Here is a 121,896-nt window from a genome sequence, read left to right on the forward strand (position 1 = left end):
ATAAAGTTATAATATAAAGATGCAGATCTGCAGATATAAAGTAATAATATAAAGACGCAGATATGCAGATATAAAGTTATAATATACAGTTATAATATAAAGACGCAGATATAAAGTTATAATATACAGTTATAATATAAAGACGCAGATAAAGTTAAAATATAAAGACGCAGATATGGAAATTTAAAGTTATAATATAAAGACGCAGATATAAAGTAATAATATAAAGACGCAGATCTGCAGATATAAAGTTATAATATACAGTTATAATATAAAGACGCAGATCTACAGATATAAAGTTATAATATAAAGACACAGATCTGCAGATATAAAGTTATAATATAAAGATGCAGATCTGCAGATATAAAGTTATAATATAAAGATGCAGATCTGCAGATATAAGGTTACGATATAAAGAGCCAAATCCAGTGAAAGTAACGCGTGGCCGAGCCAACTACCCACAGCCATTAATATCACATTTGTTGCACGAAGTCAGAATTATCCGGGCAATTAAACACGGAACGTCCAGTACACGGCAGAGAACCGAGGGGCATCTAGGGGCGTGCAGGAGGCTTTAACTAACACATAGCAAACAAAAATGGCAGACGGCATTATTACTATTATTATTATTACTTATATACACAATATATACAACGTATTAGCACCAAGAACTTGGAACGATCAGCTTTACACACGAGAGGGTAACCGGCACGCCGCGGAACAGCGAGCGAATCAAACCCCAGAACATGGACATAAACTCTGCACAAAGGTTAAACGGCGCTACAATATTAACCCTCTGTGTGACACAGCGGCGCGCAGCCCATCGCAAGGTAAAGACAATCGTATTGTTAAAGACATATAAGCGAGCGGCAAACATCTCAGATGCTACATCACAACAGCATAAAACACAGGGTTTAACCCTTTCGGCCCAGTTTGTATTTTAAAAAAAAACTATTTATTGATAAATAAAACCACATGCTTGTCTTGTAAACAAGCCACTCACCGGCCCTCCGTGTCCTTACTGTAACAGTTCAGCCGGAGTCCAAACAATCCCTCCATGGGGTAGATTTTGGTGTAATAATCCAGACCCCAGAGCTCCACCGATCTGCAACCAATATTATATTCCAGGGCCTTGGCCTGCTGCTTGATTGAGCAGATAATTCCCCAATTCACCCCAAACAGGCTTTTCTGGGGGGCAGAAAATTGACAGCAGCCCCCCACACAAACTTGTGGGGTCTTTTGGGTTTCCATTTCTTAATAGAAAGAGCGGATTAAGAGGCAACATCAAAGCAGCTCTTTGGAAATCACTGAACAGCCCAGCAGTCCTGACCCAGGTGGATCAATCAGGACCGGCCTCTACCTGCAAGATCCACCTCCATTCCTACCAGGAGATCCTGACAGCCTGCGGGGGGCAGACCTCGCAGTAACAATACGTGAATAAACCGTGATATTCATTGGAGGACAGCTACAGGAGCTGTAACAGGGCACCTACCGCATGGAGAGGGGCAATAATAATCATTATTATGTGAACGATGTATAACGGGGCAATATCTGCACTTTATGCTGTAAGATTGGACTATAGTATGTGCTATATAAGGTTTCAGACATGGCGTCTGTTCATCCTCACCCCAGCCTCAGGGGGCACCGGAAAATTAATGGGGTTCATTGTCAACCAACATATTCAATGATGCAATATTTTTTCAAAGAAATTATTGTATCGATAACAATAATAATAATAGCAATACTAATAATAATAATCATAAAATATAACAATACTAATAGTAATAATATTATTAATAACAATAATAATAGTAATAATAATAATAGATGCTGGAATGTATTAGGGATGTAACACTTTGTAATAATGTATCAACGTCCTGATTATTCGTGCTGCATTTTATTATAGCTGAATCGTTACAATTCTCCAAAATTTTATGCTCAATGCTTGGTGGATGAGCTCAGTAAATTGCCCCAACACATGTATTTGTAGCTGACCACCGTGCAGTAAGATAAGTACTTTCATCCCAAGTAACCCCTACCCTCATTACCCCTTCACAGTAAGTGAAGTGCTTTCGTGTTAAAGACGACAATACATTTCTCCGGCAGCACATCGCCTGTTTGCTGTCCTTTGTGTTTAATATAATTTGATATATAATAATATATACCGTAATATCATTTAATAATGGTTTAATATCAGGGAAGCACATGCTTCATCCGTGGCTACAGCAGAATCTTTGTGTTTAATATAATTGGTGTGACGGATCGTCCTGTGCCCCAGACTGGACACATCCACCCGTCAGCTCCTTCCCTCTCCCAGTCAGCGGACACGCTGTGGCTGTCCGAAGAAAGCAATCACAGACCAGCACTTCCCTCAATCATGAGACAGGACTTCATGCTTTGAGGTCAAAACAGAACTCTCTTTATTACAAACACACAGAACTTATATACAATCTCCATTCACTGTGCACCGAACCCAACCCCCAATCCCATCACTCACATCCCCTCACAAATCCCATCGGTATACAGGGGATGTATCCCCCCTGTAGTGCGGGGGCCATCTGGGCAGACAGGGCTGTGCTGGCTGATTAAGAGCCCCAGCCAGATTATAGGATCGTCTCTTTGAAGGGCGGCGCTGCAGCCACATTCAAACAGGGTACAAATAAATATAATAGTACTGGTGGCGCAAGTCTTAGGTGTGTTCCTGGCCCCTGGTTCTAATCTCTGTGATTCCTGTATAACGTATAATTTTATGTTTTTTGGAGTAGGTCAACTTGAGTATATGTGGAAGGGACGAGGGCAGCCGTTCAGCCGTGTGTGTGGCACGTGTGTTAGGTGTATCACTCACCATGCGTGAGGCTCCTGGTTTTCTAATCCCTGTGAGGCCTGCATGTAAGTCTGGATGTTTGTGAAATTATGTTTTTCAAGTGGGTGAATTTGTGTATTTGTATTATCGATGAGCTGCTTCACTCCATCTTGAGGGTGGCACGTGTGGTACGTGTATCATAGCCGTGCCGTGAGCTCCTGGTTCAAACCCCAGGAAGTCCTACAACTAGAGTAGTTATGTTTTTAGACCCTGTGAATTTGAGTATAAGTATTACGGACGAGCAAATTCAGTCTGCCACAAGGGTGGTGCAGGTGTCAAGTGTACTTACTTACCAAGCAGTTTGGTTTCTGGTTCTAATCCCCGTGAGGCCTGGCGTGCGGTTGCGGTGTGGTGTGTAAGGCATATGGGTATGTTCCATGCGGGGTGAAAGTGCTGTGTGTATGTGCAGGTCAGGATGATTGGGGGTTAGAGCCAGTCAGTAGTACACAACACCTTTTACGCTTTTTTCTATAAATGCTTAAAAAAATAATGATAATACAGCAGCGCACATTTTTTTTTTCAGGGTAAGACCACTGTACACACAGAGACGTTGTCAGCGGCTGTACCGAGCCACACGGAAGCGAGCTATCAGCGCATCATCTCGTAGGCAACACACCGAACCTTCAAGCGAAACCAGACTAGGACCGCAGCATCGAGTAGGCCTTCAAACCACCGGATGGCCGGATGCTCCACAAGGAGCTACAGGGAATCGAAACAGGCGCAACATATGGCAGGCAGGGCACCTGACCATCACGCCATCGGAAGGTTGGAGGCTCTCTGTCGCCATGAACATATGGCGCCTGCGTGTGATGCACCAATACTTATACCATCTAACATAATGCACACAATCTAAAAGGTGCACTAGCTATCGCAGACAAGATCAAGGGCTCATGACTCCTGCATGCCAACTTTAAATTGAATTCATGTATAAGAGTATACAGTTATGTAGATTTCAACCAGCAAAACTGTGTATTGGAGATAATACACCAAACCATTAGGTGCAGTAATAGTGCAGTTTCTGAAGCTGTGCTCTTGATAATTTTTGTGGTCTGCTCCCCATTCCTCTTTAGGAGAGGGTCACAAGAACACATATCGGTGGGTGAAGGCTGTTTAGTTTTCTTTGGATCTCTCGGCGGTGATGAAGCTGTCCAGCAGGCCTCCTTGGAGCTCTGAATCGCTTAGATGTTTCTTTTCTCTTTCTGCTCTTGACCTGGTCCAGGATGAAGAGCGGAGATACCCGGGCCGAGGCAGCGGGGGCAACTGCAGACCTGAAAATCAATATGCCGAGAGGCTTGGCGTGATCCACAGTCTTTAACATAGACTACAAAAGAACATATATACAAAGGCTAATCTTATTCCAAAGCCAATACATTTGCTCATCCACAGTGAATGTTGTACATTGTACAGAGGGACAATGAGTGATGTTATACTTGGAATTCTGTCCATAATTTAAACTGAGATGAACTGAGATGAATCGCATATAAATCAAACATGCTGCCCGCCACTGCCCCCCCCATAAGACATGCCAATGGTGTACGCAGCATCCCAAACTGCTTCGTACATTCCACGTAAGAATCAACTCTGCACTAAGATTGGGGTGCACTAACCCTGGGGTGGACTAACGTGTCATGGATTCTGATTTATTTTTCTTACCTAGAGGAGGCTCGTTCTGTTGATTCTCATCGTCTGAGTCTGCAAAAACTTCGACCAGTTCTTGGTCAGACATATCTGTGAGTTCGGTCAGGTCTAAGAGGTCAAAATGCACTTCAAGAGATGAGACGCTGCTAAGGGGCTCTGTGTCAAGAGGGGGAAAAAAAACAAAATATCTTGGAGAAGATCTCTTGAGATTCGCTTTAAAGAACAATAAGGTCTGATAATTATTATTAGCTGTTTTATATAGCACCGTCATATTCAGCAGCCATGTACAATGGGTAAACCCTGACATAACAAGTAAACAACAAAATAATAGCCAAGGAGGGCCCTGCTCAAACAAGCTTACAATCCAGGATAGAGGTACTTACGCCTTCTCTCTGTGACCTGCAAGAGACCGGACACGGGCACCAGGACCCCCGACTCCTCGTCTGCTGTACCCGCTTGCTGAGGCTCCTCCACAGTTACCTCTGTAGAAGCAGCGGGGTGGGAGCCGCTACTGCCCCCCGCCTCTCTGCTGCGCTCTTCAAGGACTAGAAGACATGAATTACAGGCATCTTGAATGAATACCAGAAAATTTCACTTTTTCTGAGGTCAGATCCTGCAAAGTAACCCTGGACCAGGCACCGGAGAGACACCGGGGACGCTGCGCTGAGTTGTGGTTTGAGAAATATGGTTATGTTTTTATAGAATCCTAACATGAAGTTCTGTGTTCTGACTGTGCGACCGCCGGATTGGTAGGAAACCTGTCAGGAAAGGGTTAAACAGGGCCCAAGCAATAACAATGGGTGACGTAGCTGACAGGTAGATAGGGGGGTGCTGGGTGCCCGTACACTGTATGACACGGCAACATAACAACAGAATCTGAAACATGCAAACATCAGGCAGGAGTTGGCTGCCATGTTTACAACCCAGAGATCATCTCTGTAAAGTGCGCTGACTACACACCCCCACACCATGTGACACCAAGTGGGCGGATCCCAGAGACAAAGGAAGAAGATTCCTGGAAGAAATGAAATCTGGAAGAATTCGGATCACAATTTCCTGAAACATCAGGGGGTTTAATACGTAGAGATTCCCGCAGATTATGTTGCTTTGGAATTATGTAAATGCTGTTTAATCCCTGTTTAAGACTTTTTGTATGTTCTCTCTCTCTTGGTGGTGGCAGGGAATAAAGTTTTGGGGTCGTAGGTTGACTAGGTTTGGGGTTAAGGTGTAGCCCTGCGGGCAGAGCAGTGAGTGACCCTGCTGGCTGGTTTTTCCCATTAACCCTTCCACATCCACGTTCCCCCTTAACATCACATTGAGCGCCAGCAGGCAGGTGGTAGTTCGTCCTATTGCGTTTGGGGCTTCTGTGACACCACTCGAGTTAGCCAGACCTCAGACTTGGCTGGGTTAACCGCCTAAATGGCTATAACTCCAGGCTTAGGCTATGGACACACTATCTGAGGAATGAGCAGCAGTGTCCCTCCAGCTGTTGGGAAACCACAATCCCTTAATACTGTACAAGCCAGTGGTATGGGATATGTGGGTCACCAACAGCTGAAGGACTAACTTCACTCCTTCACCCAACCTCACCCAAATTGCCTCTCATTTCAACAGCTCCTACACAACATGTCCCAGCAAATAAACTGTAAGACAGCTAGAATACTTAGGTCACGTCAATTGTCTTATTTTTATGACCTCTCAAGTTCTTCTTGACCAGACGGGCTACAGTTCCTTTCATTCAATTGAATGACACCAGCAATAGCCAATAAATCCAGCTACAGACCAAGATCGCAAGCCTCTGTCACCATCCGCCACAATCTTATACATGACCTCTCTGCTCAGAGAAATTATCGGTGAAGACTGGATGGACCGTGATTAACCAATAGAGGGCAAAATGCTTTATTTCACAGGAACTCAAAAGGTTAATACAGCATAAGAATATCTTATGACATCCCAATGTTGTAGACCAACGGCATTGACGTGTTGGCACCTGTGACGGTATATTATCATAATGCTGTAGCAACCTATTCTGCAGCACTGCAGAAAATGCAGGCGATCTGCAATTTGCCTCCGCACACGCAGCGAGAAGACAAGAAAGCTACACTGTGTCTCATCTTCTGTTACTGTAACGTCCCGAGAAGATTGTCCCGTGTTCCTTTCCTACTCTACACATAGATGAGCGCGCCTACGTTCATCCTAGAGAAGACACTCGTGATTAGATGAAGGGACTGGATGTCTTTAAAGGGTTGCGGCAATAATCTTAATTGTCTTGCAGATGTTTCTCCCTTGTAACTATACTGAGGGATGTGCTGGTGTTCTACAAAATAAATACAGTGTAGTAATAATGCTGTATTACTGAATTCTAGATGGCATGGACATATTGATGTAATGGACAGATCTGGTAAAAGTGAACCACACAGGACATGCTATCCTTTGTGATTGGTCCATTTCTTGCACCCAGAATGTTCCTTGAAACATATGGCCCAAGTTCTAGAATGTGTGTGGTTTCCCTGTATCTGGCCGCTCCCTGACTATGGTGCACTAATACGGCGATCCTCACTTCCATCTTTGTTCCCTATGGAGCAGGGTTGTCACTCAAGACACGCCAGACGATAGAAACGTCTCCCTCCGGGGGCAACATGTGACCGCTTTTGGCTCAGTTTGCGAGCGCGTATTAATTGGGCCTCTGCTGTCACTTACCCAGGGGATGCGTTCATCAAGCTTTCCTGTTAGTATCTAAAGTCTGACTGCAGTCGCTATACCGCTGTGTGTGTTTCTTTAATGTCCATGGCCTACTTCCGGAGATTATATAATAGTCTGACACATGGAGACACATGTTCATGGTCCTTTGACAGCCAGTTTATGAACCTTATTTCATCCCCTGTGCTCTCCTCTTGTGGCTCAGCTAATGTGAACAGGCTCTGCTCCCGGGATTAACCGAAAGGCTTATAGCGATCTACAAACTTCTACTACGTGCCTGGGGGGTTTCTGTCTGGCTGTCACAGCGTGTCTGATTGTTATTGTCACCCATCTATTTTATGGCTTTTAACGAATGACCTCTGTTAAATTGCAAGAGGCAGCTTTCTACAGAAAGATTTGCCTTTCATTTGCAGGAGATCAAATGCTATTATCCGCTTGTACATTGCTTTACTTGCTTTACTTTAATAGAGGTGATTCTCCATTCCCTCACCTGACTGCAGGCCAAATAACAAAAGACTCCAAAGTTGTTAGATTTTTGGCAAATCATCAGATACCAAGAGCCTTTGGAATATTAGTTATTTGCAGCCTTGACAGTAAATTTATAAAGGCTTAAAACAGGATAATTTAAAGAGATTATGTGTGTGTGTTAGTCGTACGTGTTGAATTGAATGATGGGCCACCGTTAGGGTCCTATCCCTGGTGGGCCACAAATCCACTTTGAGAATAATATATAAATGATGACTGTAACCTGTCAGCAACCAGGTGTCTCCAAAATCTGCTCCCTTTCCTTTAACCTATTACATCTGGGCTTTTAGTTCAAATAAAAACCTTGCAAAACCCGCCCTTTCCAACAGGACGAGGATCGGACTCTTAGAACTAATTATACGAGAGAAAATGGCATGCAGACCGGATGATTTACAGAAGCTGTAAGGACGTGGTCACGTGACACCACTTCTGCAGCAAGTGGGTTTGTGGCATCTCTGCATTATTTCCTAAAAGTAAGACAATGGTCCTCACGATGCACAGGTCTACATCACAATTCCTTGCTGACCTTCTCAGTAGTGGCAAACTTAGTGTGTGTGTGTGTGTGATGCGGCACTGGTTGCCTGCAAAGTAGAACATTTGAAGTCGGCACACATCTGTCCCTATCCTACCCAATGAACAATGAAAACATGTTGCAGAACTTGCATCAGCGATCCTAAAAAGTAAAGGAGCAGACCTGGGGCCTCCGATCAACCCATGGTCAAAGACTTACCTGGGGTACCAGGCCCTTGCTGTGCCTCCATCCAGATGGTAGACCAGAAGCTGCCTCCTCCTTCAGCTGAGCAGGAAGAGAGCAGGCAGAGGGCAGCAGCAGATACTGCCTCCTCCCAGCAGCAAGCAGCAGGATGGGGAATCTGCGGCACAGACACACATCCCCAGCCGTAGAGCTCCAGTGATAAGTGAGCTTTGCATGGAAAATGAGCAGACAGAGGTAGCGAGAGACCGAGGGGTGGGGCGAGAAAACGTGTGTGTAGGAGAACCTGGCAAGGAGCCCTGATCAGTGAGGTAGGGGGAAGGGACGTGGACTCCACCAAATCTGGATGCTGCATCACATAGCACAATGTACATATGATCTCGCCACGCTCAGCACACATGCGGCACTGGAAAAGTATCCAGCATGTAGGTTACTGTGTATCCTGAGCACGTAGTCAATTGTATCCAGGTCTATAACGGCTGGAACTGACGTAAAGCAAGATCTTTTAAAAAGGTGGTCAATGGGACTGACGAAACGAGAACTGACAGACGAATCGGTACGGAGGGGCAGATAGTTCCAAAAGATGAACGTGGGAGTTGTATTAGTGACAGATAATGCACATTCTCTCTGAATAGGTAGTAAGCTTCTCTGAAGAAGTGGGTTTGGGGATTTTAAGAGGGGAGGTGGAAGCTGGCGGTTAGATGGAAGCAAAGGCAGCCCCTTACATGTGTCCTTGTGGGTCCATGGGACCCAGGCAGCGCTATGCTGCTCCAAGACATGTTCTTTCTGGACTGATTCGTGGAGAAAGAGAATCACTTCTGCTCCCCTCTTTCTCCATGAATCTATCTGCATTTTTCTGATCTCTTGTGTACTTCTGGAAAACGGCAGAGATAGTTCCCCTGTTCCTCCAAACGCTTAGGTGCCTGGAAGCACCACCTTTTCACTGAAGTGTACCAGGAGCAGAGGCTTACTTTGAGGAAAACAAGAAGGAGTGAAAGTAGCAGGCTCAAATAAAGCAAGGTTAGGTGACCACACAGTTAAATGCAAAACTGCTCACACATGGAAGGAAAGCAAGGGAGTGAGTAAAGGAGTATGCATGCACGTATGGATGTATGTGTGAGCATGGATGGTTAAGTGTGTGTGAGCATGAATTTATATGGGTACATTTGTCAGCATGGATGTGTATTTGTTTGTGTGTAAGAGAAAGTATGTGTGTTGGTGTGTAAGTGTGTGTAAAAATGATGAAGGTGCCAAATATAGGATCGGTGACGCTAGATTCACAGAGAAGTCGATGAAGAAAGAAGATACAAAGAGAAAGGGATGAAGAAAGAAGACAAAGAGAGAGTGTGAGACTGAATGTATTAATCACGATAATACATAATTTGATATGGATGAGGTTGTGGTGGGCAGCATTTCATCATAGGTGGGCCCTGTGTGGAAGTGAGTCCCACAGATATGGGGCAGCATGAGTGAAGTGAAGAGGTAATAAATGGGGAGAGAGCTTGGGCCCCACAGAAAGAGCGTAAGGAGGGGGATATTTTGTTATGACGGCAGAAAGTTACAGGAGAGCAGTATCACGGGGGCTCTGTGACGAGCTGTAAAACGTTCTCTATTATTTAGGATGAGCTAGAACAGTGGTCAGCTCTTATACGGAAAAATGAAGAAACAGCTCATCAAACCGGTGTATTGCTACATAAAGTAATCTTTTTCTCCAGTAATAACGACCAAGCTACATTAGTTTTCGCTGTAATATTACCCCAGGAATTTATACTGATGTATTTCATGAAAAAAAACATGTTTTGGCAGCATATCCTAAACCACTGAATTAACTATTTTATAACATTGTTCCACGGTGGATATAAGACTTCTATAAGACCTCAGAAGTGTTTTGCGTATCGCTAGCACTCCGACAGCTGGGGCAGAAGAAAGCAGTGATTTCCAGCTCTGTTCATTCAGACAGAGGACTGAAAAGGTACCCGAAAGGAGCAGAATTAGAAGTCTGCTCACACGGCGTGACACGCTCAGACTGCACAAGGAGAGGTGCGAGCTGCCGATTAATCACAGCATTTCACTTCCCGGCTGCTAGAGCTGCTTAACCTCTAAATTACCAAAGTACGCTAAAGTGCCACGCATCAAGGTAAAACCTCTTGCAGCATGGTGCTATAGCCCACTTTGGTCATTTATAGGTTAAGTGGTACTAGCCTCTTTGAGTTTTAGTCGCCTAGCTCTGTTGGCAATACTGTGAAAATCACAATGAGCCAAGCCACATGCAAAGGGCACCAACCTGGCACCGATGGGCCCTTTACTCTGTGCCATAGCACCTGCTTTGGCAGAGGTGGAGGCACCTTTTGACTTAGCTCCCCTGAAGCTGTGCAGTATCATGTCCCATGAACCATAAAATGTTGTGGATTTTCCGTGACTGAAGCAATCTTTTCCACAATCTTGTCTACAACATGATCTTTAGGCAAAGCACCTCACTCGGGGTCTCATCCCCAGGAAAAACAATCTGGAAAATTCAGTGCTTGGGGCTGTTACTGCGGAATATTCCCCATTATCAACGGACTCTCCTATCCTCAAACAATCAGGGAATGTGATGGACAAGGTTATGCCGGGATGAAAGTACTTTGCGTGGCGTGAATGTGAATGAGTGTTAAGAGCCTATTTACCATAATTCTGTCTAATGGTTTTTGAGGTCGTGTTGTGGTATACATATCCCTCTCACTAGCACGTTATATTACGTGCACAGAGACTTTCTTCTGCTTCAGATCTCTAAGCTTATACTGAGTGGCATCATGTGAGCTACAATTATGATTGTAATGGCAGAATAATTTACCTCGAGTACTAAGCACTACAAAGGACGTTTGCAGGGCATCGGTAAATGCGATAAGCCATAGCGGTTAGTCTTTACTCATCTTAGACTTCCAGCCTGCAGCGAGGCTGCAAACTCTTAGACTATCCCATGGGCGTCCAACCTGCGGCCCTCCAGCTGCTGCAGGACTACATCTCCCATACTCCTCAGCCAGCCCCTTAGCTGAGTGCATTATGGGAGATGTAGTCCTGCAGCAGCTGGAGGGCCGCAGGTTGGACACCCCTAGACTATGCCTTTCATCACCTTGCACGGTAAAACTAGGGTGAACACCTTACATGACCTCTCCCTGAACTGTAAAATATAGGTGAGGATGGATGACCAAAGGGTAGCACCCCTTCCGATGAATTCCTGTAGTATACATTTTCCATAGCTGTCCTCCTTAAGGTGCAGTCTGCTCTCCTTACTTCGCAAAGACCCCTTCACATCATTTACAGTTTTCTGGCAAGACCATGAAGACCATACAAATTACGTTTTTCTTGGCTTTCTATTAAATGTAAAACTATTAAATGTACCCATAGTATCTATAAACACGTACCTTCTCAGCTGCACACTTTGGATCATTCTAGTGGAGGTCCTACACCGCTGGTTTACCAACAAGCATCTTTTGTGGCCGAGGCACAGCAGAGTACTGGATGCTAATCGAGTTCCTGGAAGAAAAGCCGTCATGTGAATTAAAACACTATACCTCCATAAAAACCTCTTCCAATATCTTCCACCACCTGCTTACAGATTTTTTTTTATATGTTTTGACTGTGAGGAGATCTGAGAAGAAAACTTCTGCAGCACAACATAGAGCTGGATCATAAGCTTGTACCAGTCTGGTAACTTTTCAGATGCTAGGGAACCTCCAAAAAGAAAACCATAATTCCCAGCCCAGCCACAATCATAAGGATGGTAGGTTCTCAACATCTGGCGTGTTACCATGTTCTCCTGTCACATGGTTTGTGCATAAACTACTAATATCAAAAATAAGGAGACATGCAGAACCGCGTTACAGAAGAAAAAGTTGCATTATTAATCTGTGTCTGATACAGCACCAGCCTCAAAGAAGCCAACAGACTCAAATGTGTAATTAAAGGGGAAATTGGCTGATGAAAAGCCAAATGACTTATTTATAAGAGCAGAGAGCAGTTAAAAATAGAGAAATGTCATATGCGTTGGTGGCTGTTAGGTGTCACTTTCAAAGAAAGCCGTGAGACCTCATATGGCACGTTTCGCTAAAAAAAATCCCCATAAAACCCAGCAAGGTTCATATTTAATCGTAAACAATCAACAGATCAGAGATGCAGGGTGATGCGATTAACGTGATCTACAAAATAATGTGATGATTTGGAAGCGGCAGATGCTCCCTGTGTGTTAACTTCCGTGGAACGTGTTCATTTGTCACTCTTTGTACTGTAGAGAATAATTACGCACACATCGGAACCGCAGTCAAAGTGTTCTATAAATAAAGGTGTCTGCAAATCTATTGATTACACAGAGCTGTACAAACTCGGCGGTCACTAGAAATCATGTATATATTTCTATTTTCTTGCAAGGCAGTGGTTAATTAATCTGGACAAAAGTGGGGTGTCTAGAACTCTTCAGCACAGCTTTCTCTATACCAGGGGCATCCAACCTGCGGCCCTCCAGCTGCTGCAGGACTACATCTCCCATACTCCTCAGCCAGCCCCTTAGCTGAAAGAGCATTATGGGAGATGTAGTCCTGCAGCAGCTGGAGGGCCACAGGTTGGACGCCCCTGCTCTATACCTTCTCTCTGCTCCTACATTTGGTATCCTTTACATTATTTGTTTTGTTTCTCCTACACCGCCCTATCTTATAACAGTTGGCAAAGCCTGTAGCGGATCCTATTTCCCTCCCAACTGCCTCCCAGAAGCGCCTGATGGTTATTCAGGAATACCATAGACAAGCGACATACTCTACCTTTGTATTCAAACTGTGCCGGATTTTCCAGTGATCTTGGAACGCAGCCAGACATTCCTTCAGCAGCTGATGGCTCTCGTATGATCCTTGGAGAAAAGAAGAGAGAGATTAAGATGCGGTTACCTAGCCTCGTATCTCTGCTCGTGCTATTTTTATATGATAGATATATAACATATAGTTGCAATCAGAATTATTCAACCCTCCCCATTGCAAAGCAGGTTTATTGTCAAAATGTACGTTCATCTGTTTGCAATAAACAAATCAAACTTAGGTTTTAGGTTTGCGTGCTGCAACCCCCTTCTTTAAATCCCACCAGAAATCCTCTATGGGGTTCAAGTCAGGAGGCTGTGATGGCTCTTGGAGAATCTCCCAGCCTTGGTGGAATTTCGATACAGAATCCCAAAACTTCTGCGGCTTATTTATCTGAGTTTTTGAATATTGGAGCCAACTTTCCTCGTGCTTTTGGGTCAGGAGTGGTGTACGTCTTGGGAGTTCTTGCGTGGAAACCTTCTGCATTTTGTACGGGCCTTACTGAAAGGCCCAGGAACGTTTAGTGCCTTCGCTATCTCTTCGTATCCTGTTCCTTGTTTGTGAAAGGGGATGATCTATTCTTTGAACTTTTTTGACCGTTCTATTGCAAGGAATTTTATCCAGGGGAGAAGTCAGCTGCATTTTCAATTGAATTTGGGGAAAGCATTCATCGTATGGAGCTTTCAACTGCTCGGGTTTGATTTGTGTATTGCAAACAGCTGAAAGTCTGTACATTTTGACAATAAACCTGATTTGGAATAAGGGTTGAATTATTTTGATTGCAACTGTATATATATATATATATATATATATATATCTATATCTACCAACATCTAATCAACGGATATCCGGAGATATAGAGAGATTCGGAGCGTGGTACACGTCTCTGTATCATCTATACATCCTGATGCTTTGCTCCTCATGGGGCACAGGCTGGCATGTTTTGTTTTGTTTTGTTTTGTTTAGAAATATCACGTTTCCAGTTTTAATGAAGAAAAACAACCCATTGTGAGTTTACCAAACAGGTGAAAATAAACGGGCGGCTCGTGGAGACGTTTGCCAGCCGTCTGGAGGAAAAACGCTGTTATAAGCTGTTTTCATGCAGATTAGAAAGGCCATTTTTTGGGGACACTTATGTTTCGGGTGATGCACTTCACCGAGAACATTGAAAGTGTTTTACTTTAGTCAATACAATAAACACATTTTATATACACATTATAGGGGAGTTTAGGGCTGTGGAACCCTGCGATACCCTCATACCCAGGGTATCTCCTGGAATAGAGGGGCATCAGGCAAACAGAGAGAGCGGCACATTTGGGTATTCTTTAGTATGGTAGAAACCAATAATGTGAGTGCAGATCAGACCCATTAGGCCGTCTAGTCTGCCTGTTTTTCCTATCCCCGTGCATGTTTACATTCACTTACTGTGTTACCCTCACCACTTCTGCTAGGAGACTGCTCCATGTATCTACCACCCTCTTAGTAAAGTAAAACTCCCTTACATTCCTTGTAAGCCTCTGACTCTTTAATGTTAGATAATGGGCTGCTGTACACCCACTGCTGACCCCCTCCTGTCAGCCTGCTTTCTATAGGGAAGCGGAGTTGGGTAAGGCCATCTCATGCATCGATTTCTCGCATATTTAATAAACTTGCCTGCCGTCAGACTTCACAATTATTATCTATCCTCGGCAAAACCACGTGTGCCCTGCCCCAGGGGCTTCGGTCTCGTTGCTGGGTAACGCGAGTTGTGTATTGTTGCTAGGTGCAACGCCCCGTGCCGCACCCGGAAGTGCTCACGAGAATCTCGCGCGACTCCCTCCTGGTTGCTAGGCGACCGTGTAACCTTGTATCGGTGGAAAGCAGCCGGGGCCAACATGGTGAGATCGGGGGGTCCGACCGGGTTATGAACTTACACTGAAGCGTAGGCAGGAATTGTGTCCTAGGGAAGGATGCTGAATAAAAACTTCCTTTCCTAAGATGCGGTCTTTGCTACAAAAAAAAGATTTTAATCGCCAAAAACTAACATCCACCCCCCTAAAAGATCTCGTGGATCTTTTATATAGTAAAACCGGCTTGTGCTTACAGAGGGCCAGGTTGCAGCTTCTTATGATAATGGATGAAGAGAAAGACTGCCCCACCATGCTGTACATTCCCGAAACGTATAGAACTAGATTGTACCCGGCTAAATATATAACTATCTGTCCCCAATACTTCTCCCGCAGCCACCCAAAAAGAAGAAAGGAAGCAAGAAAAAGTCTGCTAAAGGAAAGAAAACCCCGGGGGTCGTAGATGGGGTGGCCACAGAAGAAATGACCAAAGAGCAGGTAAGCGGCATGCAGCTGACAGACAGCGCTGGCAAGGGGTACGCCACAATCGACCCTGATGCTCAAACATCACAGCCTTCTCTTTCAGAACGTTGGTTACCATCGATGATGTATTTCCATATTATGTCGGATACAGCGTTGTAACTCAGCACTCGTATCTATAGCTTCCCACTGGAGTTAACTACTAGTTAGATAACTCCCCAGCATCTCACCCCGTGTTACCAGATAATTATATTCATGGGTTGAAGAGGATGCGCCTGATCATCCTTACTGTCCCTTAATCTCTTAATTAGCTAAATGTTTTTATTTTTGCCTACCCTGCGTAATCGCGTCCTGCGAACGTCCTACCAGTTGGAGGAGCACATCGTACGGCTGAGGGAGGAACTCGATCGGGAACGGGAGGAGCGCAACTACTTCCAACTGGAGAGAGATAAGATCCACACCTTCTGGGAGATCACCCGCCGGCAGCTCGATGAGAAGAAATCCGAGCTACGGAACAAAGACCGCGAAATGGAGGAGGCGGAGGAGAGACACCAGGTGGAAATTAAAGTGAGTTTGGCTTTTACACAATCAGTAGTTTGTAGAGTTTAATAAACACCTTGCGCCGGCCGAAGTGCAAGCCCCTGAATTGATGTTATATTTGTCTGTTGCACCTTCTCACCATTTTTTTGTGAGACTGTCCTATACCAGGGTGAGAACAGGATATTAAACCATTAGCATTTAATAGACTGCAGTTTCATTGCCAATTAAGTTACAGAGAGATGGAACCTAGACTGGAGGAATCACAGAATACTAACAGCAAATGACCGGTATAGGGAACAATACAATTGATTGGAGGCAGGAAGGGTATTTTGTTTGCTCCTGTTTTTCCCTAATCTTTCTGCCTGTGTATTTAGGTGTACAAGCAGAAGGTGAAGCATCTGTTGTATGAGCATCAGAACAACATCTCCGAGCTAAAGGCAGAAGGCAGCGTAGCCATCAAGCTGGCGCAGAAGGATCATCACTCGCAAGAGGCCACACTTTGGAAAGACATGCGCGGATTGAGGGTCGAGCTCAAAGAACAGGAACTGGCCAATGAAATGGTGGTGAAGAACCTGAAGATGGTGAGCAAAGCAACTTGTTATATCTCAGCAACCACACTTCCCTGTGATTCAATTCTACTTCCATTATCTAAGGAATATATAAAGTTGTCCAGTGCAGGTGAGTCAGTAATAAGGAAGCGTGCTTTAGTACAGATCTTGGAAATCAGTTAGCAGTATTGGTTATTTTATAGTCAACCCCAAGTGTCACAGCAGAATAGAATGTAAGCTCTGTGATCTGGTAAACCACGGTGAGAACATGAACAAATAATTATCAAAACGATAAACATATTTCACCCTTTACTTACTGTTTCCAAAATGGCTTTCCTGTAAGTCTTGTGACTTTCTGCATTGCTGTTTTTAGCATTGGTTTTCACTTATGTGTACTTTTTCTCAACAGAAACAAGACGAAGAGATCACACGTTTAAGGAACGACTTTGAAAGACAAGTACGAGGTGTGTGTTCCGCCTCTGTTTGAAACACCATGATGAGGGTTGCCGGGGTTACAGTATAGCCATCAATATGCAGTTACAAGCAATTTGGTCATTTAGTTTCTAATTTTACACCATCGAGTCACACTGAATTCAAAGCATCACAACCGGACACCTTTCATGTTATTTTATTCAATAGCTTTGCATGATTGTGATGTTACAGTATTAATGTCTAAGTATGGCAGCCCATAAATTACAATAAAGAATGCTAAAAATTAGCCAAGGAATGAATTTGATCATTTGGATTAATTGTATACCTTTCAGAAATTGAGACCAAATATGAAAAGAAGATGAACATTTTACGTGATGAGCTGGAGCTGCGCAGGAAGACAGAGATCCACGAGATAGAAGAGCGAAAAAATGGACAGATCAACACCTTAATGAAAAACCACGAGAAGGCCTTCAGTGACATTAAGAACTACTACAATGACATCACACTCAATAACCTGGCATTGATCAATTCACTTAAGGTAACCAACCACCAGCAAACGCATTTAGGGTAGGCAACCATCCACAATTGGCCAAGTGTAACGGCTGAAGATTCTGCCCATCATTTAGACTGAAAACATAATATTGAAATGTATCTGTTCACTGAGAGGTAATACAGATGAATATTTACATAAAAAGGGCAGATTGTTTCTACGTATAAGGGTTGAAAGACATTTTGTGTTAAACATAATATCTGCTAGTTTTTTTTTTATTGCTTATTCCAAAATTTTATATTTACAGGAGCAGATGGAGGAGATGAGGAAGAAGGAAGACCGTCTGGGGAAGGAAATGGCGGACCTACAGCTGCAGAATCGTCGTCTTACAGAGCCTCTGCAAAAGGCGCGTGAAGAGGTGGCAGATCTCCAGAAACAGCTGGCCAACTACGAGAAAGACAAGACAGCTCTGGCTGTGAGTGTTATGGTTTGGTCTGTGCAAGGGCAGCAAACAAGCTTTTTCTCCGATTCAGGATTAACAACCCCCAGACATTTCAGCGCAGATCCTAAGCTGCCTGTCGTGTGTCTGTGGGAGCTGTCACGTAACATGCAGGCTAACTTTTTACCGTGATATTTTATTTTTTCAGAGTACAAAGACACGCCTGAAGCAGACAGAGAAAGAGCTAAACCAAGAGAAATGGGAGCACGAGGTGTTAGAGCAAAGGTTTGGAAAGGTGAATGGTTTGGTGATTTATGGACAGTCTGCTCTGTAACAAGTGCAATGTTCCTGTGCCATATTAAACAGCTGTCAATTCTCTAATCAACATGTCCATACCTTGATTTGTCTGCACAGCTACAAGAGGAGCGCGATGAACTCTACACGAAATTCACAGCCGCCATCCACGAAGTTCAGCAAAAGAGCAGCTTCAAGAACCTTTTACTGGAACGGAAGTTGACAGCGCTGGGAGAAACACTGGAGAAAAAGGAGGCCCAACTAAATGAGGTGCTTGCCGCATCCAACCTGGACCCCATGGCACTCAGCGCAGTCACGCGCAAGCTGGAGGTATAAAAATTTACGGTTTGATGGGGTAAATTGAATTGACCGGCTTCAATGATGTCCCATCTGTAAAATCTACTTTGGTTTTCTTCTAGGATGTACTCGATACAAAGAACAACGCCATTAAGGATCTACAGTACGAGCTGGCAAGAGTGTGCAAGGTGAGAATGCCAGGGTTAGAAGTCTGTTGTCTACCTGTGCTCACACAACACAAACACGGCACTGACCTCTTCCCCCGCTGTCTCTTCCAGTCTCACAATGACCTCCTGCGGACGTACGAAGCGAAGATGCGAGCTTTTGGCATTCCTGTGGATGAGTTTGGATTTAAACCCCTGGAGAACCTGGCAGCTGGGCAAAGATTGGGCCAGGGCCCTGCTGGGCTGGTTGCTGCTACAACGTAAAGTCCTCCCTATTATACTGCTCAATAAATTGCGTATTTTACTGTGTAGAGGGCTTTTGTATCGTATCGAGTACCTTGGTGCGTTTTAGTGTCTGCAGGATCTTTGGTCCTATATGGGGGGTGAGAAGCTTTTCAAACTTTTTGAAATGAATTGTATTTATGGGGATGCACCTTTTACAATTCCAATATAGTAAATCTTAAAAAAGTATTTTGCTGTAATGCACCCTGCCACCTCGACCCAGCACTCTGCACACCTTGCTCTTCAGCACCTAGATGCAACATACTCTGCACTACACAGCATTTACAGCCAATAGTCTGCACAAGCTGTGCACCAATTGCCCCGCCACTATCTAGGCCCATTACACAGACTGCCCATGTCCTAGACCCAACGCATTCAACACGCACTCACGACATGCTTTGCAGGCCATGTCCTACATCCGGTACACCCAACATGCTATAGATTTAGCTTGCTTGTTATCCCCCTTTCCACAACACTATAAAAATGCATAACTCTACTCCCTGACTATAGCTGCCAAAATGCATCAAGCTCTATCCTCCCCAACCCTCAATCACCAAACAGAGGTAAAGTACAAGGAGTTTATTAGCAAATTAACAGAAATCCATTACTCAATTTGGTTACGATTATCCACTAGCGGCACGCGTCTGTTCTCTAGCTCCCTCTGTAGGTGGAGTAGGAGTACGGACTGAGAAGAAGAGGAACGTGGTATTTCTGTTTTGGGTCTGTGATGGTAAAAACGATCTGTATGGAAAGACAGGACACAGTACATTATGATACTCATCACACGCATGAACACCAAAAGTTAGTTGAAATAGCTCGCCAGTAAAAATGATCAGGAAGAAACTGGATTAGACAGCGTCTCGTCATCTGTTTGGTACTATGGCCATTTATTATAAATGATAAAGTAAAGCCCAGCTGACATTTCAGTCCCTGGGCAGTGTTTGGGGGGCCCACTGTCAGCTTTGGATAGTTTTATATTTGGGTTGAACATCCAAAGCAATGACCATAAATTGTGTTAATGTACCTCTACCCAAACCATCTGTCCTTCAACCGGACGATTATGGAGCATTATTATTATTATTATATATCTTCAAGAAGTCAACCATCATCCCTGAGAACATTACAAATGAGTTGACCCCAAGGATATTTGAATCTTAACCGTTCTATAGCCCCTCAGAAATACTCAATTGCCTTACCTGAAGGTAACAGAACATGCCTAATAAAAGGTCCCTCTGGAAACAATGACTTGTTGGGTGGTAAAGATTACAGGACTACTCGAATGCTGAACTATCACTAATGAAAACGGCGGCTCTTTGGAGAAACTTAACGAGGAGCACAGCATTGTCATTGCTGTCTGTATTAGAATCCCAATTACCTCTACGTAAGGGTAAAAGCTCTCCTGTTGCAGCTGCTTCCAGTACTCTCCAGTATCAAAGCGAAGCTGGTACACGCCTGCGGTGAGGGGCTCTCCACGCAGCAACCCAGGACAGCGGCCATCTTCATTGGTAACACTGTTTGGAGACGTATGTTAGTTCTGCCGGGTAAGGGGCAATGTGCACCCAGGGGCAAAGGGAGCTCACCTTCTGCTTAGCTGCTGCCATTTGCTCTGAGAGGCATCGTGCTTTAACAGGGTCAGCGTTAGACCTTTTGCCGGGACGCCTTGGGCTGTATTCAGGACATGAGTGCTCAGCATACTGACTTCCCCTCCAGACATTGCCTGAAATAAGATTGCAACAAGAAAGCTGGGGAAACCCTGATAACCCGTCGCAGCTTGGCACACAGGTACAGAGAGCTCAGCCTACTCGCCCTCTACGCCTGCGCCGCAGCCCCCTAATGGTATAGTCCCCGCTTTACCTCCATCAATGTATCAAAGCCCTCGCTTTCTAACTCGCATGCAGTGTTGCTCCTAGGGTACTCTGCTCTCAGGGGCAAAGACATGAGGACTAACTGCCCCGGGTCACCTTGGTTCCAAACAGACAGGACTAAAGTATCATGGACACTGTTGGTGCTGAAATAATTTTAAACAGCCCAGGTGCTGTCCTTACACTAAGATAACACTATGTGCCACTCCTGTGTTGTAAACACATTGCAACTTGCAATGCACATTGTGACTACAATCACAGCTGCCCTAAGCATGCGTTTAATCCAAAGACCTTCACCGTGCTGCTCCCGCGCCACCATCGCTGCTCCCTGAAGCTACTTAGCAATCCGGGGCCCACCGCACTCACCCGAGTTGGGAGCGAAAGCACCGAGTGTTACTTCCTGTTATAACCAGAGCCGACTGCAGATGACACTGTAGGGCAGGAATACACTCCCTGACACAAAGCGTGTGCAAAAATACATGCGACTGAAGAGCCTCGCAAGAAAAACATTGTAACTTAACATGAAATGGATCGAGGAGTTTAAAGAAATAGAGTATTTACATAATTTAGTTTGAAACATGTGCACAGAAACTCTACGTTTTTAACTTGTTATGTTGCATGCTACTTGCTATGTCCCGCCTACCTATTGTACAGCGCTACTGAACTTGATGGCACTATATAAAACAATTAAGGTGACGTTTAGAACACCGATACTCACCCAGCAAACATTCCAAGCATCTAGAAAAGAGGGACATCAGTGGAGGACAGACGCTTGGGAGATTACCCAACAGTGTACATATAAAACTAAATGTATTTAGCATGGCTGCAAGTTTCCATGACAGTTCTCATTTAAGGGTAAGAGACCTGGCTGACCCCTCACTACCCGAGATCTACCCGCACCACTCCGGGCGCGCATGTATTGTAAGCCAGCCGTTACCTGTGTGCCGTGAAGGTGCTGATGTATGAGCTGCAGGCGGCCAATGCTCATGGCGGATACTGACCTGTCCGGCGGTTGGACTTTAACTCCCTGACACTCACGTGCCCCACAGGGACTTAACCCTTATAGGCTATTCATCCCTCCCCCTTGTGTTGGGCCAGTGATGTAACATACAGAAAATATGCTATATGTGCACAAATTCCACTATCCGCACGCTATTATACATCTACAATTCTTTCCACATATTAGTTTTACTTCAGGTAAAAAGGGATGTTTCCGATACATTACCAGGCTATAAGCTTCACTGCTGTTTAGAGCTACAGTAACTTACACAATTCTTCACTTCTGTTACTCAACTACAAGGTTTGGCACTCTAAGTAAGCAAAATTATGTATTCTAACGAAGGTTTCCCATGCACACAGGTTTAATCAGATACATCTGTATACAGGATGGTTTTTTGTTAATGTATTCATAACACAAAATCAACTCATTGTGGCCAATAAATGCTGCCCCACAGGAGTCTTAAATCACATCAGCAAGAGAAATCTCAGATCACATTCTGCATTATTACACATGTTCTGTCTTTACTTACAGCTTATCCAGTGCATGCAAGATGTAGCCGATCATACCTGCGGACATAATTTGTAGTTTAGGGTCATCTAAAACATGCAAGTATGAATTTTAAAAATAATATCTTAATTGGAAATGAGTTCACAGCTGAGGTTAAGCATTTAAGATGGTGTAAGAAAACACTGCGCCCTGTATATCTGTATACATTAGGCTCCAGCTTGTGATGTATGGGACAGGCAAAGACCATGGTTGGAAACCTGAAGGCAAGTGCAACTTACAGGACAATATTAGGCGGACCAGCTTTGTTTCCCCTAGCATCAGAAAATGTTTTGTACACCAACGGTGGAAATAGAGTTATCTGATCTGATGTAATGTAATTGCACCTTTTTAAGTCGAATCTGCCATCAATAAAAGTGAAAAGCACAGGTATACAGCATAGGTGTAGGTGATGTCATCTAGATCAGCAGCTGCTAAAGGACATCAGAAGAGTTCTACTTACTGTATTAAGCCTGTTAATGTCATCCGAGTATTTTAAAGCTTAGTGTAGCAACCAACAGATTTAATTTTTTGATCTAGAGATGTTCTACTAGATAGAGGAAAGCAGAAATTCTTTAAAAATGGATAACAGTCTAAGCTGGTAAATTACAGACCAGCAAGCCTTATACCAACTGTGGGAAAGCCATTTTATGAAATGCTAAAAGATACTATGTTTTTTAATAAAACATCGTTGGTAGTTTATGGTTTTTGGTCATCTCAAACTGAGCCAAAATGTGGAGTGGGGAGATGCCATGGATGCGATCTCAGGATCCTCTAGTCCAATTGTTTTTGCGAGTATCAATGCCAGTTCACATGGCCAGAAGGTAGCAGAGTTATTTTGCACAAGAGGTCATGACTACTCTTGTTAGGACACAAATAGTTAATGATCCTTGGTTTTTCTTGAATTTTGATAGGAAGGGTGAAAGTGTTAGAGAGGTATGGGGCAGTCAGAGTGAAGTCTTGTAGGCATGAAAAGGAAGAGGTGATAAACAAGGAGGAAAGTCTTAGCCCATGGGAGGAACATAGAGGATTTGAGTGGGGCACTACTTTTGTGTTTGTAGGTCTGCATAATGATTTTAAGTGTAATTCTTAAGGTAGCACACAACATAAATAGTGTTAGGAAGACCTAGCAGCATTTTGGAGAGACAGCAGAGAACAGTTGATAGAGGAATACTAAGCAGGAGGGTGTTGCAAGTAAAGAGATAAGATGTAAGATGTTCTCTAGGTGCAATCAGCAGGATCTGGATTGAATGTAAGGGATGGAGGACAGGGTCAAAGATTACTTCGAGGCATCAGGCCTGGCAAGTAGTTTTATTGTTGATTTAAGAACTCAGGAGCTCAGCTAGAGATTTAAAGTAAAACTAATTGTCTCATTAAGGGAAGCTAAACTTATGGAGAGCTCTGAACAAATGCATGCGGGTTTAACCGCACCTTGTGGAGAAAACACTCCACCAAGTTAGGCCAATCACTTGCATAACTACATTAGGAACGTTGACAAGTCACTGTTACACAGACTCACAGGGCTATAAGGAATATATACATCTCACAAGTAGGTAACAGTAACACTGACATAACTCAACACACATTTAATGAAGACAAACAAGAGCATTTTATTTTATATGATTTATTTGTAAAGCTTAAGACAGTCGTCCAAGGAACAGCAACGGTCCATTAAGCAGCCACTTAGGGAATAGACATTTTTACCAAATGTTTAATGATGGTCTTCTGGGCTAAAAAACAAAAAGATTATATGGCAGACCAAAATGAATATGCAAGGAGACTTATAACCATTTGCTGGACAGCCCTAACTATACATTGTCAGTAGGGCATTCATTGTACGAATAACCATACACAGGTAAAAAAGGATTTTGGTAAAATAGATATATATTGCAAACGTCCAGTTATGTTTAAATATTAAAGTAGCCATTTGTAAGCGATACAAGATACAAAATTTTAAATACTGGTCCTTCAAGTATGAATGCATTATTTTAAGCCTTTGAGTATATTTAGCAAATAAAGCCCACAAATTAAGGAATATACCTCATTGTTGAGGTATAAAGGGCTGGGATTGCAGCCCTTTGTGACAGGACTGGAGAGCATTGCCATATTACATAGAAACAGAATAATTTTCACTAGAGAAGATGCAGGAGACCCTTCTCAGACATCTTTACAAAATATCTTAACAAGTGTGTCCTTTATCATTGTCCATGGCTGTTTTAGACCCTAGACAAATTAACCCTTTAGAGATTTGTGAGGATTAAATGCATGACAGAACATTTAACTGGCTAAACTGTCCTGAGATGCAGTTTAATGTCACATTTTGCTTTACCTGGTGTCACTCGTACCAAACAGCCACCGGCACCGAGTGTTTGCCGCCCGACGCATCCCATGCATTCAGCACAAAGTTAACGTAGGATTCGTGCAGGGTGAGCTGCCGCTTAACGGTCACTTTTCCATCTGGGAAAACCCGGAAACGCGTGTCTTCTGGGGAATACAGGGCTCGGGAAGTTTGTGAGCAGGCTTCAAAACTCACTGAAAACAGAACAAAATGATTTCTGATATCACAATGACATTAGAGGTGCGCAGACCGGGCTTTTCGGAGCGCTCTTACAAGGGGTTTTAAACCAGCAGTTTCCATCATTCTGGGAGGAGCCAGTCAGACCAATATATTTATATTACGGAATCTAGTATAGAAAGTCTTCACAATCAGAATTATAACTTGGGGACAAAGTGTTTCTGAATGTAGAAAAAGTATAAAAGCAATACTCTAAACCTAATGTTTTGACTTGAGGCTAGCAACGCTTGGAGATGGAAAAGTCACATATTGTCACATGAATGCTGTACCTCTGCTTCGCCTACCAGAAAGCTCCTGTGAAACCTGGGAATGAACAACCCTTTCATTGGTGTGAATTCTTTGGCTGATTAACTCTTATCTGGCAGACAAACTAATGCGGGAGGCTTCTTATGAATAGATAAAAATATTAAGTAATAAATTATGACTTCAAAGCAAATCAGCTGCTCAGTCTGGTTGTAGTTAGTCTTTCTACCTATTACACATCTGTGTAGAGCATGCGACGGTGTAAATAACATGCGGCAGCACCGAGAGGGTTAAAGGTTTGGAATGTGCTGGATTCCGTTTGGGGTCTGGGTGGAATGCATCCACAGAACGGGGCTGAAGCTGGTTTGTTACAGGCTGCATGAGCATGGGGTCCGCTGTGGAAATCTTCAGGGTATACAGAGAAATGAAGCGATACAGACAGAAATTACCTATTTACACTCAGCTATGTTAAGTTAATATTGTTTATTTAATATGTGAATGTTTATGAAAACTGTTTTGAATCTTGGTTCTTTTGTATCAAGTTTATTTTGATAAATAAGATATTAGATACAAAACACTTTCTAATTTTAAGTTATCATCCACACATGATAAATTGCGCCCACCTGAGATGCCTGGTTTATCCTTCTAATGCAGGGATATTATCTTCACTACAGTGTAATGTTACAGTAGTTTATTAAAGAAGCCTCGCTGGGTTTCTATGTTACTCCTACCTTTCCCCAGGACCCGTCCTCTCTCCAGCACCTTGCGTGTTACAGTGAAGGTGTATCGCGGCTCCCGAAACCCAGGCAGACACTGCGCTTCCTCCTCAGTCAATCCATGAATTACCTGCAAAATCCAGAGGCACTCAGCTACAGAATAGTAATTTATAAATTAAATAGTTTAATAGAAAATGACTAAAGTCCACTTGTGGAAAAAAACACAACTCTGACTCTCCCATAGCCAACTCACAATACACAGTGCTGAGCACTAACACATGTAGCTCTACGTAACGTGGCATGCATACTACCCCAAGCTTCACTCACACTTTGTAACTGGAGTGATAAATGCAGCATTACAAACTAATCTAATGCCACCTACAGAAAAGCCTGTTTACACGGAATGCTGGTTCACCAGTTACTTACACAAAGTATAGAATGAAATGATTGTCAGATCAGACAGCATTGAAAAATCTACAGCTCTATTTTTTATAAAACATACAGTGCCAGCTTCAAGTTTACGCTGCTGAACAGATCGAGCTTGGAAATGCCCGGTTTATCACTCTGGTTCTAGACCTAACTAAGGGTCACATACAACTCCCAGAAGGCATAAGATTAAGCCATGCTCCATCACCCACACACCGCTCTCTACGCATCGGTTACCTGTACAAGGAATATAAGGAGTGCCAGGTGACAGTAGTTCATTTTTTCTGCAGAGACCCCTAAGGCTTGTGTTGGCTGCTCAGAGTCCTCCTGAGTGAATGTAAAGAAGTTTCCAAGCCCTCCCTTTACAGCTCCAGAGACCGGAAGTGCAAGTCATCAGATCCAGCTGTTTAGGCAATCCCAGATGTGCCTTCCAACCCATTCTGCAGTCCAGCTGACTATACAGTACAAGACAGACCTCTAACAACGAGTGAACAAACCATATGCTGGATTGTAATAAAGGGAAATGGGGAACCTTGTCAGAAGAGCAGTAGCGAGGTCCAGCTCGCAATCGGCATCTCCAGTTCATCCCAAAGGTGATTATGGTCAGGTATCTGCAGCCACTTGTGTTCCTTCATGCTAAACTCATCCAACCATGTCTTATAGACTTTGCTGGGAGCACTGGGGCAGTCATGATGGAATAAAACCCCAAACTGTTGCCACAAAGCTGGAAACAGAGCTTGGTTCAGTCTCTAGTATGCTGCGGTCATATGGTGTATATCCGAGAATGTGAAAAGTCTAAGCAATATTAATTAATTTGCCTTACTGCCGGCCTGTTTGATATTGTATATAATCTGATGTCCTTTGAATGTACCGAATGCCCACTGGTGGCGTCATCACAGGAACCATAGAGCCTTCAGCGGATCCAGCTGTTAATCAGACTAAGCAGAGGTTACTTCAACTGAGATGTGCAAAAATAGCTCATCCTAAGAAAATAAAGCAAGTCTGTTCTGGGTTTATACACCAAGAGTTTTAAAAGGGCCTGAAGCTACTTCCCAGATAGCATAGGTGGAGGGAGTTTAGAAAGAACATATTACCTTAGGGCTCCTTACCCGAGGAGGAAAATGCATGAGTTCCACGCCGTTAGGCCTGGAACCCTGGAGACAATACATTTCAGCAGGCAGATGAAGCTAGAAATGCACCCTGAAGCCATACGGTTAGAGATGAATGATTGTGTTGGTTCATGTCTGTTCATTCTGCACAGCACCCAAGGGCCTGATAAAAAAAAAAATGAAACATTTCTAGGTTCTGTGTGAAAATAAAGATCTCTCTAGGGGGCATTCTCTCCCAGAAAGACACAGGAGAGGAGGGACTCTGGGAAAGGGGGAGGCTTAATGTTGAGGGTACATATAGGCGGTGGGGTAAACAAGTAGCCCAAAGTCAGAGGATACACCAGATTAGGATTTTAGTTTATACGCATACAGTGTATATCATACAAATACTCCAGGGGAATAACGTACCATAAAGCAGCTCTCACAAGCTAGTCGCATATTTCCCTAACCCCATAGGTCATATAACATGCCCCAACATACAATCAATGCATACTGCTTGTGTTAGATGTAAAAGTGTTACATATGAAAGGCATTTGTGTTTCTTGAACTCTAAGGATAGTGTCTAAAATAACAAAGGCGATTATTGGGAAGAGTTTAGGTGCCACAGGCTCAGTTATGAAGAATTGGTCACCACGGTTTATTCATTAAACAGGCAGATGAATGGAGAAAAGAAATTCTATCCTGCAGAAACAGAAGACTGTTTAGGGACAATGCAGGTCTGCTATGCTGGAAATTTGCTGAGGTTGGCCATTTGTAAAGTATATGGACGCAGGAAGGCATAATATTTCAAATGATTACAACTTAACTATAACTATGCGCTGCTAGCTTAGATACCTGTCCCTAATACACTTGTACCAAACCCCAAAAATTAAAAGTCAGAATGTTTATTCTAGTGTTTATAGCCAACATTTCATTTTAGCTTAAAGCCTCATTTTTAATAAAGTCGCAGGGTTGTTTTTAAACAGATCACTAAATATATATTTAAATAGATGAGCAGTTCTGTCCACACAATTCTTGATGAACCAGAATGTCTGTTGTCTAAACACAATTGTTGACAATGTAAAGAGCAACTCTTCTCATTCTTGGAAAGACATTGTCAGTTTTATATTGTGTTTATTTGATTACATTTTGTCAAAACAAGCTTTGTGTCAATTGATAAGCTGTGGAAATGCTTTCATAGCAATATATTTTTCCATAAGCTTTTTGTATTAAAAGGTGGAAGTTAATTGTTGTTTTTTCTACAGTATTAACCCGTTCTATACTTTTTCCTTGTTGGCAAATGTGTGTATTTAATTGCAAATATTTGTTTTCCAAATAAAGGGGGGGCTTTATCTTTAGTGTACAGTTCAGAGGCAGGCAAAGCTTGTATACCTTATTTCTGCACTAATAAGTAAGGAGAATTATTAGATTCAGGAAATATCATAAAACAGTCTGGATTGTAAGCTTGTGTTGGCTCATCTTAGTCTTAGCCCTTAAGATGCTAGAAACGCTGGTGCTATATAAAGGATAATTAAGATCAGCAGCGCTCTGTTAGCACTATCTAGTGAACATGGCATGGTGTTGGCACGCTCTGTCCACAAGGTAGCACTGTATCCCTGAGGTTACACAGGGACAGTGCGAGAAGGAACAATGAGACGGAATCCTTACAAGCAACAATCGGAAGTGATCTGGAAAGCCGACTGTTGGAGTATACAGCAACAGATGGAACTGTTTATAATAATTTTGCATTCTAAGGATATGCAAACCAAGCATGTGCACTTCATGCAGTCACCGCAACTATATTATACAATGCCCAGCAGGGACCCTCAGCCACTGAAAAAAAGACTACTGAATTCCACATTTAAATGAGACAGTGACCGAAAAAAGGGCAGGAGGGAAGTTTATTTCAAAGTAGGAAACATTTAAAAACAAGCGATCATAATCAAAAAGTAGGGTGTTAGAAGCAACTTTTTATTTAGTGAGGATAGCAGATAAGTGGAACAGCCTACCAGCAGAGGTGGTATATCTGGGAGAATGTAAGCATGCATAAGACATGTGGCTTTCCTCAATCTAACACAAGAACTGACAGCTTTAAGTCTTTACAGACTGGATGGGGCGGATTGTTATCTGACAAATAGTGTGTATTTAATTTAATAGAAACACCAGCCAGTCTGCATTAACCAAGACCGAAACATAAATGCTCAATATATAAAAAGAAAAGGGTTACTGGGAACAATATTATGTTCTAAAGAGACATGCCCCACTTGTGTTTGGGTCGCATGGAGCATTAATGTTTAATAGCCAAGGACACATCAATACAAATCACTGCCAAGTGTATGCAGCAACAGTTCAAATGTTAACCCAACCCCCCCAGCCATGATTTCAGTGGGGGAGAGAATACCTGAAAGGGGGGGTGAGAAACTTCCTTCAGACCAAGAATGCAGAGAATGCAGCAGGAAAGGTGTGCAGGGAGGAAGCGGAGGGTGTAGGAGGCATAATGGGGGGGTAGAGAGGCCTGACATTACTGGGTGTAATGGGTGTACTGGGTGTGTGTGCTCAGCTGCAGGGCTGGCCATGAGCTCCAGCTTGTAAAACATCAAAGAGTCACTGGGAGAGCTGGAGACTGGTCTAGGTGCAAATATTCAAAACCACTTCCAGCCATGAAACTGATCTCAGACAGAAACCATACTTGGGGCTGAGCATAACGTATACATTAATAAGATACATGCAGCAGTGGAGGTCATTATCCAACTTAAAGCTACCTTTTGTACACACGCCAACCCCTTGGAATCTAGAACCTTATGGAATATTTATCTATGCCTGCTGCAGTATTGGCTGGAGGGTATTCTAACCCCTGCAAACAAATTTATTGGCACTAGTTTATTTTAAGAGGGACTCCATGTTTAGTGCAAGGTTAGAAATTACTTATTACAAACTTTTATATCACTCTTTTCTGGTCAACAATTTAGGGATTAGTGAATATATAAGATATATAGCATATACAACTATTTTTTAAAGGTGAAAGCAGAAAGACTTTTGCCCCAAAAGACTTTTTGCTTTAAAAACACAAAGCTAGTAAAGCTAGTTGCACATTAAAGGATCTGTTCTTCAAACTCATCTTTCTTAAGATCTGTGCTCCGATTCCAGATAACTTTGCCAAGCACAAAAAGAAAATAAAAACATAGATGTGTGACCTGCAAGACTTGTGCTCATTCTCCAAAGCTTTAAAAACAGGGCTTTGGTTTAAGCAGCAAATGTATTGTAAACCCCAAACTGTATGAGGATCATCACCTGTAGAATAGAATTAGTATCACGGGGGGGGTAACCCTAATAAGTAGAAAGCATGGAAGAGAAAGGGGACATGATAATTTAAACAATTCACCTCTCATTGGTCACCGCCAGGAAGGCACATTTTCCAACCTTCTGGCAAAACTCGCACATCAGATTCTCCAAACTTTTCTGGAGTCTGATGTCAGAGCCACCGCCACCATAATAATGGGCGAGGCGCATTTCCCCAACACATGGCTTCCTCAAGTGTCTGTGCAAGTCTTACAGGAATATAGCATATCAATTTATATAAATTATATAGAGTCACATGTGCATTGCATATGCTTCTATTTTTCTTTTTACACTGAGAATTTTTCTGGAATTACAACAGATCTTACGTTAGAGGAGTTTTCTCACTTTGTGAACATACCTCTGAGTCTAAATTGGGTACCACCAGTTAATGTGGGCCAAGGTCAAGGTTACTTAGGGGCACTGTGGCCAGAGCCACAGGAACCACCCGTTGAGGCTCTGAAATCAGAGCAGCCCACCCCCTGTGGCTTCATGATGGGCCATGGCACCCGACAGCCCACCCCCCCATGTAGCTCCAACAAAATAGCCGAGTGTAGTGTCCTAATTTAAATACAATGAGCCAGGATAGAATACATATTTATTTTATCCCAATTGTTGAATTTCCTACTATACCAATGATAGATTACATAAATATATATTTTCTGTAAATGATAAACCATTTATAAAGACTCACATTTCCATGTTCCCTGTAAGAGAGGGTGACATTGGTGCCATTAATGTCAAGCAGTACATTCCTTGTGTATTTCACAATCCTGTTATGGTGTTCTACAAGATTATTCTGAAGAATACTATAATCCAAGATCTTATTGGGATTGCATCCAACAGAACACAAGCCATTGTCTGCAGTGTCAAAGTTCTTTAAAGAACAACAAGAGTTACATTAGAGATCTTGCAGGCTGTATACACAATCAACAAGCCTCTGTTCCAGTGTGTTATGACAACACTGGCAATAGATGGGAAAAACACCAAAGCCAACATACAGAGGCTAACTGCATTCTTCCTTTGGTTTCAATATAGCTACATCACCTTAACTCAGATTTGAACCAAGTCAGAAATCCATTGCATTTATTAAGGCAAAAGCAGTTATTCTCTAAAGGAACACACTGTTAATGGAGGAGAATAGGAGACAAGGACAATGATAGAGTGAGTTGGGTAGAAGGAGATAAGGAGAGTAAGACAGTTGAACAGGTCAAGGAGGTGGGGAAGAATTTATTAGGGGAGTTTAGTCCATGCAGAGATAGGACGTGACAGCAGAAGGGGGTAGGGGGAGAAGATTTAGAGGAACACGAGACCACTTAAGGAACCATAGATAGTTGCTGTGTGATGTCATTGTATTAAGAACGCCTTATTCAAGGCCTCACATCCTTATTGCGAAGAAAATAAGTTTCTTAGTGGGGTGACATACTTTATCTCAGATCAACTATAATACAGGGCTTAGCGAATACATTCCTGTCTCTGGTTACTGCCCCACAATAAGTCATGGCGTATTGATGTTACCTACCCTAAATCTAAACGACTGTTCCACCTCATAAGATTCAGCTCCTTAAATACAACATGTTATTTAGAAAGTAAACACGATGGAGATCGGGAGATTTAAAGGAATTGGGATGGTGTATGCAGAAAGAATCAAGAAACATCAGTTCAACAAAACACGAAGCTCTACAGAATGACTTCCACATTCCATGTAACGTGTAGAACAAGTAGTAACACTGCATTCACAGTAAAGATTACATGTTCTTTTCACATGCAGATAAAATATGGAGGCGAAAGAGCCGTTACCTTCTTAAACAGGAAACCTAAGGCTACAATATATGAACCAAGCAAAGGTGCAGCATATAAGAGCATGAGGCTAGCAAGAAAAACTCAAGATTAATTAGAACCAAATTACTTAACCATAGCTAGCTAAAAACAGGAGTATGAAAAGAGGAAGGTTAGAGAGTCAGACATCTAAAGAAGACAGCCAGTAAAAAAAAAAAAATGACTGAAACTGCAGGAACTTATATTTGGAAGTCCAACATGTAAGAGCTCAGCCAACAGCAACTGGAACTGCATTAAAATAACAGTTTGGAAACAATGTTATGGATAAAAATTATTATGGCACAAGTCAGTTGTAAACAAAGAGAAACACCCGATCAAAAAGAAAAAACAAGCAGAAAAATAAACAGATCCAAAAAAAAAAAACCAGATCCGCTTGGCTGTAGCAGCCATGATTCCTGTGCTAGACCTCCCAAGAAACATGTGAAAACAAACCACGGTTGGGTTAGAAAAGGCAGCAGCCATTTTATCTTAATGCTAGCCATTGCCAGGCAGACCTAGACCAAAAATAGGTGTATTGACAGGATAGCGACTAGCACACTGAAGACAACAACAAATAAACCACATTATCCATTTAACATAAGGGAAACCAGCCCAAGTTTACCAAGCACCACACAGGGAAGGACATTCCAGGACACCCAGACCTGAGCTTCCCAGCTGCACCTGCGAGGAAACCTCCAGCCACAAATACCACCAAGTAATCTCCCATCAGCATTAACCCCTAAATATCTGGTAAGCTTCCACACAACCATGACAAAACCGCATTCCCCATGAACACCCAGCACAACAGGGAGGGACAAATAGGTAAGGTGACAACAGCATCTAACTTATTGTCACCCACTGCCTAGACACCCTCCATTAACCTCCCATAAGTTTTGGGGGGTTTTTTTATAAATACTCCAGGCCTAACCCTACTTAGCACTCAAGAGCCCACTCTGACCCATTCTGGGCCACTCGGGCTTCAGATGATAAAACCCAAGATACCCTACCATTTGCTTTAGTGTGCCAAAGGCCTCCCAGTTTCAGTCTCATGCCACAGACCTCTCTCATATTTGTATGCGATACATGTTCTTTGTTAAATCCTATTTTGGATTCACATAGGAAATTAACGTGGGCTTTAGAGTAGAACTTTATTAAGGAGTTCAAGGAGACCCGTGAGTGGGCAAGTGAGACGGAGAAACTAGGAGCATGAGGGAGGTTGGGGTGCCCACTCACTTCTCAGCAGACACTAAGCCACTGGGAACAAGGTAGCTTCACCTTGACCCTTAACACACACACAGCCAGGCATCGATCCAGGTGCATGTCATCAACTACCACCAACAGGCCAGTGTTACACACAGGTGCACCTGCAAGACATAATGAGTATTAAATCACCCTGACACCAACATAGAAATCGACACAAACCAATACAGCTCCCAACACTTCACTAGCACTCAAAGCGTTACATTGTAGCCAACGACTTCTACTGCTGTAGGGAGAATGACCAGAAGGATGTAGACCCTAGTACTAACGGTGCTATTAACGGTTCCACACCCAGAACGTGCTTTCATTGGGCAGACTTTCCCGTAGACACTTTCGGTCAGAGACACGTTTCCCAGTCCTTACTTTTTCACCCCAGCGAGTAAGTAAAAGTTCTCAGTCTTACACACAGCGCTGGAGCTCAGATAAGGCTTCAGGACTCTTACCAGCTTCTCAGAGCTCTTTACAACCAACTGCCTCCACCACACACCGCTCCTCATTAAACACGCGACGAGCACAAACGCAAGTCCCGACTGCGCTGCGTACGATATTAATAGCCGTGTCAGCCAATTAGCGCCCCCCACCTGCCCAGGACACGCCCTGCCAAGCGCACCTGGGCTCAGCCCCCAATTAAAGGGTGGAGCAGGCGGTGAATGCATAAAGACAGCTACTCGGACGCCGTGCGGAGGATTGATCCGGCTCTCCGACCTGCACGGCTGTATAATGCACATGGGGGGTGGAAAACGCTCGTCCTCCGCCGCCTTTTTCTGCGGGGTTCTCTGCTTATTGCAGGTAAGTGTAGGGCTTTTTAGCTAAAGTTATCCATTTATCTACACGGTTACTAAGAGGCATATGTAGCCGTAGCCTTATTAGGGTCTGTATGATCCGGGTTATGTGTAACATTAGTCGGGTTGGGCAAACGTCTGTCCTCGTGGAGGCTTGGGGAACATAGGGTAGTTGCCTAGCGTGCGGTGCTGCTCGTTTGTATAGGTCAGGGGTAACTTTTCTCTGGTGCTTTTGCAGACTTTGCTTCAGGTAATTGCCCTGGGGTTGTTTAAATCTGCCTTCTTTGTAATGTTCGGGGCTTTCTGGGCACCCGCGTGTATTTTTGTGTCCCATATGTATAGCTGGTAACATCACATTTGTCCTTGCAGGCCGTACCCACCCTAGGCACAGATGCCCCTGGATGCCGGGCTGGTTTTACCTCCAGCGAATACACGTTTTCCGTGAACCGCAGGGAGCTGGAGAGAGGCAGGAGACTGGGCAAAGGTAATCTATCCACCGGCTATGTACCCTGCAGGGCAAGAATCATAAAGATACTTGTGGAGGGTGTAGGACCCTGTGCGGCGGGGGCATGTAACGCTCCCTGTCCGTGGCCACAAGCAGTGGTCTCCTAACTACAGGCAACTGGCCCATAATCTTTGTTACTGAGCTAATACCTAAGCCTGGTTTCGGGGTGTACTTGTAGCCATGAGTGAAGCATGTGGCAGCACAGGGGTTTAAGCCTGTTATAGGTGCGCCAGCCCACTCAATGCGGGTCTCATGATTTAAGATCCTAATGGCTTGTGTTAAAGTGACGCAACACTGTTTTTGTTCTCTCTAACTTTGGGTATGGGACTGCTACTTTAGAATTTGTGACCAACTAATTACTAGATCCTGTTAATTTTTGTTACCTCAATGGTTTGTTGGGGAAGGTGATGCCTGAAAACCCTTTTCTGTACCGAAATGTAAGATTACTGATAGTTTTATATCCTCCTTGGTGTAATGTGTACTCAGGGTGAGTGAATATCTGGTGTTACTTAAGAACAGGGAATAGTTATATTCATTATGTCTGTATTGGTACTATGGTACCTTTCCTACTCCTTCCACACTTCACTATATGCAATGTCATAACCTGTACACAAAATCCATTTCTCCATTTACTCTGGCTTAAATCTTACACTTCAATATTTTTGGTGAGTGAATATTCTCACCCATTATGACCCCGTAAGGATTGACTTCTGGCTTAATTTGTGTCCACTTTAATATTAGCGCTTCTGTGGAAAGGTAAAATGGGTTAATTACAAAACTCTCCACCTCCCTTGCCTTGTTAAAATGTGAGGGTCATGTTACTGGTTATTGAGGGATCCTGTTCTACCAACAGATGCTTTCGCACCTAGTTTGTCCGGTTTTGAGTTCCTAGTCTGATACTATACTCATTTTTAGGATACAGGGTGCTATGGTTGGTGTTTCTGAGTATTGTTGTCTGTTTGAATTGTGCAGGCTGTATATATCGTGATCTTGGGTTCTAGAATCAGAAGGGTTTGCTCTTGAGTATAGATGCTGGTGCAGACTTATTCTTTTACATGCAGAGCAGGACGTTCCAACTCATTTTGAAGTCTGTTTTGTCTTGGCTTAGCATGGACTTTTTGCTGGCCGAGACATTTTGATTTAAAGTACCCTAGTAGTTTTCTAGGTTTCTGCCACATCGAATCCAGTGTGGAATGAACAGCATCTCAAATGTTGTAACCCTTTTGGGGCCTGAATGTTGTAGTCTAGTGGTCTCAAATTCTTGTGGAGCTTGCCTTTGAAGTGTTAATGATGGCCATTGTGTGCAGTCATTCAATTAGAAATTGTTGAGCCTCCTACCCCTCCTTTCCTGTGTAGGAGACACCTCCCAGAGTGAAGCCCCTATGGTGCTTGATAACCCTGTTAGGAGTGCGGCCCTTTAGGGCAGCCCTATTGTCTGTTTGCGCAGGGCTCTTGTTCTGCTAATGCGTTATAGGCTGTAACTGAAACTCTTTGGTGAAACTCCTCCAAACTTTTTGCCCTTTGTTCAACGGAAACTGGAGGACTTGAGTTCCAACACAAAGGAGGAATTGTCAGTGTGCTCCAGGTGCAGGCGCTGTAATGCACTGAACCTCTTCCTTCACCTTTATACACTCGTCCTTATTAAAATGCCTATAAATAACCCATGCTTATTCCTAACGTTGCCATCCAAAGGTTAACGTTGCTAAATTGTGCTCTGTGTACAATAAACCTTAAACCGTAGTAAGGATAGCTTTGGATTTATAAGTTTGCATTTGGCATCTAAATGCTCTGAGCAAGCATTGAGCTGGCTTAACAAGAGAAAAAGTACACACGTCTAATCTAAGACAAACGGTTTATAAATCTTTATCAGAAGAAATAGTTGGGATTTATCTGGAGATATGGCTGATCAGTGGAGATCATTTGCTAGGATCCCAGGGTTTTTAATTGGTATTTGGTCAATCTACTGTGTTAAGGTACGCTGAGTAACAAAGTCCCAAAGAATCCAGATCCCGCCTGTTCAGACAGTTTGTACTGAAGCTTTCTCTGCTGACGTAACAATGAATGCTGTATCTTTGAAGGCAACCAGTCTATTGGCTAAATGTCAGGCGGGTTTCAGTTTGAAAATATACATTGCAGTTCAGTCAGAAAGGAGTAGATTACCCTGAGTTTACAGGGGGATTTTATGGGCTGCATAGAGTGGTAGTGGACATCTTAGATCCCATAAGGAACAATGCTTGATGTTCCTTCAAACCTCACCCTTAGTGTGGTGGATGGGGGTTTGCCATGCCTGATGTTGACCCTGTCTCCCATACTTTAGTAAACAGGGAGCAGGGCAAACTTAGTGTGTTGTACTTGCGTAGTTCACAGGGAATATAAAGCTTGAAGCTAAGAGCTGAAATCCAGGCTCCTATATTTGATTTACAGCCAGCAAGTTTTCTGACCCATGTGTAACAAATCTGTTTTACTGACAACCCCACTTAAGGCAGCATATTACATTACTTTAATATGCATGCTTTGATAATGCATAAGTACTTCTGTTATGGAGAAGCTGCAGCTCCCACTCTCATTGGTCTGACTGTTCTTGAGACTGGCTTTCAGCCAATTGGTAGCAGGGAAGCGCTTCAATTGAAATTTGTGGGATGTGCTTCATGGGTAAAAGCATGGGGTTTTAAATTGAAAGGCGATACCAGGGTAGTTTAAAGGGACATCTCACTATCTTTGCATTAAAGCACTTATAGCTAGTGGACCTTTAATTGGCCTCCTTGGCAGAGGTGATTTATGTAAACTTAATGCTCTGGACAATCATGTGGAGGGACCCCCATTATAAGATTTGTTAGTCTTTGGAATGTTTAGTTCACCTGGGTAGTAATCTTTATAGTAACAGAAAAAAATTACCAGTGTTGACGATTTAATACTTCCTGCAGATATATGAAATGTATAAAAATATGTATTGTGACAAAGTATGTAGTACATCCCATAGTAAAAATGTTAACATGGCTAGAGGGACTGTTCCTCCTAGATTGTGACACTGGTGTGTGTGCGTGCATGTGTACCAGCTTACCCTCTGCTATAAAGGAGTAGGGCTTGGCAATGTTACACATGGTGAGTTTTATGTTGCAATATTTAGCAGTTACTGTGTTTCTATTTTAATTGTTCCACATAAAGGCTTTTTAGAAGCCGGAAAACAGCCTGTTAATTAGTTGTGCTCCCCACCCCCGCTTGTATCTTTCACCTGTGCAAATAATCCTTCCTATGCGTCCTAATGGTCCTTCTAAATGTGATACTAAACATGACCGCCTGCATCTCTAAAAGGTTGGTGGATGCATTAGTGTGGCTCATTGCCTCACCAGGTTATTCCCATTCTCTCCCTAACCTATGTAAATAGTAACTGGCCATGCATGAATGGGGTTTTACATCCCCTTCCACCTCCTTCCTGCATTCTGTACCAATTTAAATACTGTAGTAAATATTCAACTTCGAGTTGATTATTTACCAAAAGCATGTTAGGAGTATATGCTGGTCTATGGCTAATGGTAGAGCTTAACTAGCGGTTTCATAAAAAGGCCATAGACTGGCTTTAGTTGATACTGCCAGGTCAGAAGGTGTCAGCCATCTCCTGATGGGTTCCAGGGTACAGATACCAGAAAAGACTATGGGGGTGGGGGCATAAATAGTAAATCTTTTGCAGCATGCTTAGGGGAGCAGTTGCCAGAAAGGCCTGTTTTTGTGAAAGCTGCAATGTTTATTTGGAGGATTCTCACATAATCTGGGAATGGGCAGATGGCTGCCATCAATGCTGTCGGTACAAACTTATCTGTCTTGTTTGATGCTGCTTTTGACCTCCGTGCTTGACATTTACACCCCATGAAAGCTAGGAATTTAAGCCATGGAATGATTCTATTGCAAGGCTGCGAATGTCCAGTCTGGAGGCAAGGAACATGTTGTAATGCAAAACGTTTAATCATTTTTCCATAAAGACCCAGATCTGTGGCCCCTATGATTACTATCCTGCTATACAATGTGTTCATGGAAACTAAGTGTCCCAGGCTTGCTACGTGAGAGGATTTAATTGTTGATTACTGACTTGTCTGCACACAGCATATCCTAATGATGAGTTGATGAGCCTTTACTGCACCACATACTACAGGCGTTTGGGATTGAGCTAGCGGGAATAAAATGCTATTCCAGGAATCTGCAGCTTGGTCTCTTACACCCTTTGTGAATAGACCATGAACAAGCTATGGTTAACTGCATGTGATTGGAAGGGTTTTTGTGCATTAGAAGTTATTTCCTGGGAGTGGCGCCTCCACAAATTCATGGAAGTCTTATGTATGCAGTGTTTCCCAGTTAGTAGAGTACCATGACTTGCTGGAGGTTGAATGGGGTATTAAACTGCCCATTTAATGGGAAATCTGCTTGGAAACCTACTGGGTACTAAACTTTGGTTACCAGTTTTGTCTCCTGTTTGCATCTTGTGACATGCATGCTACACTGACTGTTTAAAGACTCATTGAGCATCAACATGTAACTGGTATTTAAGAACGTGGCATGTCATAATAGCCATGTTAACTAATTTCTGGAGAGGGAAAGCAGATCATGTCTGCAGTTACTGTAAGCTATTACATTAAAAAGTAGCAACCAAGTAACCCTTTTTCAGTGTCATGGAATGAAAACATGCAGGTACTTCATAATTTTATTGAGTTTTCATGTTTCGGCTTGTCCCCTTTTTGTAAGAATTTTTGTGAACTCTTCTTCACTAAAGAGACTTTAAGATACACCAGTGCAGGTACGGTAGATTAGGATCCTGATACAATTCTATATTGTCTGTTTATCTGAGCTTGGTAGAACAGCTGTAAAACATTAAGCAGTCACAACTGCTCTTAAAACAAAATATGTGCACAATTTGTGTTCTGCTTTCCTTTATCAAGTAGCTATCATTTTGCGTTCACAAATATTGCATCACAAACCTAACTTTTAATCTGTCTGCTTCTAAAACTTACCCTGTTAACAAAAACAATTGCACCGTTCTGAGGATTGACCAAGCTTGCTTTGTTTTAGGCAATCTGTCAGCCTGGGTCTTGTGTAAAGAATGTTTTCACTTCAGTGTCAATTCACAGAAGTTATTTGGACCTAGAGCCACAGATCTGCAAAGTCTGCATCTGCTTCGGCATTGCGCTGAAAGGAGATGTGAAGATTGTCTTACGGCCGGCTGGGAATTGGCTTGCGTTCTGCACATAACCGGTTCTATAAAAGGCTTTCATAACTGACTTGCCTGGTTACGTAGAGATAATCTCTTGTGCATTTGCTATATGAGGAGCTTCAATTTGTTAGTAACCCAGACAGGCTTACCCATCAAATGTGTACTGCCAGGTGGTCATTTTGCAGGTTCCATGCATCAAATAGTGATTGGAGAAATAGCAACACACTAATTAACATCTCTGGATACTTAACCCAGTACAGGTGATGCGTTCTGCCATAAAGACCTGTTCTGATAATTTGTTAAAACCTAGTTCAACACAGCTGATAAAATATCAGAAGGGGAACTGTTGTCTCCTGGGAGTTTGCACTATATATGTATACATACATACATACATACATACATACATACATACATACATACATGGTCAGTATGTATGGTCGGTCTGTATGTCTGTTAAGGCTTCCATGTGATGGTCCAAGCAGATGATGCTTTGCAGTTCATAGGGTTGAGCAGTGGGTCTTGAGACTTGTGGATTTTTAAGTCACAGCCTTCTGGCCCAATTATGGTAAAGTAATTTTTACCCTAAGTAATTCTTTCTGGAACTTGCATCTTCTAGGCCTCTCCTTATCTGTTTTTGTTGGTACATATTTGTTTTGCATGTTTGCTTTTTATACAGCACTGTATAAAAAGTAAAAACTTTATAAATAAACATCTGAGTATCAAACTGATTCATAACTATTTGATACTTAGAATTTCCCTTTATCTGCCCCTTCTCTTCCCCACCTTTGTAAATACTAGAACAGACCAACAAAAATCAGTAACTTAATAGAATGTTAGGATTAACCGTGCACACCAGACAACATAACTTACCAACAAAATGGGCTTCTAATACATGTATATTGGTTGTTTAAATCTTTGGAGAGCTATAAAAGGTTTTAGGGAAGTGGAATACTTCGCCATTGTCAGACTGGTAGCTTCCGTTTTCTCTTATGGATTTTGTATGTGCTTTTAGCTTGAGTGAAGTTCTTCCAGTAAGTATTGCTTATTACTGCTATGTTGAGTTTGCATTTTCCGACCACTAGTCACTCATTGTGCTGATCTGCTGTTTTAGCAGCTTGAATACACAAAGCCAGTGTTGGGATGTGCAATTGTCAAGTGAAGTGTAATGTGAATATGGGGGGAAGGGTAATGGGTATCTGACATTGTGGAAATGAACTCTGGGTTATGAGGGTTGCTCAGAGTCCTAGTGGTAGATGATTGGATGGTGTATAGACATAAAGGGGAGCTTTGTATATGTATGCAGACTTGGATTACTTCATAAAAAGTGCCCATCGCCAATACAGTTTGCACACATCAAATTAATCAGCGCACAGCTTTCTAATTTATTTCTGCTATTGCAAGCAAGTGCTCCACAGGCTGCCACTTATTCCAAAGTTCATAATTTGCACGCTAGTTTGTTCTCTGGAAGCAAAGTGTGTATCTCTAGCACTTTGGTAGTGAAGAGAGCTTCACTAACACTTGATGGGATTGTTCTTATTTCTTATGTGGGTGCTCTGATTTTCTTTTTCATTCTCCTACTTCTAAGGCTGCTTTGATACACAAAATAATAGTTCTTTGTCTCCTCTTAGCAGTGAACATCTCTTCAGTCACATGTCAGCCCACAGGACAGCAGTCAGCAGATCTCTAGAAATTTGGATATGGTTCAAATGTTCTCTTCTAAAGCTTCAATGCTCCCAGGCAAATTGTCTAGTATAGTAGCAAAGGGTTAATGAGCATGTATGCGTGCTGTAACAGAATATTGCTTATTTTGGTTTGTAACAATCAGTTTTGGTTCTGTGTAGTTAATGTGAATTGTGTGCAGGCCTGCTTGATACTCTGACATGACTGTAGTAAATTTACATGGGATAAGTTAGGTGTTACATTCATTTTGGAATTGGAATACTGTGCCGATTAAATGTACATTGCCCTTGTTGTGGTCACACTTAAGCCAGATAAGTAGGATAGACGTCCAGTCCTGCGCAGGTAATTACACAGGATCTGTATTGACGCAGATGCCTTTTATACTGTATGGTGTAATATCTCTGTATCCACCTTATACAGAAGCCATCCAATTGTAGTGTGTATGGCTTGATTTCTGCTCCTTGGCTTTGAAAGCTCCCAATTCTGCTTTGGAGGTAAAAGGCATTGCAGTTGGGTTAAGTACTGTGAGTGAGCATTGTCATTGCGGTGTACTGCACTGGTTATCTGAATATTCTTTGAAGATTTGTTGGTTAGGTTCATGTTCAAGCTTGTCGTTATGGAACGTTATTATGCAAGTCTGTTTTGTCATGTCCTCGCCCACCCCTTCTGGCCTTTTTCATGGACCCTGTATACTTGGCACAGATTTTGAAGCCATTAAGTGTAGTCTTTTGAATGATCTTTCCCAAGTTAAATAAAATAAAATGGATACTTTGTCTGGCTGTGCTGTAAGCTCCATATTGCAAATGGGTAATTTCAGGATCCTTGGTGGCTTTTAGTCCTGTGCTATTCATATCCAGCAGATAAATGCAGTAACTGGCATAAACATGTTTTCTCCTAGGAGAACTAATCTGATGCATTACTTGGAATCTCAAGGCCCAGTAAGGCTTAATGCATCATCACTTTCTGCTGGACCTTGAGAATCCATCTTTATTTTGTTCTTTTGCAGGGTAAAGTATGTGCAAGGTCATTTAAATGACACTTATCATTACTGTTTACAGAAACATGTTTGCCAGATAATGTCAGTCTCCTCATTAACCCAGCACAGAATATTTACTGCTTATGCTTTGTAGGTTATTCTCCAAAACCATCTGGATGTTTTCAAATCAAATAGAAACGCAAAACTACACCATGCTAACTGGGTGCTTCTGCACCTTTGGTCCCAATCCCTTCCAGCTTGACTGTCCTATCAAAAGGCTTATTAAAGCTTTTTTGTTGGAAAAACTTGTAAAGGGCGATTAGGCTCTGCTGAACCTTTGACTTCAATGTCCTAGGATACTCTGTATGTATACTGTGCAGTTTGGTTAAAGCTGTGGTATAATATATTAAATCACTAAGCAGGTATTGGGGATGATGGCCAACTTGTGTGGACAGTCCACTCACACTATTCTTTGTTTCTGTAGTCAGCTTTGTGGACTGTGCACCGCGGAAGCATCAGCTCTATGATGTAGGAGACTCTCGGTTTCGTGTGCTGATGGATGGCACAGTCTTGGTGAAGCGCCATGTAAATCTCCACGGGAAGGACACAAAATTCACAATTAGTACCTGGGATGCTCTTGGGAAGAAATATACAGCCACAATCACAGTACTCAATAAACGCCACAGACATGCCAAGGTACTTGCTGTTTTTTGGGAGTTGGGGAATAAGCTTCTGGGTATAGCTGCAGCATTGTGTTCAGAAATAATTCTACATGGTGCTGAGCTCTTGTCTTATTTGCAGGATGCTTCCAGCTTGTCTCACAAGCTCCCAGTGCTAACATTCACTGAGAAACAGACTGGGCTAAAGAGGAGGAAGAGGGACTGGGTTATCCCTCCCATAAGTGTATCGGAAAATGAAAAGGGTCCGTTCCCTAAACGCCTGGTGCAGGTATGTGAACAGGTCTTGTGTGAACCATTGACAATTTAACTTGTGCATGATCATTTGGGTTATAAACTGTACAGCAAGCCTACACCACGCCCGCAGCGCCCCTTCTGAAATCATCATTTATGTTGCTGCAAGCTGGACAACCAAAGGGCAGCTTCTCAACTCATGCTTTAGCTTATAGATTTGTTCTCTTTAACAGATTAAATCCAACAAGGACAAAGGAACAAAGGTTTTCTACAGTATCACAGGTCAGGGTGCAGACACCCCTCCTGAAGGAGTTTTCCGGATAGAGAAAGAGACTGGCTGGATGAGTGTAACGCAGCCTCTGGATCGTGAAACGAACAATAAATATAGGGTGAGTGGCTAACTTCCACTTAGCAGGCTTCATCATATCTGAAACTGGGGTGTGGACTGACAGCGGGTGATTTTTTTTTTTGAGTCAGAAGCAGCTGGATGACCTGGACATAATCCTGATTTGGCTGCTCGCTTAGTCTCCTTGCCTTGATTGAAGTATTGTGCACTCATGATCTTTTCCTCTTCAGCTCCTGTCTCACGCGGTGTCGGAAAATGGCCAGCCAGTGGAGGAGCCAATGGAGATCATAATCAAAGTAATTGATCAAAATGATAACCGGCCCAAATTTGTAGAGGAAGTGTTCAAAGGATCTGTGAGGGAAGGATCTCAGCCGGGTAAGAAGGCCACAAATAACTACTGTTCACTCTTCTGCAACTGGTAGAAGTGTTGAGTAGCTGTTTTTGTTTTTTAGGATATCTATAACTGGCACCATTTTTCTAATATGTTCATCTTTCACAGGCACAGCTTTTATGTCAGTGTCTGCTACAGACGATGATGACGATGAAGATACAGATAATGCCCTTATTGGTTATTCTATCCTGAAGCAAGACCCTGAGGACCCTTCAACTGGGCTCTTTACCATAAACAGGGCCACTGGTGTGATCAGTGTAATTGGGACAGGATTGGACAGGGAGGTATGGACTGATACAATTATACGCAATGTATGAAAAGCATAATTTGTAGTTGTACGATAAAAATCAGCAGCGGTAGAGGTCGTTTTGTGGCCCCCGTACAGATCACTAAGGAAAGTGTTTTTACAGAGGATACGAGAGTACACGCTGACTGTGCAGGCCGCAGACATGAATGGAACTGGTTTATCAACCACTGGAAAAGCTGTAGTAGAGATCATGGATGCCAACGACAATGCCCCCATCTTCAACCCCACAACGGTGTGTAATTCTGTAAACTAACTGTACTTAATCTTGATGCATGGGAGGAATCAAACACAGTATCAGGACCTCGTCTCTTTAACCACTGCCTGACAAATACATTGTTCATTACAGTACACTACATTAGTGCCGGAGAATGAAGTTGGATTTGAAGTTCAGAGGCTTTCTGTAACTGACCTTGACCAGACTGGTACAGCTGCATGGCAGGCCGTGTACAAGATTAGAGGGAATGAGGCAGGTTTCTTCGCCATTACCACAGACCCGGACACTAATGATGGCATCCTGACAACTGCAAAGGTAAGGTTTCTCATTACCATTCTACACAATAGCTAGGCTTTTTCTCTGTTCAGACTGTGCTGTGCAAAGCCTTAAGTACTTGTAATAGTACAGCTCTTCACTCCCAAGGCTTCTGATTTCTGCATGACCTTGAGGTGAATATAGGTTTAGTAGTTTTCCCCAAAAAATGTGAAGTGTAACAACTAACCCATAGGGCGGGAGAACATTATTCAGATGTCCCTTGGGGGTTACAGTTAGTAGTTTGTAGCATCCACACTGCTAGGAATTTTCTTTGTAAGAACTTGCTGCTGGTAATATGACAAGTAGGTGAGATTTTGAGCTAGTGCTTTCCTTTGTTCTGCAGGGTTTGGATTATGAGTTGAGGAGGCAGTATGTGCTGCAAATCACTGTAGAAAATGTGGATCCCTTTACTGTTCCACTGCCAACCTCTACGGCTACGGTGACGGTGAATGTGGAGGATGTGAACGAGGCCCCCTACTTTGTACCAACCATTAGCAGGGTGGATATTCTGGAGGATCTTCCTCTAGGTCAGAAGGTTGTGTCCCTTGTTGCACAGGATCCAGACAAGCAGCAAGTCCAAAAGCTAAGGTAAACTATGCCTATCCAACAAATCTTCCACTTAGCTGCCATATTTTAAAGTAAATCCTCATTTGAAACAACCAATGATTGTAAATAGACTTGTACATTTGTATAAATTATCAACCAATGAAGAGCAGCTGTCCAACAGACCTTTAAAATCCTGCACCAAAGCTGCTGTGTAGTTACCACATTAACTCTAACTCTTAATAGAAAACCAGCTGAAAATGTAAATATAACACTAACATAATGCACTCATATTTGCCAGAAAACAAACAGGCCGATATTTGGAACGCAAGGTTTTTTTAGTGAAGGCTGTGCCAAAGTCTTATTGCAAATGCTGCAAACTTTCTGAGCCCTTTCTAGGTGGAAGGTTCCTACTTGCAAAAAGGTTTGTCTGGCATACTGTAAAAATAACATATTGCAGAGTAAGAATCCTTGTCATGCATCTATGCACTTGGTACTTGCATTAATGCTATCTTATAGTAAGCAAGACAAACTAGGCTTATCTTTGATGTATGCACTTTACCACCTAATGCTTTTCTTTTACCATCAGTTACATCATTGGCAATGACCCAGCCCGCTGGCTCTCTATTAACAAGGACACTGGCATTATCACAGGAAATGGAAACCTGGATAGAGAGTCGGAATATGTGAAGAACAACACTTACACGGTCATAGTGTTGGTATCTGATGACGGTAAGTCTATTGAACTCTTCCTGTACAGACTATCCAAGGAATTTGTACATGTCTTTCAGACAGGTGCCACCCACTATTAAATGTTAGAATGTTTGTCTGACGGTGCTTCTCGTCCCTCTACAGGAGTTCCTGCTGGCACGGGAACCGGAACACTAGTTATCAATCTCCTGGATGTCAATGATAATGGTCCTGTGCCCAGCCCACGGACTTTCAAAATGTGTAACAGGAATCCCGAGCCCCAGCTTCTTACCATCACAGATGCTGATCTACCTCCCAACACATACCCCTTTACTGTGGAGCTGGCACATGGTTCTGAGATGCTTTGGGTGGCTGATCCCAAAGATGAACAAGGTAATTCTTGATCTGCTGTAACCACTAACTTTGTAGGCACAATGAGCAGCAACCGTCTAGTTCTTCCATCAGTGTGTTTTATATTGACCTGGTAACCAAACCTGTTCTAACTTTTACCATTACTGTCATTCTGACAGGAACAACAGTGCTGCTTAAACCAGCAGGGGAGCTGAAGAAAGGAGAATACAGTATATATCTCAGACTAACGGACGCTCCAGGCTGGCAGCAGCTCACGGTCGTGAATGCATCTATTTGCGACTGTGAGGGTAATACCGTTAGCTGCTCAGACACGCGTGTAGCTGGCATTGATCTTCCAGTTATCTTGGTGATCCTGGGCTCCATCTTGGCTCTGCTCAGTAAGTATTGTAAGGTGCAGAACTGCACTTGTATGTAAATAGTTCTAGTATGTTGAACTGCTCTTGGACTGCAGATCTGTTGTGCACTGGCTGATGCCCTTGCATTTAGTTCTGGAATTTATATAGCTTTTCTCCCAGTGGGATTCAAAGCATGTCACAGGGTTAAAACATACACATTAACTTAATGTAGTTACATAATTGGACATTAATGTAGAACAATAAGTGAATTTGCTGAATGCTTGGGAGAAAAGCTTTTGAAGTCTTGAAAGATGGGGCTTTCCTGACTGAATGTGCCTGAGTTCCTGAGTTCCAGAGTGTAGGAGCAAAATGCGTTGGAGACTGACTTTGTGTGCACGCTGGGCACTGAAATGTGTAGAAGGGGGCAAGTTGGGATGTAGGGTGATAACTTTCAGGTAACGGGCCCTGGGTTTTTAGAGCTTTAAAAGTCATGCCCTCCTTAAAATAGATTCTCCATTTAATAGGAAGCCAATGCAGAGAGTTGAGAATAAGTGTGATATGGCATGGCTGCTGCATTTTGGACAGTCTGTTGAACTGCAGATTTGTGCGCTTGTTACCATTGCATTTAGTTTTGGCAGTTAATCAGATTTCATCTTTCTTCTAGTCCTCATTTTGCTGTTGCTACTGTTCTTGAAGAAGCGAAAGGTGGTTAAGGAACCTTTACTGCTGCCAGAAGATGATACACGTGACAACATCTTCTATTATGGCGAGGAAGGTGGTGGAGAGGAGGACCAGGTGAGGAATATCTAGATAGAATGTAGCAGTAATTCCCATGCAAGTGTGAAGCAAGCTTCCAGACCTTTCTGTAGTACCTGGCTAGATCTGTATCTTATGTGTATTTTTTTCCCAGGACTATGATTTGAGTCAATTGCATCGCGGCCTAGATGCTCGTCCGGACATCATGAGGAATGATGTGGTCCCAACACTGATCCCTGCACCCCAGTACAGACCAAGGCCATCCAATCCTGAAGAAATTGGGAACTTCATTGATGAGGTGTGTGCTAAATCTTACTTGCCTGAAAATTAGTTTTTTTTTTTCTCCATGGCACCTGAAATTTCAGTAATGTGGCTTAAATGCCTGACCAGTACCACCAGTCACAAAGCATTTCCTGCATGCCATCTTTATCCATGGCTGGGGCATCAAGCTTCTCAGCCCTATTGATTTGCATTTAAGTCTCATTGCACTGACTGGTTAACTTCCAATCAGCATTTCCTGAGTGGACATTAGTTGTCCAGGGCTGCCTTTGACGGGAAACTGCTTAATGGAGTCCCTGCTTCATTAAAAGCAGAAATTACTTCCAAGAGCTGACAGCACCTCCCCAGTCTAATGGTCTCCAGCAACAATTTCTATGTTGGTTATATTTACCCTTTGATAACATTACTTATTGTGGGCATGGAACTGGGATCAGCTGGTCAAAAACTAGGGTTCAATGTCTAATGGTGCACTTGTATACACAATGTTTTCCTTCTCATAGAAAAATGTCTGAACCATGTTCACTCTAATCTAATTTTTTCCTTTTCCTTTAATCCAGAACCTCCACGCAGCAGATAATGACCCTACTGCCCCGCCGTATGACTCCTTGCTTGTATTTGACTATGAAGGCAGCGGCTCTGAGGCTGGGTCCCTCAGCTCTCTGAATTCTTCAAACTCTGATGAAGATCAGGACTATGACTGTATAAATGACTGGGGACCCCGTTTCAAGAAGCTAGCTGACATGTACGGTGGTGAAGATGAGTAGATTATGGATGCTGTCACTGGTCTGTGTGGATAAAGCCACTAAATGATTCGTTTTGGACAATGTCTCCATCGTTTGGACTCCTATTGAACAAGAGTTTTAACACTAAAGTTTCTGTATAGTGAATTTGAAGAACCAAACTACATTCAATCATTCCCTGGTCCTAAAATGCCTTCAAGAAAGACAATGCTCAGTGCCTTCATATTTCAGTCTTTGCAATATCCTTAGTGGCCTTGTTGAGTTTAGAAATGGCTCTGAATGCCACATCCTGAAACTCCTAGTTCCAGTTGGGTAAGCTGTCATACTAGGGAGTTATAGGGGGGTTACATGTTTCTCAGCTATTGCTTTCTCTTAATGTCTACCTTAGTATAACTTTTACAACTTGAGTACTAAGTCCGGTTGTCATGCATTGAAAAAGATCAGATGCAGGAGGACCAGATGCTGCTGTTACGTAGATTCAGACACTGGAAGAAAAACTACTGAATTAAATTATAAAGAAAATTATACTAAACGTCAAATACCTTGGTGTGCCTCTGGTTGCGTCACCTGCACAGGACACGCATGCAACATTTCTGAATGTGAGGAACGTTACTGTAATTTGGTGTGCTTGCTATCGAAATACCTTGTTTTTAATCTACTTTAAATTTGTCTCAAATTTGACTTTTTATAGTTCCATTTTTCGTTAATACGTATTTATAGAAATTGTGTTGTATGTTAAAATTTCAACCAAAAAAATCATGTAAAATACACATTATTAAAGGTTCCTTTGCTTTTGTTTACGGAACAGCTGTTTTTTTTTGTTAACTTGAAAGCTTCACCTTCTGGAGGCAATGTTAACTATAGCCACATATATTTTTATATTAAATGTTTGGTTTTTTCTCTCCTGAGTGGTTAATGTTTTGCTGAACAATTAAAATGTACACTTTTTAAAATAGTGGCATTTGTTTCTCTAACATCCCACCATATTGGGTTTTCACTGGTGTATACAAGAGGCTACTAACTTCAGCCATGCGGAAACAAATGGCTTTTTGATGTCAAGAAGCGCTCTGCTAACCCTTCAATTAAATGGATTATAGGGGGTACTGATTTATAGGTGAAGTCTGCAGGAAGTATAGTTTATTTGGGTTTCTAATGAGGTGTGAACAGGATGTTTGTGATAGATGGTTGGGAGCTAGTGTTGTGTAAACAGGAGCTGCTGAGGTTAAATATCAAAGGGTCAAGACAGACCTCTGTAGACAGCCAGTACTCCCCATATACCTGTAACTGCTGTATTTATATTAAGCATATGCACCATTATAGCCACATTTATACAGTTGATCCTTTTGGTTGTAATTTACGTTCACATGTTAAAGTGTTGAATTGACTAACCCTAATTCTAATTTCTGTATTAATGCTTGTGTACGCTGGCCTTAATGTAATGAATCTGTGCATTGCTGCTACTTCTGTGCCAATGCATGAACAAACTAAAAAGGATGAAATACAATCACCTGAGAATGTGCCCCTACGTATACTACACCCCCTCCCCAATCCTTTGTATTCACTGGAGGGCAGATTATCAGATGAGGAAAAGACAATGGTCACAAGATACCATTTTACAAGTAACTGCTTTGACTTACAAACATACTTTCAAGTTTCCACATTGCTAATACTGTTATGTATTTACATCAGTCAGCGTGATCTTTATAAAACTGCAACCCCAACATTTGTCCTGGAGTTGCTCCAATGGGAGAGATTTGGAAAATCTTAGGGGGGGAATCCCTGATTTTTGATAGACTGGTTCCTTCATCCCACAAAGGTGTACTCTAGACAATTGCATCTATAACCTAGTGCTGTTGTATTTGTTGTCCAGGTAAATGTAGTACATTAAAATAGTAGTCTCCCCTGCTTAGTGTCTTACAAAGACTTGATGCAGCACTATGTAATTAGGGCAGGTTTTAGATATGTATTATATATATAACTACAGCAGATTTTGTTGACTTCCCTATCGATCATTGTTCTGCGATATTGTCGCATGTCTGACATTCCCTGTTAGATTCTGAAGTCTGTCTTCTTGCCAGTTGCATGTGGCTGGCAAGCTTGAGACTTTTCAGTGTGCCAGTCATTCAAAATGTCAACGCTTAGATAAACTTATTATATAGCACTAATATACTACTCATCCATGTACCAATAGTACACACATACAAAATGTTCTGGGTTAGATTGAATAGTTTACATCCAAGGAAAGATTAAAAGATGAAATATATAGTAAAGAGAACCAGGATACTTATCTGGTTCTGATGGAACTAAGCAGTAAAGAATACATGTAAATAATGTGTATTAAACTCTGTGAAGAGCACCTGTGTTTATGCTAAACGGGGTGTAAGACAATAGTTTTTTGGGGGGTTTCAAAAACTAAAACCGTGATGTAGAATAATGTGAATGAAGAGAATGAGTTCCAGTATTCAGGCACAGACACTTGGCAGATCTGTATTTTATGTCTGCACTTTAGGCTCAATCACATAAAACCCAATCCTTTCTCAAGCGTTTTCACTTTGTATAGAAACAATCTATCAGTGCCGGTTTTTGTGTCACGTTACAATTAAGCATTTAGTAATACACATATTTAAACTTTCTAATGAGTGGGGAAAGCAGGAGGTTTATTTCCTAAATTAAATTACTCACCCCCTTCATTGGATAAACTATGCTAATTTAGGGTTAGTCTATTACATTTTCCTGTACCTTCCATAGAAATGTTTAATTACTCATTGCAGTTATACTGTCTGCCTGGTGAGTTTTTGTAAAGAGCATTCTAATTACCATAAATTGTCCAAGAGGTAGGAGGTCATGGTTCCTTAAGGCGAGGATTAGATTCCAACTTATTCATTGCAGGGGGGGGGGTGTACAGCACAGGGAGTGACTGGAAATGGCTATACAGCCTTTATTACAGCACTGGAAAGATCATTAATATTATACTGATATTCATTGCTTTTTGTTCTGAGTGTTCCTCTAAAAGCTGTCCCACTCCAACAAACCATAAGCTGAGTGCTCTAGAAGCAAAGTGACTCTGTTACTGTTCTTTTAACCATACAGGAAGTTTACTGTAACAGAAGAATTTTCTTCTGCTATGGCAACAAATAATGTAAACATATCAGAGACCTTTTCTTGTGGCTACATGGTAAAACAAATCAGGTCCGACAACAAATATGAAAAAGGAAGATCCGAGAATATGAGAGAGAGATGCCTTTGAGGCTGGTTTCGTACTATTTTCTCTTATCTCATGTTTCATATCACATCTCTTCCTGATCCCCGGGTTGTTTAGTCTCTTGTGAAATCACCTGGTGACTGCAGTATGAATCACGTCTATTTCCTGTTTTTATACTACAGGTATAGAAACTGCTAGTTCTTCTGTCTATGTTTACAAGTCAATAAAAAACAGAACATAAAAAGCTCTTCAACTCAACTCCGGGGAACTTTGGGTTACTTTTACACTAAGGGTTTGCTGGAGGTTGAGTGGTAGGGGTTTGGGGGGGGTTGCAGAGCTCAAAAAGATTTATGGGGTTCTTAGTAAAGGATGAATATGATAAGGCTACAGAATAACCAATATACCATAACACAATATATTTTAATATACTGTAGAGGTATAATAAACCTATGTACAGAGATCTCTCTCTTTCTTGGGCAACAACCTAAGGATATTATTAAAACACATATCACAAGCATGGTATTCATGGTGAGCTAAAGGGGGGGTTACCATCCCTGTACTATAACATGGGAATAAAGTAAACATTGAAATATGGATCTTGGCACCCTTTTCTCGATCACAGTCTCTTTTTTGATCTCACATAGTGAGGTTTATCACACTGGATAAACAGGTTTTTCTTAACTGAGAAGCGCCTTAATGCAACATTTATTAAATTAACAATGAGAATTGCCCCAGGGATCCGATGCATCATAATAACTCTCTGTTATAACAGTGTTCTCTTTAGTGGCCAGTTGGGGGCGTAAGAGCTCGCACCCTTGTGACTCTGTCATTGTGTATTATAGGTGTGAAAAATTAGAGATCCGTCTCCAACACCTTAAATTACACGTGTGCAAAGACAAGGATCAAAATCTACCACAAAAACATCAACATAATTATTTATTAATAAATACATTTAGCGATACGTTTTTATTTATGTTAAATCTGCGGTTATTTGCCATCTCAGTGTGGCACAATTTGCATGTTCAGTAGCAATACCAGTGTGTAGCGGGAGCAAAGTCAACAAAAGAGCAAATATATACATAATGGTCAGACAAGCAGCCAGCCGTGGACTTTCAGAATGCTATATATCCCTGGGCTGAAGGCCAGCGCCAGAACTTCATGAATCCCATTCATTTTTAACAAAATGTAAGTAATATATTAGCAAAAAAAAAATAAAGCTACGTTTAGGAGGTCTATATTCTCTCTAGAAAGCCCATACAGTTTTAGTGACTGTAGGTGCAGGATTATAGTCAGAGATAACTACCACCAGGATCCTGTTTTCTAACACTTTACAAATTGGCTATTCATTGTGACGTTGGGTTAGTCCTGGAAGTTATTAGGCTGGCCACTGGGCTGTTCATCCCACGAGGTTCACAGAATCAATATGTGTGGTGTGGTCCCCATTAAAAATTACAGGCCCAACGGTAGAAAAAAAAAAAGCTGAAATATGAAGCCAAAACCCAGGGCAAGTCGGTCACAATTAGAGGAGACACAACCCACACAATCACTGTTCTCCATGATACACAAAGACCTCGTTCTAACTCCGCTAAATCACTGTCACTTTTAACAGAACCCTACAGTTTTCAATGGAAATATGAACTGACGTGGTCAAGACCGCCAAGTAGTATTGTCACAATATAACTGCTGTCCTCTCTAATATCCTGCCCATTTGTAGGTATCAATTGTCACTTCAGTAACAATGGTAGCAATGCCATCTAAACATATACACAATAATAACACTTGGGCCTGCATAATATAATGTGAAGAAAGTATACTGTATTATTATTATTATTATTATCTTTTATTTATATAGCACAAACAATTTACCCAGTGCTTGTTATAATACAAATACTCAAGGGGTAAGACTAGAATTGACAGACTAAGATACATTAGGTGGAGAGAGATGTAGAGCTGTGCTCGCAAGTTACAACATGTAAAGTCTCTAAAATTAAATATATTTACTTTCTAATTTTTTTTTGTAAGTGTCATTTAACGCTTACATTACTAGCTGGGATACCAAGTTCCCTTCCAGTGAGTGGCAGGACCGCCATTGAATAAGAAAGTGCCAGCTTTTCCCTGTTCCCTAGCTAATGTCTCATTAATGCCAGGGATATGACCATGCCAGTGCCCATCAATGAATCATATAGCCATGCAATGCCTTATGTGGAAATCCAGTAACATCATAATAAGGTGTCCCGTTTTAAAGTCATACCCAACATTTATGCTTTTTGTACTCCTTTTCATTCTCTTTAAATATAGTGCCATACAAAAAGGATGTGAGATACTCACCAAGAACAGATGAGAGTATCAGCCAAGCTTGAGAGCATCAGGCACGAGAGAGCAAGGAGGGCTGTTAGTTCCCTCGTGCAGAGGAAATTTGCCTCTCATTCCGTTTGCCCCTTTTGGGTGGGACCAGACTAATATGCAGATGAAGATTTTGTCTCTGTAATGGCACAAGAAAGCAAACATTTTAAATGCTCTCAAGCAGTGATGCACCTTAAGGCAGACTATGAAGTGGCTGTCTGCTCTTGGTGAACATCTCACATCCTTTTTCTACGGCATCTCTTGGGGTTCACTACAAGTGAAAAAGTGATTCCAGACGTGGACTTTCTCTCTTGAGCATAGAATAAAAACTAAATGTAATCTGCAACTCAGGCCAATGAAGACACAAAGCTGTATCTGTGGTTGCTAGTTCCATTGTGCAGAGGAGCTTTATGTTGTGTTTGGTTCTTGACTGCAGCATCAGATATACGTGGGGATTTTTTTCCTTTATAATGACCAAAATAACAGATGCCCCCAGTGGGGCAGTGCTGGTAGGCTAAGAAGTGATTGTCAGTTCTTGGTGATTCTCATGGTTTTTTGTATAGCATGACAATACTTAATTTATGGGATATATGTTATGGGTAATGCAGTGCGTGTGGTGTGATGGCAAGTAATTATGGGGTACAGTTTCTGGTGGGGTCAGTTAAACAGATAGGATCCCTAAACCTATTATGGAGAATCTTCATTCCAAGGTCTACAATAGATTATGTAATTTGCCATGTAGCAGAAATCAATTTGACTTAACATTAGATTACATCTGGCATCCATTTAGAAACACAAGAGCAAAGACTCTAGACTCGCCATTACACTTGGTGTGAACCCCAAGAGATTGCCAAAGGGTGAAATACCAAACAAAAAGAGTATGAGATGCTCACCAAGAACAGAAAGCTGCTTCATAGCCCAAGTGTAAAGGTTAGGCAAGTGGACCTTCTCACTCGCTTGTGCATAGAGGAATATCAACCGAACCCCATTGCTGGGGCCAATGAAGGCCGAAACGTATGTCTGGGGTTGTCAATTCCCTCGTACAGAGGAAATTTGTCTCATATTTTGGTTCTGGACTGCCCTTTTGTGTAGGACCAGACTGATATGGAGATTTATTTCCTCTGTAATGGCACAAAGAGAGCTAAAATAAGAGTTTCCCCGAAGCAGGACATACTGTAGGACAGGCTATGAAGCAGCTGTCTGTTCTTGGTGAGCATCTCATTTAATCCTTTGGACATCTCTTGAGATGCTCTCCAGTGAGGAGCACCATAAGGCAGACTATGAAGTCTGTTCTCTCACATGCTTTTTTGTATGGCCTCTCTAAATATAAAATGGACAAAGTGGCACACTATGGTTTCATTTATATACCCATATTTTAACTATTTCTGAGTGCACAGAAAAAGAACAAAGGGTATCTTTCAGTTTTTTGTTTATAAACAAAGAAATGTTGTTTATATACACATTGTAACCTTTAGGGCTCTAGGACACTATGATTACCGACAAATCTTCTGAGCTACTACAAAACACATAAATATTGTCACTTTGGGGGGTATAGCTCTTTGATATGTCCTTTCCGAGTGGCTCTATTAAAATCACTGCCCAGTGCCCATCAGTGCCCCTGGTTTCCCTTCTTGAATCACCCGACATACACCCATAAGATGTTGCTTCCCAGTACTCGTATGGTGCGGTAAGCAGACCCCACGCCGTGAGTGGGATCTGCTCCCGGGGCCGGCTCTGCACGCTGGGGGTGTCAGCGATGATCAGGGTAGGAGAGTTTCAGCGATTACAGTAACTTTGCAGCAGTTCCCGTGCCGCCACCCCGGCAGTGGCAGAGTCACTGTGAAAATGACCACCCCCACCGGTGACAGCGACTGTTCCCTCTCACCTGCCCCGGTGACACCGCCCCCACGGGGGGGTAAGCAGATCGGAATCTGGGTGTTGCCGTACCTGTCCCGGACACACCCCGGGCTAAAGTGCAGGCGAAGCAGTGAGACGAGACAGGCAGAGACACTCACAGACTGGGAAGCACGCAGGACAGCACCCACCCGAGCGAGCCCGGCACCCACTCATTCCATTCCATGTCCCCAGTGGGGATGAAGAAAGTCCGGATCCCCTGCGCCCGGCTGCTGTTACTCTGTCTGTCCTTACAGGTTAGTTCTGTACTCACTGCCATACTTACTGTTCATAAAACTGCCCCTCTGAGTCCTACCTACCCACTTACTGCCCCGACTGCTTCTGTAGTAAGCCACTATCTAGACACTACTCGGACTGTCCCTGTAAAACACTATAAATTGTCCTTGACGAGTGCCAGGGATGTCTGGGGATTACCTTTCTATGCACAAACTGTCCTGCCAGGAGTGGCCAAATAAGACTTGTTGCCTTTATGTCTCACCGAATGCCGCGACCTCCACCTACAAGAACCATCAACCTGTCCCCTAAAACTCTCTTAAGACCAAAGTCATTGTGCAGTTGCCCACCTGGATGTCACGTTTGCCTAGTAATACCCAGCTCCACATAGAACAGTCCCTGTAATGCATATAAAGACCCCAAACAGCTGCTGGAACCTGCACAGCAAGAAGACCTACCTACCTGCCTCTCCCCTGCTCCGTGTATTTTAGATAATGTCCATTAATGCCACTGTCCTCACTAATCCTCACACCTCTTATGTGAGTGTGGGTGCTGATATTTACTCTGTGTACTATACTCATACTTCTCAAGGCAGGACCCAGGTGCTTGGTGGTACCTGATGAATACATGATAATAAGCCTGGGTGTACTTTATTATCTGATGAATACTGACATCTGGCAGGAAAGAGGTGCTTAGTGGTACCCGGTGAATAAGTGGAATATTGGTCCATACTGGGGGCACTTGGTTGGGAAAGGCTGGGACACACTGCATGTCCTTGACCATGCACACTTTGTCTCTATATACCCATACATTAAGAATGAATTTAATTGTGAACAATTATTGTTGTCTGCATATAAGAATTATTAAGATTGAGAATTAAGAATATTTTTTCACTGACATTTATAAAACAAATTTGGGAGAAATATGCATTTTGTGATGGAATGGACCAAATAAACTTTTCCCAGTAGATTCTCTGTATTCTGCTGTATACACTAAAATATTCTTTCTCTATAGCAGATAATAGGAGGGCTGTCAGAATGGGTATCATGCAGCAAAACTGGCTTTACAGAGGAAAATTACTATTTCACGGTGCCAAGGAAGCTAAAGGAGCACACAGTGATAGGAAGAGGTAAGACCCTGAATATAATCTCTTATTTCTGCGCTGACCACCCAGGTTTTAAGGGGGGGGGGTCGCAAGAAGAGATAAAACCAGTTGATCAAGTCACTGGATGCACTGGATTGCTGCATGTAGTTGATAATTCACATTCACAACTGATTATGTTAAGATCTCTTAGATTCTTTATAATGTTATCTGGTAATTGCAGCCCTTTATACTTGCTTTCAATCTGTTTGCTGCCCCGAGGCTGTCGCCAATGAGCCGGCAGAGAAAAGATCAGAGGAAAACACAAATTTTAAGAACAACTGTATCTATAAGGTAAACTGTATTATAGAACTCATCCAGCCATATTCAAATGACATGGCCTGGCATTGATAACACTAATATCCCCAAAACAGGGCAACACCGCATGCCTTGGAATAAACATTAGATGAAAGTTCTAATGGAAAAAGTAATTCCACTCTTATAGTTTCATTTTATTGTAAATACATAAAAAATAAGCCCTTTATATAATGGCGATTGTGAGCTCATTTGAGTTGGACCCTCCATAATTTGCTTCTGTAGATCAATTTGTTATGCTTTGCACTATTTGTAACGTCCTGTTGACCCACTGTACAGCGCTGCAGAATATGATGGTGCTATATAAAACATGAAATAATAACCCTCATCGCATCGCTGTTAAACTGCAATGTGTTTTAAAGCGCAGGAATACTTTGTGCTATTACAAGATTTGAAAACCATCCCCAATTCCAGAAACGTAGAATATCACCGTCATTTCTGAGAAGATTTTGTTGTTCAATGCTGCCCCTATACCCCTCTTCCCTTCACTCTGTGGTCTTATTGATGGTTTTCCCCTCTGTTTTAAGACCTTTGTCAATAGTAGGTTAAGTGGAAAACACAAAGCATTGAGTTTTTATTCCCAAAAAATTCAATATTCACAATTGTCTGGGGTTGAAAACTAGCATAAAATGGAAAGACGGTGGTGGCTGTGGCTCTTGTCCTTAACCCAAGGTGAGCGCCTGATGGAGGAAGGGGCAAAAATGGCTCCTGCTCTTTGGCGGTGTCACCAGGAACATACCCTGATAAGCTTGTTAGAGGTTAGAATGTTTTTTCAGTGTTGTTGGTGCACGTTCTTCTCCATGCATGCATGCAGCCAGTTCCTTTGTTCTTATGTGAATTGAAAGAGGCTTGTTATCACAGGCCCTCTGTGGCCAGGGGTGTTTCTTTTTAAAAATGTTGTCAGATTGTGTTGCGCAACATTCCTCTTTCCTGTGTGTCTGGGAACTCGAGGGAGAGTCTTTTTCTCTTTATTGTCAAGACCTTAGGCCATGGGTCATATCTTGTCTGCAAATTTAAAAAGTGCAGCAATAGTGCCGCAAAACATTTCATTTTGGTTTTTAGAACCGTACACAGACTTTGTGACTCATATGTTGTTGGCCAATATCGATTCTGTGTATTTTCTCCATTTTAAGAAATAAGATTTCCTTGCACATAGCTGCCGATAAGGTCAGTTCTGGACTGCAAGGACTGTGGCCAATTGCACATTGTATCTAGAGAGGATATATCATTGTTTATCTCATAAATATAACTTAAACCTTTAAATACAACTTTTAAAATATACGTTCATTTTTATATGCACCCATAAACATTTGAAACTGAAATTTCAGAGTATGTATCTCATCACTCCTTCCAGATAAAGCGACCAGAAAAAAGACAGTTTTGTAAGCTTCGGAACCATATGTTTTTGAATGATGGCTTATCATGTTAATCATTTTAAATATGTTACTACGCAATAATCTACAAGTTTTAACTCCTGTTTGTTATATAAATATCATAAATATATAATATAAGTACAGAAACTCACCATATAGCCTCCAGGAGAGAGAAGGAAAAATGAAACCTGTCGCTTGTTACAATCAAACGAATCTAAAGCCCACAATAGCTTGATTTCCAAAACAAAATCCAACAACACTATATGTTTTTAAAAATTATCAAACGATTTAGAAATATTGTAATTCTGTGCATAATGAAATTTATTTTGTGCCTTTATCACCTGCCCTGTGAACGATGACCCTTGTTGCGGCTTAGAGTTTTGGGCATCCTTGCGCATCACGTGAGGCCCTAAGACTTGATAACCTACATTATTTTGTAAAATAAAAAAATGCTAAATAAATATAAATACATATATACATAGAGAGAGGGGGGGAAAGAGAGAGAGTTTATTGGAATAAGCAGTGTTAATAGACAGGGGGGGTACCTCGTATCTCTTTCAGACAGCGATGCTCTTGCGTTCACAGCCTTGACGCTGTGTGATGTTAATGCTTCTTGCAGTGACGCGTTAAGAGTGCCTTAATCACAGCTTCCAAGGCTCTGAGCAGATAAGTACAATAGAAACTCCAAAGTTTTGGGGCATAAAGGATAGAATTTTTGCTGTGGTTATCAGTGTGCTTTTAGACTTATGTATAAGTTTCCTGCCTTTAATGTACGGAACAATATAATAATTCTTTATATATAAGAAGGTCTCTGCATATAAGATGACTTTGACTGTTTAGCTGGCTAGGGAAATGCATGCAGCATTCTGGAATATAATGGCGCTATATAAGTCAATAAGTAACAGGTAGTCTAGCTGGGCTGCATATAGCAGTAAACATGGCGAATAAACCCCAAATAACCGATCGTATCGGTTTACGCTGTAATTCCCCTTCTTTCTGGTTTTCCTTGTAATTCTGGTTAGAAATGGTTGATCACAGCTCCACCTTTTTAAAGCCCTGGCATGTAGGGGCTTGGAGACTATCTGGCTGGTGTATCTGGTTTGAAAATGTTTGCCTTGGTAACCCAGGGAGGACTGGTTGCTTGCTATTTAATATATAAAATCGAAACAAAAGTGAAAGAAACTGCAGTTTCTGCAGGAAAACAACCCTTAGCCTGGTTTTACACTTAAATGTAAAATTCTCGAGGCTTTTAAATGATTTACAAAGTAACACTGTATCAAGCATTGCTTTGGTAGAAATGTTTACTTGTGCCACTGTTATTAGTGTTCGTTTGTACGTATTCCCCATTGATACAATAACTTCTCTTGCAAAGAGTAAGTATTTCTTGAAAGTTGAAACTTTGAATATTTAGATTCATTTTCAAGGCGAATGCTGGTCACTTTAATAAATTATGCTTTCTGTTTGAGCGTAGGGCAGTTAAAGTATCTGGGGGTCAACAGCTAATCTGCCTCTTGGGATCTCCCAGGTGTTCAGCGAAATTCCAGAGCAGCGTTTGACCTTGTGGATGGGGTTAACATCTAGTACTTAAGATGCTTTTGGTCTACAGCTCCCATCCTGTTCAACAGGCCAAAGGCTGAATTTCATTACACACTGTTGCCTGTTGTATTTTTGGTAAATTTTGGTAAATTTGGTATTTTGTAATATTGTATTTAAACCCCAGATGATCCAAGGAGAAATCCGATTGCCTTTTGGACTCAAGAAGGATTTTTTCCCCCTGATGGCAGAATTCAAAGTAGCTTAATTAAGGGGGTTTTGCCTTCTTTTTGATCAAGAGTAGGAAGGTTAGGTAGAAGGCTTGAACTTGATTTACTTAGATCTTTTTCCAACCTTATGTACTATGTTACTATGAAGGGCCAGTGGTGTAATACAGGGTGGCCACATGGAAGATATGTTGTTTATGTTGGTAGCCAGAGAGTCTCAGGAATGGTAGGACTAATATTGTGGAAAAATGCTTTTGTTTTTGCTTGTTGATGGCGGGTGGCTGTATATTATCTGGACCTTGATGAATAAATGAATTCTGCCATTCCAGCTGTGTCTTCTCACGCAATGGTGAGTAGACGCTGTGATTATGAATTATGTTGACGGCTGGTCTCTCAGGATCGCATTATACTCAATGTCCAGATGGAATATTTGTTGAACCTGTCCTTTATCCACATTTGCACAATGCTTTCTCCTACAAAATTAAGCTTCTTTCCATTATTATCGAAAGGAAAAGAAATGAAGCAGAAGGCAGTGTGCGTGTTGGTTGACATACTGTATATTTAATTCATTGCCATAAAGTGGTTTAATGACAGGACACTGTCACACCTCCCATACTTACATTTATGTTTATAGAAAGAAAGTCACTTGTGAGTAATTCCGTTTGATTACAAACTCCAGGATGTCCACGGTAACACGACCATGATGTGGATGGATGACATGATTACTAAGTCACTAACGCTAAGTCGGTGAGCTTGTCACTGTGGCATCTGATTAGTTTACCAGGACAGACACAGACTGGTTTATTATCCCTAACAAAATAATCTGTGAACTTGTCGCTTGTCCCTAAAGTCTCATAAGGTTACCCCATGGTGTGCTGGACAATACCTTTATTTAGCTCATCTGGGCTCAAAATATCAACTCTATAATAATCAGAGTTCAGGTAACATTATTTATTCACAAGGTTCCATTTCCTTTTACGTACTGGATGTCGTAGAGCACAAAATGATTCATTTCTTAACTGCTAACTAATTAATGCTTATCTTTGCTTTATAAATAATCTTTTTAAAATTCATTCCGGCAAGGTTTTGAGCCAATGGATGGAATTGTATTTATCAGCGAATAGGAGGCAGAAGACAAACCGGTTCCTCTTTATATTTTAGAACATGCTCAGCTTATTAATGAATAAAGCACTATGTGGTTATTTATAGGGCAGGTACCGCACTTATGGAATATATTTACATAGCAATGCATCTATCTATAGCTATATTTCCACGGGCCAAGGTCCTAAAGGTCTAGATGGCGCTGTGGAATTTGATGGTCATAATAATAATAATAATAATAATAATAATAAATAATAATACCATCTCCTGGTGGTTTGGCTAGATTAGCCAGAGACATCTGGCTCTTTGATGGGTAATAAGGATGGGCTTTAAAATGAGTGTCCCCACTTCAAAGGTTGCAGCAAAACCACGAGGCCACTCCTGTGTCATTGAAGTAATCGCCGCATAAGCATCAAGTGTTGGCCTAATCACACCAGCATACACACTGGGAAGGGAGTGTGACATACTCAGAATAACACCCTGTCCTTTTTCATTATAAGAGCATGTTGTTACGTGCACAGTGTTGCCTAACCTATTGAAAGACAACCCATTGTCCTGTGTGCCCCATGGCAAATCCAAACCTATTGATACTCAAGAACTGTGCTAACTTCACCTTAATTATATATATATATATATATATATATTCCATATAGACATACACTTTCTGCGTGGCTTTCTAAAAATCATTCCTTACTGTGCTGATAAGGAACTGGTAGAACCAGAATGCATTGATAAGCATGTTTGGACTTTGGTCTTTTTTGAACATATCACGGCTACTGCGGCACTATAAATACGGGTTAAATATTGACGTTATCTACATAATTCTTTTCTCTTCCTGGATACATTAGCTAATTTCCACTTCTTTATGTTTTTCTTTTTTTTTTGCCTCACGAAGTGCAGGCTCAGGACCTCATGTTCTCATGTAGTCTAAGTGCATCGGCGTAAATATTTATTCCTTTAACCCCTTAACGACAATGGGCTGTCCTTAAACTCATTAAAAACAATGCATCGTGAGCCCTTACAGTGAAGGAAACTATTTTTTGATCCCCTGCTGATTTTGTATGTTTGCCCACTAACAAAGAAACGGTCAGTCTATAATTTTAATGTTAGGTTTATTTGAACAGTGAGGGACAGAATAACAACAAAAAAATCCAGAATAACGCATTTCAAATAAGTTATAAATTGATTTGCATTTCACTCAGTGAAATAAGTATTTGCTCCCCTATCAATCAGCAAGATGTCTGGCTCCTAGGTGTCTTTTATACAGGTAACAAGCTGGGGTGAGGAGCACTCTCTTAAAGGGAGTGCTCCTCATCTTCTGAGGACACCTGTCCACAGAAGCAATCAATCAATCAGATTCCAAACTCTCCACCATGGCCAAGACCAAAGAGCTGTCCAAGGATGTCAGGGACAAGATTGTAGAGTTACACAAGGCTGGAATGGGCTACAAGACCATCGCCAAGCAGCTTAGTGAGAAGGTGACAACAGTTGGTGCGATTATTCACACATGGGAGGATCTTGTCAATGATCTCAATGAACATCTGAATGATTCAGAAGAGAACTGGATGAAAGTGTTGTCGTCAGATGAGACCAAAATCGAGCTATTTGGCATCAACTCAACTCGCCGTGTTTGGAGGGGGAGGAATGCTGCCTATGACCCTAAAAACACCAATCCCACTGTCAAATCTTGGGTGAGAACCTCCTTCCCTCAACCAGAGCATTAATAATGGGTCGTGGATGGGTATTCCAGCATGACAATGACCCAAAACACAAGGCCAAGGCAACAATAGAGTAGCTCAAGAAGAAACACATTAAGGTCTTGGAGTGGCCTAGCCAGTCTCCATCCCTTAATCCCATAGAAAATCTGTAGCGGGATCTGAAGGTTCGAGTTGCCAGACGTCAGCCTGGAAACCTTAATGACTTGGAGAGGATCTGCAAAGAGGAGTGGGACAAAATCCCTCCTGAGATGTTTGCAAACCTGGTGGCCAACTACAAGAAAGGTCTGACCTCTGTGATTGCCACCAAGGGTTTTGCCACCAAGTACTAAGTCATGTTTTGCAAAGGGGTCAAATACTTATTTCACTGAGTAAAATGCAAATCAATGTATAACTTATTTGAAATGTCTCTCACTGTTCAAATAAACCTACCATTTTAGACTGATCATGTCTTTGTCAGCGGGCAAACGTACAAAATCAGCAGTGGATCAAATAATTTTTTCCTTCACTGTACATGTACGGGCTTTGTCATGAAGGGGTTAAGGCCGTGTCTGAACTACAGCTACGTTTGTATCTGTGTTGAGATTGCAACTGATTCATTAGAATTAAAAAAAAATCTTTAAAAAAAATCTGAAAGTCTCAAGCACACAGACATGAGTGGCCTTTATTAATACCCTGATAGAACTTGAAGAGTGATTTTCCTCATTGGCTTGGGTACAGGGGGCAAATCCAATTCTTAACAGCTGTTTTAAGACTGAATGTAGTGTATAAAGCAGAGTTTCTCCGCATCCATCCTGAAGCACCTCAATAACACATGAACATTAAGGTCTAAGAGACAGACAATGTTTGGTCCACTTGTGTTAATGTGAGGACATAATGACTTCATGTACTTGTGATGCTCTTGGGAAGCATTGATGAGAAATTCTGGTAGAAACAGATATAAATGGATATTATATTAAAATAACAATTAGGCAAGCTTCTGAGGGACGATTTAACTAATATTTGAGGCAACAAACACCAGAATGTGAACTAGCGATGAGTCACTGAAAGGAATTTTACAGATTTTGATAAAGAAGTCAATATTTAAACCAAGCTTACAGGCCAACATTTGTTGCGACTGAAGCTGTGAGGCCTCTGCTGCTGGAGAGAAAATATTAGGGGGAATGTATTTCTGAAATATCTGCACCAAGAGTACCAGATATTAATATTTAATAACAATAATACAGTTGAGGGTATTTAGCTAAAACAATGGGGTTTATTCACAGGTCTGTTATTGACTTAGCGGAATATGATTGCAGTATATGAATCAATAAATGATAATTCATTAAGTGAGGGCCAGCCCTGAATTTCTACTGCCAAAGCCCTGGGCTGACCCCACGTAATGGGCAGATATATTATTGGAATGACAATCAATACTTTTAGCAAAAGATGGGCCAGCTCAGTTTCTTTACAAGAGAAGCTCAATGTGGTTGGCCCTTCGTAATGCATAATCAAGTCAGTAAAATGTTTCATCGCATCGGACCTGCAAACCCCCAGTTTGTGTTGTAAATAAAAAGTATATTTGTACGCCTCGTCCCTAAGAGAAGCAAACAATAGATTGTGTTTAGAGCTTTTTCCACAGTGCGGTCTGCATGATTATGTTTGCATAGAGGCATGTTAGCTCAGTCCATACATATTTAATAACCCCATGATGTGTGGGGAGGGGGAAATGTTCAGCTTGTCTTATAACCTCTGCCCCAAAGTACCTACACTCATCTTATAAATGTGTGGCTGCTAAACATTTCACTCTGGGACTGTGTATTCTAGAAATGCATCTTTTCCCCTAAAGCCTAGGTATTCCCTCTGTAGCATAAAGCCCCGGACCATGCCTTCCCATCACAGCCATCGCTTTAATTTCCTTATAAATTCACAGTCTTTTATGATTCTTCACTTTTGAAATCTTCATGACATGCCAGTTTTGTTATCAACCTCCGATACATATAACGGCGAAGTTTTAGGGAGTTATCGGGAGGAGCCATTTTTCTGGGGCGGTCACGGTATTTTTATTTAATTCAAGATCTCTTTATACATGTCTATGGGGTTCTACGTTGATGTACATTCCTCTCCGGCACTGTGAAAACGGCGTTGTTCGATTGCAGGTGTTAGTACATAAAATGAGGTATAAGGCACCCAGGCAGTTTCGTGATCAGTGTTAGCAGTGTTTTCGTTCTGTAGTTTCTGTCTAGAGCCTGCCAAGGTGTGTTCTGTCTCTGCCTGTGATTCAGGGCAGCTCAGGTTTCACTATGTGAGCTGCAGGGCAGCGTGCCGTGATGTCATCCTTTCACCTGCGCTGATGACAAAGCAAACATCCTGGAAACCCTGGGGAGGGCATTTTTACTAAACGTCCCTTAGGGAATTTCCATATATGGCCAGATATTTACTGCTTCTTTACTCTCGTTATGACATCACAAAGTCTCCAAAAACTGAATTAGCCCCTTTCGTAACCACTGTGCAAGATGTTTTCTTTTACTTTTCATTTTGTTTTTCCAGGGGAATTTGGCCCATTGAGTGTTAGGTTTGTGGACAAAAGAAAAACATGTTCAAACACATAATATCGCTTCTGAATCATTCTTCAAAATGCTTTTGCAGCAGAAGGACAGTACCATTTTGTAGTTTTGATGATGATTTTGTAGTAGTTTTGCTGCTTAAACTATATTGTGTGAATGATAGTAAGATATATTTATCTGTAAGATGGATTTTGTGAAATGGATCTGTCTGGATTTGAAGATTGGTATGTTTTGTACGACGTGTGAGTGTTTTGCTGTAAATATCCGCCGGAGCCGTTTGTATGTGCCCAAGTGAATTGGTCTACCTTGAGAACGTTGCTGGCCCATCTCCCACCTGGCAGTAAAGGGGCTTCAGCTTTATGTAGACCCCGTAAATTGTAATTAGTGCTAATGCCGCAGTCTATATAGCTGGTAATCGTCTGTGTTAATCTTAAACCGTCTCTGGGTGTGTCCAGGCAAAGTATTTGCTTCCATTATCAGCAGGCTTGCGTGGAGCCAACAAACAGGTTTCTCTCCTCGCTTATTTGTATAAGACCGTGTGGGGGAGGAGAGGACTTACTGTAATTCTACAGCTGGCCTACAACCCATATCTTTATGTATTGTTCTACGTCACATTTATTTTTTTTTACACGTACCTGGGAATTTACACAGCTTTAACAGGAAACGGGAAAAATACACTAATTTACATGAAACCACATTGTGTTTTAAATTTGAATTTCTCCTAAAGACTCAAACACAACCCCTGCACATCTTGGAGAACAAACATCCGAGGCTGAATCCCCTGTGTTTCATCGCTACAGATCCTTTCAGAGCACATAGAATATTACTGCAAGACAGAAACCCCCTTTTCCCGATGCAGCTCGTGCCAGTTATAATATGTTTGGATGTAGGTTTGCATTTTGTAGTGGGATGGTATAGTCTTAGTCATAGACATGCACACAATGCGTTCTGTTTTTACTGTAATTTGTCCTTGTGTGATGCCTTGTGGGGGTAACAATGGCTGTTAGGCCAGTCAATGCAAGTAGACAGGGAAGTAAATTCTGTGGAATTATGTTAACTCTACTTCTATTTCCACAAACATCTGCAAAAAGACCAGTCCTCGCTGTGTAAGATCTATTCTTATCATTTTAAGGGCTCCACTGGCCAAACCACACCATCCACTTTCACGAGTACTTCCTCTAATCCGGTCTCGTTCTCAGTTCAGAAGTTTAAGGCTTATTCCATAACCTTTCGCAGAGAATTACGCAAGTAAGAGACCCAGAAGCGACGACACAGAACGACGCTGCAACATATTTCAAGTTCTATTGTTTACCCATTTCTGGATATGAATTTCGGTGATACAGATAAATCCTATCTTAAAAATGTTTACGTCTAAAACGTGAATGACTACAACTTTGCAACTGTTGAAACCTAAGTAATCAGAGAATAACTGGTTAGACTAAAATGGTTGCATAAAACTTTAGGTAATGGAAAAAAAAACAAGTAGCCCTTCCTCTTTTTAACATGAAACTGGGAAGGAAAGGTGGATTAGGGCTCAGAATAAAGCAGGTTTAGGGTCTTTTAAATTCTCAGAGACATGTTTAGGGGCTCCTTTAAAATACATGTAAGTGCCTTCATACACACTGAGATCAGTAATATATATAGAGGGGGGGGTCCCTATGCATATAACATGGCAGCGCACCATAATTTATCATTTGCCCTTTTATCTCTCTGTGATAGCGCTGATCCAGGCAGTTGGAATCTGGTTTCATAGCATTCTGATAGCTGCCAGATATGCGTTATTAGAACAGGGGGACGCTTTCATATGTTACTCTGATTACACCAATTAGGCCAGGGTAAAGGGTCTTATTTTTGTGGACAGGGGGTTTCCAGAAAAAGCCTCGCCTGTATCTTGTTTCGCTCCTGAATTTACCACCAATGTAACTCAAGCCAAACTCCAGCCAGAGATTCCAAAGAACCGTTTACTGCTTGTTTGAGAGCTTTTTGTTTTGTGTCTTGGGTTTCAGGGATGCTTGAGGATAAATATTTAGCTTAATTGTGTTACTGTTCCCACGGAAAAACATATATGATCACGCAATTAACAGAAGAACCAACGAATAAGAATTCTCTGAGAATGTATTAATGAAAATAAAATTTTAGTTTTAAAGGAATGCACAAATCTACATCGATACTGGATTATCGTAAATGCTACCTATTGACAGATTCGGGACATTAGACACATGTTGACCTCTCACCTCAGGCACCAACAGGATTTGCACATCCTTTCTGTTAATTTCTAACATACTAAGATCCAAAGCCAATCAATGATTCAAGAGACGTTAACAAATGATCTTTCTAGATACATTTTATGTAGATTTTCCTTTTTCTGATATTTTTTTTGGCTATAGCAGGCAATCTAACATGCTTGCCACTGCTGCTTGTATCATGATGTTGTTTGTGGGGTTTGGTAACTTGGACATCAGTACCATAGAGACGTATAGATAAGTTACATTATGTCTTACTACCCATTGTACAGCGCTACGGAATTTGATGGCGCTATATAAAACAATAAATAATAATAATGTCTTACTAAGACTAACATTTCATCTCTATTGTATTTGCCGCCCGGCATAAACTTCCCCCTAAACCACCAGCAAGACCCCCAGCTTTTCTTTATGCGGGAAGTATAAGCAAGGAGGATTAATCTATTGCGACGCCATAATAGATAAAACCGTATAACATCATAAAATGGCTAATCACACCTCAGCAATATAGCAAGACCAGTTCTCCATTCAACTGTCAACACAGCGGAAAAACACCTTTTGGAAGCAAGGTTATTGTGCTCCGAAGCCACGGCCTAACCAATATTTATTGAATGAGTGAGTCTAACCCCTCGGGGGGGTGTCCTTTAATAACTGCTTTCAGTCCAAATTACTACATTAAATATAAATGAATAGGATCAGCAGCATTCAGACTGGGAGGCTGCCAGTACAAAGCGGACCCGCCTTTGGTGATCCCTTTAATTTGCAGAATTACCTTCCTTTTCCATGTATTGTGTGCTACGTGACATAGGTGCCACACCATATTGCTACCTGTGTACTGTTCCACTGGTGTCTTCCACACATTACTTCTCCAAGATGAAATGTTCCAAAACTAGACATTTAATGGCCACGCTGTTAAAAATATGGCACTTTTTATTGGACCAATGTTCCAATTCATGGCTTCCATCATCTTTGCATTGGGCTCCAAGAACTGGTTCCCTGTGTCGCCAAAAGCTCGTTTTCCCAAACATTTTACCTGCAAACCACAGCTAAATCAAGTCTTTAGTGTCTAACGTATTTACTGCCCCTTTACTAAACAGAACCACAATCCTAATTAAAAGACACTGCCCAATTAACTGTAAAAATGGGAAAGGATAAGCTCCTTAAAGCAGCGCGTACAATTATCCGAGAGACGTTGATATATTCCTGAATTTATTGACCCAATATAACATATTCTACCTAGAGTAACTCATATGGAACATTAAAGACTGGAACTTTGGCAAGTAAGAGATTTCTCGCTGACTTAGCTTTGGTATTGGGGTTTGCACATTGTACATGGTAGAGCTGCTGACATGAAAAACATTTAAAAAAATCTAATTAAAAAAAATATATTTATTTGTCAACATATTTAAAATAGGCAGGGACACCAAGCACCTTACACTGCATCACATCTAACGTATTATATGATCCCACCAAATAACCCGGCAGTATCTTTCATGTTGCAAGGAACTGTACATGGATTTGTGAAGCACCTCGCTATACTTTGGTTTCAAAACTGCTAATGTCTTCTTCTAACCTAAACTCAAAAGTAACAACTATTTGCGTAATTGCCACTCCAGGCCTTGCCCTGAGACTGTATATAATAGACTTTATTATGGTAACATCTACTGGTGGAAATTGGTAATACATTGAATTGTTATACTTCTGGGCTCTTGGAACTTCAAACTACAGTATATCTATAATTAAACGGGTGAACTGCTTAGTTTATTGGCAGTTGTTTAAATTACAGCTTTGGGAACGAACTTCATTTAGTATTATTACCAGCTATTGGGCTGGATGCTGGTTTCATTGAATATAATACAACGTCACATACGGTCCACCGCTGGCGTTATTACACTGGGCCCAATTAAAGGAGGACGCCTCTAATGAATGTCACAGTGCATTAGGTTGTACATTTGTGAAAAAGCAGGGTTTATTATGCAGAAAATGGGGCAATCATGAAGACTTTGTATAGTTTTTGCAAGGAAAAGAATGAAATGCCGAATGTCTATTTCTTTCAGTTTCCCATATTTTAACCGTGGTTGTTTGTGTCTGTTGTTGCAGTTAGCTTTGAGCAGTGTGGACACGCATCTACAGTTCAGTATGTTTCTGAAGACCCAGATTTTGATGTACTGGAGTCCGGCACGATCATAGTAAAGAATGCATTAAAGATGCACAAGCCCACGAAAAGGTTTCACATTTTTGCTGTCTATGGAAAGCACAAAGAAGAGCAGTCTGCCCTGGTTACCCTGGAAAGGAGGCAGCACTTACACCAACAGGTGAGATATTACAGACTACCAATGGTCTGCAATACATATTAATATTCGGGCGCTGTTCTCAGGCCAGCTTGGCCCAGTTGCGAGAACGTCCTAATAGACAGCAGTTTTGTAGCTAAATAATTCTGATATAGAGAATGTAATAGGAGATTTGTTTTTTCCGCGTATTTGCAATATGTTGTTTATCTTACGTGATCAATAATCATTATTTTGTCACCCAGGATTTATCCAATGAGCAGCCTCTGCTGAGAAGACAGAAACGAGAATGGGTTATCCCTCCAATCTCAGTATCTGAAAACGAGAAGGGTACTTTTCCAAAGAGGCTTGTGCAGGTATGCTCTGAGTTACTCGCAGGATATAAAAGTGTTCAATATAAACTAATTCTTCAAAAAGGATGTGCCCCAGCCCTAACAATCTCTACCCGCGCTCACATTCAATGATGGGTATTGTCTGCTAGATTTCTTTTTCATTCACCGTCTTCTAAGTGATTGTTAGTGGTTTAAAAAAAATGCAAAAAAAAGGCATACTGCATAAATACAGGATGAAAGCAGAAATGAACTGGATGTTTATTATATTGTATCAGTGTGGATATACAAAGTAACTTTGTTTCTTCTCTTTTCCCCCCCCAGATCAAATCCAGTAGAGCTACTGAAGTGACAGTGTTTTACAGCATTACTGGGCAAGGTGCCGATACCCCCCCTGTGGGTGTATTTACCATGGAGACACGAACTGGCTGGCTGTTGGTGAACGCACCTCTGGACAGAGAAACCATTCCCATGTATACCGTAAGTATATGAAGAATATTAAATAACATGGGCTCGGTAGATCACGTGTGGGAGATCCTGATGATCCAGAACATACAACAATTATTAACAATGGAACATGTGTTTTAGATCCAGGTACATGCCGTGTCTTCTGATGGAATATCGGTGGAGCAGCCAATGGAAATTATAATTAAAGTCATCGATCAGAACGATAACAAACCACAGTTTACACAGCAGGTCTTTGAAGGTTCTGTGCCTGAGGGGTCTCGACCAGGTAGGCTTAACATCAATAGCATTATCAAACACAGTAAGTGGAACGAATTATCACTGACACAGAATTTCTTTTAAAGGTACTCCCGTGATGTCCGTAACAGCCACAGATCTAGATGACAGCATCAACACCAACAACGGGATGGTTGCTTATTCCATCGTCGACCAAGAACCCAAAGAGCCCAATGCTCAGATGTTTACAGTCAATGTTCTGACCGGACAGATCAGTGTGATCTCTACTGGTTTGGACCGAGAGGTTGATCACCATTTTCATAATAATAGTAAACTTCTAGTTCTGACTTTTTATAATGTTGGCCTGAGGCATGGCATAAACATCTGCACATTCCAGATGACTGTACTATATACAGCATTTCAGACAAATCCCACCATTCTTACATCTCTTTTTTCAGAAAATACCAAAGTATACACTGATAGTCAAAGCGACGGATCAAGAAGGTGAAGGGCTCTCAACGACTGCTACAGCTGTGATCACTGTGACCGATACCAATGACAATCCTCCTGTTTTTGACCCTACAACGGTAACAATAACATATTCATGTCTAAGATGTTACTTTACATGAGCAAACCCATATAGTAGAATAACTGGGAATGGTGAACTTCAGTCCATAATGTCCACACAGTCACTATTTTAGTATTGCTAAACCACATTCTAATTATTTCAGTATAATGAAATCCGAAGGGTTAAGACTTCAGGGCCAATATCACTACTTTTCCATTTGATTTGGACTATACCTGATTCATTTTATCTAACTCATTTCATTATACTCTGGATTTCACATAACGCACAAAACGGGGACAGCTAAATGATGACTTCACCAAATTTCACCCACGTCCCAAATATCTCCAATTTATATGTTTTTAATGTTTTGGGGGAGGAGGCACTTGAAGCATAATGGGTTGCTTGTGATGTAGTCACATTGTATCATGGAAGATCCCAATGTTTGGCAGTGTTTGTAGTTGTGCTTTTTATGGATGTTCGCTTTGAAAGTGTTGAGGAAGCTCATGTCTTTTCCTGATGCAGTATGTTGCTGATGTTTACGAAAACGAAGTTGGCGCTGAGGTTACGCGTCTGACGGTCACAGACGCGGACATTCCTGGCACAGATGCATGGCTTGCAGAATACAAGATCATCAAAGGCAATGAAGCAGGGGCTTTCAAAGTTGAAACAGTCAATGACAATGTCGGACTTGTGACAACCATAAAGGTAAAGGAGATCAGGGTTTAAAAATTTGCTACAAATCTCCTAACAATAAGACTCCAATGGGAAGTTACCCAGAACAAAATAAAGTATGATGCGATGACTCTTTTGGCTATTGAAAAAGGACTCTGTGCATGTGGGTTCCTTGCCATGTGTGTTCCACCGGCGTAGGTTTACATGTGCGGGTCCTTGTAGTACAGGTCCATGCACGTGGGTTCCGGCAGTATAGGTTCCTTGCAACAGAAGTTCATAGGTTTCCAAGTCTATACACACTGGGACCTTTCTCTATCACTACATAAAACAATAACTATACCCACATCACATTTGTGTTCTAATTACCTACACGATTATACATGCAAGCTTCCCTGATATTCATAAAGCTACTACAATGAATTGTGATGCTGCAGTGACCCCAAGTCCTTATGGACTTATGCTGTCACATTCTAATGAAACAATCTATACTTCAGACAGGTCTATTGTGTGCTACACCAAATGTTCCTTTGTCTTTCAGGGTTTGGACTTTGAAGTAAAGAGCCAGTACCTGCTGCTCATTACTGCGGTAAACAAAGCTAACTTTTCTGTGCCGCTGGTAACTTCCACTGCCACAGTCACTGTGAATGTCTTAGATGAGAATGAGGCCCCCATATTCGCACCGCCTGTCAAATCAGTGTCTGTCTCTGAGGATCTGCCAAATGGTCAGGAGGTCGCGTCATACACCGCACAGGATCCAGACAAGTTCCAGAATCAGAAGATATTGTAAGTAGCTAATATTTGTTACGCAGCGTCGCAGTGCATAACTTCTGCACAGGATCGCTTAAAGTAGTCTGGGGGTCAGAGTTCATATGAATGTTACTGCTAGTATTTTAAAACGTAGCCTTTGGAGATGTTTTTATTGGCCTGTCCATAAGCACTAAAAAGTATTACTACTTGGCTTTTAAATTTGACACTTTTTGTCAGTTTTTGGCTAGCCACATTGTTGCCCTTATAAAAGAGAAACATGACCGCAAACATCATAAAGATGTAGGAAAGAATCACTAGGACGGTGCTTTACGGATTCTAATGTTCCCAAACACGTGGCTTTGGTCTCTGCAGTTACATGATTGGAAATGACCCAGCTGGGTGGCTTTCTGTGAACAAGGACAATGGAATTATCACTGGTAATGGACATCTGGATCGGGAGTCCATGTATGTGCAGAACGACATTTACAAAGCAATCATCTTGGCAGTGGACAGTGGTAAGGATTTGATTGACGTTTACTTTTTGGAAGGAACAATAGGCAACAGAGCTATGAAGAAAGGTCTGGTAATATGGTGGGCAATGTTTTTTATGCTGACTTTTTTTTTAATAGAATCATATATTTTTCACCAGGTAATCCATCGGCTACTGGAACTGGGACCCTTTTGCTTACCCTTCTCGACGTCAACGACAATAGCCCATATTTGGAGACACCAGACGTATCTTTTTGCCAGAGAGATCCAGACCCTATAGTAATTAGCATAATTGATCGCGACAAGAGCCCAAACACTGGCCCATTCACGGTGGACCTCTTGCCTGAAGCACGTGAAAACTGGACAGCTTCCGTGGTTAACAATAGTAAGTTATTAATTAGGAGCTTCTCACATTAAGTATTGTGGATACTCCTTTCAAAATATTTTAAAATGTATATATTTGCTTGATGCATACGTGGGGACATTTGGTCAACAAAGCCTGGGCTGCAATCCGTTGTTTTTGAGGTTAAGATGTTGTTTTTTTGCAGACCTTGAGATAAAACCATTGAAGGACCTTGAAGTTGACACTTATGATGTCGGTGTCATCCTGAAAGACAATATGGGAATGCAGAACAAGTCCATTCTGAAAATCACTGTGTGCCACTGTGAAGAGGACAGGAAGATCTGCGCAGAAAGAGCTCTTCTTGCTGGAGGACTGGGAATCCCCGCTATTATCGGAATTCTCGGCGGCATCTTAGCGCTTCTGAGTAGGTCTTTTTTTCTGTCAGTCCCTGGGGAAGGGCTACAGATGGTCAGTCCTATCCCAACACGATATAGGTGTTTATGGGACCCATTTGCCTTGTACCTGCCCTAGATATTCTGCAATAGACAAAGTATAAGTACCAGGGCCGGAGTGGAGATACAAAGCAACAAGAAACGTTAGCTTTCGTCTGCCTGCTTTATACAGCTAAACACTGAGTGCCAATGAACTGTATAAGGGGTAGAACTTGCTTAGCACTTGATTGTATGATTGTAACACATGCTATCTTTGTTTTTATAGTATTGTTGTTGTTACTCCTGCTTTTCGTGAGGCGGAAGAAGGTGGTAAAAGAGCCCTTACTTCCTCCAGAAGATGATACTCGGGACAATGTCTATTGCTATGATGAAGAAGGAGGTGGTGAGGAAGATCAGGTAGGTGAAAAGGAAGGCAAAGTAATGTTATTTACCCTACTGAGCTACTCTTATCCTCATATAAAACAAATATTATATGGAGCATGGATATAAGTGTACCCTGACAAGTCCCTGACATTCTATTACACTTACTATTGTTTATGTAAGACTCTGGGCATTATAAAGAATGGTTATTTATTAATATAGATTGCAATAGCCAGATTGCAGCAATGTGCCAATCCATATCTATTAGGAATCACTTGGATCTTTATGCCACAAGAATTGATGTGTATCATTTGACAATGGGAGGAATACACTACAACGGAGCCTCCCGTTTAGGACTCCAACACAATGGCACAAGCAACATAAAGTTAACCAAAACCGTTGCTAGTGAATATATCTCCAAATAAACCAGATCCAACATTCGCTCTGGAGTTTGACTATAGCTGTAATATTAAGTTAAGCATAAAGTCAGATTGCAGTCTCAATTGCCTATGAAAGCATTCACGTTACATCTTAGATGGTGCAGGCGCGCCGGAAATCCCATGCGAGCAGCAGGAATTAATAGAGTGAGATTTCAAACATAACAGTTGCAGCATGATAGCCAAACATATTTATAGATATACTATTATTACTACTATGATTATCATAATATTAAAGCATATTTTTTTAATTTTCCCTTTTCAGGATTTTGACTTGAGCCAACTTCACCGTGGCCTTGATGCTCGTCCAGATGTGATACGCAATGATGTTGCTCCCACTCTGTTACCGGCTCCTCAGTACCGACCGCGCCCGAGCAACCCAGATGAAATTGGGAATTTTATAGACGAGGTTAGTAAAGAGCAGATTCAGTTCGCAGATGTGTACCTCGGTTAGCCCTGCTGTATCATTGTAAACCCTGCATGCTATTATTGCCAGAGTATTACTGTGTAAAAAGCTAAATAATGGAGAAATAAGCCTTAACTCTCCATTTCTGTAAGACCACTAGTATCCTATTTTTCTTGTGACTACTGGTCATGGTGAAATTCATAGTCAATGCAACAGTTCTATTAAACTCCACACTTCTAACTGATTCCACCACAGTTACCTTCCATTCATCACAATGAGGGAAAAAAGTATACAAATTATAATCACTCTCATTGGTATTCAAATCCTCTGTCTTTGGGTTACTGTCCCTTAAGCATACAACCAAGCCTTTATCAAAGTGGTGCTTTAAAGAATGTGGGCTTAGCCTGCTTTAAATATACATTAAAATTAGTTTGTTTTGATTGGTTTAAGGTTAGTGTAAACTGCTGGTAAAAATCTGCTCTAAACTGTGAGCATCCAAAAAAAGTAATCCCACTTTTATCATGTTTGAAGGAGAATAAATATTGACTCATATAAAAATTAAATACGCGCCTTACCTTTATTTGTCATGTTAGGCCTTCTTGGGGTTCCCACTTTGTTCCCACGTAAACTTCTGCACTAATCGTGATACATGTCTCTCCATTCAAGTTATAGACTAGTCTATACTGTCATAGGCTGGTGGTAGTGCTTGGGATGACACATAGTATTGCATGGTTGGCCTTGTGCTTATAAGAGAGAGTTTCTTTAAAGTGTTTTTTTTCCATTTCCCTTTATCCAGAACCTCCACGCAGCAGATAATGACCCCACTGCCCCGCCGTATGACTCCTTGCTTGTGTTTGACTATGAAGGCAGCGGCTCTGAGGCTGGGTCCCTCAGCTCTCTGAACTCCTCCAACTCTGATGAAGATCAGGACTTCGATGCATTGAACAAGTGGGGACCTCGCTTCCAGAAACTGGCTGACATGTATGGCGGAGATGAAGATTAAAACATCCCCTACGGTCATAGAAACTGTGAAAAGTATAAAAGTGCTAGTGCCGGTGATCATCTGCAGATAACAACTTAACTACAGTCTTTATCACAGTACAGCAGCATGAAGTCAGGCGGCTCCAATGATTTTCCTTTTTTTAATTTTCTTTGTTCATCCCAAGCAACAATATTTACTAAAAAAAACAGAAACATTATTTTGTATAACTGTTTCATTATTGTTTTTATATCAATACAAAACACTTGTTGGTATGCATACAGTATTGGTCTATACGAGCGTCTGTGTTTTCAGAAGTGTTGATTTTAGTGCTAATGTGCTTACAATTAGAACATTTTTTAGCTTACTGTAAATTATAAGTATATATATATATATAAATGCACCCAAATACATATGTGTGTGTGTGTGTGTGTGTCAAGAGATGCTCAAGGTGGAATAGCTACAATATGTATGTATATAAGTATGATTTAAGGCATCTAAGTGGAATCAGGGGTTATATCTATTTTAGACTTCTAGGGTAAAACCCATAACTTCTTCCAAACAAGTGCCTATATGTATATGTATTCAAAAGACCTCTGATACACAGGGGACACGGCCATAATCAAAGGCATGTTATTTTTATGACTTTTCTGGTTTCTAAGAGATTTAAAGCCCAGGGATATGCAACTAGCAAAGCCTCCTCTTTGTAGTAAAATTTACTAGACAACTAAAATTAGATTGTGAGCTCTATGCTGCAGGGATGCATTGTGTCTGCACTCTTTTTACTTATACATATACAATTTTTATATAAAAAAAAATAAAATGATTTATATAATAAAAGCTGTATTTCCCTTCATCGTTTCTTTGTCTCAGATAATAATATTTTTTGTGGGTGATTGCTTGCCACACTATACATTTGTACTTGAACCAATGGGGTCTAGAAATGTATCATTTATTTTATAATTGTAGCAAAAGTTAATGGGTAAACATTCTGTAAATCAAATAAATAAATAGATAAATGTATACTATTTAATGGTAAATAAATACTATCTATATTCTTATTTATCTTAGTAAAGCAGGGGTCCACAGATCTGTAGGGACAACACAGGCAGACATATTTAGATGTTAACATGATTTTCCATGAACCAGAGAAGGTTTAATAAAAAGGAGCTGGGTGGTAACATAAGTAACACACTTATGGGGTCTGCCTGGGGCTAAAGTGGGGTAAAAGAACAACTGTGGAAGAAACAAAAATAAAACAGGATAAATCACATCAACACCCCCCTCTACCACCACTACACACACAACACACACATACTTTGTGAATTCTGTAACAAGTCTGGAACCAAAGAGCATCAAGGTCAGTGATATTGAAGACCATGGAGTGTAATAGGATGGAGTTCTGGGTTCCTTATCTCATGGAACCGATAGGCAGTGTCACACACAAAGACTCCCAGCTGCAAAGTCTGATTTATTTTAAGTGGAAGGATGGGACTCCTTCCACAGCCGCCCAAGTTACATTTTACATCCCCTCAATCGGAGTATTTAGTCCAGCTACAATGTTTCTCAAATCTATACGTAAGGAGAAAATGCTTTACATGCAGATAAGGAGGATTTGCATGTACATGGAGGAGAGTCACTGGGTATTATGGTGATGAAATATCTAGTACTCTACATTAAAGGTTTGACAACAGTGTTACAAACAAAAAGGGGATGGACAGAGGACGAAAGGCTCTGTGGTTACATAAAAGTATTTTATATGTGGATATTGAATGTGAAGCATAATAGAAAACCCTGATATTCTGCATCTCAAGCCTCTCTATCTCATCATGTTTTATTAAAGTCTAAGAACAAGGTGCGGAAAATGAAAAATAAATAGGCAGCTAAATCCAACATAATAAAAGACAGCCATGGGCTCACTTTCGGTGGCACAAATCTCACCATCCCCATTCATTATACTCAATGTACATACCAAGCAAAAGGCACAGCCTTCTGCCATTCTGTATAAAAGCTGCTTACTAGCCTGACCTGCATCTATTTGTGGCATTTGATAAGGTCCCAAAATGCATATTAAATTCTACCGTTACTACTAAATTAGCCGCCACCTTGGGGTCTCCTCTTCTGCCATCCGGCAATGCCTGATATATGCTATATATATATGATATAGGATATGTCCTGATGAAAGTCTGTAATAAACAAGACTGAAACGTTGACTTGAAAACCAAAGTTGTTTGTGTGGTTATTTGGAAAGTCCATGGTAACTATTTTTGGACTTTATATTATTTACTGCTACAGCTATTTGGCACCGGGCAGAAACTTGGCATTTGGAGTGCAATTGTTAATTTTGCACTCCAATAATATATATATATATATATATATATATATATATATATATATATATTTATTATTATTTATTGTTTTATATAGTGCCATCATATTCCATAGGGCTGTATATATATACAAGTTCACAAGTGACCTATTTTACTAAAACTCATAGTATTATATGAGAGAGTTTTTGGTTACCTCAGTTCACATTGTCATTCACTATAATGAGTATGTTTATATTTTGTTATTTCAGTTCCATATTTTGAAACACTCTTCTCAACACAAACACCGGCACAAACTTTTTGTTTACCTTTAGCATCAAAACATTTAGACCTGTCTATTGACGCGCTGCGAATAACCCCCTCATAATGCAGCGCATACGTATCCCGCGCCACACCCAATATGGCCACCTTGTGGCTGCCTCCAGTATCATGGCTGCTGCGTGACGAAAAATATCAGCGCCAGTGGGAGCAGCAAGATGGCCGTGCCCGTGGGTGTAGAGATAGTTACAGAAGCTCTGAAAATATTAATAACTCCCAGAGGTGAGGATAGCAGATTCCGCCACTTACGGCGACAGTCATGTTATTACTCGTTACTTACATACATCTTGTCCTTCCGAGTTATTCTCGCGTCTTACAAATACCTCCCCGTGTCTGAGATATCTTCTGGAATCTGTTCAGTAAAGTAATAGCTTTACTACACAGCAAACATTACAAGAACTGTACTGAACATTCTACAGTATTTGACAGATGCCAAGTACTTTTACATGCTAAACGTTCTTACACTTAAACATGATGTGATGCATGCTGATAGTGTAGTGCTTTGATTGACAGATGTCAACATAAAGAGCCAGGGCATATAGAGAGAGATTTAGAGATAGAGATAGATAGATGTAGAGAGATAAATGTATGTGTATATATATATATATATATATATATACACATATATATATATAGCACCTGTTATTTATATAGCACCCTTCCTCCAGTGGAATTAAGAGAATCGGCAGCTGAATAAATTGTTATTACTACCCAATGAATATATATATATAGATATATATATATGTATGTATAAATATATAGTAGAGTAGAGGTTGTAGCCGTATTAGTCCAGTGGTGTCAATATCAAATAACAGATGGAATAATACCTTTTTTATTGGACTAAAGTGAGAAGAGCTTCCGAAAGCTTGTCATTCCAAAATTCTGTTAGTCCAATGAAAAAGGTATTATTACAAGATACTTATTCCATCTGTTATTTGATATATATATATATATTATGTATATAACATTTAACATGCTTCTTAATGGAAATGTAAATACAAATTAGCACTGTTAAGTAGTGTCATTTATTACATAAATTGTACGTTTATATATTTGTGATTGTTTAGTAATGTTTGGCCCGCCATCAAAGTCCATGTTTTTTTTTTATAAATTGCTTACGTTTGTGGAGCAAGATTGATAAGTAGCTCAATGATTTTTTGCAGGTAGTGAACCTCCAGGAACAGATAAACAGGCTGCGCTGCTGAGCAGCCTCGGTTCGAATGTGTCGTCACTGGAGGAGAAACTATTAAACTCCCCAGAGTGGAAGGCGTTGGGAGATCTGCGAGACAAGGTGTTGGCAGAATCCAAATGGCTTGAAGAATGCTCAGAGTTAGCACCGGAGTCACACTGGAGGTTCACGTTAGAGGCCTTGCTGCTTCTTCTTTGTTTAAAGGAGGTTATGATTGCGGTGGCTGCTTCCTTCACACCTCCCAAACCTAATCTGAGGACGCCCGAGGCCGCCCCTGCTTTGAGTCCTGACACCCTCAGCATCTCCCAGCAGAAGAGCGTGCAGTCTGTTCTGCAGTTTGTGGTGTCTATGGGAATTTGCCCGTATCTCCTTCCTGGAATTGGATTGCCTCTTCAGCAGCGGTCCGAGTTTGGAGCCCTCGTGCATAGAATGGTGTCATGTGACGTGCCCATAATCCGCACGCGCAGGCTGTACATCTGCTGTACCACTCTTCTGGAGGTGTCTCGACACCCATCCCTGGGCAGTCTTCTGCTTACAAACCATCTAGGAGACTTAATGGCAGGGCTATGCCAACTGGGATTTTGCCCCACCAAAGCTAAGACAGAACAAAACACTTCAGAGAAGCTAAAGGTAGTACTCTGGTTGAATTCCCGCATGCATTGTGTATGCATAGACTGTCTATTAACTGGCTGATCATTTTGCCTTTTCCTGTTTACCGTTATCATTTGATTGTGAAACTACCTGTCCTTGTTTAATGTAAGATTTATTTTATATGACCAGATGGCAAGCCTAGTGAAGCCTTACTTATCCATTCTTAAATGTGTACATACCTTTTTTCTTTTAGGAGCTTACTGAGAGCGAGAGAGTGCGGTGTAAGGAAGCCTTACGTGGTCTCTTAGATCAGGTGTACCAACCGCTTGTTGTAAGGGAGCTGCTGATCCTACAAGGGGGTCCTAAACAGGTACAGAGGGACATGATTCTTGCCCCTTGTGTCCAGCAGTATTTAGCTATATTACATTACAGTGTGAACCATTTTCTGGTATTTCAGGGCACAAGTCCTGGTGTTTCAGCTAAGGTGTTGCGGGCTCCAGCCCCAGCTTGGTTACGCCGCCTCATCGGACAGCTCCTATCTGAGCGACTAATGAAGCCCAATGGGGTACAGGCCGTGGTGAGAGGGATCCTGGAAGGAGCAGGAGGTGAGTATCATGCATGAGTCTCATAAAATCCAAAACAGTTACAGCATTGAGTGGCTGTTTGCTGGGTTTCCAGTCCGTGTGACATAGTTAAACAATGCTGGTGTTGTTGCAGCCGGTCCGGTTGGAGGATGTGATGCAGAAGCCGCAGCCAGTAACTGGAAGAAGTGTGATGCTGTGGCAAGAGTCCTGGCATCCTGCCCCCAGCAGTCCTTTTCGGTGGAGGAATATTACCAGAAGGTCTGCCCACAGGTAATGTGCCACGTGAGCAAGACGGTCCTGTGTGAGTGTTTGGACTCATTATATATATATTTATACACTAAAATGTCATTGATTTTCCCCAGATTCTGGATTTATTGCACATTCAGAACGCTGTAACAGCCCGTCAATTTCAGAGAGTGGCCACTGAAACATTTCTAACAATGGGACGTGAGCAACCACCGCTGGCAGAGAAGTACCTGTTCCTGCCAATGCTGGAACCGCTTCTGCGCTGTACTCGCACACATGCAGGTGAGCTTCTTGCGTGCTCTTCTCGGATGCCAAGGCATTATCCTATTATGTGTGATTACCCACCATGCAAAGAATTCTCAAACTACTGTCTCTTAATGTCTCCTTATTGCTTTAGAAGATCTTCCCCAACCAGGAGAGACGCTGGTGTCAGAAAAGGAGCTTTCACAATGCGTGGAGGACATTGTCAAAGTGAGTGAAAATACAGAGTAATCAGAGGATACTTTGACACCTTAAAGATTCAGGAATCATCATTACAAATGATGGGCTCTGCAATGTAGGAGCTCCTTTGCACCTATTAATTTGGGTAAAAATGCAGAGCTATGCCAAATTTATGCATTTTCCTTTCACAGGAGTGTAGTTTTTATACCAGTCATTCTATTTTTTGTGCACAATTGCAGGTTTTTGTGGTGGGGAACAATCCCACGTCGGCTGTGCTTCACTTCACACAACAAGTACTCTCAGCCGTCTTCTGTTTGTACTGCTTTACCCGACAGAACGTGTCCCACTTAAGGTAAGAATGTTGGTGGCTGTTAGGAGAGAGACAGTGTGTGACCTTATTGTGGATGACTTGTTTTTTTTCCATACTCTTGGCTGTGTTTTTTGAGGATAATTGCAGTTATATATATTTTTTGACTTGGTAGATCTCCATGTCAGGATATCTTAATGTGGTTTTTTGAGAAATCAGCGAGAGAAACAGCCGTGGCAGCTTTAGCAGGCCTGGCTGGCTTGGATTCCTCTCTGCCCACCATGCCCACGTACTGCCAGATGAAACCAGCCAGTCTCGGAGGAGCGATAATAACAATACAAGAAAACCGGATGTAAGAAACCTTTTAATTGAGCCACTTACCCAGTTATTATCTAATTCTTACTGCAACGTCTGAAACCAGCCTTTAGGAGAAACATAGTTAACACATGGATGGTGCTTAACATTGTCACTATTATAGAAGAGGACTTATATTTTTCTCTAGCTTACATCCCAGTTACCAATATACCTGAAGATCTATATGCCTCCTGACTATGTTAACTGTCCGTTGTCTCTTCCAGTGATGATGACGATAATGCTCTGTATGAGAAGGTCTCCTGGGAGCAGTGGAAGACCCAGTGCTTGGTGGAGCTCCTCTCCATTAGCCCCGGCAGCAGTTTGGCCGCCGACTTCTTCTTGTTTTGTTTAAAGGTGACATTCATGTTTTGTCCTGTCATAGTGTTTATGCATGTCTTGTAATTAGTTTATACGCTGGACAGTCATTGCATGCAACACACGTGCAAATTGACACTTTATAAACAAGCCTGTTATCTAATTGAAACATGGATTTTTTTAAAAAAATGAGAACAGGAAGAATGAGTATTATATGGATTTTCTCACATCCATTAAGTCAATTGCATTTATATCTGTTGAAATTATATAGAAGCTAACGCCACTCACTGATGAAGAGGAAGGTGAAGACCAAGATTCCAGCTCATGTGAAACCCTCCTAGACTTGGAGAAGAAGCTTACCTTGCGTGATGAGTGTCAGGAGAGGAGGCTGCAGCTTCTTCAAGTCCTGTCAGTGCTGTGTGAGAGGATATCTGACTCCGTTTTCACTGATATCCAGCAGGTAGGGAGAGGGTGGTGACACCACATGAAATCCCATCTCCTGGTCATGCTCTGTCTCTGACACCTCAATCTCCCCGTGCAGGTGGTTGATTTTGTTGCTGTTACTTTGGAGCGGTCATGTACAAGACTTATGGTTTCAGAAGGGGGCACTGTGGTATCGCAGACACTCAGTATGTGTATGGGACTTGTGGCAGCCATGTTGGGAGGGGCAGTAAAGGTGAGTTCTGGACTTGTGATGTAGCGTTTTTTGGGGAAACATTCCCCTTTAATTCCTTCCTTCTCTGCTGATAACTTGTTGTGGTGCCAAGCCTTGATTCATAACAATTGGTGCCAGGTTAGGGGTGACTCAGGTGTCTTGTAGCATGAGCTGACAAGAACGCGTTTCCCATGCTTTCCTGTATAAAATTTGCTTGTGACCTAATTCATTGCCCCATTTAAGCACGAGTTGCTGATTTTTCTTTTTGGAAACCACCTTTAAGTGTCTGATCGTTATACCTTTTAAAGCAATGTAACTTTTGACAGTTCTTATCTGCGTCTTAGCCCATTAAACTTACATATGCCATAGGCTTTTCTCTTGCTGCATTTTGGTAAATGATACCAAGAATGGCCTAGTAATGACTTTTGGTGATTTTGACTAGCCGGGCTCTACATAGAGAATACAACAGGTACGTGAGCCGTGTCATTTATCACATCACAATAACTAGTAAACAGAATATTAAACAGAACATTAAATATCCTGCTCTGTAACCAATCATAGGATGAGTGTGGAGAAGTTGCCCTCCCGCTCAGAACATGCCATCCGCAGTCCACTTCCTTGGATAGTCAGCCACGTCCCTTGATTAAAAGCCATCGGTTGAGAAATCTTGTACAGATCTGCAACATGTTTTCCAATCTTGCTTACAGTTCTGTGCTGGCGTGTAGGAAATATTTAAACGAACACCATTTCTGGATCCAGGCAGTCAGTAGATATTTAGAAGCTTGGTGGTGCTCAGTGTTAATATTATATTCCGGAGCCACGCTCACAGAACCAACTCTTACTAAATCTTTCTTTTCTTCAGCTGACATCACCTGATTTTGAGCATCTAAAGAAGCTTTTACCAGTACTTGAGCGAGTATCACTCACTCACCCGGAGCCAGTTATTCAAGAGCTGGCGAGTGACCTGCGCATTAGCATTGCCACCCATTGCTCTGTTCCATTACCACCCCGGACCTGTGCCGGACAGGCATCAGCACAGGCCAAGAAGGAACCTGAAAGCCGAGTCTCTGAGCCCTGTGACTTCCAGGAGATACTGGGCAGTGCGCAGCATTCTGACGTTCCCACCCGGGCCGCTGCCCTGCGGACCCTGACACGTCTGCTGGAGCAGAGGCACCCCCAGGCCCTGGAGCACAGAGAGAAGCTCCTGCAGGTGATGGTCCATATACCTCCTATCTTACTACCTCGCACAGGTTTAGTATTTGAATGCCTACTAACATTCAGACTTTTGTTACAGCTGTGTCTGGCAAACCTGGAGGAAGAGGATCCCTTTGTGTATCTGTCAGCAATTCAAGGTAAAGTGGGTTTCTCAATGCTAACAAAACAAACGACTTTATCTCACTGATCCTGCCAGTGGTGTACTATACCAAGATTTAAGAATCAAGTATGTGGAAGGCTGATCCATTGACTGAAACATTTGTCTTTGAATTATTATAAAAAAAATCGTAAAAATAGTATGTCCTCTAATTCTTGAAACCTGGGATTTCCCAGCAACGCCTTACAATTTCCTTAATTTACACCCCTTGCACCAATACTGTTTTAACCAGCGTGGCAGCTGCCCCCTTTCTAAGCGTTCCACTAGAAGCCTCTTGCATCCCTGTAAAGATCAGTTTGGAGATAACTAGTTCCAGGTACTCCATTCAGGTGAGGACAGAGAGTATCTCTATTGTTCAACGAGACAATGTAGCCTGTGTTTCTTAGAGGCTTTCCAGGATGGAGAGTAGAAGTCGAGCAGAGAGCAGCCTTTGATCTACAAGCTTAAAGGCTGTAGTCTAACCATTAATAAAGTGCATGCGGGGAGGGGCGCACCTTCAAACAGTTCCATTTGGGCACGTAGATCACTTTAAGGGGAAACTTTATTAGTAAAACCAATCTTGGATTTTAACCTAACGTAGGCTATATCCGACCAGCCTTACCAGACACGTCTTAGCTAATTCCACTGTATGTCTCCAGTGTTTCGGTTATAGATGTATTTTGGTGTCTTGCTCACTCCTGGAAAGCCTTGTGCATCTAGACTTATTATTTGTCGAGGGAGGCTGTGTTTGTAGGATGGAGACTGAGATACATGCATATGTCAACGAAAGAAGCAGATGCCTGAATCATTTTCTCTTCAATTGTCAACAGGCATCGCTGTCCTTTCTGGAGAGTTCCCTGACCGCGTCTTCCCGGTGCTTTTGGCCCATTATGGAGATGCTGCACCTGCCGATAGCAAATTGCGCACCCCAGAAAGCAGAATGAAAGTGGGGGAGGCCCTTATGCGATGTACCAGAGCAATGGGTAAAACCTGGAGACATTGTCTGTTTCATTGATTACACCACGATTTCCAAGGACCGAGAGTTGGAAACAAAAGGGCTTAGATTCCACTTCCCGTTGGATGTACACTTTATTCTGCAATTCAAAGATTACAATTTGCCTGCTTGAGAAGAACAAACGAAAGCTCCAGACAAGCACCTCTTCTGTGTGCAGTTGGAAGTTAAATGCTGTAAAAACATCCTACATAGGCAGTGCCTTGCTCTGTGCTCTGGCACGTATGATGGATATTACTATTATATTTACTATTGTCTTTAACATCTTGGTTGGTGTAGAATAAATATGGCAGTTCATAACTGTTCTGCTCCGGGTGAAAATACAACGCGCAGCAAAGAACCAGGCACTCAATTGCACTTTGTATTTTAAACTTGACCCAGGCCCTTTCCCACCCACCCTCAGGTAGGTGATCTGATGAGTCTGTCTTTCTCTTATAAGAATGCTCTTCTGTTTGCAGGGGACCTGATTTTCCAGTACAGAGATACCCTGATCCATGCTTTTCTCAGGGGCTGCAAGGACCAGGACAGCACCCTGAGGGCCAGTAGTCTTTCCAATCTGGGGGAGCTATGTCAGCATCTACAGTTTTCTCTGGGACCTGTTATTCAAGAAGTAGGAGCAAACACTCATTGTTTCCAGAAATCCTGCTTTGAGTTGGACCTGACATGACTTAATCAAATCTTTATCTTCCAGGTGAGTTCTTGTTTATCTGCAATCGTTCGGACCGATCCAGAGGCACAAGTGCGCAGAGCGGCTATACATGTGGTGGTTCTCCTTCTACGTGGACTCGGAGAAAAGGCTACAGAGGTGAGCGACAGAGGCTTTTTCTTGTCGGTCTTCTACATTATAACACGGTCATAGTTGGGAAGGGCACTTATTGCCGGCGTGTAATTAGTCATTCTAAATATTTCCAACACCATCGGTTCATTATATTTGTGCTGTATGATGGAGATGCAGAATACGGCTTGGATCGCTGACACCTTACCTTGCACAAGGCTATAAAAACCGGTGCTTTTGTGTACTTTTACTGCATCATTTAATTCTAATGCCCTTATATAAGGAGGCCTCAGATCTACAGCTTTAAGCCAATCTGTTCTGCGTTGTAAAATACAACACTGTGGCTCCTTTTAAGGGTTAACATCCTTCTTCTTGGCACTCGCAGCGAGCCGTGCAAGGGTATTGTGAGCTCAGCACCTGCATGAATTCAATTTCTTAATTACCCACTGTGCGAAGCTGCCAATTTCTGCAGCTCTGTTCATTTTTCATTGGTGGGAGCCCCCTTCCATGCTATTAATAGCCCCCTTCCATTCTATTAATAGCCCCTGTGCCAAAGATTTCAAGATCAGCCCCTCAACAACATGATTAAATGTATTTAAACAGCGATCTCTTATTTTACAGCAACAGATCTTCATCTCCGGCAGAGATTTATCGAGAGCACATAGTCTTCCTGTTTTTTTATGCTGCAGGTTTACATATTAGTTGCAAGAAAAGCAAACTGTGTGTGTTGGGGGGTATCTGGTTAGGAGGGTCTCACTGCCGAATTTGCAGTGCTGCCAATAATTTATCTATTTTTACAGTCTTTCCGTAACCTGCAGATAGTTGTACGCAGCTGCTGCAGAATCGATGATCTCATTGCAAGCTGTATAATAGTGTTGAATTCATCAAATTAATTGTCCCCGCCTAAAAACAAAAATACTTAACTTGCTGTAATTAAAAACTCTGTAGTATAGTACCCCCACGCATATGCCCCATCCAGCAATTATTGCTCTAATAGATGTTAATGATTTCAAGCGTGAGAGGATTGAGTGACGATATAGGGAAATTCTCACCTTGTTTTAATTCATGTTAAACAAATGCAGCAACATGTCCCTGGTGCGGCACGCACGGGGAGAGACTGAGTCACCAGCGTTAAAGCAGAGATTTACTGTTTGACTTAACCCCTTTATTGCGGGTTGTAGCAGATACGTGTGAAATCACAGCGTTATATGTGTGTCCCGTTGACGCCACAACTCCTACTGTTTTTCCGTGAGCAGGTTGTGTCCAGGACCACAGTTGAGTTTGCACGGAGTATGGTGCAGATACACTCTCGGATACAGAGGAAAACCATTTGCTCCATACATTACGTAACAGCGTGACTTGCACTGTTTGATTGCTTTAAAAGAAACTCTAAAATCTGAGGATTAAATGTAAAGGTTTTTGTTTCTATACGAGGTGATCCTTTCTTTCGATAATAACCTCGTGTAACAACAGGTTTAATGTGGAAGACGGTCCAAACAGAAAGAAGAGAGAGACACGTCTGTTTGGGGCATGTGGAAGGAGTTAGCGATAGACTGCATGGCACTGAGAAAGCGTGGGTTCACCTTATAGCGTTCTCATGTTCGCTAATAACCTTCACTGTGATAAGATTACAAGACTGGCTCGTAGGCTCCGCTGAATGAAATGCCCGGGAAGCTGACCTTGCAGTCAAGGTTATAGCATATAGTAGAACAGGCTTGGATGAGACGGAGGGGTGAATATGCCCAGATTCTGCAGTGCGCGTTAGTATTTTAGAATGTTAGCAATTATAAGGTAAATCAGAACTAGTTCATTACATAAAGATTGATATTACATGGGTATGTATGCCGGTTGTACATTTCCAGGAAGTGTTTGTGACGTTTTGCTATTCTAGGATATCCCTTAGCATCTGCCATGTTGTCCTGGTGATTCCGTCACGTTTCTGCAGCTTAATGCATGCGGTTATAAAGAAATTTGTGAGGGTTTGCCAACATATGCACTTTCTTCAGCAAAAATCAGTAGGCACCATTGTCCAGAACAGTCTGCCCGTTGGTGATGAATACATTAGATTTAGAGAGCCTCTCATATGCATCCATAAGGAACCCACAGGATTGCTGAGAGGACATAAATCTTGATTTACCAAACTCAGTTCCTCGAATAACTGAGCGTAGAGTTAAAGCGATCTTCATACCAGTTTATATATTTCATGACATTATTTTAAGTATTTCATGGAATATCCCTCCTATATTCTTCTTCCTGCTGCTGATGCCAGTAATCCTTAGTAATCTTAGTTTCAGGGAACCTAGCCTCCGGCAGAAAACGCATTGGGTGTGGCTGTCCCTTTGAAGCCGTGGTATTATTCCTTTTACAAGGCGGTTTATATATTTTTTTTAAGATCTAGCAAACTAATTTGTCTAAATGAAGAGAATATCCTAGCATCCGTGGAGTCCCCAAGTACAGCACATGTCGCCGAGTCGTAGTAACGTCCTGCTGACGTCTGAGCTTGTCTCTTCTCCGTCCTTGCAGGTCCTGCGTGATGTTTCACTGGACCTGTACCGGCTGCTAAAGTTTGTAGTGCGCTGCGAATCGGACTCTGTGTCTGTTCTTCACGCTCAGCTGGGTCTGGAAGAGCTGGACGGCATCATACGGACTGCTCTCCTACCCCCCCAGAAACTGGAGAAGAAGATCATAGTCCTTCCTTAGGCAACCGGCGGCTGCCACGCGGCCATTGGACATTTATTTTTCTACGATGCAAATCTTAATAAACGCTGTATGTTTCCACAAATCATCAGTGCCTATAAATTCTCGCTGAGCCCTTGCACTCGGGGTGCAGATTGTTGCATCTCTCTTTAGCTTTGGTATTTTCTTAAACCCTCTTTAGAAACTTGCTGCTTCTGCAACTTATTTTATGAATGGGGAAGTCAAATAAAATTAAGAGGTCAAAATGCGCAACCCTTAATAACAGAGCTGGAAAAGCCAAGCTGAAGTCCAAAGCTTGTCTCGTTATGTCTCGAACCAAGCTGCTTACAACCCCTCCTCTTCCAAGTTTGGGTCAGAAACTTCATACTTTAAAGGAAATTTAAAAAGTGCTGGGTAATCAACGAGGCAGACAGTCTATAGTCCGGTCTCCAGAACAATCTTGTTGGGGGACATTGATCCTCGTTGCACCTGGACCCTGACACACTTTTAAGCATGACAGGGACCTTCTGACATGTAATCAACTACACGGTCACATAAAAGCTCTTGTAGCTCGCAGTTTCTCCTTCATTCTTGAAATCACTGCCATAGCTTTAGCCGGTGTGACGCTGCTAACTATCACCATCACGCTGGCTTCGCTTTCCACATTCACCACCCCTAGGTGTCGGCCATGATTATGTTTATGGATGAGGGTTTTTTTCCTTACAGGAGGATGGGAGAAAGACGTCCCTGTTCCTCTCTCCTCTCCTGGATCTCATTTCAGTCTCTCCAAACAAGGAGATTTTTGTGTTTATATAAAAAGAGAGGGTAGAAAGAAGTTTATTTTTATCGCAGTGGCAGGCTGGTCATTTAATGCGAAGGTAAGGCGTCCTCCGCCACTAGATCTATACTAGTAATAAATATTCAGGCGCTTTGCATCAGAGACGGGCTGCAGTGCAGATACGAAGCTTGAACTAAAGCGTTAAAGGAATCAACAAAGTAAATGGAGTGCAGCGTACGATTCTGTGAACTCTTATAAAACTTCACGAGTTGAGTAAGTGTAACTTTCAGATCATTTATCAGGGTTATTATACGGTAGCCTAGGAAACAGGGACACTCTGCCAAGCGGGTTTATTTCGAGTTTTCTCAGTCTCTTACTCGGTCGCATTTCATGATGAGAGTCATGGGGGAGTTCAGCTTGCACTCTTATCAGTCACCTCTCCGCTTCCATGATTGGGGGCTGGTGACGTTCCAGCTGCTGTCCATTCTGCATGCAGAGCAGGTCGGACCCCGAGCCCTGGATCTGCAACTATTGTTGGGCTGTTACCACGGCGCTCATGGGAAAGTGGTCTGTGTCTTTCTTTGCTTGACGCGTAACTTTAAAGGCATCTCAATGCCAAATGGGCCCTGGAGGGCCCCGCAATGACATACACCCCTGGGGCAGAGAAAGGGGTGTGTATCAGGGACTGTTTATAAACAACATTTAGTTTCTTTACCTGGTACAGAATTTGCTGCACAGTAAAGATATTATTTTTATTAATAATAATACCTGGTACAGAATTTGCTGCGCAGTAAAGAGATTTTTATTATTATTATTATTATTATTAATACCGGTAATACCTGGTACAGAATTTGCTGCACAGTAAAGATATTATTATTATTAATATTAATAATAATAATGGCTGGTACAGAATTTGCTGCATAGAAAAGAGATCTTATTATTATTAATCATAATAATAATAATAATGCCTGGTACAGAATTTGCTGCATAGAAAAGAGATCTTATTATTATTAATCATAATAATAATAATAATGCCTGGTACAGAATTTGCTGCACAGTAAAGATATTATTATTATTAATATTAATAATAATAATGGCTGGTACAGAATTTGCTGCATAGAAAAGAGATATTATTATTATTAATCATAATAATAATAATAATGCCTGGTACAGAATTTGCTGCACAGTAAAGATATTATTATTATTACTATTAATAATAATAATAATAATGGCTGGTACAGAATTTGCTGCATAGAAAAGAGATATTATTATTATTAATCATAATAATAATAATAATGCCTGGTACAGAATTTGCTGCACAGTAAAGGGATCCTACAGAAATAATTATTTTAGGCAGCAACCGGTTTCCATGTTAGTGGTAGGAGAAGGTAATTATTGGTTCCACTGGCGTTAATTATGGTATTTTTCACTAACAGATGTACCATAATTTAGTATAATCATTAATTACTCATTAATGGCCTTGCTGGTAAGTGGAGTGCAGCTAGTGCCAGGCCTGTGAGGGCTGAAGCGTTACGGCTCGTTACTGGGTTTCATAACCATCACCCCCCAGGCTGAGAGGAGTCACCCCCAGAAGCATGCCATGCTAGGGTAGTACAGAAGGGTGCGGCGTACATACAAAAAGCATGAGTTCTGACTCCTGGGGCAGGGCAGGCCAAGATCTACTGTAAGGATGGGGGAGGTCATGATTAGACACATCCCTGACCCTGAAGAATGAACAATTTAGCTGCGTGAACCGTCAGCATCATCAATCATCATTTAACCCTTTAACCTTCAACCCATACAGTGTAAGATTTGCAGGAATTACTCTGCACACGGACCTCTAGCAGATCCAAGGCACAATGGGAGTTGTAGTCCACAGCAGATGGAGTGCCATTTCTGCTTAGGACATGCACGCCTTCTCATGACCCTGAATAGCCATGTCCCTTATCTTAATATTAATCTTAAAATTAAAACATAGTTTTACATTTGAAATCTGTTTAAAAAAGGCAATTTGAAGGTTTTGAGGGTTAATGCATAAAATTATCCTAATTTGCAGCTATTATCTGTATCCCCCTTAAAAACAATGAAGGAATGGATTGCAGAAAAAAGCTGATAGGACGGTTTGTATCAATATGTAGCAAACATATCGATCCTGGAGCTCACAACCTGCAATTACAGGGCTGCTGCACAGGGACCCCCACCATACTACACTGCGGGGGCATCGAAGGGAGGGGCGGAAGGGGGAGGCATTCAACCATTAGAGTGCCGCACTGATGCTCAAATGGTTAATGTCAGGTGTAGGTTTGAGATTCTACGGGGAAGCCCTGGCTCTGGACATAGGTTCGGGGTGGGGGGCTGGAAGAGGAGGAGGAAAGTTAGAGGTTAAGACAACCTGCTAACAGAGGAGGGAGGAAAGAAAGAAGGAGGGAGAGGGGGAGATGGATGAATGAGGTGAGGCTTGGAGTACAGTACAGAACGATTAGACTGTGCTAGAGGAGTGAGAGCTGGGGTGGAGAGGTGTAAGGGGAGTGAGAGGGGTGTGTGGGGCACAGGGAATCATGATGGGGTGGAGAGCTGTGGGGGGTGCATGGTGTTAAGAGGTAGTGGAGGTGACAGGGGAAGTGTGCGGGAGGCCAGGAGATGATGACCGCTGGGAGAGAAAAGATGCCTGGGGCAGACGGAGAAGTGACTGCAGAATAGCCCGGAGAATCCGCAGCACGGTGAGACCCCCGGGGTATGTGTCACTCTGGGAGGGGGGCACTAGCTGTAGACCTCAGCCTGCACGATCTGTATATCCCTGGAAGTCGTGATGATGATCACCCCTCTGCCCTACACTTAACGATCCGCATATAAATGACTATAAAGATACATTGTATCCATGTTCTGTTAGGGCTGGAACTTTCCTTAAAGTAAATTTTCTGCATAGGCATAGCTTTACCCCGTGCCAGCTCCACGAGGTGTAGGTGCTGCTCTGCGGTGGATACCTGGCCACTGGCCACCCCACCAAGGGCAGGAGGGATGCTTCAAGGGCTTCAGCAATAAACGTGATGCTGACATTGCCCCCATTTCATACCTCTGCTCTGCAATGTGTTTCTGTAATCCCTGCAGCTACATATTAAGAGGATTATTAACCAAGAAACAGTGAGATGAGGGGGTACTTTCCAAATAAAATAGAAGTTACATGGAAATCGACTCGGTAACTACATAAAGGATGCCCCCCCCATGCATTTCACCCCAGAATTATTGACCCTTACAACACAAAAGATGTTAGCTCAAATGTAGACCATGTGTCTGCCTTATGCCATGTGTCTGCATCACCAAGACTAGGAACTAGTACGCCCTGTGACAGAGAAGATATTTTGGTTAAGGAGGAAGCAGAACATGGGTCACCGGTGCTTCCCCATGCTGGGGTGACCCACATAATCCATGGGGTACCAGGATAGCCTCTCCCATCACAGGATGGCACAGGGTGTGACATGTAGTTTTACATAAGATACTGTATTTCTACTTCCATTGCAACATAAGTGGCCAGTCTTGACTTGCAAAGGAGCTTTGTGGCCATGCAATGTTCGGGTCCAGCGCAGATCTGTAGGGTGCCTTATAGCAGGGATGTACAGTATGTGAGTTCAATATTTTGGATTTGCTGCCATTCTCTTAATCTTAGTTGTTACAGCTACAGACAAGCTGGAGACTCCCTCCAACATAAACCTGTTATTACAGCTCAGTTTGCCCCCCCCCCCCCACGCCTCTCATAACTTTCTTTTGAAGTCCGTTTCCCACAATCTTCACTTGAGATCCAGAAACAGGTATGTCCTTTTATATTACATTTTCATGATGCTTGAGTCCAGCACTATAGTAGTGATAACAAAGTAGTAGAATATCTACATATGCCATCAACCTAGCACCAGATCACATTGCAAGAGCTCTGCATTCCATCCCTGTTCTTGTTTGGTGCATTGGAATTTGAAATGGACTAGCATCTCCTAAATTGGGACTTCTAATTGTGTCCCAAATGGCCTTATAATAGAGGAAGATTGAGTGGGCATTCTTCAGATTACAGGACAGGTAATATTAGGTTTTTAGTAGGAAGGTGCCTTGTATTCTTGTAGTTTAGTCATCTGACAACCAAGGTTCATGACAAAGTCACTTTTATCTCTGAGAATTTTTTTTTTCAGGTTCAAGTTCTAAATCAATGAATTATACAGTGTAGACTCTTACAATCAGATCTGTGTTTCGAGATGTAAGTGCACTTTGACATATTATTAAAGCAAATGATGCTTATTTTCAGCTATTTTCTATTTAAAGCTATAAGACTGCTACATAACAATGCGTTCTGCTTCAGTAACTGCAGCTAAAATATCAGCTCTTTGGGTGTAGAACCATCTCTCCAAGAATGTGTCTAATGCTTCCCTTTCTTTCTTGGCACAGATGCCTGGGCGGCTGCAGACAGCTTTGAAGGTTTTAGGCACCAGCCTGTTTGCTGTGCTGGTGTTGGGGGGCATCCTTGCTGCTTATGTGACTGGCTACCAGTTCATCCACACGGACCAGCACCATCTCTCTTTTGGACTATATGGAGCCATCCTGGGCTTACATTTGGTGACCCAGAGCTTATTTGCCTTTCTGGAGCACAGAAGGATGCGTGGGGGTGGTGGTCAGGGTCCAACAGGAACCTCATCAGTAGCTCTGTGCATTGCAGCTTATCAGGAGGACCCGGAGTATTTGCGAAAGTGCCTGCGGTCAGTTAGAAGACTCTCCTACCCTCATCTGCGAGTGGTGATGGTGGTGGATGGAAATTCAGAAGATGACAGATACATGATGGAGATATTCCGAGAGGTCATGGGTTCAGAGGGTACAGGTTGCTACATCTGGGATACCAACTACCATGAAAAGGAAGAAGGAGGTCAGGAAGGCGAGAAGGGGGTGCAGGAGCTGGTGAAGAACTTTCCCTACACTTGCATTATGCAGAAGTGGGGAGGAAAGAGAGAAGTGATGTACACGGCCTTCCGAGCTCTTGGAGACTTTGTGGATTACGTGCAGGTCAGTAAGACTTTACAGCGGTGCTTCTCAAACCGGTAGCCTTTGGCATGATACACAGGGACATGTTATGAAAAAGAAACTGTCCAGTTGTCACGGTAAATGTAAGCCATTATAATGAATTTGAGACCAGTGAACTAAATAAATGTAGCAGACAGAAGGATAGCCATCATACCTTCTTCAGTTCAATAATGTTTCCGTCATCAGTCACTTATACTGAACGACAGAAATAAAAAATCTATAAGACACAATTATTGTATTCCTAGGACTTTTTCAAAATAGTCTGCCCAGTTTTATATCCGCAGGTTTCATCAGAAATAAAGGCATTTACGTAATGGAAGTGGAGAGATTTCACTCCATTAATAGAACCCCCACTAGGTCCTCTTTATGCTACTAAAGAAGGCCACATTTCCCTCATATTAGGCTTTTTAGAATAATGTAGGAACTGAAGAGGTTCACATAACAAAAAATAAACATCCGATTTGGGGTTTTTTAACATTTAAAATTAAGTCCTAAGTAAAAAAAAACGGCAGAAGGGTTAGCTTAGGTGGAGGCATTGTGGCAAAGTGACTGTAAAACATGTAACATTGTATCCAGTACCCATGTTTGGTTAAATTATGCTTTACAAGCAAATGCTTAAAAAATAAACAAATAAAAATAGGCATTTCTAACACAAGCTACTGATTCACTTTGAATGCAATACTTTCATATGGATGATTGCAAACTATATTAACACTATGCGCCACCCTTGCTTGAGGGCCTGTCGTGTCCCAATGGGGGGGTCTCTGAAACTTTTTAAACTTCATTAATGTTTGCACACCTCTGCGCTAGATATTTGCAGCATTGCATGGACTGCCACATAGCCGGAAAGGGTTGAAGCTATAGATGTGCAGAGCAAATGTTATATACAGGGAAATCTTTTCCTGGTGCAGTACAAGTAGCCGTTTCATTTGAATAAAGAGGATCTGTTTTCCAGCAGAAGGAAGATAATTTTGTGGTTATATTAGTTTCCAATGTTGCAAGAAACAAACTTGAAAAATGTCCTCTCTAAATCAGATCCGCATATTCACTTGGGTCTGAAACTGTCTATGGCTTAATTTCCTCTTTGCCGTTCGATGTCCCTGAGTTGGCGTCAAGAATGAGTTTGAAAAATCCTTGACCTGATATCCACGTCATAGACATAATATCAATTTGATTATTCTGTACAAAGCAAATTAACCTTTTAATGTTACTGTGAAATGCAAACAAAAGTGGTTTTGTTTGCAATTCACCAACTTGGATCTGGCTTAAATATGGAATTTGCCGCTGGATGACGTAAATACTTGCTGAATGTGTAAAATTGCCAAGTATGTCCTGCGACACCTTGTGTGGGCAGTTTGATCTTTAACCCTGTCCCCTGTCTCTGGCTGTAGGTCTGTGATTCTGACACCGTGCTGGACCCGGCCTGCACTGCCGAAATGCTACGTGTCCTAGAAGAAGACCTAAACGTAGGTGGAGTTGGTGGAGACGTGCAGGTAAATGGTTAATGGCGATTCCTCCATGATGGATCAACACATTGTGTCTATGTGAAGACACTTCCACAAACATGTCCAGTCGGTTCTACTAGTTCAGATTTTGTCATTGAGCTTTAGCACACCGGTTATTATAGACGGGGTGGGTGAATGATGCAAGTGCTTTAAAGCTAAAGTAGTCTCCAATGTCAAAGGCCTATATGCCAGGGGACCTCAGTATTATCTGACCATTGTTTTGCCAATGACTGTTTTACTTTTACCTCCACCTGAATTTCCACTGTTTATCTACAGATCCTGAATAAATATGACTCCTGGATCTCGTTCTTGAGCAGCGTGCGTTACTGGATGGCTTTTAACGTGGAGCGAGCCTGCCAGTCATACTTTGGCTGCGTACAGTGCATCAGCGGCCCACTTGGAATGTACCGCAACAGCCTTCTACAGTACTTTTTGGAAGACTGGTACCACCAGACCTTCCTGGGTCAGAAGTGCAGCTTTGGAGATGACCGGCACCTCACAAACCGGGTCCTGAGCATGGGATACCAGACTAAATACACTGCAAGATCCCGGTGCCTTACAGAGACTCCCACAAAGTACCTGCGCTGGTTAAACCAGCAGACACGATGGAGTAAGTCATATTTTCGTGAGTGGTTGTACAATGCTCTCTGGTTCCACAAGCACCACCTCTGGATGACATATGAATCTGTGGTCACGGGCTTTTTTCCTTTCTTCTTGGTAGCCACGGTTGTGCAGCTATTTTACCGTGGCCGTGTTTGGAACATACTCCTTTTTTTGCTGACTGTTCAGCTCGTCGGCATTGTGAAGGCTACTTATGCCTGTTTCCTGCGAGGAAATGCTGAAATGATCTTTATGTCGCTTTATTCGCTCCTCTACATGACCAGTCTGCTCCCAGCCAAAATGTTTGCTGTGCTGACCATTAACAAGTCTGGATGGGGCACATCCGGGCGCCGGAGGTTGGTGGTGAATTTCATGGGCATGGTGCCTGTGTCAGTCTGGTTTGGTGTACTAATGGGTGGACTTGTATACACGGCCTATTGCCAAAGCCACGATCCTTTTACAGAGACAGAGTTGCTATTTCTGGTGACCGGTGCCATCTTGTATGCCTGTTACTGGGTGGCACTGCTGAGTTTATACTTGGCTCTGGTAGCCCGTCGCTGTGGCAAAAAGCAAGAACTGTACAGTCTGGCACTAGCCGAGGTTTGAATGCTAGAAAATTGGTGCTGCAACTTGAATTGGCACCACTGCAGCAGAGTATTGGGGGGGAAATGGCGGCAGTGAAGGTAGCAGGTAACATGGATTCATGACACGCTGAAGGGGTTTTCTTCTAATTAGGAAGGTAACCCAGGTAGTGAACATTTTAAGTTTTAGCATGCAACCGGGGGTATTTCTCACCAGCGAGGTCTTATACATATTCTATAAGACTGTACTATGCAAATATATACCTCAGGCAGGTTAAACCACAAGCCAGCTGCCAAAGCGTTAATAGGTCCTTGGTGCAGCCTTAATAAACGTGTGTTCAAATGTCTGCGAGCATCAATGTGCTATTCACAGTGACCTGGCTAAGAGGAGCATCATACAGCTCCACCTCAAACAGGGAAGCGACTACAAGTTTACTAAACACTAAACAGGCAAGCGAGTGACGTCTAATTTCATCAGGGAATCTTGAGCCAAATCAACATTTGCCCTGTATATGAATAACGGTGATGAGGTGTTCAGTATATACTATGTATAGCATGGAAAGTTCAGCTGTCCAGGGTTACATCGTATACAGGTTATCCTCAAACTTATTTTGGGGTAGGTACAGGGAAAACGTGATGACAGAATGTTGCCTGTGTTCTGATATTAATTACCATTCAATCAACAATTAATTTACACTATTATCTTCACTGCATTTCCAGCTTCTATTCAACCTGTAACTTCAAGTGGCCAACTCCATAATATTATTATTCTGTTATTTTTTTAAATGGTTATTTATTGGTAAGTGGTAAGTGTTTATTGAATACTCACCTTCAGCAATTATGTCTTCAAGATAAACCCCGTATTTTGCAATTGAAATAAAGGCAACGACGGAAAACCAAACACAGATGGCTTTATTAAAAAGCAAATGCAGAAAACACTATTGAAAAATATCAGAAACTTCCAAAAAATTCTGAACGCAACCAATTTCGATAGAACCTAAATTTACAAAAGAAGAAGAGGGCCTTTGGATATGTAGTTTGTCAACCAAAATACTCCTAACCTGGGTGAAGGTGTGGACATGTGAGCAATGTGATTAATGGTCCCCAAGGACATGATTATTTGCTCAGATATTTTTGGATATTAAATAGTCCAAGAAAATGTAAACTCAGGACTCAGGAATCCTACGCAGGGGCTAAGTTTAACCTTAAATGTATTGAAAACCCCGATTCCATCTATAGAGGAATTTGAGAACTTTCACGTAACTATTCTGTATTGGATACAGTAACATGCTGGGAGTTACTGTCCACATCATCTGGGGTGACAAGTTGCCTATTGTCCCTTTCGTTTAGGGACAGGGGACAATTAAAGCTCTAGACTCTGCCCCATAGCAACCACTAGGCCTTAGCTACATGATTAACCCTTTACATGCTAGTCAACCGCACACTTTTTCATGCTAACCTTATTTATGCTGGCAAAGTTACCTCTGGCATAGATGCCTCTAGAAGTCAGACAAGATTCACTTGAGTCTGTCCGAGGGTAAATACAGGATATTCTGCTCTGTGGTTTACAGAGAACACACTAGACGTCTTCTACTCAGCACACAAGCACAGCTTTAATTCAGGAGTATGTGATTTAAGGGCCAAAATGCCAAGGTTGTTAAATTACAAAAAAATATGTGCAGGGAAACACCTTTTCACTAAAAGCCATGATCCTTACCAGCCTAAGCACTGCAACAGGAATATGGGGGAGTAGAAGTTACGGGTTCGCCCCCACCTTCTAAAAAGAATCTGGTAAAACGGATCATCTAATAGCTGCAGCCCGAAATAGCAATAAAATACTAGAACATTGCTTAGGTGCTTCGCTGATGCTGTTACTTGTACATAAATACTGGAAGTTTACATTTTTCTGGATCCTACCACTAGCCCTTTTGTAGTAACGGATCCTTCCGTTCACAGATGACATGTAGCCTTTATAATATTTTGCGGAATAATTCTCCCACAATCCCCAGCTGAATCAATGAGGTCAGTGGCTGACTCTGGCGCGGGTTCAGAGTACTGCTGTGAAAGGCTTGGCATGTGTTTGAAAATGTAAAAGGACCTTCCCGCCATGGGCCAAGACCAACATACTCGTGAACCTGCTGCATTTCAAATGGTTTTCCGAAAAAATAATAAAAAAATGTTTTATTTTAAACATTTGGGAACTGCATTTCTTTATTTTTAATGAAAAGTTAATAAAATAAAGCTTGAAATAAATAAACTTGTGATTATAATGTTGTGGCTGTTGTTTAACCCCAATAATATACCATTAACAGTTCTTCTCTAGTCCTCTGTTTCAGGGGGATGTTCATCCCCTCCCAATAAAAAAAGAATGTTAAACAATCTTTACCAAAATCTACCATTTTTTGTAACGATTGATTGTAAAGGGATGTATAGTCTGGAATAATATTAATGTACTTTGAGCCCAAAGTGTTCCAAACTGGACATGTTACCATTCATTGACCTACCTTGGATGGTTGCGTAGAAAAATGTCTGCCTCCACTGTCATTGTAATCATGCTTCTCTTACAATCGCTTTCATACACATCAAAAGGAATGAGGGGGGATTTACAAACGTAATTATACTCAACATATTGGATATAGTTTTTCTTTAATTAGCCAGTAGGTGAATGAGTTATATCATAAACAAGATTTATAAAACGCACATTCTCTGCTTCAATAATCTAAAAGTAGTAAAATGGAATCAGATATAAGTAGCCCGTGTGGGCTGCCAACGATGATGTTTTTAATTTATCTGTGTCACGGTTCCCTGCACACAGCAATATCCAGGGATGTTCACAAAAGCGTGACTCTTCCTGACGATGCAATGGAGACCAGAATAGAGGGCAGACAAAATTAGATTTGTCCCATAGTCAGAAAAAGCCTGATTCACTTAGGCACAAGCGTGGTCCACAAACATGCATTGCAAACCGAAAGCATTTTGGGAGACGTGCCTTCTAATAAACTAGCTCAACATAAATGTCAGAATAGTACCCGACCAAGACTGCATATCTTCAAACAGTAACTATTTAATTTACTTCTAGCTCCGAAGAGAATAAAATGTCTGGCAATCCCCATTCATTAGAAGAACTCATGGATAAAGCGTTAAGGGTGAGTAGAATGGATAGTTAAATGTCTTACTGACGGTACTGAGTACTGCAAACCAACAGCTGACTGTAATAACATTGATCAGCCTGATTGATTGATAAGGCTGTGATCTGGAAAAAAAACCCACAGGGTGATCATCAATAAAGTTCTTGCAGAAGAAACATTTTGAAGAGCGTGACAGCAATTCATTTTACTGCTGTAAAGACTCAAATCACTCAAACCATAATAAGTGTCCTATTAAGAAGAGGAGCAATACTCGGATCAAAGAGACCTTTCACTAAAATCTTCATACATACACCAGCTACTGGCCATTTAAACGGGTTGATACCCGGAGCTCATCCGGAAAGCTACCAATTTCACACAATTTATTACTTCACATCAATCGTAGTGGGCTTGTTCCTTACTAGAACTCTGAAAGCCACAACATTCTGACGGACTGTGAATGTAAAACAAAGTATGCCAGCTCAGTCCACAGGCAAAATGTAGAGACTCCCCACACAGCGGATGAATACCTCTCATCAGTTGCTCAGGTGCAAATTTTAAGGGTATACGCACCAGAATAAAACAACGATTTTTACAAACACTTTGTTTAAGCCTCCATCTATTCGGTATTGCCAGTGTTTATTCATTTTTGATATTCCAACGGATCGGAAGCAAGTATTCTTGAAACAGCTGTACATTGTTATAGATGGCTAACATAACTGAACTCACATTTAATTTGGGGGAAATCCAAGATGAAGTTTAGATATTTTTTTCTACCAAGGAGCCCCCAACACAATATATAGTTCTGATTCAATAACAACACAGAATGGGATTCTCACCATTCTCAACAAGTATTTAATATTACTGAGTAATGAGAACAAAATTATAGTGCAATAACAAAAAACTATATCTCTAATATATACAGAAATTGTGTCACTGTATTTCTCAGCTTTGGCAACGCTCTTAGAAAATTTCCGAATTAAATAAAGAAGTCCAAAGAGAAACAGAAAATTTGTTCAAACGAGAAAACTGTTCTCCATCACCCATTTGTTTAGAAATGCACCTATAGTGGTTACATCTTGATGGTACATTAGTGCATTAACAAAGATGGAGTAAAGAGTGTAGTTTAATGATTGTCAGTTTGGTGACTGAATGACAATGTTTCCAGTGATAGGCCTGCAATGTATTCCTTACACCTTCTTTGGAACTTTTGTGATGATGGGTTTTGGTCGTGTTTTAAAGATAATTTTCTTCTTGATCAGGGCTGTCACGTGATACTCTGTATCCAACTTCTCCGTGCCAAGTCCAGATTCCGGTACAGAGGCACGGGTACTCTTCACCAGTACAGCAAATGGCTTCTCCAGTCGCGCTACCTTCCCATACAGAATGTGATGTCCGATAATCAGCAGGGGAACACCCTGATGGCACAGTCAAAGCAGTGAACAAATACGCACAGAAAGAATTACACGTATCAAAAGTATAAAGTGTCACAAATTCCAAGCTATTGGAACACCAACTATCACCAGAGCTGCGAGTGACACCTTGTGGTCCGACCAAGTTTGACAGCACAACACGGAAAGCAATGGCCTGTAGCAGAGGATGGAAGCCAGACAGACAAGTACTAGAGACACGTACACTTCACCAGACCCACATATACAATGCAAAAAGATTTTTTATGAGTTTTAAGTGGAAAGCAAGACACTGTGAATTCTCAATAAAGCTGTCTCTGGAAAACCAGTGAGTTGTCCCTCAAAGACCATGACACCAGACAATGTGGGCACATACGAGTTCTTTTGGAAGGTAGGACAACACCTGGCTTGACGATCAGCAAGAGCTGCTGAACTCAAAACAATCAGATATGCAAAGCATTTGGGTGACAAAGTTGCTCAACGGTGCACTAAAATGTTTGTTAATTTATGAAAGGTAACACGGTATTAAACTACAAGGAAAGAATACGGGGATTGCAAAGGACGTCCTCCATTAATATAGTTATAAAACTGATTATATTGAGCAAATAGCAAGTTGTATCGGTGCTATGCAGAACAGTAGCTTCAATCATAGAAGAAGCTGAGTCTCCAGATTTGACATCGGGTATTTCTGATGGATCCAAGAACATGTGAGTTAAGTTCACATAGTATAACAGAGTCATTGCAAACTGTTATTTTGGGTAATTGGATCTAGAAGAGGCACTTTGGGGGAACTAAAGAAGTTATAAGATGAGCTTTAGATGAACACGGCATAGCTGAATGAGTTATGTGAAGCAACATCATGCAGTAGAGTATTTATGTAGCAGCATGCAGTTACATGGAGAATTAAAGGTAGAGCATTGTATTAGATCTATTAGTAGGTGTTATAGTGAAACACACAGAATGACATACACAGTAAAGCATGCGAGGAAATAATAACTACATGCAGAGTAAGAAGTGTCACTGCCCAGTGGCATCTCTCCTACCTCTTTGGTGTAATGCAGGTCTCCCATTAGCTTCCCAGCGAGACCATCCTGCTTGCGAGCTTCTATCTCACCCTGCAGCTCCATCAGGAGCCACTCTTCGGGCTCCCCCTGGGCACCCCTGCAATGTAATGACGAGAGGGTTACAAAAGCCTTTCTATTCAGCACAGGACCACGAGTGGCAGACGGGACAGTTTCTGCCGTGGTTTTGGAAAGTTACGGTTAGTTGATGCGTTTCTGTGAGAGAGTGGCCAGCTGAAAATTAATTTAAAAATGTGTAAAAATTATTTTATAAAATATAATTATTAAAAAATATGAAAAAATGTAATTGTGAGCGTAGAATCGAGTCACATTTTTTCTTATTAGTCTTGATTAGGCATTAGTCTTAATTTCCCGGCTTCATTATGAGAAAGGCAGTCTAAGCATTGGTCTAACATTTCTTGTGATGTTAGTAAACTTTATTTATTTTTTTACAAAGTTTACAAACACTTTGGAAGCAGTTCTGTACATACTGTTCTGTGCGTATTATAACATGGATCCGTTACAATGTCCACATGCGGAATGTTTGGTAGAACCCATTGTACAGCTCTACTGTAATAATAACGGACGCCGTATTAAAGCTGTTTTTTTATAGGCAAGTTGTTTATTACTCAGGTGTATAGTATTGTGGATTTAAATGTAATATTTGGCCTGTAGAACAAGTGACTCTCCGTGCGTGAATTCAGTGTGCATTTATTTATTGCACATTATAACATTAAAATAAATACCTTCTCCAGGCCTTCCTGACCACAAACTTAATACATTACTGTATGCTTTATACCTCATAACTACCAACAGAGAAATGACGTTAAGGCGCTTTCATAATACCCTCAGCTCTGAAACATGTAATATTGCGCCAAGCCAGATGCCCCCGAACCTGTGACGCAAGCAGCGGCACTGACCTGGACACCAGAATCTGCACCATGCTTCACAGGCGGGGTAATTATACTTTACTGAGGGGTGTGGGGTATCTAGTCACCCTGTCACTAGCTGTCCCAGCCGGCTCGGTGCCGCTCTACTCAACGTGCCCGCTGTTGGCGACTAAATCCGGCGCCCTTCCCTCACAAGAGGCGTGCCATTGCGCCGCAATGCACTTCCGCTTCCGGGTCGGTGTGGGGTCCACGTGAAGCCAGAGGAGAAACGTGAAAAGAGATTTGGGGTTAGTAGACGGGGGATTTGGTGGGGTTCTATATCATTAGAACATGCGATGACGTTCTCAAAGTCACATGAAGGCTGCCTGTACATGTATGTACGGTGTAACGTCACGATATGCACGCATGCCACTCTCTATTAACATTTGGGCTGACTGCCTATATCAAAAGTACATGGAATGCATACACATCATATCTGTGAGCATATCTCATTGGATAAGGTCCTTCTGTCCTCATAAAGTGCATATAAACATATATATATACATTATTATGTTCAGGGAACATGCATTTATATTAATTTTCTTTTTTGGGAGTGATTAACAATGCCGTGTACTCAATATTCTGTACTTCATTCCATCTGCAGGTTCTTTTCCCTTCCAGAAATGGGGGAGTTTAAGGTTCATTGCGTGCGGTTCTTTGACTACGTCCCATCCGGTGTGCGCTCCATTTCATACACGCGAAAGACGGACAGGCTGGCCTTGGCTCGCAATGATAGTTCTGTGGAGGTGTATAACATATCTGCTAATTACTACCTGGAAAAGGTACAGTGACGTGAAAGCGCGATGGGAATTGTATGGCAATAAATACATTCAAGTGCGTTTTTCCTGGCTGAAATATTATTAGTATTCTTAGTACTTGTGAATTTCAATCTGTCTGTGCCACGCAGGTGATCCCTGGAGATGAAAAGAGATGCACGGAAGCAATATGCTGGGCAGCAGAGGATCGGCTTTTCACAGCTGGTCTTAGTGGACAGATTATAGAATATGACCTGGAAAAGTTGTGCGTGAAATACACATTAGATGCATTTGGAGGTCCCATCTGGAGTATCGCGGCTAATGCAAGCGGCTCACATCTCGCGGTAGGTGGACGCTGTTGATCCCACTTATGCTATAAGATGATGACTAGATGCACTTTCTGTATCCTGCCATTGCAGTGGGAGTCTAGACTCTCATCCATCTCTTTATTCTCATATAGGTTTGCTGTGAGGATGGCTCTGTCAAACTGTTTGCTGTTACCCCTGACCGTATAACATTCGAAAGGAACTTGGATCGCCAGAAAGGTGCTGAGATTGTGGCCAGTGTGATCGCACCAAACGTCATTGTTTTGATTTGGCTCACAGGCATAATCTTCATGTTTATTCTTTTCAGGTCGGATCCTCTGCCTCGCTTGGCATCCTTCTGATTCTCACATAGTCACTGGTTCTGCTAACGTAATTCGAGTGTTCAGCGTTTCATCAGGTAAGTTCAGGTAGTGCTCTGTCCCCCCGTAGTTTAACGACAAGTAAACAATGAAATGTCAATGGCACCATTGTGAAGAGCATATTATTGGATTCAAATACAATAATGGGGTTGGTAGAATATAGTACTTAAAATTTGTTGATTAATAGGGTTCTTTTCCCCCCACCGTTTTCTTTAGGTCATCTAGTGCATATGCTCAGACTTGACCGCAGAGTGCAGGGTGTCCGAAATGCCGAATGCTTGGTATGGAGTGTGGCCATGTTGTCCAGCGGAGATATTATTAGTGTGGATTCCTGCGGGAAGCTGCAATTCTGGGATATGGTGACAGGCACGCTGATGCGCACACACAATGTTGCCTACTGTGACATCTTCTGTCTTGCTGTGTCACAGGTGATGCTGTTACCCTTCTTCTTCTTCTTAAGTGTTATGAAATGGAATAAAGTTGAGCTAAATATTTGGTATTTGTTTGATTCCTGTAGATGGAGGACAGCTTGGTGGTAGGGACTTCTGAAGGGGTCATCTTCCAGTTTCAGTTGCTTGAAAAAAAGACTGGTGAGAAGGAACGTCAGTGGGTCTGCACCAAACCGTTCCGCTATCACACGCATGATGTCAGAGCAGTGGCGCACAGCAGCACAGCGCTCATATCTGGAGGTATGCTATTACATCGCGCTTAGCCGTCCAGCCAGGGCTGTTCTTGTTCGCTGCTAATATGATTGCCTGTCTCTTAGGTGCAGATGGCCAGCTGGTATCCCGTCCTCTGATGGAGAGGATAGAAACAAAATCCTATGAGGCTGCCCTGCGTAAAATTGCATATCCTCATGTAAGTCGTCTTCCCCTTATTTCAGCAGGGAAAGAAAATCCCTTTTAAAGCTGCAAGTTATAAAGAGTTTCTACAGGAGAAATCAATTACTTTAAAAAGTACAGTCCCTTACAATACTGTAAAAGTGAGGCTCGTGTGTTGCACACCTGTAAGAGTGATGGTGTACATTGTTATAGAGAAGTGCACAGAAATACTAATTGTTGAAGAGAAACATGGGGTAATATCAATGAAAACTCAACTTTCATAACTGTTGGATATGCTAAGTATGTACTTTCCGGAGTATAAACGGGATTGGACCTTCCCCAGTTTAATTACAGTGAATCTATTATATGAGCCTCTGATAAATATAAGAAGGCTGTCGAATGGGTGCATATCATCATTATCTGTTTACAGCGTCACTTGGTTTCTTGTGCACGTGCTGCCCGAATGCTTCTGTTCCAGTTCCCAGAACACCTTGAGTTATGGAGACTGGGGAAAAGTGAGGATTCAGGTATGTGACAGGGATACTGTGGCTGGGGGGAGAAGCGTGAAATGGGTTCAACACAAATGAATTCTCTGGATCTTGCAGGAAGAGATGGCGACCTACTCACTGTGGCCAAGAAACACGAGCTTCTTCTGCAGCTTAAAAGAAAGGTGAGACTATCTGCAAGAGTTCTCCTCTGGCTGTATAGCGACAATAAGCTTCTTGCACCCCTGACACAATGTATCCACGCAGGGCTCCGAGAGTATCCGTTGCAGTCGTGTCTCCCACTGTGGCTCTTGGATTTCCTATGCTACATCTTCCCGTCTTTACCTGCACCGGCTTCATTATGAGAACGACAGTCTAAGCATTAGTCGAGTGAGTAACGTGACAGCAGTGTTCTGTGACTGGCGCAGATCTCTATCATACTTAAACTAGAAAGGACTGCTGGAATGAGTTGTCCCAATCTTTCTCTCTCCCTCTCTCTCCAAAAACGTACAGGTTCCTAAAGTCCCCCAGTTCCCCTCTGGGGCTCTACAAATTCTCTTTTCGCAAGATTCTTCCCAACTTTATGTGGGATCAGAAGAGGGCCGTGTGCATGTTCTGGAGCTTTCAGAAGACAACTGCAAACACAGTCATACATTTGAGCCCCCATCAGGTACACAGCACTACAATGGAAATGTGAAGGGTCAATGAATGCAATTAGGGCAATGTGTAGAAACCATGGTATAGGGTATTATTGTTCAAGATGTTGAGCTGGCAAAAGCATTGTAGTTCATGGACATTGTAAACCAAGCCAGCTTGCTAGTGTTTGACAATTGTCAGAGAACATGCCAGTTTTCGCAAACGTAGATATTTTCTGTTCACCAGGTTCTACCAATCCTGTACATCTAATGGCTGCAAGCAGCGATGGATTTCTTCTAGCCGTGGCTTCAACAAATGCTCAGATTGAGGTCTACAATGTAAAGGAGTTAAAGGTGAGTATTGGCCAACAAAATTGATCAACACGGCTTCTAATGCATCGTTTGCATGTAAATAATTTCTCCTGCATTTGTTTTCCTTTCATTGTTGGAAGTATGAGTGCTCGGTTCCTCAGTACAGTTCTCCTCCAACTGCAATTGCAATCCACCCGTCCACCAATGACCTGGTAATTGCCCACGCTGACCAACAAGTGAGTAGGTCCTGCCAATGGTGGCTGTTTTGCAGGCTCGCTAGTCCGAGGCATTATTTTACTTTGTACGTGTCCCCCTCCAGGTGCTGGAGTTCAGTGCTGCTCAGAGAGGGTACACAGAATGGAGCCGGAGGTTGCTGAGACATGGCCTGCATCGCGACTGGCTTGAGCGAGACACCCCAATCACTGGCATTTCCTTTAATCCCTCAAAACCGCAACACATCTTAATGCATGACACGTACATGGTTTGTGTCTTGGACAAGTCCCTGGTAAGCATCAAATAATCCAATAATGGCCAGTAACTTAAAACTCTGATTAATATTTTTTGTAACTGAGACAGTTGATCAGTTAAGTGGGCAAGACTGGGATTAATACTTTTATTTTTCATTCACAGCCACTACCAGACGATAAGACTATTCTACTAAACCAAAAGGCTCTGAAGAATATGTCTGTGAACGCACGGAAGAGTCAAGCACATGCCTTTAAAATCACCAAACAATATCAGGTACGGTCATTTCTCGAGACAATACCTTCTGTCCAGATGCAGTTGGTTGTGTTCCTTTTGATCTTTCATACCCCCCTCTGTTTTTGCCTCTTTACGTGTTTTGCGTTAACACTTTTTTTGGGTGGTCTCTCATTCAGCCTCTGCTTTTCATGGACTTGTTGGACGACGGGGAGCTGGTGTTGGTGGAGAGGCCGCTAAGTGACATTCAAGCCCAGCTTCCGCCTCCCATCAAGCAGAAGAAGTTTGGAACTTAATCGTATTTATGTATACTTTTCGTCAGACCTCATGTAGAACTAAGACTTACGGGTGTTGCTTGCATCCTTAAGTCGGTGTTGCCTATGCAGCTGTGGACTTCTCTTTGCGAGAAAAGACTTGAATACAGGTCATAATGACCAATGGCGCAGAAAGTGAACGAGGAAAGTTATAAGATGGTTCTGTTGCTAAAATTCCTGATCGGCTCTGTTAAAAAGCTGGATTGTAACCAGGCAATCGGCCAAATTTCTGATGCTAACAGTATAAAGATTGTTTAAATCTCGAACTCTGATTCCTGACTTTTCTTTCTCATTTCAAAGCAGCTGAGTTACCATTATTTAATTCATTGTGCTTCTAAAACAAACATGCTTTTTGCTTGTATCATATCAGAGACAGAAAGCATTATTTCTCAAAGTTTCCTGTGCAGTGGAGGGAGTAAAAATACAATTTATACTCCTGTGCTCCAACACAGGAGAGAAGATCTAGGTACGGAGGAGTGAAATGCAGTGGCAGCTATTGCTTCTCACCCGACATAGCCTGTTTATGTGAAAAAGAAGCTTTACAACTTGAAAAGATGTTAAAGAAATCAAACAGAAAGCACTTAGGTTATTAAAGAACAGAACATTACCGTTTTATCTTCACAAATTCACTCTGAATGGAAATTAATGAATCACAGTACGGTCAATGCAAGTAGTCTCGGCTTGTCTCCTGTAACATTACCATCGATACTAGCACCTAGCCATTTAGAAGAAGTCCTTTAAATATTAAAATCCTCGTTGGCTGTGCCAGGCATATCTTTAGCCAGGCATATCTTTAAACAGACGTTGATTTGTACACCCAAAACAAACACCTCTTCTGTGACACATAAATTAAAAGTTATTGAAGGTTGGAATTGGAAGCGACTTTGATAGAATTTATACGTTTAAATATGATACAAAACAAAATCTATGGAAAATGTTTTATATTGGAAAAAAAAGTTCAAAAGTACAATTGTTATTTAAATGTCCCTGTTGTGTGACTCACGAGCATAACCCTGCGCTACGAGCGGAGCCTTGCTATCTCTTAGCTCCATTCTGCTCAACAGGAAAGGATTCTCTGCCGATGCATCCTCAGGAAGGAAGGCTTACATATTCTTGTATCGTTTCCCAGATTATCAACTGGCAAGGGGGGATTTGCAAGAAAGCGCTGCTCCCAAGTGCCTAATGTTCAAAAAAAGTCATTGTGTTTACAATAAAAATTTTCCAAATATTATGGAGCTGAACGGTAAGGTTGATAGGACAGCGGTTTCATAGGACCTAGTGCCAAGAATATGTTCTTCACCTCTAAAAGGAAATCTGCGATAGCTGTGTCTAAAGTTATTTATGATTAAAACGGGAAAAATATGTTCCCGGTTTTTAACTGGAAAAGCAAAGCTTTTGGTTTATTATATACTAATAATGATATTAAATTAACACTAACAAGCTGTGCTTAAATGGAGTGAAGTCACTGTGAGTGGCGATGGAGAAACCATGGGTGGTCTGCCATAATTCAACCTTATAATGAAGAGTACGACGAAGATTTATAAAGTATCTAAAGGAGCGTATCGAAGGCTGCAAGAGGTTATACCATGAAAAAACCGAGTGAAGTGAGAAAAATCTGGGAAGATCCATCATGAGCTCATTCCTTTCCAAGAACCACCTACCATGACAAACTAGCATCATGAATGGATATTAAATGGGTATTTTAAGGGGTACTTAAAAGGCAGCGCCTAACTCTAACACAAAGCATGTCATGGGTGTAATTCATAAAGAGGGGTTTGGGAAACATCTGGTCCTGCCGGCAAACAATGTTGCGTAGACCTCTCTGTGATCACTTTCCAGGGGGGTTTTGCCTACAGCTGGCAGCTGGTTTATAAAAAGATAGACATACTTAGAAATGTCCTTGTTTTTGACAGAAACGTAAACTGAGTCCATTAGTATAACATGAAATGGGTCAAAAATCCAGCGCAGATTGTGTAGACAGTTTGTAGAAGGTTGTAAATGACTATTGTAGCTGGAAATGATTGATTTTTAACGGTATTTCTTCAATGGCGTACAGAGACTCTTTATCACTCCCATCGTTGCTGTGTTCCAATGGCACGTTGCGTTCGCTAACCCAAGGCTAGTTGGTCGTTACAAAGTCCTTTTGCGGTTACAGCTAGAAATGTCCTTGTTTTCAATGAAAACAGCTAATTGACCCCAATCCTGTGTGCGGTACATAACAGGGTACGTAACGCACCAATGTCGTTGGTTTGCTAGCTTGGGAAGTTTATGGATGCCTATGTAGAATTCTGCACTTTGTAGGACTCACGCGTAGGTATTCTCAGTCTGTGGCCTAGGTATGGCACTAGATGGCGCTGCTCCCCCTGTGCCAGGCAATGTAATTTCAAGCAGTGACGAGACTGGGGGAGGGGTGGTCACTATGAGCTCTTGCTGGCAGGAAGTGTCTGCTCCTCTCTGTGCAAGCACCTTCTCTCCCCCTGCACCATGGCTGTTTGGACTCGAGCCTCCAAGTCCGGGCTCCTGGACCTTCTTCTGCAGGACCACTGGGTACGAGTCCAGGCAGAGCTGACTGGAGAAAGCCTGACTCTGACTGCAGAGCCAGAACCCTGTGGAACTCTGAATGGTCTTAGTAATGGAACTGAACTGGCCCCAGGAAGCCCTCGACGTGGACAAGCATCTCCTGTACACCCAGGGGCCAATTCTCCCAAGGCAGGGTCAGACTGTGGTTCCGAATCAGGTCTGGGCAGCCCAGGAGCACGTTTCCCAATGGACAGTCCAGTTGTGGATATAGGAGGCGAGCCAGTGAGGAGAGTTCGAGTGGTGAAGCAGGAGTCTGGTGGGCTGGGGATCAGTATCAAGGGAGGACAAGAGAACCGAATGCCTATCCTCATTTCAAAAATATTCCCTGGCCTGGCAGCAGATCAGAGTCGGGCACTGAGGGTCGGAGATGCCATCCTATCTGTGAATGGGTCTGATTTACGGAACGCAACACATGATCAAGCTGTACAAGTGCTCAAAAAAGCCGGCAAGGAGGTGACACTGGAGGGTAAGAAAAAGCAGAAGGTCGAGTGTGTCATTCTACTTTTTGGGGGAAACTTAGCAGCTCCACTGTAAAGAACGGAACTGGTTACAAAGTGCGATAAGGTTAGGATTACATCAAACCGCTTCCTCTGTTATCTGGCCCAGATAAGGGTCATTGGTGGAAAAATAAGCTTGTGTTTATATGAAACAAGTTTCCCTTTCCACGTTACCCAACCTTGCCCCTCACACACTATAACTCTCCAAAGCCAACATACGGCGCGATTGATTATGTGGGTGACAGATAAATCTCAGACTTGTTTAAGCAGCAGAAATCTTTCCCCATTGCTGCGGATAAAAAACACGCATTCCGAAATGATTTAACTCCATCCTTGCTGGTCGTTATTTAATGCTCATGCTGTGTGTCTGTTTCACATGGCAGATGGATTTGCTGAGTCTGCGTGTCATGCTAATCGGGTTTACCTAGCCATTTGTATCACTCACCTCCCCCCACAGAGAAGACATCCTTTGGGAGACTGGCCTCTCCCGCTCTATCTCTTCGATCTCTTATACAGGAGGGATTATAGCAGACAAAAGTATACTAAGTCGTGATTTACTAGTTACGATTTGGTCACTATTTTCTGTTTCTCCGTAACAAGATTATGTGTGTAATTTGTATGTCTCTGCTGTTGTGTATTCATTTTGAAGCTGCACCCCCAAGTGGTGTTAGCCTTTAGATAACGAGTATCTATCCATGAGTTTGCTCCAAGAATACAGTGGACTGTTACTGGAAATTCCTAGAACTCGGGGAGAACGGGCTTCTTTCAGAAGGAGTTAAACTCCGACACTCTAATGGCAGCTGGAAGCACTCAGCATTCAGCATGTGGAGAGGAGGGAGCGGCACCATCCCCAGGCTCTGGGTGTGTGTTCCTAAAACCTTAGCGTGCAGTTGTGATGTGTTTGTGCGCACAACATCAAGTTTGGGATGAAAGCTTTGCTTCCAACACGCACCTTTAAAGTGGAATCTTTTTCTGCAGCTCAGAAAGGTGAAGGATTAAGCGTATGGAGTGTAGTGGTCTGGTGTCTAACCATAGTCCCTGAGGGCTGTAGGGGTTCAGAATAATGCCTTGTAATTAAAGCAAACAAGGCAGTTACAGACTGATTTATGGAAGATTGATGCACATGAAAGGGCCTACTGGGGTAGTATGATGCCCAAGTGCCAATTGGGAGCTCTCATATCATCCTATACAGTTCAGACAACGACAGGAGGATTTCAGCAATACTCGTCTGGAAGAAGAGTACATACAATACAGGAGCAGACACGTCCTCCATGGACATATGTTTCAAGCATGGGTCCTGTGTGTCCTGTAACATACGATGATGACCGGTAAAGCTTTGTCATACCCGTTCAGATAAGTGGAACCACAGTTCCTCTTTTTGATTGGCTAAATCACCCCCCCCCCCACCCCGGCTAATTAACACTGAACGTTGATGATATCCACATGTTACATGTCAGGTTAGAATTCCTGGATTAACTAGTAACATGTGAAAATAGGTGTCTGGTTTTAAATAGCCAATCTGCCCTAGGGGACCAAGTTAATAACCAGGTCAGAACAGTGTTAATGACAGAGAACGGATACATAACCTTTGTAAACGAGATCAAGGACCCAGAAAAAAAAAAATCAAAAAGCTGTTCTGGTGTAAAACGGTAAGACTGAAGCAATCGGCAGAACCCGTCTGCTCGAGGTGTCACTAGATGGTAAACAAATGCTGCGGCCACTTGGCAGTAAAACTCGCCTAAAACTGTATGAACATCACAGACATTCCTTTTTGGAAATCTCCATTTAGGGGCAGCAGATCTGTGAATGTCACAGCATCACCAATGGTCAAGGAAGCACTGCGGTGGGTTGTGCATAAGTGGTAAAAGTGGTGCAGTCATCCCCGAAGACAGTGCTCCCACTGACTTATTCATGAATGACTTCCGAGTATGTAAATCCACAGGCGCTGGTCGCCAAAAAGAAACCTTTTTTCATTCGGTCTGCTCTTATTTCTCTTGAGATGACAGACCAAGAAACATCTGAGAATTTTGCTTTCATCCGCACTCCACCCCCACTTCTCTCTCTTCATTTTTCATTTCATCTCTCTTTCCTTTTATGGTCTCTCTCAAATCGTTGTTTTTTCTACAGTAGAGAATAAAATCTCTAGATAGATTGGATTAACCCTTTGACAATAGAGTAGGTAAAGGGGGAGAGGACAAAAAAACAAAACAAAAGAAAGTTGTAGCTATTAATACTTAAGCGACGCTATTGCTGAGCCTTTTTAGTACGTTCTTCTGGGTGAAAAGCATAAGGTTGAGCCCATAAAGTGGTTGCTTGATATTGGTGCTTTTAATCTCCTAAGAAATGGACTTTTCAAACAATCCTGGTTCTCCCTGAATGCTAAAGGTGGGCAATGTTTGTCGTTGGCATCACCCTTGCTGCCTTGTTAAAATGCATAGGATGATATGGCGCCACGTCACAGAGTAACACTCTCACGTTGTGCTTTCAGTGCGATTTCTTCAGGACGTGTCACCCTACATTCGGAAAGCATCGTTGATCGGTGACCTGCCGTGGGACAGCCCCGATGTCCGCAGTCCAGCACACAGTGACAACTCAGGGTCTCCCAAGCACAACTCCAGAGACTGCAAGGTCATCCCCTTAAAAATGTGCTACGCGGCACGAAATCTGAGCATGTGCGACCCCGAGGGACGGTCAGTATTTACCACGCGTCCTAGGAGAGGAAAGTAACTCTCGTCATATTGTATTTCTCATTGCTATTTTTTATTCCAGGTTGGTGGAGATGCGGTCTCCAGATGGCTGCCACTCCATTATCCTTCGCTGCAGGGATTCGGCTTCTGCCCTCTCCTGGTCGCAGGCTCTGCACAGTAACATCACTGCACTGCTGCCACAAGTGCTAGCGGAGACACAGCGCATGCTGGGGACAACGAGCGAGGACCTCAGGAACCTGGGCTGGGTTGCAGAACAGGTGAGAAGGAGCACACATACTGTCGTATTGTTGACTAAACTTAACACTTTCTTTAGGAAAAGGGTATAGCAACATTGACTCCATAACTGGAAAATGGGGGCTCAGTCATTGGTTTTGATTTTGACAACAGCTGGCAGAACTCCTTGGTAAGCAATATAGCCGAACTTGCTAAGCTATATATAAATATATATATATAGCCATATAGTGTGACGGCATCTCAGGTGATTTTTGGATGGTATTCGCTGGGTGTGCACTGAATTCTTGATTTGTTTTGTATATTTATTAGTCATTTTTTATTTTAGCAGCAACCTTGGAATCTGAATGTTTATGCCTTTAAGGCTGTGCTTCCCATGTCTGTATTTTTCTGTGGTTTCTGTGGGATTACTGGACACTAAGGAGTCCATGAAACATGACATTTCCAGTTTCTATGTTTTAAAGTGTATGCTCCTTTTATCAGTGAATTTCCATTCCATCATACAGAATAAGTTACACCTACTAACAAACATTATGCAGTGTATGTGCCATAACAGTGTTTACTCTGTATCTGCATAATATGGGCTTGATGCTGTCTACTGATTGCCTACATGGTTCAACTACTTTATGTACGGTACCTTGAAGTGTGCTTCCTTCTATCGTTTATCTCTCCCAGGTGTCCCAAGATGATGGGCGCTCTCTCTGGCATCCAGTTCTCATTGCCGTCTCGCAGAAGGACTTTTTGCTCTTTGATTCAATGCCAAGGACTCGAGAGGAATGGGAGAGTCCCAGACACAGGCTGCCACTGATCTACACCAGGTGTGTTCCGCCAGCCAACTGAACTGAAGATCCTGGGTTTGTTGTGATATATCTGGGCTTGTGTCTCAAGTTAAGGGATTCTTTCATGGCTTGACTCCCCTACAAGAAAATGTAGCGAGACCTGATTACATTCAATATATATAATGTTTAAGTTTGCACTTAACGATGGTGCTTACACAATCAGTGTTCACCCTTACACGGCACTTATCAGCATCAGGTACTATAATAAGGAACAAGAACTAAGTAGTCCAAGTTGAGGGCGACATGTGGTCCCTGAGGTTAATTCTACACCATTTTTTAGGTTGGTACATTCTGGTCCTGGACACAGCTCGCCTTCCATGGGGTCTCATCTCTCATTTGGCACTCGGACAGGCTCCACTCAGGGTATAGATATACATGTGTTCCGAGTGGAGACTCAGAGAGATCTGTCAGCCTGGACGAGAGCTTTGGTGCAAGGATGTCATGCTTCAGCTGAGATCACCAGAGAGGTGACCATCGGTAAGTGACAACTGACCAGGAAATCTGACGGGTAATGTAACAAGGTGTAACAATGTGCTTCAGGTTATTTTGGACCCATACAGTTCCTGTACATAAAGTTATTTTCAGACAACTACCGAATTCCTAAAAGAGATACATACTGACAAGAGAGACATACAGAAAGACGCACTTTCATAGACACCATAATATAAATGTATCATAAAATATCAAACAGGGGAGCTGTGTTCTGGGCACTACATGTGATGTGTCAGGTATACAGAGATAATGTAAGTCTTGTAACAGTTTAGATATGGTTTGTAACACTCTATGTCTGCGTGCAGGCTGTATTCTGCGAGGAGAAGAAGTCTCACTCTCTATACACTATGATACTGGATTTACAGTCCACCGTGGCGGGCCCTCAGGGCCAGTAATGTACAGATACCCCTTTGAGAAGCTCAGGATGTCAGCAGACGATGGGAACAGAAACCTTTATCTGGATTTTGGAGGACCAGAGGGAGAGCTGGTGAGAGCAACTTCTATAAGCTTGGTGCCTGCATGAAAACGTAGAAACAGCAGTGACTGCACTTAGTTTTGACACTTACACCATTGATAAAAGTGAACAAGTAAGTTCACTTCAAAAACCACCCTATTACAAACAGCTTTCATACACACGTCAGGCCTTAGCATAGCGCTATGTTATTTATAACCAGACCATTAAACACTCTGTTCACTTCCACCCCCATTTCAACATATCATCAAGCATAGCCAGCATAGAGCTAAGACTGATTATGGATTGTATAAGAGCTAACAGTGCATGCGCTGGGTGTTCTCTGTCATTCTGTTCTTTCAGGCCCTGGATTTGCACACATGTCCGAAGCCTGTTGTGTTCCTGTTACACACATTCCTTTCTGCTAAAGTCACCCGCATGGGTCTGCTGGCCTGAGCGCCCTCCACGGGACACGAAATTCTACTTGCACAGAGCAATCATCGCGTGCCTTCCAGTAATGAAACACAGGAACTCAGTATAGACTCTGCAGACCAATTTGCAAAGTTGGGGAGCAACACACTCTCCTGTCATAGGGCCATACCAAAAATCACAGGCAGGGGAGACATCCAAGTAAGTGGTCCAGAGCTGGTGGATTTTAAACAAAACAAAACTACAAAACTGCACTCACATTACAAACTGCAGGGACCTATCGAGATAACATTTGTAGTAACCAAAGACAGACGGATCTGCGGGACCAAACACACAATTTTAATATTTTATTTAAAGAAGTTAATGCATCCATGAAACAGTCATCATGAAAATATGTATATGACACACGTGGGGGCATTTGAGAGTTAAATTACTCTACTATTGGGAGAACATGACACATACACAAGGCAAATGTCTCTTCACTGATGTGACAACCTTTTCATACAGTTTCCTATTATCTCTGGGATTATTTTATATTACGAATTTTCATATGACCAAAGTGCCTTCACCTAATTGCTGCCTTAGTATGCACAACAAATATTTATAGCATATTTATCATATGTAATATGTGTGTATAATATATATATATTTATATATATATATATATACAGTAGCAAAAAAAGTAAATGAACCCTTTGGAATTACCTAGTTTTCTGAACCTTTAGATTCAATAACTGGTCGAATCTCCTTTGGCAGCAATAACCTCAAACATGCGCTTCCGGTAGCTGCAGATCAGACCCACACAACATTCAGGAGGACATTTAGACCATTCTTCCGTATAGAAGTTTTATGAAAGACTTCTGTAGTAGATGTACTTTGATGTTTAGGGTTATTGTTCTGCTGCATTATCCAACTTCTAATGAACTTCAGCTGTTGGAAAGCTACCCTGACATTATCCTGTATAATACCTTGGGAATGCATTGTTTTTGAATGTTAAAGTAGCTCTAAAACACACCCCCAATCCCTTTTCATTGATTGGACTATATGTTTATAACTCCTGACTCCTATTAGCTTTTGTTGAAGTGATTAGCATACGGCTCAACAAACTTTTTCTAACCACCACTTTGAACGTTTGAATGGTGTATTCAATATGTATGAGAACAATACAATAATATGTGTGTTGTTCATTCTTGTAACTTAGATGAAGATCATATTGTATTTTAAGTCAAACGTATACATAAATTATGGTGATTCCAAAGGGTTCACTTACTCTTTCTTGCCACTGGATATAAATATACACATATATCTGTACATACACATTACATACATATTTACACACCCATACATGTTGTTATATAGGAAAAGCCTCAATAAAGAGTATTTAACTAATAAATATATATAGGAAAATATACGTATATGAATAGTTAGATATCCAAACTAAAATATTACACCAATCTTCCACTGATGGGAAATGAAGGTGGGGAAAGGGCATGCGTCCATATATGAGAGGACATTAGGATTTGCTGCTGTTTTAAGCAGTTGTAGCTGGAGTCAAGCGAGGTCAGAACACCCTTATGGCTAGAACTGCCTCTCGCTTTGTTAGCCAAAGATTATTCTGTGCAGGAACATAGATGATGTATCTATATGAAGTTGACTTTTTCAAAAATGTTGTGATGCAATCGGTTGACTAGAAGAGCTCATATGAATTAAGCAAGATATTAAAATGCAGGTATGTAAAAAGTGAGAAGTTCACAGAAGTTATTCCTTTAAATTATATTTGTAGTTCTATAATGGAATCCAGGCTTATGACAAGACCAGGGCAAATCAGGATGCTGGAGTCCAATTTCTTGGCTGATTTCATGTATGTTGATTTTAAAATGTTACATTTTGTAGGATTTTAGGAACAAAGGTCAACTAGTTTTGTTGGGGGCGCAGCTACCACTTCAGTTGTGTCCTCCTTAATGGCTTTATTAAATGGCTTTAATCCCAGTACATGTTGCACACACGCTTTGTTGTCACTTCCTATTTATGGAATGCTAGTCTGTGTTCCACAAATACAAAGCAATTTTTGCCATTTTGGCTATGAATATAGTTCATTTCCAGTAGGAGAGGCTGGCAGTTACGTTAGAGACAGTAATGGCGCCCCATAATCACCACCAAAACCATGTTGCCTTAGAGGGTATGAAGGAATAATATAGCTCTATTGTGGCATTTATACTCATTCATATATGAAGTATTGGTTTATTATATGAATTATGGCATTGACGTAAACAGATGATATAAAATTATACCATATTCTCTGCTTTGATATATCACCTAAATGCTATGTAATGCCTTGCACAGCTGAACAGGTCCTATGCATTGCTATGCAATGCAGTCTCTTTGCAAGTTGCTTATAAAACAGATGATAACAGACCCATATACTTATTTTTATTCCAAGGGTCACAGCAGACCTAATTATGGAAACCTGTGTGCTTAACATAATGAAAGAAAGACAATCAGTGTCTACGTGAAATTAGCACCTTTAGCTGACACTGGACTGCAACTCCCAGAAGATGCAATATTATGGGCTGCAAGTTGTAGTTCACTGGCACCAAATCTGACTATCCCAGCCTAGCACCTAACCTCATGTGTTAGACAGCTAAGACACTGGATCTATGCTGATAAAACAAGATAGGACATTGTAGGCTGGAAGTTAGGAATGAGATTTTTCAATTCAGGTGTATTCCTAAGTGCTGCATTAATACAATATTGTATCCTGACAGTGTTATGTGCCTCTTATAGCCAGTAACAGATCAATAATGTCTCTTATACTAAAGAGAGAGGCTGAATATATTTTGTATCTGTGAGGGGCTCAGCTGCCTCCCTTATTAACACTATGCAGCGGAATGCCTACTGTG

General features: G+C 41.9%; 11 protein-coding genes across 17 annotated transcripts; 7 read left to right on the forward strand and 4 right to left on the reverse strand.

The window, feature by feature from the left end:
- Positions 1-3,264: 3,264 nt before the first annotated feature.
- Positions 3,265-8,757, reverse strand: DBNDD1 (dysbindin domain containing 1). Of its 2 annotated transcripts, none has more exons than XM_053449014.1 (4): positions 8,457-8,757; positions 4,885-5,046; positions 4,517-4,591; positions 3,265-4,131 (listed from the first exon to the last, which is right to left on the reverse strand). In XM_053449014.1, the coding sequence occupies exons 1-4, from the start codon at positions 8,485-8,487 to the stop codon at positions 3,974-3,976; spliced, it is 426 nt and encodes a 141-aa protein (XP_053304989.1). In that variant the 5' UTR covers positions 8,488-8,757; the 3' UTR covers positions 3,265-3,973. The 2 variants fall into 2 exon arrangements, with proteins under 2 accessions (XP_053304989.1, XP_053304988.1); XM_053449013.1 differs by having other exon boundaries at positions 4,517-4,657; positions 8,457-8,748.
- Positions 8,758-15,046: 6,289 nt separating this feature from the next.
- GAS8 (growth arrest specific 8) lies at positions 15,047-19,097 on the forward strand. Its single transcript, XM_053448507.1, has 11 exons — positions 15,047-15,138; positions 15,484-15,585; positions 15,937-16,134; positions 16,482-16,688; positions 17,065-17,119; positions 17,420-17,625; positions 17,885-18,052; positions 18,225-18,311; positions 18,431-18,640; positions 18,730-18,795; positions 18,886-19,097. The coding sequence occupies exons 1-11, from the start codon at positions 15,136-15,138 to the stop codon at positions 19,033-19,035; spliced, it is 1,452 nt and encodes a 483-aa protein (XP_053304482.1). The 5' UTR covers positions 15,047-15,135; the 3' UTR covers positions 19,036-19,097.
- Positions 19,098-19,617: 520 nt separating this feature from the next.
- On the reverse strand, positions 19,618-21,927 carry LOC128467309 (5-hydroxyisourate hydrolase-like). 3 transcript variants are annotated; one of them, XM_053448906.1, is made up of 4 exons: positions 21,853-21,927; positions 20,634-20,770; positions 20,429-20,564; positions 19,618-19,794 (listed from the first exon to the last, which is right to left on the reverse strand). In XM_053448906.1, exons 1-4 carry the CDS (start codon positions 21,901-21,903, stop codon positions 19,705-19,707), a joined length of 414 nt encoding a protein of 137 aa, XP_053304881.1. In that variant the 5' UTR covers positions 21,904-21,927; the 3' UTR covers positions 19,618-19,704. The 3 variants fall into 3 exon arrangements, with proteins under 3 accessions (XP_053304881.1, XP_053304882.1, XP_053304883.1); XM_053448907.1 differs by lacking the exon at positions 21,853-21,927 and adding an exon at positions 21,282-21,360; XM_053448908.1 differs by lacking the exon at positions 21,853-21,927 and adding an exon at positions 21,213-21,316.
- A 2,139-nt stretch (positions 21,928-24,066) lies between these two features.
- Positions 24,067-26,734, reverse strand: LOC128467266 (cadherin-1-like). The gene is made up of 4 exons (XM_053448842.1): positions 26,656-26,734; positions 26,008-26,122; positions 24,788-24,990; positions 24,067-24,188 (listed from the first exon to the last, which is right to left on the reverse strand). Exons 1-3 carry the CDS (start codon positions 26,695-26,697, stop codon positions 24,794-24,796), a joined length of 354 nt encoding a protein of 117 aa, XP_053304817.1. The 5' UTR covers positions 26,698-26,734; the 3' UTR covers positions 24,067-24,188; positions 24,788-24,793.
- A 7,832-nt stretch (positions 26,735-34,566) lies between these two features.
- Positions 34,567-50,170, forward strand: LOC128467058 (blastomere cadherin-like). The gene is made up of 16 exons (XM_053448565.1): positions 34,567-34,709; positions 35,072-35,186; positions 43,548-43,759; positions 43,865-44,011; positions 44,208-44,363; positions 44,551-44,695; positions 44,820-44,995; positions 45,122-45,250; positions 45,365-45,547; positions 45,891-46,135; positions 46,680-46,822; positions 46,946-47,173; positions 47,311-47,529; positions 48,152-48,282; positions 48,398-48,541; positions 49,080-50,170. The coding sequence occupies exons 1-16, from the start codon at positions 34,641-34,643 to the stop codon at positions 49,284-49,286; spliced, it is 2,649 nt and encodes an 882-aa protein (XP_053304540.1). The 5' UTR covers positions 34,567-34,640; the 3' UTR covers positions 49,287-50,170.
- A 6,604-nt stretch (positions 50,171-56,774) lies between these two features.
- LOC128467060 (cadherin-1-like) lies at positions 56,775-78,094 on the forward strand. Of its 2 annotated transcripts, none has more exons than XM_053448567.1 (16): positions 56,775-56,957; positions 57,952-58,063; positions 71,229-71,443; positions 71,662-71,772; positions 72,070-72,225; positions 72,334-72,478; positions 72,555-72,730; positions 72,885-73,013; positions 73,517-73,699; positions 74,205-74,449; positions 74,786-74,928; positions 75,063-75,287; positions 75,451-75,669; positions 75,963-76,093; positions 76,760-76,903; positions 77,697-78,094. In XM_053448567.1, exons 1-16 carry the CDS (start codon positions 56,886-56,888, stop codon positions 77,901-77,903), a joined length of 2,613 nt encoding a protein of 870 aa, XP_053304542.1. In that variant the 5' UTR covers positions 56,775-56,885; the 3' UTR covers positions 77,904-78,094. The 2 variants fall into 2 exon arrangements, with proteins under 2 accessions (XP_053304542.1, XP_053304541.1); XM_053448566.1 differs by having other exon boundaries at positions 56,776-56,957; positions 57,949-58,063.
- Positions 78,095-80,585: 2,491 nt separating this feature from the next.
- Positions 80,586-91,161, forward strand: TANGO6 (transport and golgi organization 6 homolog). Its single transcript, XM_053449369.1, has 18 exons — positions 80,586-80,746; positions 81,688-82,343; positions 82,558-82,674; positions 82,762-82,909; positions 83,022-83,158; positions 83,251-83,416; positions 83,532-83,605; positions 83,815-83,927; positions 84,058-84,234; positions 84,461-84,590; positions 84,823-85,011; positions 85,093-85,227; positions 86,069-86,416; positions 86,501-86,558; positions 87,388-87,540; positions 88,028-88,179; positions 88,261-88,374; positions 90,868-91,161. Exons 1-18 carry the CDS (start codon positions 80,683-80,685, stop codon positions 91,042-91,044), a joined length of 3,108 nt encoding a protein of 1,035 aa, XP_053305344.1. The 5' UTR covers positions 80,586-80,682; the 3' UTR covers positions 91,045-91,161.
- A 4,986-nt stretch (positions 91,162-96,147) lies between these two features.
- On the forward strand, positions 96,148-99,815 carry HAS3 (hyaluronan synthase 3). Its single transcript, XM_053449370.1, has 3 exons — positions 96,148-96,835; positions 98,245-98,346; positions 98,635-99,815. Exons 1-3 carry the CDS (start codon positions 96,227-96,229, stop codon positions 99,562-99,564), a joined length of 1,641 nt encoding a protein of 546 aa, XP_053305345.1. The 5' UTR covers positions 96,148-96,226; the 3' UTR covers positions 99,565-99,815.
- Positions 99,816-103,505: 3,690 nt separating this feature from the next.
- On the reverse strand, positions 103,506-117,521 carry CHTF8 (chromosome transmission fidelity factor 8). 2 transcript variants are annotated; one of them, XM_053448832.1, is made up of 3 exons: positions 117,423-117,521; positions 105,117-105,234; positions 103,506-104,082 (listed from the first exon to the last, which is right to left on the reverse strand). In XM_053448832.1, exons 1-3 carry the CDS (start codon positions 117,491-117,493, stop codon positions 103,855-103,857), a joined length of 417 nt encoding a protein of 138 aa, XP_053304807.1. In that variant the 5' UTR covers positions 117,494-117,521; the 3' UTR covers positions 103,506-103,854. The 2 variants fall into 2 exon arrangements, with proteins under 2 accessions (XP_053304807.1, XP_053304808.1); XM_053448833.1 differs by lacking the exon at positions 117,423-117,521 and adding an exon at positions 106,055-106,165.
- On the forward strand, positions 105,199-111,035 carry UTP4 (UTP4 small subunit processome component). Of its 2 annotated transcripts, none has more exons than XM_053448830.1 (17): positions 105,199-105,334; positions 106,668-106,845; positions 106,971-107,162; positions 107,279-107,363; positions 107,452-107,541; positions 107,720-107,931; positions 108,021-108,192; positions 108,270-108,361; positions 108,755-108,851; positions 108,930-108,994; positions 109,077-109,199; positions 109,323-109,479; positions 109,692-109,798; positions 109,897-109,992; positions 110,076-110,261; positions 110,387-110,497; positions 110,635-111,035. In XM_053448830.1, the coding sequence occupies exons 2-17, from the start codon at positions 106,687-106,689 to the stop codon at positions 110,749-110,751; spliced, it is 2,061 nt and encodes a 686-aa protein (XP_053304805.1). In that variant the 5' UTR covers positions 105,199-105,334; positions 106,668-106,686; the 3' UTR covers positions 110,752-111,035. The 2 variants fall into 2 exon arrangements, with proteins under 2 accessions (XP_053304805.1, XP_053304804.1); XM_053448829.1 differs by lacking the exon at positions 105,199-105,334 and adding an exon at positions 106,252-106,311.
- Positions 113,196-119,090, forward strand: SNTB2 (syntrophin beta 2). The gene is made up of 7 exons (XM_053448831.1): positions 113,196-113,815; positions 116,335-116,536; positions 116,616-116,811; positions 117,461-117,603; positions 117,905-118,101; positions 118,422-118,603; positions 118,931-119,090. Exons 1-7 carry the CDS (start codon positions 113,254-113,256, stop codon positions 119,021-119,023), a joined length of 1,575 nt encoding a protein of 524 aa, XP_053304806.1. The 5' UTR covers positions 113,196-113,253; the 3' UTR covers positions 119,024-119,090.
- Positions 119,091-121,896: the final 2,806 nt, after the last annotated feature.

This window comes from Spea bombifrons, chromosome 10 (genome assembly GCF_027358695.1).
Source record: "Spea bombifrons isolate aSpeBom1 chromosome 10, aSpeBom1.2.pri, whole genome shotgun sequence".
NCBI classification, from domain to species: Eukaryota; Metazoa; Chordata; class Amphibia; order Anura; family Pelobatidae; genus Spea; species Spea bombifrons.

Bases quoted from the DNA above. Each gene is read 5' to 3' on its own strand.
- LOC128467058 (XM_053448565.1), top strand. From the start codon at position 34,641: ATGCACATGGGGGGTGGAAAACGCTCGTCCTCCGCCGCCTTTTTCTGC. The intron at 43,760-43,864 runs GTACTTGCTGTT...TCTTATTTGCAG, and splicing joins AACGCCACAGACATGCCAAG to GATGCTTCCAGCTTGTCTCA. The intron at 44,996-45,121 runs GTATGGACTGAT...GTGTTTTTACAG, and splicing joins GGACAGGATTGGACAGGGAG to AGGATACGAGAGTACACGCT.
- LOC128467060 (XM_053448566.1), top strand. From the start codon at position 56,886: ATGTCCCCAGTGGGGATGAAGAAAGTCCGGATCCCCTGCGCCCGGCTG. The intron at 72,226-72,333 runs GTAAGTATATGA...CATGTGTTTTAG, and splicing joins AAACCATTCCCATGTATACC to ATCCAGGTACATGCCGTGTC. The intron at 76,904-77,696 runs GTTAGTAAAGAG...CCCTTTATCCAG, and splicing joins TTGGGAATTTTATAGACGAG to AACCTCCACGCAGCAGATAA.
- SNTB2 (XM_053448831.1), top strand. From the start codon at position 113,254: ATGGCTGTTTGGACTCGAGCCTCCAAGTCCGGGCTCCTGGACCTTCTT. The intron at 113,816-116,334 runs GTAAGAAAAAGC...TTGTGCTTTCAG, and splicing joins CAAGGAGGTGACACTGGAGG to TGCGATTTCTTCAGGACGTG. The intron at 116,537-116,615 runs GTCAGTATTTAC...TTTTTATTCCAG, and splicing joins ATGTGCGACCCCGAGGGACG to GTTGGTGGAGATGCGGTCTC.
- HAS3 (XM_053449370.1), top strand. From the start codon at position 96,227: ATGCCTGGGCGGCTGCAGACAGCTTTGAAGGTTTTAGGCACCAGCCTG. The intron at 96,836-98,244 runs GTCAGTAAGACT...CTCTGGCTGTAG, and splicing joins ACTTTGTGGATTACGTGCAG to GTCTGTGATTCTGACACCGT. The intron at 98,347-98,634 runs GTAAATGGTTAA...GTTTATCTACAG, and splicing joins GAGTTGGTGGAGACGTGCAG to ATCCTGAATAAATATGACTC.
- UTP4 (XM_053448830.1), top strand. From the start codon at position 106,687: ATGGGGGAGTTTAAGGTTCATTGCGTGCGGTTCTTTGACTACGTCCCA. The intron at 107,163-107,278 runs GTAGGTGGACGC...ATTCTCATATAG, and splicing joins CAAGCGGCTCACATCTCGCG to GTTTGCTGTGAGGATGGCTC. The intron at 107,364-107,451 runs GTGCTGAGATTG...TATTCTTTTCAG, and splicing joins GAACTTGGATCGCCAGAAAG to GTCGGATCCTCTGCCTCGCT.
- LOC128467309 (XM_053448906.1), bottom strand. From the start codon at position 21,903: ATGAGCATTGGCCGCCTGCAGCTCATACATCAGCACCTTCACGGCACA. The intron at 20,771-21,852 runs GTAACGGCTGGC...ATCTTATTTCAG, and splicing joins AGCACCTTCACGGCACACAG to GCAATGTCTGGAGGGGAAGT. The intron at 19,795-20,428 runs GTAATTGGGATT...CTTTCCATACAG, and splicing joins GCTTTTACCCTTACGTAGAG to ATCGTTTTTACCATCACAGA.
- DBNDD1 (XM_053449013.1), bottom strand. From the start codon at position 8,487: ATGGAGGCACAGCAAGGGCCTGGTACCCCAG. The intron at 5,047-8,456 runs GTAAGTCTTTGA...CATGTCTTCTAG, and splicing joins GCAAGGGCCTGGTACCCCAG to TCCTTGAAGAGCGCAGCAGA. The intron at 4,658-4,884 runs GTAAGTACCTCT...CTCTTGACACAG, and splicing joins GCAGGTCACAGAGAGAAGGC to AGCCCCTTAGCAGCGTCTCA.
- CHTF8 (XM_053448832.1), bottom strand. From the start codon at position 117,493: ATGCCAGAGAGAGCGCCCATCATCTTGGGACACCTGGGAGAGATAAAC. The intron at 105,235-117,422 runs GTACCGTACATA...ATTACATTGCAG, and splicing joins AGAAGGAAGCACACTTCAAG to GGGTGCCCAGGGGGAGCCCG. The intron at 104,083-105,116 runs GTAGGAGAGATG...CTGTGCCATCAG, and splicing joins ACCTGCATTACACCAAAGAG to GGTGTTCCCCTGCTGATTAT.
- LOC128467266 (XM_053448842.1), bottom strand. From the start codon at position 26,697: ATGAACTACTGTCACCTGGCACTCCTTATATTCCTTGTACAG. The intron at 26,123-26,655 runs GTAACCGATGCG...TGGATTTTGCAG, and splicing joins TCCTTATATTCCTTGTACAG to GTAATTCATGGATTGACTGA. The intron at 24,991-26,007 runs GTAGGAGTAACA...TTCTGTTTTCAG, and splicing joins AGGACGGGTCCTGGGGAAAG to TGAGTTTTGAAGCCTGCTCA.
- TANGO6 (XM_053449369.1), top strand. From the start codon at position 80,683: ATGGCCGTGCCCGTGGGTGTAGAGATAGTTACAGAAGCTCTGAAAATA. The intron at 82,344-82,557 runs GTAGTACTCTGG...TTTTTCTTTTAG, and splicing joins ACACTTCAGAGAAGCTAAAG to GAGCTTACTGAGAGCGAGAG. The intron at 83,159-83,250 runs GTAATGTGCCAC...GATTTTCCCCAG, and splicing joins ACCAGAAGGTCTGCCCACAG to ATTCTGGATTTATTGCACAT.
- GAS8 (XM_053448507.1), top strand. The intron at 17,120-17,419 runs GTGTGTGTTCCG...TATACCTTTCAG, and splicing joins CTTTGAAAGACAAGTACGAG to AAATTGAGACCAAATATGAA. The intron at 17,626-17,884 runs GTAACCAACCAC...TTATATTTACAG, and splicing joins CATTGATCAATTCACTTAAG to GAGCAGATGGAGGAGATGAG.